This window comes from Nelumbo nucifera, chromosome 2 (genome assembly GCF_055504915.1).
Source record: "Nelumbo nucifera cultivar China Antique chromosome 2, China Antique-T2T, whole genome shotgun sequence".
Lineage (NCBI taxonomy): Eukaryota > Viridiplantae > Streptophyta > Magnoliopsida > Proteales > Nelumbonaceae > Nelumbo > Nelumbo nucifera.
The window spans coordinates 19,202,495-19,307,038 of record NC_142650.1 but is presented as its reverse complement, the minus strand read 5'-3'; the positions used below and the strand labels follow the sequence as shown (position 1 = coordinate 19,307,038).

Here is a 104,544-nt window from a genome sequence, read left to right as displayed (position 1 = left end):
ATAAATCAATGCGAGGGAGAGATTATTTATCAAAGTAATGATGCTCACCAATAACTCTTAGTTACCATGAGACTCAATATAGCAACAAATGAGCATGTGTATCATAGTCAATTTATCGATTGACCAACTTATCTCAATTAAGGGAAAATTCCATATTAGTACCATGTACTTTGGGTCTAGTGCCACTTTGGTTCCCGAACTTTAAAACGCAACAATTTAGTACCCGAACTTTCAAAATGTGCTAATCAAGTACTTGCTATCAACCAACTTTTAAGTGTCATTTGAAAAGAAACAAATATCCTTTGAGTGTCATCTAATTCTCTTTATCAACCATCCAAACATTGATAAAAGATGAACAGTCACAAATCCTTGCCTCTTCTATTCAAGAAAGTTGGAGTCATCAGAATGCCCACTGAGACATAACCCCAATTTTCTTGAACAAAAGAGGCAAGGATTTGAAATGTGTCAATCCACTTTGGTTCCTGGACTTTTTTATCATTTTTATCAACACTCAAAGGACATTTGTGTCTTTTCAAATGTCACTTAACATCTTGTTAACGACAGGTACTGGATTGACACATTTTGAAAGTTTGGGTACTAAATTGTCATGTCTTAAAGTCCAGGAACCAAAGTGGCACTAGCCCAAGGTATAGGGTATTAATCGGGAATTTTTCCTAAAATTAATATCCGAAGTAGACCTATTCATGGGCCGAGCTGGGCTCAAGCCAGGCTTTCACACTGCATTAACAGATTTTTCTAAGGCTCGAGCCCGATCCCGGCCCGACCATCGGGCCTACAACTTGGGCCCGAGCTCAGCCCTCATAAAAAGCCTAAAGCCTGGGCCTAGGCCCAAGCCCGAAGTCTAGCTCATGCCGCTGCTACTGCTGAAGTGGCCGAGAAGAGAGAGAGAGAGAGAGAGAGAGAAATTAGAAAGAAAAAATAAAAAAAATGTATATATATTAAATTATTAATATATATTCTAATAAATATTATATTTTATATAATATATAAAATACATATTATATATTTTATAAAATATATATTGCTAAATCAGGCTCGGTCCGGACTTGGGCTAGGCTTTTTTGACAAATTCCGAGCCCGGCCCGAAACACAATTGAGCTTACTGTTTTGGGCCTGAGGTTAAACCCGTGGGCCTAATTATGTGTCCAAGCCGGACCCGGGTGCAGGCCGGGCTGTCAAGCTACCCGGCCCATGAACAAGTCTAATCCGAAGACATCAAAGACAATGAAAAGACAACAATACCCTTTATACTTCCTTTGCTTGCCGCCTTGCTCTTGAAAATAGAACTCCTGTTACTTAAAGAGACGAGGGCATGTTTGGCATCTGCTCTTTGCTATTGCATATCCCCCAAAGCCAGAGGAGAACCGTCGACCGGTAGAAACAACCACGTAATCCACGTTATAACGTAAAACTTAAGATTCTTTTGACGTGTTTAGTAAGTTATCCTCCAGCATCCACCACCGTCGGAAGGAGCCATTCCCTCCTTCCTTGGTGGAGCCAAAAGCTTCTTTTTGAATTCGAGCATTCCGCGTTATGATGACGCACCAATCACAGCACCACAGAGGAGAAATAAGGGATGGGCTCGATGGGTCCGTAGTCCAGACACCTATCCAATAGGATAGAGTAAATGGGCCCCAACCAAAATGTAATCTAAACTTTTCATAGTTAGCTAGGATCAATGTTTTAAAAACCGATTCGGAGGCCGAACCGTTTTGCCTTTGGGTTGCAAGTCATCGGTTCGTTTGACCGGCTCCAATAGTTATAAATGGATAGTTTTTGGAGTGAGAATAAAGGGTATATATGCCCTTTTTATGCCCGTTGTATATTGTTTAGATAACAGATAAAAATGTCTAATGAAAAGTCTAGAAAATGAGACTATTCGCTAGTATAGATATGTATATATATATATATATTAGCAATAAATAATATATAAATATGCTATATGTATTATTTTATATTTAATATATATTTTTTAATTCAGTTTTTATTTTTTATTTATGACAATATTAAAAATTGCATTTTAAAGCCAAAAAAGGAGTTTTTTTTTTTTTTGCGAATATAGCAGGACAAAGCGCCTACAACACTTGGGACGCATAGATCTCAAAAAGTTACCAAAAAAAAACACCCCAATCGAATATCAGAGTGCAAAGTTATGGCCTCTGAAAGTTTCGTATGCATTGTGTGCAACCCACCAGTCACCGGATCAAACGGGTCAGCGATTAAACCAGTCAGGTCAATTGATTTTTAACCAAGTCAACGGTTTTTTACTATATAACAGGTCTTGATTGAATCGGACCCAAAATCCTGGCGGGGTGATAGATTGACTAGCCAGGTCAACAATGGGTTGAAAACATTGGCAAGGATGTCAATGGATTAGATTAAGGGTAAACTCGGCTTGACCCTACCCTACAGGGTCAGGGTAGGGCCAGGTTTGATTAGGGCTATAAATGGACCGGATGGAATCACCTATTGGCATGTCAAAATTAAATTCATTTGTATTTTCGAACCGAATCTTATTGGATTTGAATCAATTCGAATTACAATTGGATATTGAATAGTATTAGTAAATTAAATTAAAAATGATTAAAATATTATTAATAAAATCAACTAAAATTGACTTTAATATTGCATTTCTTTAACAAAATGAATCGAAAATAATTTTTATAAAACATAAGCATATGATAATTTGATAAAAATACTAACATTCAAACCATGCAACTTTACCCATGCATACAATATAAATTGTAAGTATTTATGATAGATATATATATTTATTCAAAAATCAAATTAAATCGGATATTATTAGATTGAATAGGGTGGATCCATATTCAATCCAATTACAATCGGATTAAATTCAAATTCGGGTAATCGGGTACTATTTGCATGCAGCCCTAGGTTTTATTCAGTTTAGGGCTTGCTTCTTTAACCTGAGTTGGGTTCAGGTCAAATTTGGACTTGGCTGACTTGGGTTCAGGTCCTTTATTTTGTTTTCTCTTTTATCACAATGGTGTATGTGACACTTCAGAACCTATAAACCAAGTTCCAACATAAAGTATGGCTTTCAGATTTTCAAAATGTATTGTAAAAGTACAATTGGAAACATATTAATAGGTTGAGCAAGTTCTAAAATGGGACTGGGTGATAGTTTGATGATCTAGGTCAATGACATATTGAAAACATTGCTCAAGAATCTAATTCTACTTTTGTTGTTCATTATTAATCCCCTTTCAAAGTTAAATCCATGATTGTAAAACTGTCGTTGACCCAAACAATCAGATTGTTTGGCTCGGAAACTGGTCCCACCTCCGTTTTCTTTTTTTACCTGAAATGTTGAAATGGTCAAAGAAGAACTAATTTGGATGGTTGAACCATTGAACCCTTCAACCCAAACAGCCGTTTGCGCGTTCTGTGAACCCGTGGGTTTATGGGATGCGTGAATCCGCCAATCAAAGATGGTCACGTCGTCGGGGCGAGTAAAAGGTAACGTCAACGAAACTTTGGCCATCAACACAAACTGGTGTCCGTAAACGCGGAAGCCACCGGTGGTGAGGGATATCACAGTTCGAAGAACCGTAGCTCACACCGGCCCCTATTTCACTGAATGAAGAAGGAGGAGGGGCTGAGAACGGGCATTGGATGCCGAACGCCGGATGATATTCCTTTCGCCATCAGTGGCTTTCGTGTTTACGAACGCCGGTATGGAGTGAGGACGCCGGTGAATGCTGCTGTGCTAGAATCGGCGGAGGAGAATGAAAAAAAAAAATTAGAGGGAGGGAGTTCGAAATGAGGACAGACCTTTTTTTTTTGTCTTTTTGTGTTGACGGCTAAAGTCTTTTTGTCTTTTTGTGTTGGAGGGTTCACGCATCCCATAAATACAAGGGTATCTCACCGCTTGTTTATTTATTTATTTATTATTGTTTGTTTTGTATCAATTATCAAACGCCTCCACCAATGGTTTTTGTGACAAGCCAGGTATGATTAATACGTTTTCTCATTTTATTCATATAAAAAGTATAAATTGATTAAAACCCCATCGCAGAATTGTTGAGTTTATCTTTATATTAACAAAAGCCCGTTTTGAACCAAGCGTTATTTGTCAATAAGTGCATTTTTCTTTAGAAAAAGGTACCTTACCAAGCAGATTTTAAATGCTTTTTTAGAAGCACTTCTAAAAAAAGCCCATTTAGAGGCAAGCAAGAAACCTGGCCCACTAGGACGTATGTTTTGAGGGAATCCAGCATAGTAAAAGGAGTCAAGTGATTGACCCCCCAAACTCGGGGCATGTGTGCGTTTATCTTTTGTGGTTTAGTTTGGAGTGGTTGGAAGTTACAGATGCTTTATAACTTCCTCTGTCAGTTTTCATTTTAGTTGAAAACTGTTTTTGTCACTTTGCTCGCCAATTATGGTGGTGATGATAAATCACCTTACTTTGGTTGCAGAAATTCTTACAATTCTCCTACATCCGTCTCTTTGTTTTGTTCTTGAGAATTTGTCTCTTTACTTGGCCTTGTTAGCATCTATTTGTATCAATCACTTGAATGAATGAAATATGATTGAAACCTTCAAAAAAAAGAATGGTAAAATAAAATTTAGTTTAAACATTCGTCGCGTGTCATGATCAATACTTTAAAGTTTAAACAAAGTGTATCTCGTATCTCATATCGAATGGCATTAAACTTCCCAAAATGCACAAAAAGATCCAACTCTGAAAATGCCACAGGCCCAAATGCCTCTAGTCATCACAGAAGAAAAAGGCTTAAACGCCCTTCAAATATAATTATGCTCGACTCGGGAAAGTTGATCAGAAATAAAACCGGCTACTCCGTGTCACAAACAAAGATAAAGAGCGTTGCATACATGCTCTTAGAAGTCTCTAGCTAAAAATCAATTAATATATAGAAAAACATGGTAGCCAGGAAGAACTATGAGAAACTTTAGTTAAAATCAGGCTTCTCCGGGTAGGTGCAGCCAGACCTTTGGATGATGACATTGGCTGCATAACAACCAGCTCTCACACAATCTTCAATGGGCTTCTCTTGAACCAACTGAGACAAAAATCCACCAACAAATGCATCACCTGCCCCAAAAAATGCAATACACCATTCAGGTTTTCCTTCTTTTTTTTATATCAAGTTTTTTGTTTTGCGATGCCTAATGGAGTGATGGGTGGGGTCTAGAATCATACACCAGATAGTTAAGAGCCATAAAAATCATAAACCCTGAAAGTTGACTAGAGGTATAACCAAAGCAACAGAACCAGGGCTATTTTGAATTTTTATTGTTCAGAGAAAGGTTTGTTAAAGGCACGGAGCACCGGAAAATCATGAATTTATGATAAACAGCATGTGCTAGGAAGGGCATGTTTATTAATTTGAGCATCCAGGGTTCCTGTAGAGATAATAAAGCACATACCTGCGCCATTGGTATCAACAAGCATCTCCTTGGGTAACAATACCACTGGGAACAGTTTCACCTTTCCATCCTCGGCAACAACAACAGGATCAGCACCTTGAGTGATCACAGTAATCCTCTTGTGGGTTCCTGATGCCTTAGGCCATTGGGAGATCTTCAAAGCAATCTCCTCAACATTATCAGTCTGACCAGAAGAAGCAAACCCAATCAGAAAAACCATTTAAACACAAGTGAATCCATAAAAGCCAACATCATCAATTGATCATTACCTCCCAACCATGAACCTTTGCAAAAGTTCTTGCCTCTGTCTCATTTCCAAAGACATAGTCCATGTAACTGAACCCAAGAATTTTAACCCATATCAGTACATTCTCTAGCTTGGAACTAATACTACAAATAGAGGAAAAACTTACGGTAAGGCCTTCTCCTGTGCATCCCTGAAGAATTCGCAGATGAAGGGGGCAGAGAGGTTCATTGAGAATATCTGCATGGAGCAAAAAATGAATGAAGTTGTTGATGCTGAGGTAACTGAAAACCAATTATCACTGATTACCTTGTTCTTTGCAGCTGCATGTTCAGCTACAAGTTGAATGGACTCTGGGGACACCGTAAGGAAAAACCCAGCAATGTAAAAGTATTTGGCCTTTTCAACTGTAGGAACATGGCTTTATATAAGTAAGAAAAGCATATATAAACTAAACAAAGAACAACAGAAACAAAATAAAACATAAGAGAAATTACCAAGGGCCCAATTTTCTGGTCTTTTCAAATGTTCAGTTTTGTAGCAATTTGCTGCTGACAAATTAGCTATAAGTGATCTGTTTGTATGTTCATGAAAAGAATGTTAATAAATAGCATTTTGCAGAAAGATAAAAGGATATTTTCTTGGCATCTGTACATCAGTATGATGTATATGCACAAAAATATAACTCCTGAGAATGTTAGTTGTATTTGGATGTTGCGTTATTGTGTATTACATATGAAACGTTGCATCAATGAGGCTTAGGTGCAAGTGTATGTTATATTTCCTTAGTTCATAAACCATCGGTGTCTCCATGAGGTAGCACTTTAAATTTCAAGGATAACTTAAGAGGGTCTAATATTATCATGATTGCAATTTTTGCATGCATCTCTGGCTTAGTCCCTGGTATGGTAGAAATTGCATTTGCAAAAAAAGGGGCACATTTCTTAAAATACCCCTATGGTTTATGAAACTGACTAGTTCTACATATTGTCTTAAAGTACTCTTAAGTTTTCTAACAATTGACTAGCTCTACCCCTGCCATTACCGTCTGTTAATGTTCCGTCACAATCTGTGCACATGTGACACCATGTGACGTATAATTTTTTTCTAAAACCCAATATTACCCTTCTGTGGTCAATTTTGCCCTCTATTATTCTTCAAACTTTCAAAATGAAACTTAACATCGTTGCATAAGCAGAATGCTAGTAGGATGCACATCAAATGGTGCATTCATGATTCACAACCATGAAATGCAAAGCTGTGAAATGCAAGTGCCATTGCCAAACAATAGAGAGGCATGGGTATGATCTATTTCTGCCCCTTCTTCTTCCACAAGTCTCCAAACATCTGGACCCCGGAAACCTTCCTCTTCCCACTTCCAAATCCATCATTTGAATCATCTTCCAGCATTGGAGACCCCACAAATCTAGTGTACCCACCATCGCAAAGGGTATTTTATTCAGCTCCATCTCCAGACAAGAATGGATGGAGTAAAAATAGGAGGATTTAAATTGGGATTCTCTGTGGCAGTTTCAAGCTACAGCTGTAGTCAAAGAAGGCACCGACGGTGCAAGAATAGGAGGAAATGGATCTGGTTGATTTGATTGTTGGATTGGTTTCTTGGCTACTGAGGACACTGCTTTGGCCTCTAGGGTTGTGGGAAAGGAGGGAGTAACATGCTGGAGGATCTACAGCATGTTGTGCTCAACGGATAAGTGGGTTATAAGCGAGCCCTAAACACCTTGTCTTGGTCTATTCTCAATGGATTTCCCAAATGCACTGATTGCACAGTTTTGTTTTTGTTTTGCCTTTTGATAAGCTTCAGCGAGAGGCAGGTGCTTGGTGGGTCATTGTGTGTGATTTCAGAGGCAGGTGCTCAGTGGGAGCCTTTTGTGCAGGTTCGCTCTTGCACTGATTGAAGGGGTCAAGATAACTAGAAGATTGAATGTTTCTCAAGTTATTTCTGAAAGCAATTACAGGAACCACATGCTGGCTCTTCTCAATCCCAAGATGGATGTGCTATCAGAAATCCTCTTTTTAGTAAAAGATATTCAATGTTTGCTTCAGCCTCTTTCAGCCAAGTTTGCCTTTATCCCTAGAAATTGCAACAAAGCAGCTCATGGCTTTGCTACCAGAGGCAGATAGATCCCTGGAAGATGCATTCATATCTCAGGTTCCAGTTTGGGCTCAATCCGTCGTTCAAGTTGTTGGAGACTTCCAAGTTTAAGTTCTTTTACTTGTTTCTTAGCTAGGGTAGTTTCAGTTTTTGCTTGCATCTTGCTAGCATTCAAAGAAATTAGGAAGATTAAAAAAATAAAATAATCTTTTATTCAAATGTTTCATTTTGAAATTTTAAAATAGAATGATGGGCAAAATAGTCATTTTCATCTTTCCGTAACGGTAAGAGAATTTAGTCAATTGTCAGAAAACTTGGGGATACTTTAAGTCAATTTCCAAACAGTAGGGGTGAGTAAGTCAATGAGGCTTGGCCCGATGCATGTACACAGATATAGTGGTGGATATACAAACAACAACCTCTTAAAAACATGCAACATTAGACAAAAGAATTGTAGAGGAAGTATGATGCAACTGACCTTTCACCACCCACAACACAAACAGCACATGTGCCTGTTGGTGCAGACTCGTCCTCATAATAATGCACCTGATTGTAAGATGTGTTATCCTCAACAAGATGAAAATTTTGGCAATAAAGGCTGAATGTAAGTGATAAAAGATTAAAAGAATCAATATAAAATGAAGAAATTTACATTAATACCAGAAGCCATTGAACTTTTCTTCATCTCTTCCCCAAATTTATCCTTTCCAATGGAACCCATATAACCAGTTGCACCAGGAATTTGAAGCATCCACTGCAAATGGTCCGAAAAAGATAAACTTATTGGAATAAGGAAATACCATTACAGGAATAATAAAACAAAAATAAATTCAGATATACCTGAGCCACCCTAATTGAATTTTGAGTAGCACCTAGAAGATTACAAAAAACTCATAATTATATAACAAACTCATGGTAAACAAACTAGTAATTGAACATTTTTATGTTAATAAACAGAAAAACAAATTTATCTTTTAATACCTCCAGCAATGTACTCAACATTGTACTTTTTAGACATTTCATCATACCTATGAACATCCACCCAAAGATTCTTAGCCAAATATAATGAAGCACATTTTTTTCAATATAATGAATCAAATAATCAAATCATAGAGGCAAATCCACTGAAACATATAATGTAAATGGATGATTTAGTAGGGAGCTTCCCTACATGATCTAATCTATTTCTGCCATGGAAGAAGATGATTTAGTTCATCGAATAGAATGATTGTTGCATATCATTCTATCTGGATTAAGTTTGTGAAAGTGTCAGGCCTCTCATACCATATTTACTACTTCATACTTAATCAATATCAACAAACAGAAGATATGACTATACCATATCAACAAAAGATAATCAAACCTTGAAAATGCCAAGTTCATAATCCCAAATTTTCTTTATTCCAAATTCCACTAAATTCATAGTTGTAGACTGGTGAACAAATTCTAACTGATATAGGTACCAAGTTATCAAAAAAACACAGAATACAGCTTTGTCAAAAAGCTGGTTATGTGAAAAAGGAAGTACATTTCACTGGGAGAAAGAATCACTTTAATTAAGTCCAACATTAGCAAATCTGCCTATTTACTACCAGTCTACTCTTAGGATCTCGATTAAAATAGCTGGGCAGCTAGAAAAGATTATGAGAGACTTCTTATGGGAACCGGGTGATGAAAAGAATGACCACTTGATAAAAAGGGAATAGGTGTATGTAAATCTAAGGAGCAAGGTGGCTAGGAATTGGGAATATGATAAAGAGAAAACACAACTCTATAAAGATAGGCCATGGCACAGGATTATTAGAAGCAAAAATGGTTTAGCGAAAAAATGGCGAAGACACAAAATTGGCTCCTCACACTTTGTCAAGCTCCGCTTGGAAAGCAATAATTGAGGTACTCCTTTCCTTAATTTTACTTGTTTTGATGTGGGTTGTAGGAATAAAGTGCTCTTTTGTGAGAATCTTTGGATTGGTGGCATGCCCCTTAATCTACAATTCCCTATACTCTACTCCCTATCTAAGTACAAGTTCGATCCTATTTCGAAATTTGGTGTGACCTCTCCACTTGGGAGAAATTGGAACTTTGGGTTTAGGAGGGCATAAATGTGATTACCATGTTCTCTTGTTATCGAAATCGGAAACTATGTTTTTGGACCAAATTAGTATTGATGATAGGATTTGGTCTCTATCCCCTAATGGTTTATTTTCTCGTGCGGACGTGTCTCATTCTTTAACCTTCTTGTCCACTCTAATTCCTAGGTGGTGATACCAATGAAGGAAATATAGTGCAAACCTATCCCTCCTAAAGTACAAGCTTTGTGTTGGAAAATGCTCCATGGAAAGGTCAACACCTATTATATGCTGCAAGAAAGAAGGCCTAACACTTGCCTCTCTCCTCATGTGTGTATTCTTTGTAAGGCCAGTGGTGAGGCCATTCCTCACTTATTAATCTCCCATCCGTTTATGTCTTGTATTTGGGATTCTTTTTTTTCTATTTTTGGTTGCAAATGGTCCCAACCAATGGATGTGGTAAGTTTATTCAACCCCAATTTCCTGAGGCAAAAGAAAGAGAGAGAGAGAGAGAGAGAGAGATCATGTGGAGGACAGTAAGAGTAGCAATGGTGTGGAGGTTTGAGAAAAAAAAAACAAAGAATATATTCAATAAAAAAAACAAATCTATGGAGGAACTAATTGAAGCCATAAAAGTTAGAGTTGTCTATACCTATCAAAAAAAAGTTAGAGTTGCGTATACCTATCAAAAAGAAGTTAGAGTTGCAGATTGAGTAAAAACTTTGGAGATAGTCTGAGTCTTTTCAATCAATGACATTGTTAGAACTTGGACCAATGTGCCACCAACAAGTAGGCATGTTGACAGAATGAGAATGGAATGGAATCCTCTGGTTGTGTATAATATGAAGCTGAACTTTGATGGCAACTCAATGCCTCTTTGGTAAATCTGATAAGGGAGGACATGGGGAGAGTGATTAGGAACCACCAAGAAGTGGTGGTAGCGATGTATGCAATTTCAATTGGCTTTGGAGACTCAATCAAAGCTGAAATCATGGCACTCTTACAAGGAATGAGACTAGCACCAGAGCTTGATATTAGGGACTTGGAATTTGAAGGAGATTCAGAACTAGTCATTTACTGTACCAAGCAAGTTAAATCAGCACCTTAGAAAAATAGGCATGCATTCAGGGATATGGATATCCTAGCAAAGGAAGCCAATCCTAGTTTTAATTGGTTTAGAAGTGTAAATGGAGTAGGATAAGGGGTTTGTTGAAACTTTCCAACTGCTGTACTAAGTTTTTTATTAGTAATTAATGGAATCATTTTGCTGATAAAAAAACAATACTAGAGAACAACATCCAACATCCAATAACTACCCTTTATGTTAGTTGTCACCCAAGAAAAGAAGGGTAATGGGTTTGAAGACCTTCTTTGATAGGAAAGGCTCAAAACACATGAGTAAACAAATTGCCAATCCCACATTTTAGCATATAAAATCAAATAGATTTGACAGTAGAAAACTAGAGGGGTACAGTTTCTTCTTACATTGGTAGGTGTTTGTCTTCTGCAAGAATAGCATTGTTTAACTTGACGTCATACCTGTCAAGAAGCCAACCAGATAAACCTCAAAACCATGAAGTTCAACAGTTAAGAAAACATATATTCCCCAACAACAAAAGTGCAATAATGCCAGCAAACATTGAAGATGAATTAATTCTACAACATTAAGCGATGCATATTCCAAACTATTTAAGACCTAAAATAATAAGAGTTTGCAGAAACAAATACAAAAAAAAAGTAGTATTCAAGTTACTAACAAACTCTGACAAGTTGGATATAATTGAAAATTAATCAAACCATTAAATCATATAATTTAGAATAAAATATCTCCTAAATAGCAGGTGTATAATGTATAAGTAGAATAAAAAGGAAATCATTACTATTCAGAAATCAGAAACTATGATATCTGGATACAGGGGCAGAGACAGAAATTTTTTGTGTGGGGGGCCAAAACCTAAAGTGGAATGGTAGAGGGGGGGAATAAGTATGGATGGGCCCATGGAGGGGGGGCACTGCTCCCCTGGGTCCCCCCTGGCTCCGCCCCTGCCTGGATACCTGTTCAAGGATGCTGAATCATATTGGATACTTCAATTGTTAATGTAAATTCTGTATCCAATATATTATCCAGTGCCCTTGCCATATCTAGACTGGATAACATGGTTCAGATAAAAAGTAGAATAAAAGATAAAAATAACCCAAGTATAAATAATAAGTACAAGCAGAGCAAAAAACGAGCAGAAAATGCCTTTACTAGATAGAGAAAACAGTAGACAATAGTTTTAAGAACCCAAGTATTGCAAGCCTTCCCAAAGAAAAAAAGGAATAAATACATGTATGCATATACGTATATCAAAGATTGAAGAGTGCTATAGCAGGCCCAAAAATAGTTACAATGCACAAGAAGAGTGAAAGAAAAAAATCAAATAAACAATAAGTAAAACTCACTTTTCTAACCACCAATTTCAACATTGGTGATTTGAAGGAAATCCTACCAAATCCAGGAAGAATATACTCCTCCCCAGAAGAAGAAGAAAAAAAAAACTCATGGATCAAAATTATGATCATAAATGCTGCATGAAAAATGAAAGATTTTACAACATCAAGTTCATTAAAAACCTATCCGTCAAAAAATGTTCATTAGGAACACGTATCAAACCACAAGTAACAACACAAACAGGTATAATGGAATTTTAACATATAACGTGAAACTAAATCATAAGAAGCTGATCCCAGACAGAAACGAAGTAGAAACAAATTCGGCCTGGAACAACCCAGCAACAAGAAATGAAATGACTACCAATCATAGTGGTTCCAAGTTCCAACCACATGGAAAACCATAGACTGAAGATCATATATGGATCTCTGAAATCTAGATCTTCTATGCATTTAATAAAAATTACATAAGAATGCAAACAACTCAAACCATAAACGGCATCTAGGAAAGCAAGTAATACTGAAGTTTTCTAAACACGGCTAAAACGTTAAGTACCAGATAGATCAAACAAGAATATCCAGCTTGCTAGAGCTGAGATCTCGATGGACATAAACTTCCGCCGTAAATTGTCGTTAAAGTTGATCAAACTCAAAGCGTAAAACATTACAGTCTCCGACCCGGCAAAAACAAACACAATAAATGTACAAAAGTTTCTGGAATCTAAGACCTACTAAACAAGATCAAATGATATCACAGTAAATCAAATGAAGTGAGCAAAAACAGGGAATCCCGTATTTCTAGTATCTACAAAATCTAACCGAATATAACATGGAATATAGGGCAGATACTTTCATTTACACAACCATCAAAAAAAGGGATCAAATCTCAAGATCTACGCGCTAACGAGCTTAAAGGCTAAATCTGCAGAAATATAGCTAAATCGGAGAAAGGTACAAGAAATCTCATTACTTTTTCAAGAATTCATCGTCAACAACTGCGGAGATATCAAGGAGGGGGTTTCCCATCCCCAAAAGGATTCCCTCGTACGCCATTGCAGAATAAACCCGAGCTTAGCAGAGCTTAGCAGAGGAGCAAGGAAAGAAGAGAGAAGGGAGAATGTCGCGCGAGCCACAAAGAAAAAGTTGGATTCCAGATCTCGTAGAGAAGCATTTCGTATTTATAGGCCGCTTCTCACCAACCCAATTACCCCAGAGTTCACATTAGCGCCTTACAGAGCGCGCCCCACATGCTCAGCGTGCATTGGAAACATCTATGTAAGGCGCCCATGCGAAATCACGAGTTCACATCAGCGCCCCACAAATACGCCTCAGGGCACATCTGAACCGTATACTGATAACATCTTCCAATGACAAGTACGATAGATATTCGCAATGCACGATGTACATATGAGGCACCCTGTATGAGCGCGCCCCACAACGCTTTACACAATGGTGTACTGGAAACATCTCCCGATGACAAATCGAAAGATATTCTTAATATACGCTGAGATGTGTGTATGGGGCGCTAGTGAGGCGCTGATATGATCTCCAAACGGACCTCGGCGGGGAAAAGACAAAAAGTCGAAGTTGTCCCACGTTATTTTACCAAAATATCCCTATCCTTGTGAGAGAATTACAATTATAGGTTCCACCAACCATTGATTGGGTGGATCCAGAGTCTGTCAAAGTGTCGAGGTCAAAATTTTTGACACGCGTCTGTTACGGGGCAAACGGGTCCCACGTAAAGTTCATCAAATGATTATTCACCATTTGATCCCCAACTTGTCTTCGCAGGAGTCGAGATTTGCTGCGGACACAAACGGTAAAAAGCCAACCCTAATAGGTAATTTAACAGTAGATCCCTACTCCGTTCCGAGTACCTTTAGATGGTTACTGAATATTCTAACTCGTAGCAGGTACGGTTCACAATTGTTGACCATTCTCTTCCGGTGATAGACTCCGGATCTTCGGCCCACGTCTACCCACAATAGAACATCTTACATCTCTCCCTGAATAGGAAGATGAGATATTCTCAATGTGTAACTGCGATGTTGTGTGGATAATCGTAGGCAGAATTGAATAGGCAGGTATGCAGAGTTTGGATGGACAGAAGATCCGGACTCCCAGTGATATCATAGTCATAGATAGGTGTGAGTGGGACCAACAACGGTAGGTATCAATCAACTTTACCACGCCACGTGTCAAATAATTGTTGCCCAACTCCCGGTACCTAGGTCGGAGTTACCGGAGTCGGTGGCGTATTTAATTTTCTTTTTCTAGGCTATAGTTCTTCACTATTGACATCTTTTTTTTTCAAGTACCAACTCACTATTTGGTTTTTAGAGAGAGGTACCAACCAACTACCAACTCACTATTGGGTATTCACATTTAATGCAGTTAAAATAAAAGGCTTTTAAAAAACAAAATAACGACATTTCTTCGCTTAGGATTACCAGTGGGGGTCAGCTACCAATAAAACTTCCAACACTATTCGTCGCACATTGGGAACGTCTTCCTTTTATCATTCTTGAGAATTGGGATCCGTTACCAATAAAATTTGGGAAAAGTACGGATACAGAATTCTGAAATTCAGGTCAGCCCATACAAAATCCAAATGATATTCAAATTCAACTTTTTCAATCTTAAGACAGATTTCCACGCCAATTCAGATTTCTCTTATTTTTGTAATTTTTCCCTCCTCTTTTGTTCTCTCTCCAACTTTCAATTCTCTTGTTCCTGCAACTTTATTTCTCCTTTCGCTTTCACTCTCCCGCTCTTCCTCTACTGTAACCGCTTTCGTTTCTACCATTTCCCTCACCCGCTTCGGCAATACGGGAGGAGGCAGAGATGTTTGTTTCATTAGTGGACATCCAACCATTATAGATAAATGAAGAAACGATTCAAACATAATATTATACGTATAGTTCATCGATCGTCTGAGCTTCAACAGGAGGGGAACTGTCGTCGTGACAGATTCCATTTTATTTCTTATGAGTTTGGATCCTCCCGAGCCCGTTGCCAGCAGTTGCAACGTTCTTGAAGCTGAATTCTTCGTTCTCGTTTCTGGTTTCGTTCGCCGCCGTCTCCTCTCAGAAACCTTGTTGTTGGTTGATCAACAATTATAAAATCTCAGATACTCGAACAAGCGAAGAACATCCTCAAAGAATATATACATAGGAAGATTCAAATAGAGCATCACAAAAGTATAGAAAAAAAAAAAGTATAGACAATTTGACTTAAAAAATCTGAGAAAATTCGGATTTTTTAAAAGCTAATATAATTTAGAGATAAGTTTTTCATGTAATTTTTTGTTTCATATGCAACACAGAACTATCCAGTACTTGTCAGACATTATAGAATAGTTGTGTATGGACTTCTCGCATATGAGCATTGAAGTTTTAAAGGTTTGGGCCATGTACAAGGATCTAGATAATTTACTCATATTAATTTCTCTGTGAAAATGTTCTCGATCGATGGAATTGTTATTTCTGTCGGAGGTTTCTAAGTTCGTAGAATTCTTCTTTAAGTTCAAGGCAAATAAAATTTAAAACAATAAAACCACCAAAAACCAGAGGAACAAATCCAGAGGCATTACAGTGCAACATGTTGAAATTGAGACAGATGATTATGCCCCCAAAGATACAGGAGTGGGGTGATTCACAGAGCTCATCAAACATAAAAGAAAGCAATAGGAATAGGATCAACAGGGAGGGAGCTCAATAGAAAGGCTGAAACTGGAAGCTGGAAACAAGAAAGAAGAACAAAATGAAACCCTAAAACAAATGAAAAACGAAAGGGGAAATGGAGGTGTCCACCATCCAATTTCAGTAGAGGGAAGGCTCCGAATAAAGCAAATAGGAAGGGTGCAAAAATAGAGTAGTGAGCACTCCCTTTTAAAGCCATCTACTAACCCAAGTTTAACCCAACTCGAACCCAATGCTCCGAAACCATTCCAACCATGGTTAAATCCTAACACATTTGGGATTGAGCCCAAGGATCAAAACGGTTAGATACACGTATAATATTATGTTTGAATTGTTTCTTCATTTATCTATAATGGTTCGACGTCCACCTAATAAAAGGGTAATGAGACAAACATCTCTGTCTCCTCCCGTATCGTCGAAGCGGGTAAGATAAACGGTAGAAACATAAGCGGTTGCAGTAAAGAGAGAGCGGGAGAGCAAAAGCGAAAGAGGAGTTATGAGTTTGAGAGGAAGAAAGTTACAGGAATAGGAGAGTTGAGAGTGGGAGAGACAACGAAAGAGGAGGAAGAGCGGGAGAGAGATTTAGACAATAGGCCCCATTAGAGTCATTTTAGTCTTCACAGGTTAATTAGTAACTTTGAAATTACAAAAAATAAGGGATATCCTAATTCACAGGTTAATTAGGTTCTGTCTAGACTGGCCTGGATTTCAGAATTCTGAAATGGGTTTATCCGTACTTTTCCCATAAAACTTCCACCCATACCTCCTCCTTAGGGGTGTTAATAAACCGGTTTCCGATTGGAACTGTTTAAAGCAAACTGATTGGATGGATCAACAAGATATGTTGAATTGGATTAGTCCAAATTTAGCATAGTTCCGTGGGTGTTTCTTAAAAAACGATGCCACGTTTGTATCAGTTAGGCGTTGGTGTTTATTGAGGGTTGAACCACTATTTGGTTCACCAATTTATTGAAAAAAACGGTAAGAAACTAAAACCCATAGATTTGTGTGCCCAGAGCCATTGGGGAAAGCAACAAATTCTCGCTTCCCTCAACGGCCTGGCATTTCTCAAAACCCATTGTTGATGTGGCGTTGATGTGGATGCCAGCGTGGTGGTTCAAGTAGGTTGATTCCATGCATCGCAAACCAGAAGATAACCTTTTTTCACCCTAATGCGTCTAAATTAGAAAGTTTACCCTGAGAATTACCGCCATAGTTTTGTTTGAAAATAATTGTTGTCATTGTTCACGACTTTCCTGTTCTTTGTCGTCGGTAAGACCACCGTCAACCTGAAACCTTCTACTATTTTCGTTGTCACGCCGATATTGACATTTTTTTTAGATCTATTACCTTCCTGCAAGTCTCCCCTGTGAACAGTATCAGTGCTCACAGTTCAGTTAACCGAACCGTGGGGCATTTTTTGGAACCGAACCGGTACTATTGGTTTTTGGAAAACTGGTAACCATAATCGCATCGAAATCGGTCAGTTAACCATTAGTTCGATTTATCGGTTTTTTTAGTTTTTTAATTTTTACAATATATATTATAAAAAATATATAAATATATAATATTATATTTTAAATAATAAATAATAGATAATATATTATAAATATATATTTATATGTAATGCATATTTATTAATATTATATTTATACCGGCTGGTTTGGTTAATCACCGGTTTTCTATATTGATTAACCGAAACCGAACTGACCGATTTGGTTAACCGATTTTTTCAGTTCAGTTTCGGTCGGTTCACTTTTTTTTTTTTTGCTCACCCCTAGTGAATAGACCTTCCTGGCTCTTCTTCCAGTCGTTGATGACCCCAAGTGTTTGTTGTCGTACCCAACTCGAAGGTACATTCGCCAATCGGAGGTTACCTACCGGTTGTGATTATTTATTACAAAAATACATTTATGTTTGTCGGTCGGATGTTGATTCATTTTCTCTTTTTTTTTCCCCAAATCTCTATTTAGAGTTCTATCGGTAGAACCAAATCTGGTGTTGGATCCTTTTTTTTTCCAAATCTTTGTTGTCTTTCTGCATTACTTTCTTTATCTTTGAAGAAAATCTTAGTTTCTTTTTTAGAGAACTGATGTGAAAATGTTGTGTAGATATACTTCCTTTCTCTTATGCAACACTAAAAACACTCCTCTACAAATTCTTAAGTAGATTATAATCCCTAAAATGGAGGTGAACCAGTGGGATGTCCAATTGTCAATCGCATTATATTTTATCAAACCAAATTTCAAGGCCTAACCATTTAATCTGTTCATTATTCAACTATTTCTCTTTCGCATCTAAGCTTCTTTTATTTGTTTAATCCTCTTCAGGGGAGTGCAACTTCCTAGTTCCTATCATCTACACCCCTCTTGTTTCTTTGGCACCAATTCCTTCATCTGCTAATCTCCAGCGCCGCCGCCTTCTCCAATCAAAAAACTAAAAAATTACAGAAATCCTATTTCTATTAATTATATATATATATATATATATATTTTACAGACCAAATGGAATAGAAATTAAAAGAAGAATGTGTAGACAATCTGCGCAAATGCTACACTTCGATCTCCAGGTACGAACAGTCCATTAAATCAATCAATAAATAAAGAACAATTCAAAATAAACTTCAGATTTAATAAAATTAATTTCAAACCAATCGCCCTCAACAAGAAATGATTTCTTGAATTAAAGAAAACAATCTGCGCAAATCCTGGTAGAACTGCTTTTGCCCAATTGCGCAGGTTCAGATCTAATTTTCTTGGTTCAAGATTCGAACCTGTGACTCTGATACCACTGAAAGAATGGTAGGATTCATCGTATGGACGCCAAAAAGGTTGCAGAATGGGTGGGCGAATTTCAAAAATTCCCTACATTTCTTCCAACTGTAAATCATATTTCCTAAATTTAGAATACAATATTCAATGATCCTACTTGAACCATAACCGAACCAGATCTGAACCAAAAGACAAGGGAGGGATTGTACCTAATCCAGAGAAATAATATCTCCCAAAGTTGGTGTTCACGCCCAGAGAAGACACCAAGATCCGCTCCTGCCGAAGATGACACAACAACTGTGGAACGGAACCAGCAGAGTGCGTCCTACACACCGAATTCTTCAGAATAAACATCTAGAAACAATGAGCACCGAACTTGATCAGTTTCCTTTTGGAAAACTGATATCAAGAACTGATTTCTTGATTTCCTCTTCTCAAAGATCGAATATCGCAGTGAATGGCGGCGGCTGGAGGAGAACTCCTGAGATGAAAATGGCGAATGTTGATTCTCTTCTCTCTGGAGTGTATGAGATCCTTATCTCAATTCGCAGGAGGATTTTCTACTTAAACCCTAGGTTTGAATTATGTTAATCGTCCTTAGGGTTTCTCCTCTATCTTCTTGATTAAGAAATCTCATAATCCTATTAGGACTTATCCCAATCCAAATCAACATCTGGATAGGGGATGATCTTAATCCTATCTGTAGATTTGGTTAGCTTACTCCTGATCTTATCAGGAGATTACCAATTTCAAATCTTATTTGAATTTGGTCTCCAAGAGTGGATTAGGTTAAAAGCCCAATCCTTTTGCTAACCCTAATCTCAGATCCGCCCCATAAGTGGGTGATCACATCAGCCCAGTTCAAAATGGGCTTTTGGCCCATTAAGTAATCAGTGCTCAATTAGTTTCCAATCTGCTGCCCAGTTGGGCTTCTTTGTACGGCGTGGGACCCAAGCATTGATCTACACACCAGCCACATGGGTTCGGTCCAACCTTTATTGCAAGGCCTGGCCGAATTCACTAGAAAGCCCAGTGAACCCCTGAGCCCATCACATGGACCCTATGGGCCCAACACTTACACTAAGTGGTCCCTGAGCCAAGCCATCTTATAAAAACCCAGGGACTGTGGGCAGGTGCAAGATTAGCCCATCAGGTATTATCCCAAATGGCCTTACACTTAACCTCTCAGCCCATAATGATCAAGCACTGCCCGACAAAAGAGGACCTCTCCCTCAGCTGTAAGGAACAGTGCTGCATTCTCTACTCACATGGATCCAAGGAATTAAAACCATTTGTAAACATTTTGAAACCATACTTAAATATATATCATATATATAAATTTTGCAAAAACAAAATTCCAACGATTGAAATCAACTGCCGGTAATTTGGTTTCCATCAGAGAGAGTGCATCCCCGATCATTACCTTTGTCCGACAAAGGGGCTGATCCCGTCACTATGATCACCCACTCAAATGAATTCTCAGACTGTCCCAACATACCCAGGTTTTGACCCCCGCTAAGGATCTCACTGATTGGCATATCAAAGACAGCCTAATCCGACACCTAGTGCAGTACCATAATCTGGTCTAGGGGTCGGGTGTAACTTTCCAGTTTTGCCCATCAATCTCCAAGGTTCAGTGCAATACTTGAAATCTGGTCCGATTCAAGGGTTCAATTAATCCTACACTGCATGTGCCTTGGGTCTCACCCTAGCAGCTGAGACAAGCCACCCCAACAGTTGGCAACACACCAGTGTCAGCCTTGGCAGGATAAATCTCCCTAGACTTATTCAACGACTGTGAACATTCAAAACCAACACAAGCCTCATTAAGTGTCCAATTTTAGGGTCTTACACAGAAGCATACCACTGAACATGAATCAAACATGTATTTCATTTATTTACATTAAATATCAAGAGTACATCATAATTGATTGAAACTAAGGGCATACAAAAAGTGTCCAATACCTAGCTCCTATCATCTACACCCCTCTTGTTTCTTTGGCACCAATTCCTTGAGGGAAGCCATGGCCATGGCCTGTTCTCACATTTGATATATTGGGTTATGCTCTGTTACTCTCCTCCTCCATGGAGGAGCTGAAGCATCTCAACCACTCTATATGCATCTTCAATTTGTTCAATCTTACTTCAGCAGTTATATTAGGAAGCCAACTATGCATCAAGATATACACTTTAGGCTGAGTTTGGAAGGAGTACAAATGCAAATATGTAGAGTGCAAAACCTTATATTTTGTATTATTTTGTATGTATTTACGCTGTACATATTTGCATTTTCTGAACTCTTTCCAAACTGAGCCTTAAGTAGATTTAGGCAAAATATCCCTTGAAAAGCTTAACAATCGAACATAAACATCTTCAAAATGAACAAACCTATGTATCACTTTTCATAGAAGCTCTCAGTTTATTTTTGGGGGGGGGGTAGGATTACTGTAATAGAGGAAAATATGTGTTGTCATGCCGTATCACATATGAGGGTAACTTTAATTAGAAAAATGTATGGGCAATTTTTATTTGAGTGCAACAAATAAAGGCCATTCACACATGCATCCCATATACCAGTTATTTTATCCTTGGATGTAATTTTCAAGCAAAATCAACTGTTGGATCTCAAAATGTGCAAGCAAATGTAATTTGGACCATTGGATCAATTCAATGGTACCCAAATATCAAGGAAAGGTGCCACATTGAATCATCCATATGGCCATTTCTTGAAACACCCTTCCAAACCCGAAATGAGGCATTGTTTATCTTTGTTGAGGTGAAAAGTGCCTTTATGGGTTGTTTCTTGAAACGCCTATAAAATGTCCAACCAAACAATAAAAGCGAAAAATGTTTAAAGTAGCATTTATCAAATAAACATTTATATGATAAGCACCCCCTCAAGAAACTGTCATGGAACCAAATATATACTTAATGATCCAAAGTATTTATTGGATTAGCTTGGAAATGGTCAATCCATAATGAATTTATATTGGATTATCTTGGATTGAGCCAATATTTGGTCCATTGATAGAAGATACGAATATAGGTATCAATGAACTAGGTTTGGGTTGGAATTAATATAAATTAAAACAGATTTGAACAAATTGGATGTCCTAACATTGAATTTGATTGGTCCAAAAGATTCATATGATTGGATTGGACATGGTCCATTTGTAATGGACTCACTTTGGATTGGGTTGAATTGGACCAAATCCAGTCCAATTGACACCCATACACCTAGGTGGGTTCTAGGGTATAGGAGTTTACCCTATCCCAACCAACTTAGAGGATTGGCCTTAGTGGAATCAGCCTTGTAACCAAATATGTCTTAAAACAATTCCTAATATAATTTGAAGATGATGATTAATCTTAAGCACTCGTGGTTGCAAAAACCATAGTCCCACTTAACCATTCAGACACTTAAGTGAACTAGTAATTAAGCACATGTGTTGCACGTGAGATTTTTTTTTTCATATTAATTATTTGAAATTTTAGATATATCATAGTTGATTCTAGAACCTTACCCACATCTACCCACAACACACTGCCCCTGTGCATTAGGAACATCTCGTGCATGATACTATGTAGGAGTATGAGATGCTCTCCATGTGTGCCTGTGATGTTATATGTGTAGACATGGGTAGAGTTCTTGTGGGTAGGAGATCTGGACTCATCATAGTTAATATAGAAAACGAAAATTAACAGAAGTAACAATATGATTAAAAATAAACTTAAACGCTTATAGTAAATGTGCATGTATATTGCATGTGGAAATTTTAAATTACGATAACAATTATTATTATTATTATTATATTTTTATTCAATTAATGTCACAAATATTTTTTTTTTATTTTAACAATTATTTTTATTTAATACAATGAGTATATAACATTAGAAATGTTCCCAAATGTTTTTCGCACAATTCTCTACTTTATCATTTTATGTTCATTTTTTTTAAAATATTTATTATTCAATTATGGCATCATGAGTTTTTTTGAAAAGTTTGATCATTTACTCACCATCTAGATAAGAAAAAGTTTTGCTTTCGGATCAGTTTTAAGTTATATATATGCATACATATATATATATATATATATAATATGATTGCTTGTATGTTTTTATTACATTTTAAAGATTTATTATTTAACTATTACATCATCGACTTTTCCATTTGACCCAAACCACTAACCCACCACCCAAAAAGAAAAATGTTTGATTTGTATGGTAACATTAAATTTTATATTACATTTTCATCAATGATAAAACTATTTCTTATGTATAATACTTATTATATTTGTTCAATAATTAACATGTGCCCAAAATTTTCTTTGCTTTTTACTTTTTGTGGTTCTTTATATTTTTTATTTTTACAAATTTTATTATTTTACAATAACATCATTTCATTTATGGGTTGGTTTTAAATTTAGCATTCCATTTTCTCCATTAATAAAGATACTTATTACATTCTATATTTATTTTTGTTTTATATAATAAATATGCAATATTAGAGATATGCCCAATTATTATTTTTTGTATTATGTATTTTATTTATTTTACTTTTTATTATTTAATTATGGCATTATTCATTAACCCATTTAACCCTGAATGGTTGAATTGCTTACCCATCACTAGAAGGGAAGGAAATGGTTTTATTTTCAAATTACTTGTTAAAATGTTTATTTTTATACTATTAAAATTAATGTTGTAGATTTAATTAATAGAATTTAATGATGAGATAAATATATCTTAAAAATAAGATTTAATGAGAGAATATACCTTAGATATGAGACTTAATGAGAGAGAATAGGAAAATAATTTTATTTTCAATTGGTTCTAAAGTTTACATTCAATTCTCATTATTAATAAAAACACTTCTTATTTATCATACTTATTATTGTTTAATATGTCTAATATATGATGTTAAAAATGTTATATTTTTTAAATTTCTATATATTTCTATATTTATCTATTTTTGAATTTTATTATTTAATTGTGGCAACATGGATAGGCCCATTTGACCCAAAATGGTTTAATTTCTTACCTCCACCTAGATGAAAACACTATTTTTATGTAGATTTTAAAAGTATAAATTTGTATGTTATTAGAATTATTAATTTATTATGTATGGATTTAATTAATAGAATTTATAATGAGAAAAGATGCCATAAATATATGATTGAATGAAGGTGAATGCAACTTAATATCTTAAATATTGGATTTAATGAAATGGAATTGAATGTCTTAAAATGACATCTTTTCAACTCATTTAATATCAATAACCAAATACCCTATTTGCCCTCATTTTTATCAATAAATTTAAATATATAAGGGCAGATTTTGTCCTCAAAAAATTTCAAAAATATTCTTGAGGCTATTCATGCTTTTTAAAGTAGTATAGATTAATATTTTTTATTTGATTTAATATTTGAATATATATAATAAGTAATGTAGAAAGTAAAATTTAAATTATAATGATAAGTTCTGAACTATATCATCATCATCATCATTATTATTATTATTAAAAATAAAGTTTAAACATTGTATAATTGTGATTTCTAATCAATTATATATAGTAGGTACCATGTTAGTGATACAATTTGTGATTATGTCATTATGTCATTAAAAAACATAACTTACCATATAGTATTATGTTAAACTCACATACATTAACATACACACACACACCTCTATATCTATACTACTTATAAAAGTGCGAATAAGGGGTATTGACTTCTATTATTTTTATTTACTGGAATACTCCTCATCTTGAATTTAGTTCATCTCCATTAAAATGACAGGAAATGTAATTAAAAGAATATCATTAAGTATGTTCAATTACCTCTCATTAAGTCTCACATTTAAGTCATTACATAAATCACATTCTCTCTCATTGAATCCAACATTTATACTTTTGTTTATCATCATTAAATTTCACTAATAAATCCATACACAATAATTATTAATAGAATAAAATTTTATATTTTAAAATAAACATAAAAATTAAATCATATTTTTCATCTAGGTGGTGGGTAAATAGTTTAACCATTTGGGTCAAATGGATAATTTCATGATGTCATAAATAAATAGTTCAAATTTAGAAATATAAAAAATACTTTTGTTTATCATCATTAAATTTCACTAATAAATCCATACACAATAATTATTAATAGAATGAAATTATATATTTTTAAAATAAACCTAGAAATGAAATCATATTTTTCATCTAAGTCGTAGGTAAGTACTTCAACCATTTGGGTCAAGTGGATAATTTCATAATGCCATAAATGAATAATATAAATCTAGAAATATAAAAAATACAAAAAATATAGGAAAAAAATAAATTATGAAAAAAAATGGACACGTTTCTATTATTATATATTTGTCATATTAAAAAATAACTATGATAAAATAGACATACTTTTATTAATGATGGACATTAAATATACAACTTAGAACCAAAAGTAAATTAAACCATCTTCATATCTAGGGGATGGGTTAGTGGTTCAACCTTTCAGGTCAAATAGGTTAACTCATGATGTATAATTAAAAATAATTTTTTTAAAATAGAATAGTACAAAAATAATATAAAACAATATTGGGCACATATATAATATTATATACTAATAGTATAAACAAAAATAAGTATGATAAAATGATTATTTTATCAATTATATAAATGAAACACAAAATTTAAAACTAGTTTGAAAATGATAACATTTCCATATCTAGATGGTAGGTTGGTCAATGATATAACATTCCGTGTCAAATATATATATATATATATATATATATATATATATATATAAAGAAAAATATAAGCTTTGTATAAAACATTTTGATACAATTTTATTGTTATATATTCACCATATTAAACAAATATAAATGTGAAAATAATAATTACTTTTATCAATGATGAAAATGAAATACATGATTTTCCATCCAAGTGGTGGGTTAGTGGTTAAACTATCCATGTCAAATGGATGTTATTATTAAATAATAAAATACATAAAGTTATAGAAAATGTAGAAATTTTTTGATAATTCTGGATACATTCTATAATATTATATATTCATCATATAAAAAATGTGATTAATGAGAATTATTTTCATTCATGATAGAAATGTTATAAAAATTATGATAAAAAATAAATAGCATTAATGTTTAACACATGACCCGACTAACCATATCAAATGGTTTAATAATTTAATTAGCTAGGCCATCGTAAGCAAGTGCTTTGGTAGGGATGCAAACAGATTAGATCATATTTGAATTAGGGTATATTCAAATATGATATGATCCAAAGATTCGATCAGATCTCATAATTATTGATTTGAATCTGAAACTTATCAAGATTTCGGATATTCAAATATAATATGGTCCAATTTATTTTTTAAAAAGTAATAAATTATTAAAAGAAAAAATAAAAATATAATAGTTGAAATAAAAAAAAACAAAAATATAAGTATTTTTTCAACTATTTCCATCATATAAAAAGTTTACAAAAATGTAATATAAATAACATATATTATATATAAATGATATATATATATATATAATTGATTTGACCATAGTATTAAAAATCAATATTCAAACAATATATTGGAATTGCATTTCCTCTTGGTAAATAAGTAATTTTTATTATCTCATTAATTAAATAATAAAAATAAAAATATATAATTTTTTATAAATTTTATAGAAAATTTTGAATATGCATTAATATTATATATTATTCATATTAAACAAAAATATGTTTAAAAAATAAGAATTATTGTTATTAAAGATGGAAATGACTAAAATACAAAGAAAAATGAATTAATGTTTTAATTATAGTCCATTTTCCTGGTTAAATAGGTTAATGGTTCAACCAGCAAAATCATTTGGTTGTTGATTAGGTATTATCACCATCATCATTTGATATTGCCACGTGCAACGTGCATACACTTTGACAACTTGATCAAATTATCACATATTTAGATGAGGTGTTTATGTAATTAGATTTGGATTTTGCAATCTGCATCCGATTAATAATAAAAAACAAAAGTAAAAAATACATATTTATAAAAAAATTTGGATACATTATTACTATCATTATCATCATTTATAACTGCCACATACTTTCCACATACATGCTTACTAGTATAAAGAAAAGCTACCAATTTTAAAGCATAAAGTTTTAGGTGCTGCTTGATAGTAATTTTCAAAAAAAGTATTAGCTTATATCCAACCTTAACAAGACTTGGGTTTCTTTTAGGTCGTGTTTGGTTTGAAAGAATTGTAATAGGTTTCCTTACATTTCCCTAGATTTTTTTTTTTCCCTTTCTTCTCAAACAAACAAAACTCAGTCTTAGGGTTATGTATTCTTCTCTATTCTAACGCCAATCAACCTTTAATGTGGGATTATCCCATTGGTCCATATGAGAAAAACACATACCAACGCATGAACTCAGTTTAGGGGTGTCAATGAATCAGGTCTAATGTGAGTTGGTTTTAACACAAACCCATCCAACACCCAATAAAGCAAAGACGGGATGTTAACCCATGTTTTTCATGGGGTCATTGTCTAGTTATAAATACCGTACAAGAAATATGGGTACTGGAAGGGTGATATCTTTGTAATGCTATCATATATACACATGGGATCCAATAGATATTTTTCTTTCTTTCTTTTTATTATTGGGTGGGAGAGTCCATCCCACAAACCCATGCCCCTTACCCATGTGAAGTGAGGATTTGGCCTCAAGTATCTGCTACAACCATTAAGAGACCTTACCAACCAGCCAATTGGAATCTTATGAGTTAAATAAAAATTTGATAAGAGGATATGTATGGAAACTTGTATGTATGCGTACTACCAAGTACCAACCAGGGGAGCTACAAATGATCATCTCTGGTAAGACTTTCAAATCTGAACAATATGCTCAAACCCAATAAAATCTACCTTAGCCTTCCTAAGTTGAATTGGTCTATCTTAAGTGTTTTTTCTCCTAACTTGAAAGTATCACTTAAAACATTAAGAAACTTCAGAGGAGGTTTGAGCAACGGTCAAAAACTTTCAACAATTTACCAATGATAAAGAAAGTTTTCTCTAGTATTTGGGCGAATTCCATAATCTATACAATTGGATAAAAGACAAGGTGCCAACCGGCTGATTGGTAAGGCCTCTGGTTGTAGCGGAGAATTGCGATCTAATCCCGTTTGCACCTGGGGTTAGGGGGGTCATGGGAGGAAAAAAAAATATAATACATATCGGGTTTCGGTTGGGATTCCGGCAAACGGGTGTCTTTTGCAGTTCTATTCCTACCACGTAAGCCTTTTTCGCGCCATCCAGAGCTTCGAAGGATAATTTCGTCATTTAAAAATTTAAACTCAAAGAGGAAAAGGAAAAAAGAAAGGGTGTATGAAACGACTCCGTACTAATACGTTATTATTCATGGGAATTGGGATGTGCATGTGAGATGTTCTCAATCCATGATGAGATGTGCATGTGAGGTCGGTGTGAGGCGCCCTGAGGGGAGCATAAAACCATGTCGTAGCAAAAGAGTGGTTTGCTTAAAATATCTTTCCATTCTTTCGCTTTCTTTGCTATCTGCTTCCAAATTTCGTTTGCTCTCGAGTCTCGACTTCACAGTCTCTGTTATTCGAGATAACGATCGATGGTAAAACCTGTAAGAGCGGGAATATCCTACATTATCTTTTCCTGCCCAAATTTGATTCTAATATCGTTTTCACACAATCTCATTGCTTGTCAGAACTTCCGATTTTCGATGGAACCAGTCTCTCTTATTTTCTTGTTTCAATATTTTGAGTTTCATGGTTTTTTTGGTGGGTTTTCTTCACCCAGATCAATTTTTCATATGCCTGATAAACTTTACGACGATTTTCGTATTGGAAGTGTATGCAACAGTGTTTCTTTTTTGTTGTTGTTGTTGTTATTATTACTTTTTTCTCTTGCTTTGTGATGGGTTCAAGCATTATCTTTGCATTATTGTCATGCGATGGATTCAAGCCATTTTGATGGTTGTTGAAGATAAAAAACAAAAGGATTTTATGAGCGATTCATGAGTGTTATTGTCGTCCGGTTTTGTCTTATAGCGCTGACTGGGATCTTTTATCGTTAGGCGTCTTTCCACGTCAGAATTGCTATTAAATAGAAGGGATACTCAAGGAATTGGAATATCTAAAGATAGAGTAATAGAGATCTTTGGCAATAAGAGCTAGATATTTTTAGACGTGTACAATGTTGTAGCACCAAACAATGAATAATTTTTCAGCTGTCAGCAGGGAAGGGAGAACAAAAATTTTGAGTAGGTTTTGATTGCTGTTTGGATGAACTACCACTTCTTTGGGTATATATGGAGTAAACAGCTAATGAATGATAAATGTACCTTACACCTGTTCTTCTATTAATTAGAGTTATTTGAATGAGAAAAGTTGAGGTGAAAAGATTGGAAACCATGGTTGTCAAAATCATATGATTTAGGATTGTGAACCCCAAGAGTTTTAACTTGAGAGAGTTATTATTATCATTTGAATCTTATGGGGGGTAGAGTAACTCGCATGGAAGAAGAATTACATCTCTTTGGGGGGTAGAGTAACTTTGATAAGAGCCACACTTGCTAATCTACCAACCTACTTTCTGTCCATGTTTAGAATTCTACCTAGGGAAGCCAACAAACTGGAGAAATTGACGAGGGACTTTTTATGGGAACCGGGGGAAAGTAGGAAGAATCATTTGATAAAGTGGAAAGTGGTCTGTCGGAACAAAGAGGAGGGGGGTTGGGTTTAGGAAACTTGATTCAAAAGAAGACAACACTACTAGGGAAGTGGTTGTGGAGATGGCTCCTAGAGAAAGAGATTATGGCATGAGGTGGTAGGAAGTATTCATGGTCATTTAGAAAATGGATGGGATGTTGGAGACTTGGAGTATCTCAGCGAGCTACATTCTCAGGTTTGTCAGGTTTGATGTTTGTGATGGTAACTCCTTTCTTTTTTGGAAGGATACTTGGGTAGGAGAGGCTCCTTCAAGGACCTCCTCCCCTCTTTATTCTCTGTGTCTTAGTATAAAAAAGACCCTGTTTCTAAATTCGTCTCCCCCTGGAAAATTTGTTGGCACATAACTGGGATTTTGGGTTTTTAGAGGCTTAAGGAAGGAGAAAATTGATTGCCTACCTAGTCTGTTAAGCCTCATTGACAAAGTTTTCTTGGACCCTTTTGAACTAGATAAACGTGTTTGGACATCCCGGCCGACTAGGTCTTTTTCGTGTGCTTCATTTTTCAGGTCCCTTTTTCAGTTCCCTTCCAACTAGTCCTTCCCTGTGAAGGAAATCTGGTGCAAGCCTATTCCCCTAATATTTTGGCTTTTTGTTGGGAAGTGTATTATGGGAAAATAAACACCTTGGGTATTCTTCAAAAGAGAAGACCTTTCCTTTGTACATCACCTAATTGGTGTATGCTTTGAAGACCTCATGGCAAGGATTGTTACCACATACTAATATCTTGCTCCTTTACTACAGAGTTACGGGAGTGGCTCTTCTTGATGTTTGGGTGTAGGTGGAATAGTCCACCAAAAGTAAGCTTGCTTTTTGATCCTTCTAGCTTCCCATAGCATCAAAAAAGAGGAAGAATCATGTGGAGGTGTGCTAGAGCTGCGTTGATATGGACAACGTGGGAAGAAAGAAATGCTAGAATCTTTTAGGAGAAGGAGAGGAGAATACAAGAATTGAAGGAGTGCATATTGGATAGGGTGATATGGTGGCTAAAATCCCTGGTTACATTCCACCAATTCTCCTTTAATGATATATGAAGGAATTGGTCAGAAGTAGCAAGCTGCTCCTCTTTAAAGACTAAAATTGGTATGAGTTGGGAACCCCCTCCTGAAGGTTTTTTGAAGCTGGATTTTGATTGTAGCAGTCCAGGTAATCCAGACCCCTCTAGAATGGGAGGGGTGCTGAGGAATGAATTTGGAAATGTGGTCCTCCTTTACTCGGGTCCCCTAGGGATTGGGAGCTCTACTAGGCCGGAATTGCTAGTTGCCATCCAGGGTGTACAACTTGCAATTCAGCTGGGTGTGCAATGACTACTAGTGAAAGGGGATTCCAAGGTGGTAATGAGCTGGCTACAAAACCCTAAGTCTATCTTGTGGAGCTTTAAGAATGAAATTAAAAAATTTAAGTGGCTGATAAGGAGCTTGGCTGTTAATATTAAATGGGTGGGGGGATCAGCAAATGCTTTGGTTGATTGTCTAGCAAAGCAAGGGACAAACAAGAAACAATTGTATTGGTCTCATTTGTAGTCTGAATTTGTTTTTCTGTTTCTTCTTGTTGTTGGGAGAGGACACAACTCGCGCCTCTTCACGGGAAGTTTGTATCTCCAGCTCTTTTTCTTAATAAAATCTTAATCATTTATCAAAAAATATACTTGTTTTATGGCATAATCTTTTCTCAATTGTTCTTTCCATAGTTTCATAGTGTGTGGTCCATGAGTTTAATCCTTTGATAGTTATTACAACCTTGTATATGGCTAGTTTTCTTAAATATACACACCATAGTACTCTTTCTCTAATCATTAGACATGCTTTTTTTTTTTTTTTTTCCTTTCATTATCTTATTAAATAGCTTATCTAGTTACAATAAGTCTACCTCTCTCATACCTTTTCACACTTCTATTGGAGTCCTAAATGGTCCTAACACCTTTCCCTTCATTTTATTTAGTGTTTCACTTCAACAGTTCTAATTTTAGGAAGGTATATGCTATTTTTAACACTATTAAGATTACTAATTTCTCCTCCATTATCACACCCTTTGCATGTTCATTTAATATTTTTTCAAAATAGTTTTTCCATTTTTTGCTTGATTTACTCATCTTTATCAAGACTTTTTGTCTTTAATGCATCTAACTTGGTTTAAATATTTGCCTTTCCTTTCTCTTATCTTTGCTATTTTATAAATTCATTTTCTCCTTCTTTAATGTTTAATTTATGATAAAGCTCATCATATGACCTAAATTTAATTTCACTTTATTTTTAACTTCCTTTCTTATGGATTTATATTTTTCCCAGTTTTTTTTCCATTTTTATTCTTTTTCTATTCATTGTAACATGCTCATTTTTTTTGAATCTCTTCATTCCACCACTAAGTTTCTTTAGCACCTTTTCTTTTCCCTTTTGATTCTTTTACAACGTCCTTTGCTACTTTATGTAGTTTTCCGTTTCAAGCCACATGCCATTAGTCTTTTCATTTAAATTCCATTTTCCTTCTGCTTTCAACTCATCTCTAAATTGAGCTAGTTTTCTTCCTTTTATGTTTTCCCACCTAATTCTAGGACACTTATTTTCTTTCCTATTTCTCTTCTATTTTCTAATTCACAATTCTACTACCACTAATCTAGATCGTGCGGTTAAGCTTACCCCTGGAATAATTTTGCAATCTTTACACATAATTTATTTTGTTCTCCTAGTAAGGGAAAAATCTATTTGACTTATGTTTTTTCCACTTTTAAATGTTATTAAGTTTTAGTTTTCATCATTCTTTTTAAAAAATATGTTTAGAATTTCCATACCATAAACTACTACAAAATCTAAGGTTGTATGTATTGTTTCATTCCTCTCCTAGACCCAAATCCTCCATGTACCATATCATATCCTACACTTCTTTTCCCCACATGCCCATTTAGGTCTTTTGCTATAAAAATCTTCTCTTCATTTGGAATTTTTTGGATTAATCTTTCTAAGTTTTCCCAAAAATTGTTTTTTAATGTTTTCGTCTAAACTCACTTGAGGTGCATCAGCACTATGTTAATTATTTTCTCACCTAAAACAAGTATAATTAAAACTATTTTATCTTCAAATATTTTAGCATTTACAATTACATTTTTTTTTTTCTTTGTTGCAACTATAAAATTGGTAAGATAGGTTTTTTGGGTCCTTGGGATATAAGAAATCATGGAGGCTAACCTGGAGTATTGATGTGTTGACTTGCTTGCATTAGAATGGAGGAAACATCAAGAAATCTTAGAAGACCATGGAGGGAATAGATAGGAATTCCAACAATTTGTTGCCAACTTTTGAGCCAAATCTTCGGGGCACTGAGCCAAGTTCTAGTGTTATTGAAGTTGAACATAGCCATAGGGATGAAAATGGATTGAGTTGGATAGGGTATAGGTAGATCCAAAGTTGATTTGTTTATAATCGAATTTTGTCCATCGGATTTATGTCAGATTTGAGTCAAATTCGGATTGCAATTGGATATTGAATTTTTTAAATAAATCAAACTAAGACTGATCAAAATATAGTATAGTATGAAAAAATGAATTGAAAATTTCTTTGATATTATATTTTATGAACAAAATTAATTGAAAACTATTTATGTGAAACTTTTTTTTTTGAAGATAAAATAAAATGAATTTTATTAAATAAAAAAAGCAATTACAAGGAAGGTGATAAACAATCACCGAGAGGAAGCAAAACCAAAAGAACCAAGCAAATAAACCCCAATCCCCAAAATAGAAAACCACCCCAAACAAAGAATAATCCTTTTGACCCAGCTAAAAGAAAAAACCACACTGCAACACTAAGGTAAAACCCAGACCCTACAAACCAATATCGACACCCTCCAGAAACCCATCCCTACTGCCCACTCCCACTCAAAAACTCTTCTTATCAGCTTTTTGAGAACAATCTTCTAGTCGCCTTTCCTCTGATCATTTTTGTTTTTAAACGAGTTTATTAGGCCCAATACCATATAAGCCTCCTTTTGTCTGTGCAAAGACTTTTGAAACTGGAACTTGCTGCTGAAAATTGAACCTATGCAAATTTGGTAAAAGCATAATACCCAAATCAACTATACTAATAGATAAGTATAGATTTTAAGTATATATGAGCATGTGCATTTAAATTGAATCGAATCAGATTATACCGGATCGGATAGGGGTGGATCCATATTTGGTCCAATTATTAATAGATCAAATTTGGGTCACCCTTAATGGGATTGAATTAGAATTTGGACAATCGGATACCATTTACATCCTTACATAGTCATGGAGACCCCAACTCACTCCAGCGAACTGCTGAATCATGAATGTGTGGTTGAACGTCACTAACATTATCAACAAGGTTAGGATAGTTGATGATGTCATTCATTTAAACTTTGAAGTATGCCTCTTCTAACCTAAATTAAAGGAATTTGTCTATATCTTCCATGATCAAGGAGTTTCTTGCAGAGATCATTGTCATTTGGTGTTAATTTATGATTGGAGGATGATCAAGTTAGATGGAGGTCATTTGGAGATGTAGAGGAGGTTGATAAAGGGAATGACGAGGTGGTTGCAAATAAGACATTTGATAAGTTTGGAGTTAGAGAGGATAAATGTGGGTTCCAAGGACATGAAGTTAAGAAGGTTCCTAGTGCAGTATGACGTCTCAGAAACCAGAAGAACCATCAGACTGTTCAGGTTTTGAAAGTTTTGTTTTTTTCCTAGATTGAAAGGGGGTTTATTTGGGATTGGACCTAACAAAAAAAGTGAAAAAAAAGGAAATGTTCCAAGATAAGCAAGAAAGTGCCTGTCCAAGCCATTAGAGAGGCTGAGTAATCGAGTAGAATTTTATTATGATTATATGCTGGAGTCTTCGTGTAGAAGTTGTTGGATTCTGTCATTTGGTTTGGTATATGTATTCTTGGGTTAGTTAGGAGGTTTTGATGTAGAGGACTTGGTGTTGGGTGGAGGGTGGATTTATATCTTCTCTTGGGTGAATTTTGGTCACCTTTCTTGTATGTTCATTTTTGTTTTAATACATTTTATTTCACTTCTAAAAAGGACTTTCTCTTTTTGATCAGTATAAAAAAGTACTTTCTTATAGAGATAATGGCACGATGCAGCTGATGTCCATGGACAAGGGATGACCAGCAATGGACAAACTAGTTTAGGTGAGCCTGGATCTCCTGAAAGCAAAAAACGTGCAAACACTTTCAGAGCATGATATCCAGCTGCACATTGAGAACATCTCCTGTAAAGCTGGATGCCGTGCTCTCAGGTTGTTTGCACATTTTTTGCTTTGAGGAGGTCTGGGCTTAGTTTAGATTTCTTGGTCATATATAGATTACTTGTGACTAGATCTGTTCATGGGCTGGGCTCAGGCTGAGCTTTTGCCAAAATTTGAATGGGCCCAACCTGAAACCTGAGTGTGACAGGCTGCCCATGAACAGTTCTACTTGTGACCTGAGACCTGGGGTTGTGATGGAGTAAAAGAAATTACACTCTGACCTTTAGGGCAAGGACATTTCAGAGGGAAGTGGAATGATACATTTGTAGATTTTGAAAATATTCAATTGGTCAACTTGACATATAACATTCATTTAGGTTAGAATGAGAAGGTTATTCCGAAAGGTATATTTGCTTAGATCTAGGTTTTGGTTGGTCTTTTATTTTGTAAGGATTATATATTGATGTGGACACTAGGGCTGCCTTCACTGTATGTTCATCATCATCTAAGCCTTATCCCAACTATATGGGTTAGCTACATGAATCCTGTTTGGCCATTCCGTTCTATTTAGTGCCATATCTATTGTTAAATTTTTAGCATTTAAGTCATTTCTTACTACAACCTATGTCCTTTTTTTGGTCTGTCCCTATCCCTTCTAGCCATCAACAGGTTGCTTCTTCTTACAGGTGTTGTAAATGGTCTTCTATTTAAGTGACAAACCATCTTAGTCTACTTTCTCTCATTCTAATGGAGGATTTTGGCTCTTGATGAGGCCTGCTTAGGTTGTTTGTCCCACTAGACTGAACCTATTTTTCTATTCCTTTTCCTTCTCTTTATTTTTCTTTAGTTACAATTAATGGGAGTGTAGAAGCAGGGAATTTTCAAACTTGGACTTCTGAATTTTTGGTTCAATATTCTTATTGTAGATTCTCTTGGCTTTAAGAATAACACCTCTCAAGTGGCTAGGTTTTTCTGGGTGAATTACTAGCAATGCATAAGGAAAATGGAAGTGTCAATTATTCTTTTCATCTCCTTCAGATTTTATTGGTTTGGTTTTGTTTCATGACAAGGATATTTTATGATAGGATCATGGGGAGTTGGAGATTTTATTTTTTCCAAAACAAAGAAAATATTATTTAATTAACATGGGAGCGTTTGACATCGCTGTGCCCATATGTTCAAGTGAGGAGAGTAGCTGAACCTAAACTAGCATATGCTGGGAACCCATAACAAATTTGCATGACTTGAAGGAATTTCTGAATCCTTTTTTTGTAAAATATAGAATGCCTTTTTTTTGTTAAGACTATCCAATAAAAAACATTAGCATGCTTTTAATTGCACAAGGATGACTGCATTGAACTTTTACTTTACTCAGTTCAGTGAGGAAACGTGATCTTTGTTATTGATTTACAAGCTCATATCCTTTTTTATTGCATTGGTGTTTCCTCTCCTGACTAGCTCATATAATAAAATTCTATTGGCTTCTGTCTTTTAATTTGCAATTTTTGGGTGATTTTACAGTTGAGAGATGGTAAATGATATTCAATCTCATAAAAAAATTAAGGGTTGTGATAACAACCACTCCGGTAGAGGTGACATTGGTGCTTCAATTATCTCAGATTTTGCAACAACAGATACTTCTGCTTTAAGAAGGTTAACCAAACAGTTACCTTCAAAGAAGAAGACAGTGTTGATCTCTGCAATCACACAGAAGTCTGAAGGACTTGAGAAACAAATTCTGCCAACTGCTCCAGTTAAGAGGAGGGCTGAGAGAGTTGAGAAGAAAAAAATGCCGAGTCCTGTAAGAAAGTCTGATGGGAATGAGAAGCAGTGCTCTTTGAGTTCTTCAGAGTCGAAGAAGACTAGAAACGGTTTCAGTACATTGGATACCAAAAGAGAAAAGAAAGGAGATAGATGTGGGAAGAAACTGTTATTTGATGTCAGAGAACAAAGTAGTAGAAGTGAGGAGCTGACACATGTGAGTCTGAGAAAGAAGAGATTAGATGCCCGTAGTTACAGGGCACTAATCAGCTCTCAGTCTAGCTTGGCCAAAGAATTAAGTAAGTGACATTTCTTCTATACCTCTTTTGTTTTAACTACATGTTTCTCTTAACTCTTTCATGGTTAATTATTTTGTCTGGTTTATCATTATAAAATCTCCAATAAAGTTATAAAGGTAATGTGCTCTCATTCTGGGTACCTTGTGACCATATAGAAAAAACAAAAAAAGAAAACAGGCCATTGAATCACCATGCTTTCTTTGCAATGGTAAAAGAGGAATTTGATGTTGATTTTCTTATGGCTTTGATGCATGGTCTCTTACTGTATGCCTTAAAAGTATCGTGTATAGCCAACCATTGTGATTTAGGTTCCATGTTCAAGTATGCCCTCGCAAAACTGATAATAACAGTTGCATTGTCTTAAAATGGTTAAATACTTTTTTTCTCTGCTTGGCTTAGATACTTTTTTTTTTTTCTCTGCTTGTCTCAAGGAGATGGCAATAATATCGGAACTAGGGATTCAATAGAAGGCAAGGAGGGTGCAGAAGAGTGCACTGAGCTAAAGGGAGAGGAACAAAGAAAACAAGATATGGCAGGAGGGGGTGAAAGATCTACAGAAGGATCCAACTCAGGAGAATTGTCATCCTTTATCCAGAAGCATAAGATTCATCCTGATGACGAACAGGATTCTGAAAATGGAGATGGTTTAGCAGTATCCAAGTATAGTCATAGCTCTTTGCACTCATCCCCAAATGGAATAATTGGCAAAGAAACTGTTGATGATGCTAAAAAGGATTGCCCAGCAAGGGAAGACTTGCAAACATCAGAGTCAATTGAATCTACTTCTGAGGGAAGATTACTTTCTGCTGATGCTGATATTGGAATGGATGAAAAATCTGGAGCTGTTAAAAGAAATGCAATGGATATGGATTCTGATGCTTCTGTGGCGGCAGCAAGCAAAGAGATCTGTAGTTTTACTGCTGATATTGTTTCTTCATCACCATCTGGTGGCAGGAGAGGTAACACTATTGAGAGTTGCAGTATCTGTTCTAAAAGACAGAGGTATTCTTTTTCCTGGTGTCATTCTTTCTTATGCCTTGTGTTTTGGCTGTTACCCCACCCAAACAAATTCATACATGTATGTATTTTATTTATATAAAATATATTTTCTAAGTGTATATATGTCTATATGTATAAAATATGTACATACAGATTTTCTAAGAAAATAATATATATATATATATATATATGTATGTATGTATGTATGTATAATCTATTCTACTTCTAAGTTGGGCTCTAAAGTCCAATAAAAGATGATTGTACAAAAATATAATCATAAATTCTTTTTAAACCCAATCAATGCACCCAGGCCCAACTTGACTGAACTTGAGCTCAAGCCCAGCCTGTGCTTTTTGTGTTAAGCTTGGGTTGTGCCTGGGTTGGTAAACTTGGGCTTGATCTCAGGATCTCAGGTTGGGCCAAGCCCAAGCCCGGAGTTTACATCCTAGGGTTGGGCCTAGGTTGACCCTCAATCTGACCCAACCCCGCCCCAGTTGCACCTCTGGCTGTAACAATTCTCAATATATGGGGTCAGCTAGATGAATCTTGCTTCATCTTTCTGTTCTGTTTAATTCCATTTGTTAAAGTGAGCCGAACAGGGGTAGTTTAGTCATCTTATGTTTGTTAAGTGGTTTGCTTATGTGGCAGTTTTATTAGAGACACTCTGCCCCACACTTAAGTAAGGGCAATTTAGTCTTTGTAAATGCCATTAGAATCTAATAACTATTAAGGGGGTCGACTGAATGGGAATACCATCAGATTTCGACAGACCCCTCTTTTCCTTCTTCTTCTTCTCTTCTTCTTCTCTTCTTCTTCTCTTCTTCTTCCTCTTCTTCTTCCTCTTCTTCTTCCTTCTCTTCCTGGTTCGGGTTACTGTAGCAGCATTCGAAACATGGTATCAGAGGCAGGTTCCTGACCTACTTCAGTTCGTAAAGCATCTCAGCAGTGTTCGTGACCCTTCTTCCTTCGTTTCTGGTCAGTCAATGGAGAGAACTGGTTCGCCCTAGGTCTGAAACATCACAGCTCGTCTCTCTTTGCTGCACATAATCTTCTTCGTCAAGAAAAGTGACTTCAGCAGTGAATGGTTGGTTGAGACTCTCAAAGGAAGGTCGATTATCTCTTCTTCTTGTGTTGCTGGTATTTCTGGGTAGAAACCCTTCAAGAATCTGTTAGTATTGATCAGAACCTAGAGAACTAGGTTCATTGTTGCCCTAGAACGGGCTGTGTGTACAGTAGCCGAATGGTGTAGGGGCTGTTGTAAGTTGTTGAGTGGTGTTAGGGATGTTGTAAGTGGCCAAGTGGTGTAAGGTGTAATGCAGTGACCTAGCCGAGCTCTTTGTGGTTGTGTAATGCCCTCTTAAAAGGGTTAAACTAGTCTGAACTGGGTGTAATAGGTTTGACTATGTTGTGGTGCTTGTGGTGCACAATCTTTATTGAGTGGTTGTAAGAGGGCTTACATGTGATTAGTGAGTGTTAAATTGATGCTTATGTGGTTCGTGGTGTTGTGAAATCAGCAGTAGTGTGAACAAGGCGTCTGTACCCACTGTTGTGTTTAGGGGCTGCTATAGGTGCTGGAACATCAAACTTTGAATAACAGCAGTAAGCTTGTAGCTGAGAATTCAGGTTAGAGGCAACTGTGAAAGAGTACAATGGCAACAATAGGAGATGGGTATAATGATCAGAAACCTAGTGTGGTGGTTTCCCCTGACTACCTAGGTGTACAGATGACCTCAATTAAACTGAATGGGGAGAACTATGTTCCATGGGCTAAATCAGTGGAAGTTTTCCTCAAGGCAAAGAGGAAAGTGAAGCACGTAAAAGATGATAAACCACCGGCTGACTCTCCAGGGTTTGATGATTGGGAACAAGAAGATGCTCAAATCATGACTTGGTTATGGAACAGTATGAAACCCAAAATTAGTGCCAACTTCATGTTTCTTGATACAACTAAGGATATATGGGAACATGCTAAGAAGTTGTATTCTGGACAAGATAATACAAGAGTATATCAACTTTATCAGGAGTACTTTGATTTGCAACAAGGAAACAAAACACTAGAAGAGTACTATGCCTGCATGAAGAATATAAGGAATGAACTCAATGTCTATCATCCCCTCACTCCAGATATTAAAGTTTAGCAACAACAAAGGGAACAACTAGATGTTACAAAATTCTTGGTGGGGCTGAAATCGGAGTATGAACCAGTTAGAGCCCAAATATTGGGGAGCTCTACCCTTCCTACACTTGAGGAAGTATTCTCACGGCTTCGTAGAATTTCTTTGGGACAAATAGAGAATCCCACACAGTCTGATAGATCAGCACTTGTGACAGCTAGAGGAGGTGGACACAGTACAAGAGGGGGAGGACATGCCTCCCGAGGAGGCCGTGGCAGTTCCATGATTGGTCAAGGTGGTCATGACTTAGGGGGAGGCTGTGGCAGAGGGAAGAATAACTCTGCAAGGAAGTGTACTCATTGTGGCAGGGAAGAACACACAGTGAATTTCTGTTATGACCTACATGGCCCTCCCTCTAAATGGGCTAATCATGCTGTAGCAGGTGAGATTGATATCAGTGACAGTAAACAGGCAGACCGAACTCCTCCCACATCTACATCTACTTCTGGGAGGGAGATGGTGAGTGTACCGCGTGATGAGTATGAACGGTTCCTTAAAACCACTTCACAATATACCACTGCCACACTTGCCCACTCAGGTATTGCTTGCATGTCATCTAAAATCTCTCCCTAGATTATTGACTTTGGAGCCTCTGATCACATGACTGGGACTCCAGGTGTGTTCTCTTCTCTCTCTGAAACCTCCACATCACAAATTGTTACACTCACCAATGGGTCCTCATCTCCTATTTGTGGTGTTGGTAATGTTGACATGGCTTCTCTGTCCTTATCATCTGTTTTATATGTACCTAAGTTTCCATTTAATCTTATATCTGTTAGTAAAATAATCAAAGCTCTTAACTGTTCTGTTACCTTCTTTCCTTCCACTTGTGTTTTTCAGGATCTCACGACGGGGAAGAAGATTGGTGGGGGGGCATGAAGCTGGTGGATTGTATTATCTTGACGGTGGTGGATCTTCAATTGCTCTTCAGACTTCACTTATTCCTCTACAATGGCATTGCCGACTAGGACATCCATCTCTCAAGGCTCTCAAGATATTGGTTTCGTCTTTGAGTCATTTGTCAGTTTTGCAATGTGAGTCATGTCAGTTTGGGAAACATCGTCGTGTGTCATTCAGTCCAAGAGTTGAGGGTCGTATGTCGAGTCCTTTTTCTTTGGTTCATTCAGATGTTTGGGGTCCAATCAAAATAGAGTCTTATAATGGGTACAAGTATTTTGTCTCCTTTATTGATGATTGTTCAAGAATGACATGGATTTACTTAATGAAAGAAATAAGTGAATTATTTTCCATTTTTCAAAAATTCCATGCTGAAATTCTTTCTTACTTCATTTCAACAGTATTTAGAACAACATGGCATTATTCATCAGACCTCATGTGCATTCACTCCTCAACAAAATGGGGTAGCTGAACGGAAGAACCGTCAACTTCTTGAAACTGTTCGGTCTATTCTTCATCACATGAATGTTCCTAAACGGTTTTGGAGTGATGCTGTACTCACTACATGTTTTCTCATTAATCGGATGCCCTCTTTCATTCTTCATGGTCGGTCCCCGTTCTCTATCTTGTTCCCACTTTATCTCCATTTCCATTAACTCCTCGTGTCTTTGGTTGTGTGTGCTTTGTCCATAATCTGAGTCCTGGAATAGACAAGCTAGATGCACGCTCAATTAAATGTGTCTTCCTTGGCTACTCTCGGACTCAAAAAGGGTACAAGTGTTATAATCCCATTACCCGAAAGTGCTATGTCTGCCCTGATGTCACCTTTTTTGAGTCTGTCCCCTTCTTCTCAAGACCTGAAGCACCTTCGTCTCCACCCTTACTTCTTCTTCCTCTTTCTGTCAGTGATCTAGTTCCAAATGCTGTTGTTGGAGTAGACTCATTACCTCATCCAGTGCAGATCACCACCGAACGACCACCGGTCCGGCAAGTGTATACACGTCGAATGACACCGACCCCTCCTCCAGCTTCTACCTCATCTGCGGATCCTCTCATGGCTCCTATTGCTGAACCTTCAGACCTTGACCCACCCATTGCCTTACGGAAAGGTAAACGCAATTCTACCCTCTATCCCATTTCCAATTTTGTTTCATTATCTCGTCTTTCTACCTCACATCGCCAGTTTGTTTCACTTTTGTCCTCTATTTCCATACCTAACAATGTCCAAGAAGCTCTTAGTTCACCTGGATGGCGGCAGGCAATGGAGGAGGAATTTTCTGCTCTTCAACATACTCAAACATGGGAACTTGCTACTCTCCCACCTGGTAAGCATGTTGTGGGCTGTAAATGGGTGTATACTTTGAAATACTTGCCAGGTGGTAGTGTGGAGCGTCTGAAGGCCAGACTTGTTGCTAAAGGTTACTCGCAGTTGTATGGAGTGGACTACATGGAGACATTCTCTCCGGTGGCTAAGATTGGCTCTGTTTGTGTACTAATTTCCCTGGCAGTTATGTATGATTGGCCTCTGTTTCAGCTTGACATAAAAAATGCCTTCCTCCATGGTGATTTGGTGGAGGAGGTATATATGGAGCAACCACCTGGGTTTGTTGCTCAAGGGGAGGATGGTAAGGTGCGCAGACTGAAGAAGGCAATTTATGGGTTGAAACAATCGCCACGTGCTTGGTTCGGGAAGTTTAACGAAGTGGTGAAGAGTTTTGGAATGAAGCAATGCCAGGTTGATCACTCAGTGTTCAGCTATGACTCAGAAGCTGGGAAGATCTTATTAGTGGTCTATGTGGATGATATTGTCATTACTGGCAATGATAAATTGGGGATTGGCAAACTAAAGGTATTTCTGTAAAATCATTTTCAAACAAAAGACCTTGGAACATTAAAGTATTTCTTGGGAATAGAAGTTGCCAGATCAAAACATGGTGTAAATCTGTGCCAAAGAAAATATGTTATTGATCTACTGGAAGAAACAGGACTGTTAGGTGCAAAACCGACTAAGACCCTTATGGAACCAAATGTTAAGTTGAGCAGTGATACAGGAGAAGTATTTGAAGATCCTGGAAGGTATAGACGACTAGTGGGGAAGCTGAACTATTTGACTATCACGAGACCTGACATCTCCTTTGCAGTCAGTGTGGTGAGCCAATTCATGCAGAATCCTCGTATACCTCACTGGGATGCAGTTCTTAGAATTGTAAGATATCTGAAAGGAGCTCCAGGCCGTGGACTATTGTATAAACCAGGAGGAAAACTTGAAGTAGTTGGGTATATAGATGCAGACTGGGCAGGCTCAGTGAATGACAGAAGATCTACTACAGGCTATTGCACATTTCTTGGAGGAAATCTTGTGACGTGGAAGAGTAAAAAGCAGACGGTTGTGGCCAGAAGCAGTGCTGAAGCCGAGTATAGGGCCATGGCACACATTACCTGTGAATTAGTGTGGTTGAGGAATCTCCTACAAGAAATTGGGTTTCACATGGATAAACCTATGAGATTGTACTATGACAATCAAGCTGCACTCCATATCTCATCCAATCTTGTCTTTCATGAGAGAACAAAGCACATAGAGGTTGTTTGCCACTTTGTGAGGGAGAAGGTTCTTGCTGGAGAGATAAACACAGAACATGTGGGCTCGAATGATCAGTGGGCAGATTTGTTTACAAAAGCTCTAAGCTTAGGGAAAGTGAACTATCTATGTAACAAGCTGGGATTATATGACATATATTTTCCAGCTTGAGGGGGAGTGTTAAAGTGAGCCGAATAGGGGTAGCTTAGTCATCTTATGTTTGTTAAGTGGTTTGCTTATGTGGCAGTTTTATTAGAGACACTCTGCCCCACACTTAAGTAAGGGCAGTTTAGTCTTTGTAAATGTCATTAGAATCTAATAACTATTAAGGGGGTCGACTGAATGGGAATACCATCAGATTTCGACAGACCCCTCTTTTCCTTCTTCTTCCTCTTCTTCCAATCCTAAGTTTATCCTGATTTTCATTCCTATTATTATTAATTAGAAGGTATTAATTGGAACATACCCAAAAAAATCAGCTGATGTGCTCTGTGTTTTTTGTAGAATGGGGTACCCCACAATAAAAATGTGTATGTAAATAATACAAGATATTGGCCATTTGGCCTAAACTCCAATGCTAACTGTATCCTGATTTGCACTCCTATTATTATTAATTGGAAAATACCCTAAAAAATCAGCTGATGTGTGCTATGTTTTTTTTTTTTAGAATGAGGGACCCCATAATAGTATAACACAAAATGTCTATGTAAATAATACAAGGTATTGGCCTAAAATACAAAATTTTAAGTAAAACATATGCTTTTAGTTCTTTCTATGTTTAGGGAAATTAAATATTTTCTAGATCTTAGAATATGTTGGGCTGAAGCTTGGAAGTAGGGATAAAATATACTTTTTGAAGGATATGTGGTGCTTCAACTGTCCTTTATGTGATGTCTATCCAACACTATTTCATATTGCTGGAAACAACAATTAGGATTGGATTTTTATATTGTTTGGAATCTCAACTTTAGACGTAATTGAATGATTGGGAGATGGGGACTCTATCTTGCTATAGGGTGCTTGTGGGTGTTAGCAACCAGCTAGTCCCTTGGTGTTGGATTTGCAGTATGAAGGTCTCCTGCAAGGTCACTTTATTTGTGAGGACAACATATGATCAGGATTCCTATCATTGACCACCTTTTGAATAAAGTAATGGTGCTTGATGATGCGCACACTTTATGTAGACAGGGGTGCAACTTGGGTAGGCCCAACCCGAGCTTGGCCCGACCTATCTTGAGTTTTTGCACGGGTTAGGCTTGAGATTTTGAGTTGTAGGTTGGGCCTGGGCCAGAAAACTCGGGCTTGACCTAAAATTAGGTTGGGCTTGGGCAGCTGAAGGCTGACTTGGGCCCCACTCAACCTAACATGGGCTTAACCCAACCCGAGCTTCCCGAATAAATACATACATATTTGTATAAATCATATATATATTTTTTCTAATTATATATGCATATGTATATGTACATTTGTAAATGAAATTTGTACATATTTTCGATCAACTATACTCTTAAATTGGGCCATAAAACCAAATAAAAGATGGCTATATAAAATTATATGAACGAATCCTTTCAAACTCGACTAACTTGTCCAAGCTCGACTAACTTGGTCCATCCAGGCCTGAGTTCAAGTCCAACTCAAGTAGCGTTGGGTTAAGCTTGGGTTGATATACTTGGGCTTAACCTCGGGTTGGGCCCAATATGAGCTTGAGGTTTGCACCTTTAGGGTTGGGCTTGGCCGCTGGGTTGACCTTCAACCCAACCCAACCTGCCCAAGTTGCACCCATATGTATGGATTGGAGTAGGTATTGGTTAGCCACCTTTTCATTCATTGTAGATTCACACCTTGTTATGGTGCCACTTTTTTCAACTTTTTTGGTAGACATTGGTTCATTCCACCAAATCTTCCTAGTCTATTGTAACCTAGACAACAAAGGGGTTTTCAGTAGGGGTGTCCATGGTTCGGTTAATCGAACCATGGCACTTTTTTGTAAACCGAACCGGTGGTACCAGTTTTTCCAATTCTCCAAACCGAAACTGAATCGGTACCACTGGTTAACCGGTCCACCGGTTTTGGTTTTTGACTGGTTCGGTTCTTCGGTTTTTCGGTTTTTTATATTTATAATATATATTATACAAATATATGTATAATATTATATAATAAATAATAAATGATATATAATATATTATAAATATTTGAAAAATCTATAATATATTTATAAATAGATAATTATAAATATAATATAAGTATATATTTATATATATATATATAATGAATATATATTTATATATAATACATAGAAAATATGTGACATATATTAAACATATATATAAAATATACATAAATATATATATATTGGTTGGTTCGGTTAACCGTCGTTTTCTTTTTGTAGGTTAACCGAAAACCGAACCGGTCCTTCGGTTTTTCAAAAATCCCGAACTGAAACCGAACCGATTGGTTCGGTTTTTTATGGACACCCCTAGTTTTCAGCCAAAGGAAAGGTTTGTGGAACATCTTACCTTTTGCTCTCTGTTTGTATGGAAGGAAAGGAATAGCAGGGCTTTATAGGTTGAGGCAGCCTCCTCTATAGTTGCGATGATGCAGGAGCATGTGGGGCCCACATGCAACCCCACTATTAGTTGGGTTTTGGGGGGGAGTTAGTTGTTCATCTTTGCTTTCTTATTTTTTCTTGAGTTATGTTTCTTCTATGGACTTTATAGTTGTTTGTTAGTGTCTTAGTCTTTTATTTTTAAGTTGAGTCATGTGGCTGTTATGTGAATCACTTAAGTTGGGGTATTATTGTCAAATCATGTGTTAGGGCGTCACTTTGTTTGGAGGCAGCTATATAAGCTTCATATTATGTTTGTAGAAGGATCTTTTTGCTGTTTTCAAACCCTAAAGACTTATACTATCCATTGAAGTAGTGATTTCATCCTTAAAAGTGGGATCTTTATTCTAGCTTCAAGTGTGCTGTTTCACCTCAAGATTTAACACTTCTTGTTGCTGTTTTCTACTGGTTTTATACTTTTACTGCATCAAGTTTGGTATCAGAGCTTAGGAAACTGGATATGAACTTTGGCAGCTTGTGGTAGGGGACATAAAGGTATAGGAAACTAGGTTCAGCAAGGGGAAATGTTGGAAATGAGACATATGATTGAAGCCTTGTCTCGGGCTGTGTAAGGCTTGTAACTGAAGGGATGAGAGATCCATCATATGGATGGCTGAACCCTGCAGGAAAGTTGGGCGAAATTTCAAAAATTTCTCTCTCCCGTCTGGGAATCACATTCCCTATTTTAGAAAACTGCATTTTCAATGATCATTCTTGAAACAAAACCGGACCAGATCTGAAACCAAAGGGAGGGGAGGGATATACCTGATACGAAGTAGTAGTAACTCCCAATGAAGGTGTTCACGCCCAAGGAGAAAACCAAAACCCGCTTCCACTGAAGATGACACAATGCGTAGTGAAGCAGGATCATCAGGACGTCTCTTCAGCAAGAACCAAATTCTTCAGCAAGAATGGAGTAAAGGGCTGGTGAGCACGACTTTAGATTGTTTCTTCAGCCAAGAAACACTATCAAGAACTCTTCTTGATCAGTTCCACAGGTGGAGATCGAACCGGGTAGGGATAGCAAGAACAAGGAGAGAATTCTACAGATTGCTGTGTCTTAAAACTGAGGAATTCGCCCCCTATTTATAGTCTTCTTTGGATCAGCCTCCTAATCTAATTAGGAGAGAGTTTCTTGATCCAAATATGATATTTGGATCTGGACTGTTAAATGGATAAGACTTATCTTATCCTTTCAACTAATCCTAATTAGATTATAAATCAGATCTTGCCTTCTTTTAATTAACCAATTTAAGCCTAGTTTGAATTGGGCTTTAGGCCCATTAAGCTTATGTGCTCACTTACACCTTTAACCTGCTGCCCAGTTGGCTCTCTTTGTATGGCGTGGGACCCTTGCATCGATCTACACATCAGCCACATGGGTTCATCCCAGCCTTTGTTACAAGGCCTGGCCGAATTCACTGTAGGAGATAGTGAACCCCTGAGTCAATCACCATGGGCTCTTAATGGTCCCAACATTTACACTAAATGGTCCTTGGGTCCAGCCACCTTATGAAAACCCAAGGACTGTGGGCAGATGAAGATTAGCCCATCAGGTATTACCCTCAATGGTCTTACACTTAACCTCTTAGCCCATAATGATCAAACACTGCCCGACAAGAGAGGACCTCTCCCTCGACTGCAAGTTACTGTGTTGCACTCTCTACTCACACGGATCCCAGGAATTAAAACCTTTTGCAAACATTTTGAGACCATAATATATATGTATATCTCTATATAAATATATTTTGCAAAAACAAATCTCAACGTTTGAAATCAACTACCGACAATTTAGGTTTCCATCAGAGAGAGTGCATCCCCGATCATTCACTTTGTCCGATAAAGGGGCGGATCCTGTCACTATGATCACCTACTCAGATGAATTTTCGGGCTGTCCCAACATACCCAGGTTTTGACCCCCTCTAAGGATCTCACTAATTGGCATATCAAAGACAGCCCAATCCGACACCTAGTGCAGTACCATAATCGAGTCTAGGGGTCAGGTGTAACATTTCAGTTTTGCCCATCTATCTCTAAGGTCCAGGGCAATACTGGAATTTTGGTCCGGTTCAGGGTTTCAAGAAAACCCACACTGCATGCACCTTAGGTCTCACCCTGGTAGCTGAGACAAGCCACCCTAACCAACTTGGCGGCACACCAGTGTCAGCCTTGGCAGGATAAATCTCCCGAGATCTATCCAACGGCTGTGAAGATTCTAAACTAACACGAGTCTCATAAATGTCCAGTTTAAGGGTATTACACAGAAACATACCAAAACACATGAATCAATTATGTACTTTTATTCATTTACAATAAATGTCATCAAGTACATCAATCTGATTGGAGCTAAGGGCATACACTGTCTAACAGTAACAACGGGAATGGGCAAAAGCCCTTGTGGAGATTCCGAGAGGTAACTGTCAACCTTTAGACATACTAGAAGGTAGTCTTGGAGATGAAGTTTAGGTTGAGGAAGAGAATCCCTTCCATAACCTTAACAATGGAGGAGAGGTTGAACATAGTGGGTTGGAAGAATGCTTTGTTTCTTAGCCTAGCCAAGGTTTAAAGGAATCCCTTTTGCAGTGTGCTGGACTTTATGGAAGGAAAGAAACAAACAGATGTTCGAGGACAAGTCCAGAGGCATTGAAGCTATGGTGGCCTCAGTAGGAAAGCTTGTTTCAAGCTGGGTCTCGATTCTACCAGAATTTGAGCAATTTAACAGTGCAGATCTAGAAGAAAATTTCTGGGTTGTTCTTGAGATCCCAGCTTGTAATGTAGACATGTTTTCATAGCTTCGTTTTTTTGGGTGTTACCTTGACACTTCAATGGTGGGAGTGACTGGAAGAGCAATGTTCTCGTCAAGGGAAGCCAAAAATCAGTAAATGGGAGCATATGAAGGCAAAGATGATGAAGCAATTTCTACCAGCTGATTATACCATGGAGTTGTATTAGAGATCCATTCATTGAGGCAAAAGGGGATGGCGGTAGAAGAACACACATCCTAGTTTAATAATCTCTGTATTCGGGTTGGTCTTAATGAGATCTATGAACAACTGCCAACTTGTTATCTCATAGTACTTAACCAATCTATTAGAGATGAGATTGGTGTAGTGAGGATGTTTAGTCTTGAAGATGCTGACAATATGCCTAATGGCTAAGAGACGAGTATTTTGTTATGATGCAAGGCTGCCCTGTCCTAATCATGAAGGCTCACTTCAATAATGTAATACAAGTGCTGTTAAGGGTGCTCAGAGTGAGCAAACAGGTGTTATAATTGCTAAAGGAGTTAACACCATGGGTTGGACAGCTATTAAAAATCCTATTGGGCTTGGTAAGGGTGAAAAAGGGAAAGGACCAGCAATGTTCAACAACTCTAACCATGCAGATGGGGGTACTTCTAAAGGTGGCATCAACTCCAACCTTCATTATTTCACATGTGGTGAACAAGGACATGCTTCATGCACCTATCTACATTGAAGAGTTAACGGTGGAGACTGATGATGAAGAAAATGAGTTGGAAAATGGCCATTATGAAGAGTTGTGATGTCACCAAAAGGTAAAGAGGCTGAAGATCGGCAACAACATAACAATTTCCACACTTATTTAATTGTGGTGGCAAGGTATGTAATGTCATACTTGATGGGAGCAGCAGCGAGAACTTGGTATCTAGGGTAGCTACGGAGAAGCTAAAATTGTCTACTAAGAAGAACCCGAATCCCTACACTTTTGCTTGGTTCCAAAAGGGAAATGAGGTACCTATAGGTTCTTATTGTTTAGTTAAATTTACTTGGGGGTGGTATATTTGAAGATGAAGCTTGGTGTGATGTTGTACCAATGGATGAATGTCACATTTTATTGGGTAGATCATGGTTGTATGGCAAGGACATGCTCTATTACACCAAAGCTAACATATATACTTTTCAGAAAGATAGAAAAAAATAACATTGCAGCCTCTTAAGGATGATGCTTCTAATTCCTCTGAGGCTAGCAAGGTTAATGGCCTTCTTATGGCACGCCGATTTGAGGAAGAAAGGAGTCAGGGATTATGTATGCACTAATTAGAACAAATGTGGCAAGTGAACAACTTCAAAAGAAGGCTGAATGTCCTCCATAAATTGAAAAGTTGTTGAAAGAGTTTCAAGAATTAGTGAGTGAAGAGTTGCCATGGGAATTGCCACCAATGAGAACAGTCCAACATGCTATTGATTTGACTTGGGGGCATCTTTACCAATTTACAGCTTATAGAATGCCACCTATAGAACGAGCTGAAATGAGAAGTCAAGTAGAAGAGTTGATCGAATAGGGACTGATTCATGAAAGAGTCCATGTGCTGTACCTGCTTTGCTTATACCAAAGAAGAATAGTTCATGGAGAATGTTGGCTGATTTTAAGGTGTTCTCCAAGATTGATTTGCATAGTGGGTACCATCAAATCAGAATGAGGAGTGGAGACGAATGGAAGACAATTCAAGACTCCGAATGGATTATATGAGTGGCTGGTCATGCCTTTTGGACTATCCAACGCTCTTAGCGCATTAATGCATGCCATGACAGAGGTACCTAGACCATTCTTGGGCTCATTTGTTGTTGCTTATTTTGATGACACTAATTTATAGTCAGACTAGAGAATATCATTTAGAACACTTACAAAAGGTACTTGAGACTCTTTGCAAGGAGAAACTCTATATCAACTTGAAGAAATGCTCTTTCTTTTTATTTTTTGATAGATAATGATAATTTCATTAATTAGAATAAAAACACCGTATACATCATACAACTCCCTACAAAGAGGTGCGAGGTGCATCCTCCAAACTACATCATAAAGCTTTCAATTGAGCCCAAAAGAGCTGATTCCTATGTACTCCTTGTTAGGCTAGGAAATCTTCCAGCCCATTTGCCTATCTTCTTTCCCATTGAACTGTGACTGAGATATTTGATGTTAGCCACTTAAAATCTTCTCAAAGCCCCCCTGTAAGGCCAGGCTGCCAACTCTTTTGCAATTTCTGCTCCTTGTATCACAGCTTGGAGTTCTGCATTGACTGAATCTCCCATCCCAATAGGACCAGAAAACAGAGCTACAATCTGGCCCTCAACATTTCTAAAGACTCCCCCTATTCCAGATGGCCCCAGGTTGCCCAAACTACTTCCATCAAAATTTAATTAGTGAAGCCTACATCAGGAGGCTTCCGATCCACCAAAGACTTGCTTCTGACTGCAGAACTTTTGGCTAGTTGTTCCCAATTCCTACTTGTATCATCAAAAGAGTAGGGTGAGAATAGGTCCAAGGATTTTACCCAGCTTATGGTCCTACATAAAATACTTTCTGACACACATGTCTGATCCCTCTCTTTGTCATTAAAGACTCTAGCATTTCGTTCCTCTCACACAATCCACACCAAAGCAGAGAATAGGTCCAAGGATTTTACCCAGCTTATGGCCCTACATAAAATACTTTCTAACACACATGTCTGATCCCTCTCCTTTTCATTAAAGACTCTAGCATTTCGTTCCTCCCACACAATCCACACCAAAGCAGCTCTAGCACACCTCCATAAAACTCTTCCTCTTCTCTTTGGCCACCTGAAAGTTGTAGGGTCAAAAAGATTGCAAATCTGCTCCGGTTCTGTCCACCTGCACCCAAAAAGATCAAAAAGCTTTTCCCAAAGGCCTACAACAAAAGGGCAAGTGATTAGTATATGGTAGTAACTTTCTTTATTTGCTTTGTGTAGTTAGGAGAGATACAAAGACTAGGTCTTCTTTTTTGCAAAACATCCAAAATGTTGATATTTCCAAGGGACTTTCCAACAAAGAGCTCCCACTTTTGGAGGGACAGGTTTGGACCAAACTTCCTTGCTATGAAAAGGTTGAGGTAGCAGAGAGGAGCACAAGGAAGCAAAGAAAGAAGCACAAGAAAAGGATCCCGAGGGCAAAGGCTTCCAAATACGGGTATCTAGAGAAGAAGGGTCCAATCAAACAAGATCAATAGTTTTAAGGAGCAAAGCAACCTGGTCAAGCTCAGAATCTCTCAAATCTCTTCTAAAACCCAGGTTCCAGTTTATACCAGAAGAAAAGGAGGAGGATACAAACCTTTGAATTGGCTCGTTTTTAAAACACGAGATGGAATACAAGGAGGGAAAGAGGTCCTTGAGGGTGAAGTCACCAATCCAAACATCCTCCCAAAACAAAACCCTTTCTCCAGTACAAGCGTCATACCTGATTAGGTTCAAGAAAACAGGAAGAATACTATGAATAGCCTTCCATGGAGATTTCAATGTAGCCCGTCGAGATACACCAGCATCCCAACCATTGCTTGCAACACAATGCACACTCCTTACAACTTTATGCCAAAGTCTTTCCCTTTCCAGAGGCCACCTCCACAGCCATTTGCCTAGCAAGGCTGTATTTTTCTTCCTTAGATTGCCTAATCCAAACCCCCCTGCTCCTTCCTCCTACACACTATTTCCCACCTAACCACATGATCCTTCCTCCCCTCCCCTGACTCCCACAAGAAATCCCTCATGACTTTCTCTACCTTCAAAATCACCTTTTGTGGCATTCTAAAGACTGAGAGAAGGTAAGCTGGCAAGTTTGCAAGAGTAGCTCTTATTAAAGTGATACGACCCCCGAGGGAAATGTAGTTTCTCTTCCAAACTGCCAGCTTCTTTGTGCATTTTTCTACAATCGAATTCCAAAATCTTCCTTCTCTTGGATTATCTCCTAAAGGCATACCCAAGCAAGGTTCAAAATATCGATACGCCAAATACGCCGGTAGAGGCGTATCGGTAGTTTTTTTTTTTAGTTTTTTTTTGGGGGGTAAATTGTTTTTGCAGAAGGGTTACAACCAGATTTTAAGAAGTTGAAAGCTATTAGGGAGTAGCAAATACCTCAATTCCTAGGTGAACTGTGCTGTTTCCATGGCTTAGCCCCTCCTTCTACCATAGATTTATACACAATTTTAGTTCTATTATGAACCCCATTATAGAGATTTTGAAAGGTTCTACCTTATTGTGGACAAAATCAGCAGACAAAGCCTTTCAATACATCAAGCAAGCCTTGATTGAAGCTCCCATACTTGCCTTACCGAGTTTTGATAAGTTGTTTACAGTGGAGTTTGATGCATCACAAGATGGAATTGATGTACTCAACCAAGAAGATAAACCAGTAGCCTTTTTCAGTGAGAAATTAACTGATGCTAAGCGTTGGTACTTTACATATGATCTAGAGTTTTATGCCTTAGTGAGAGCTTTACAACATTGGAGACACTATTTGATAGACAAGGAGTTTGTTGTGTTTTCAGATCATCAGGCCCTACGGTACTTGAATTCACAAAAGAATCTCAGCCCATAACAAGGGCTGGCTCGTTGGTGTGCTAGCTGGTTTGTTCCAGTGTTGACGTGGAATCAAATCCCGCAACTAGCACTTTGGGAAAAAGGGGCCAGGTGTTATTTATCAAAAAAAAAAAAAAGAATCTCAGCTCATGACATGCCAAGTGGACTTCCTATTTACAAGAATTCACATTTTCATTAAAACATAAGCCAAAAGTGTCAAATAAGGTTGCTGATGCACTTAGCCAACGGGTTTTATAGTTGAATGTGTTATGTATGCAAGTCTTGAGCTTTGAAGAGTTGAAAAATCAGTATGGCGATGATCCATTTTTCATCCAAATAATGAAGGAATTGGAAGGGCTAGGGCTGTTCACAGGTCGGTTTACTAGTTTTTTTTTTCAACCGACTGACCTGGTTGGGTTAGCTAAAGATTAAACCGAAACCGACCCTCTATTAAGCAAAGCCGACCTGGTTAGTTTAGGTCGGTTTGGGTCGGTTTTGGTTTAAATATATACATTTCCGAAATATATATTTCAGCTTTATATATATATTTTGGAAATATACATATTATATATAATATTTCAGAATATATTTTCTGGAAATATATTTAAAGCAAATACATTTCAGAAATATATATATTTAAAACCAATATATATATATATATATTTAAAACTGAAATATACATATTATATATAACATTTCAGTGAGAATATATTTATAGATAACTCGGTTCGGTTTGGTTTATCGGTTTACCCATCTTTCAACCCGAAACCGACCGGTGGTGAAGAAAAACCGTCCAAATCGGGTTGGGCCGGGCCGGGTTGGTCGGTTTGAATTTATTTGTGAACAGCCCTAGGAAGGGCCAGCGAATGGAAGGAACTTATAATATGCTGTCCATGATGGGTACCTTTTCAAAGGTAGTCAGTTATGCATTCCCAAGGGATCTCTAAGTGAAGAGATTGTTAGAGAGCTCCATGGAGGAGGTTTAGGAGGTCATTTTGGGAGGGATAAAACTTTACACATGGTGTTTGATCGCTATTTTTGGCCTAAGATGCACAAGGATGTGTAATGGGTGGTGAAAAGATGTAGAGTTTGCCAACTATCTAAGGGAAATACTCAAAACACAGGGCTGTACACACCTTTGCTAGTCCCAAATTCACCATGGGTTCACTTAAGTGTTGATTTTGTGCCTGAACTTCCTAAGACAACAAGGGACCATGATTCAATTTTTGTGGTGGTGGACAGGTTCTCCAAGGTGGTACATTTTATACCTTGCTCAAAGACAGTTGATGCTACTCACATAGCTGAATTGTTCTTCAAAGAGGTGATGCGATTGCATGGACTTCCTTTTTCTATTGTATCGGATAGGGATGCGAAGTTTATGGGGCACTTTTGGAGGACCTTATAGAGGAAGTTGGGCACAAAGCTTACCTACTCTAGCATGTCACCCATAAACAGATGGGTAGATGGAAGTGGTCAATTGAAGTCTTGGAAACATGTTGAGGTGTCTTATAGGTAACCAAGACTTGGGATACTATCCTTTTGAAGTAGATTATGGACACAATCTGCAAGATATTTTAAGCCTTGTTTCCTTACTGAATGAAGCAAGGGCGAGTGTAGAAGGTGGGGATTTTGCTGATCATATCAAACACATCCATGAAGAGGTACAGGCTGCAACAAAAGTTAGTAATGAAGCTTATGCTGCATCAAGAAATCAGCATAGAAGGCCCAAGGAATTTTGTGAAGGTGATGAAGTACTTGTCCATTTGAGGAAGGAAAGGTTCCCTAAGGGAACACACCATAAGCTGAACTCAAGGAAGTTTTGGGCCTTGTAAGGTTTTGAAGAAAATCAACTCCAATGCATACATCATTGAGTTGTCGGAAGCGCTTCAAATCAGTCTTATGTTTAATGTTGTTGAGTTATATCCATCTGAGGGATTTGATGGAGAAGTGTGGCCACCAGAGACCATGTTTCTTAGCTCCCAAAGAACTTACCAGAAATGATACGTGATGTTTTGGTTGTGAAGGAGGTTTGATCTAGAAGGGGAAACACGTATCAATGATTTTTGGTGCAATTGCTAGGAAAACTAGCTAATGAGATTAGTAGGATCGCAAAAGAAGAGTTGTGGAAGTTGGATCCAGCCACATATGCTGAGTGTATGAAGGTTTTCTTGCTGAAGTCGAGTTTCCAATCTAGGGAGGTTGATGTCGGAGCATGTGGGGCCTACACATGTAACCCCACTATTAGCTGGGTTCCTAGGGGCCCAAGTTAGTTATTCATCTTTGTTTTCTTATTTTTCTTGAGTTATGTATCTTATATGGAATTTATAGTTGCTTGTTAGTATCTTAGTCTTTTATTTTTAAGTGAGTCATGTGAGTCACTTAAGTTGGGGTATTTTTGTCAAATGGGGCGTCACTTTGCTTGGAGGCAGCCATATAAGCCTCATATCATGTTTGTAGAAGGATCTTTTTGCCGTTTTCAAATCCTAAAGACTTATGCTATCCATTGAAGTAGTGATTTGAGCCCTAAAAGTGGGTTGTTCTTTGTTCCAGTTTCAAGTGCACTGATTCACCTCAAGATTTAACACTTGTTACTGTTTTCTACTGGTTTTATACTTTTACTGCATCAGGCAATCAACGAAGTTGATTGGTTGTTGAGGTGGTGGGTGGGGGTACTTGAGACTTTTTTTGGTGTCACTTGTGACAATTTCAAGGACTAGTGGAAAAGCGTTATTTTTGATGGTTACTAGGGGGTTGTTCAATTTTTATCTTTGGGTCAGCTTTAACGTACATGATTGGTGTGGGTTTACAACCTCATACCCATTGTACTACAGCTGTATATGATTTTGAGGGCCACTCACTCTCTTTACAGTAATAAAATACTTATAGAAAAACTCCATGTATTAGCTCATTTGAGCCATTGATGAATGAATAAATGAAGAACTTTCTCTATTTTGTTTATGGTGCTGACACTGAACTTATGAAGGTGTTAACTCCTAGGGTCCTAGGAAAACCTAATGTTACCGATTCCATTAGGTTTTATCTTTGGTTCATAGTAGGTGTAAGCTAATGGATAGGGCATTGACGGTCTGACTCTGAAAGTTTGAGTAAATGGCTGCGGTTTGGAACAGGAACGGGAGGAATGAGAACTGGCTGGACCTCCAGGGAGGCTGCCTGCGTACCCGCTGATGAGGGATCAGGCCAGATGTAGTTCGCTGGTGATGGATTTTCGACAATCAATGACAGAATGGGAGAGGCAGCCAGTGACTGTAAGTCTGGCGATGGTTTTGAGTTTCCTATCTTTAGGAAACCTCGAAACCCAGAACTGTTATAAGGACCTCCATACCTGTATGGGGGGGGGGTAACCCATTCAGTTCAAGAAACTCATTCGTTTTCTCTCCCCTCTGTTCAAAACCATCATCGTTTCTCCCTCTTCTCTCTCTTTTCCTAGAAATCACCAGCTTATGATCATTGGCCACTTCTCCCATTCTCTATCATCGATTACGGGAAATCCATCACTGGTGAACTACATCTAGCTTGATCCCTCGCTTCTAGAGGGTATGTAGGCAGCCTCCCTGGTAGGGCTGTCAATTGGTCGAGTCTACCTGGAAGACCCGAACAGGCCGAAACCAATTATAACAGTTCTGGTTCCATGATTTTTCCCTGATTAATAATTGGGTCGGTTCCGGTTCTTGCCTGTCTCGAACTGATTCAGACCTGAAACCTATAATTTTATTAAATATATAATATTTTCTTAATTTTCTTATAATTTTTATCATAATTTATGTTTGAAATGGTAAATTTGATAGATAATAAATAAGATAATATTAGTTAAAATGTTTAATTTATCAACATATTGATAATTTAGTATTTTTCTATCATTTTTATTCAAGTTATGTTATCAAAATTAAAATATTAAGTTATTTAAATAAATAAATATTGTTTTCAGTATAATCGGGTCTATGGGGTCCAGACCTAGAACTGACCCATTGACAGCCCTACGCCCTGGAGGTCCAGCCAGATCTCTCATTCCTCCCATTTTTCCCTAGTTCCAAACCACAACCATATCCTCAGGCTTTCAGAGTCAGACCATCAATCCCCCTATCCATCGGCTTACAACAGGCATTTCATGCAGTGAACAGATATTAGTTTCTTCAATTTCTATTAATATTCTCACCTTTGCTCTAATTATTGTTTTTTCTCCATTGCTAATCCCCAGCCTAGCTCTTTTTGCCTCTCATATTTTGTTATCTTCCTTTATCTTCTTACTATTTCTGCTATCAAGTTTCTACAGTCCTTGAACAATGTAATGCATCAGTGTCTTGTTGTTTTTCTTGATTTTTGATATACTTTTAAGTTCTCTCCAACTACTCTTGTTGGGCAATACAATTAAAGAACATATCATAAAGAAATTTATTAGCTTTGTTACCAACTTATAATTGATATTGATTTACGCAGGGTGGACCTTGATTCACGAAGTCAGGTAGTTTGTTCTTGCAAACAAAAAGTAAGCATGATTTAAGTATACTTCTTTCATGATGTTTGCTATCTTCCCTTATTTTGTTTTTCTTTTATTTCTTTTTGACAGGTAATGCATTTTGCATACCTATTTGACTAAAAATTTACATAAAAAATTCCAGCATGTATAATAACACCTTTTCTGATAAAAGCTCTAGAGAAATTGTTCAGCTTTGAATGTAAGAACTTTCCTTCTGTATAGGTGTTATCTCTGTCAATGTTTGGGTACTAATTTCAATGTCATTAATTATATTCAGAAAAAAAGTGCTTGGAAATCTAGAAACAGGGCCTTTTTGGAGCTCCAGTCAACATGGAGGCCTTTTCCTCTTTTGATTATACTGTTCGCTACTGTCAGCATCAAATTCTTTGATCCCACTCCCACTTTTACTAGGTCAGATCATCTTTGGGTTCTTTGGGTTTTTGCCATTGATGTACCCGTACAATGACCTTGATAGACATCCTTGCTGGTATAGACCACTTGAGACAGAGTTCTGCATATTCGTCTTAGCAGTGGTAATCTGTAGTCTTGGCTCATTAGACTGAAATTGAATACTCAAGCCTGTCATAACTCTGGAACTGTTTCAGGTAATGTAAGCATAGTAAGATCCCACTGATACAAACAAATGTGAGATCCCTTGTGATTGAATAATTGAAGCCCATTAGAACTCCAGGGAAGCAACAAATTTTAAATCAAAACTTCTGAATCAGCACTTTGTCAATACCATACATAACCACTACTGGATTCCAGTGTACCAAAAAAAAGGATCCCAGGGGTTGGAGAGAGAGATGCAAAAATTTTTGTTGACCTTTCTTTAACCATGGCTTTCATCTTTCTAACTACTGTCAGGGTAAGGTTAGGATGGTCCTAGGTTGAGTTGGAGAGAAAGAAGCAAAAAACAAGGCCTCTGACAGAACTGAGCATGGCTAGTCTGATTCAAGAGAAAGATTGCTTTTTTGAACTTGGCATCTATAAAATCCATGGATCAGATGCTCCATGTTTTTTCAATCTGGATTAAGTTTCTTCTTGAATCATGATCTGCTTGTTCATCTTGGAAAATAGTGGAAGGTCAAGTGTAATGAAGATAATGTTAACAAATGAGACTGAATAAGAAAAAGTTGAGAGAGAATAGAAAAGGCTAAGCCCGCCATTAAAGCTTTGGGGAAGGGGGCTTAAGATCAGGAGGTAGAGACTACAGAGGAGATGGAGAAGACACTTATATGACAATAGAGAACCACAGCAACCAGTTAGGGTAAAGCTGGGGACTTGAGTTTGATCAGTTTTTTAATCCTATGGCTGCAATGGTTCTTGAGTTCCTAATGAGAGAGAACAAAGTTGCGGATCTTCATTGGTTGGACCCAACTTTGAAAAAAATAAAGGTACAGGTCTGTTCAATTCTTGAAGATAGAATTATTAATGATATTTTCTGTTAGAGCTTTAGAGGAACCATACAATTATTCTGTTCACTTGCAGAACTTAATGAGTCAGATCAAATTTGATTGAATTGGATTTTATTTTATTTTATTTTTTTGGATCCAGATTGGATTGAATCTGGATTATCTTTTATGGAATCCTTATTGGATCGAATTGGATTAGACCAGAATCCAGTCCATTGACAACCTTATTTACTGCAAGGTTTGATAAGAACCTTCAGAAGAACCAAAAAACAACCAACCAGGACTGGCAATCTTGACCCCAGCCCATTTGACCCACCCAACCCACCCAACGGGTTGGTGACCCATTGGGGAGAAAATTGGGTGGGTTGGTTGGTGATCCCAACCGAAAAAAATCAAGTCTACATTGTTAGTTATGTGAACTGTCAAAGCATTGTAGAAATTCTTATAATACAAATAATAAAAGATCTATTGTTCCTTTTCATATTGTTCACTCTAATGTGTGGGGCCATACCATGTACTTTGCGTGGGTGGTTGCAAATACTTTATTCTGTTTATTGATGACTTTTCTCATTATACCTGGCTTTATCTTATGTGGTCTCGTGCTGAAGTGCCAAAACTTGTGAAATGATTTCATGAATTTATACTTACCCAATTTGGTACACATATCAAAATATTTTGATTAGATAATGCTAAGGAATAGTTTTGAGAAGGATCTTATCTCATACTTTGAGAGGTTTAGCGGTTGTGCATCAAAATTCTCGTGCTTGTACTCTACAGAAAAATGGAGTGAAATATTGACATGTTGTTGAAGTAGCTAGGAGTATTCTTTTTGCTTCCCATATTCTAGTGAGATTTTGGGGTGATATCATCATGACAGATACCTATCTTATTAATTGCTGTTGAAGATTAATTAGTTTTATGATGTTTTTCTGAGTAGATGTTTTATGTTAGTTGTTAGATAGGAGGTGGGGACCACAGTAGTTATGTGAGTCCAAATTTTATTATGTTTTTGAGTGTTATATATGCTGTTTTATGTTTTGCCGCCCTATAAGGGCATAGTTGTCTTTGTACTGTTCTATTATTTTAGTATAAATAATAAGTGAAGGGGGCGGCCAGATCATTGCTCTCTTTTTTGTTCAACTTCTCTTCTCTTCTTCTCCTTCTCTCTTCCTTCTCTCTTCAAGAAACTACTTTCTTTCATATTTTTTAATTCAGCAGATTCCTACTATTGCATGTCTTCTCGAGTCTTGGGGTTCAAATCCCCCTTTGCTGTTATGTTTCCTAATGGTGATATTTTCCCTATTCCTTTGCCTGTCTTTGGGTTGTACATGTTACATCCATATTCCTAGCTCTCAGAGACATAAATTTGAAACCAAAGCTTGGAAGTGTATTTTCTTAGAGTATGCCTCCACACAGAAGGGTTATTGCTGTTTTGATCCTACTAGAGGCATCCGTTTTGTTTCTATGGATGTCACCTTTGCTGAGTTCCTTCCCTTTTATGGCCATTCTCCTAAGGGGGAGCATTTCGTTGAGTTATTTTCTTGGTGTTGAATCCTCTACAGCTCCTATTCCTTTGGCAGAGTCTTCCTTGTCTCATAATTCTCCTATTCTTGCTCCTTCACCACTTGCTAGTCCTTAGGTTTTCACTATTCATCTTATTATTCAGAGATGGTACCAAAGACAAAGGCTATGACATGAATAGGTTGTTCCACCATCTACAGTTGAGCCTTAGACACTCCCAACTCCTTAAGATAGGATAAGACCTTTACCACATGCTCCATTGCCTTCCTTCCCAGACCTTGACCTACCTATTGTTGTGAGAAAAGGTAAGAGAAAATGTATGACTCACTGTATCTCAAAACACCTTTCTTATAGTTTGTTGTCACCTTCATACTATTCTTTCCTAGTCTTTACTTCCTCTTAACTATACCCAAGTCAATTACAAAAGCCTTGTCCAAGAAAAATGGAGGGAAACTATGAGACCTGAAATAGAAGCACTTTGCAAAAATAATGCCTAGGATATTGTAGATTGCCTATCGAGAAGGAACCGGTGGGATGTAAGTGGGTGTTCACCATCAAGTATCATTTTGATGGTACAATTGAGGCCTGACTGGGTTGCCAAGGGTTATACACAGGTGTATGGAGTTGATTATATGAAGACCTCTCTAGTTTCCAAGTGACCTCAGTAAGGGTTTTTTTATCCTTGGCAATGAGTTATGATTGGCCCTTATATTAGTTTGATGTTAAAAATGCCTTTTTAAATGTGGACTTAACTAAAGAAGTTTATATATCACTTCCTTTGGGCATATATGGCAAGGAAATGTAGGGTAAGGTGTGTAAATTGAAGAAATCCTTATATTGCCTCAAGCCATCGCCTCGAGCATGGTTTGACAAATTCCAAGCTACACTTACTGAGTTTAGCTACACTCAGACACAACTTGACTCTACCCTATTTATTAAGAGGAGAGAGACTCCAGTTACCTTATTGTTTATGTTGATGATATTGTTGTTACAAGCTATGATCCAAAGGAAGTTAAAGCACTCAAGAACTTCCTTAATTAAGAATTTGAGATTAAAGATTTAGGGGAGTTGAGATATTTCTTGGGAATTGAAGTTACTAAGTCTAAAGATGGCATCTTCATCTCCAAGTGGAAGTATGTGCTAGATCTTCTCATTGAGTCTGGGAAATTTGGTGGCAAACCTGCCTCTACACCTATTGATGCAAACTATAAGCTTTCAACCAATGATGGTGAGCTCTTGGTAAATAGGGTAGTGTTCTAGAGACTTTTAGGGAAGTTACTACATCTTTGTATTGCACAACTAAATATTTCATATACTATCAGTGTGATTAGTCAGTTTATGTATGCTCTTAGAGACACACATACAACTGCTGCAAAAAGAGTTTTGTGTTACTTGAAAGGAACTCCAGGAAAGGGCATTCTCTTCTTTAAGTATAGACACATGAAGTTCGAAGCTTATATAGATGATGATTAGGCCGGAAGTATTGATGATAGAAAATCTACATCTGGTTATTGCGCTTTGGTAGCACGGAATATTGTCTCTTGGAGAAGTAAGAATTAGCCTGTGGTAGCTATATCTTCACCTAAGGCTGAATGTAGATCCATGGCTTATGGAGTTTCAGAGTTGTTGTGGGTTAGGTCACTTCTAGAGGAGATGGTCATTGCATATGATAAACCCTTGGTGTTGTGCTGTGATAATTAGGCTACAATTAATATAACTCACAACCTTGTCCAACATGACAAAACAAACCATATTGAGGTAGATAGACACTTTATAAGAGAGAGAGTGGCATCCAGTGAAGTCTCTCCTCCCTTTCATTGCCTTAGAGGAGCAGCTGGTAGATGTTCTAACTAAAGGTGTACCTAAGGCAAAACTGCAGTACCATGTAAACAAGTTGGACATGATTGATATATATGCTCAGCTTGAGGGGGAGTGTAGAGATACTTGGTTGGATGGGCCATAGTTCTTTTCTTTTATTTACAACACTGTTTATGATTTGTGTCTCCATTAGTGGGCCTTAATTATGGGCCTGTTTTACTTTTCTTATTATCTTTATTGAGCTGGCTGCCTTACTAAGGGTGTACTTGTATCGGTATTCAAACTTTAATTAGTTTTCTAATAAAAGATGATGTGGGGGACTGTAGAGATGTTTGATTGTCTCTCTATAATAGCATAGGAAGCATATTCACATTAAGTTGTAGCTTTTATATAAACACAATAACATAATATTTATAACTGACATATCAATAGCAGGTATTGTATAATCATACTTTAAACCCGTAAATTTATTTTAAGTGGAGGAAGAGGCCATCTTTGAATTGTTTAAACTTTCTAAAAGCATCATTTTTAATTGACACATCAATAGCATGTATTGTATAATCAGTGTTTTAAAAGCGCAAGGCGCAGGGGTCAATTCGTGCCTGAGGCACAAGGTGAGGCGTGCGCCTTTTTAAGCAAGGCGCAAAAAAAAGGCTAAAAATAAAAAAAAAATAAAAAAATGCCAAAAAATTCAAAAAAATGCAAAAAAATGCAAAAAAGCAAAAATTTATTAAACATAATATTAATAAAAATATAAACTTTAATTTTAAAATAAATGTTTTGAAAAACCTATTATCTAATATTAAAATACATAAATGTAACATGTAAAGCATATTCAAATGAGAGTTTAAAAATAAAATCAAATATATAAAACATTTTCAAGCATATAAAACCCACAATTTCTTTCTTTTTTCACAACTGCATTACTTTAAGTAGCTAATGTGATGTAAAACATATTACATTCCTGATTCTACGAGCTGCCTTTGTACCACGCCCCTCTAGGCAAGGGTTACTTGGAAGAAGGGCTACTTGGAGTAGAGTGGAAACTATCGTGGAGAGGGTTGCCTCGAGTAGAGTGAAAACTATCATAGAAAGGGCTACTTGGAGCAGAGTAAAATGCTACTGGCTGCCAAAGTGAAAGCCATCCTGGAAAGGGCTACCTAGTACCTACTACTAGAGTAAGAGAAACTAGGGAAGGGGCTACTTAGCCACTAGAGTAAGAGATGCTGAGATGTCATCTGTTGAGTGTGGTGGTATGTTATGGTCCCTAAGGTTAAATGGCTTGGTTTTACGTGATCCAACAGCCTAGGGATGTTGGCCTGGGGCTTTATCTGCATTAATTTTTATGTTTGTTTGCTCTAAAACTGGTATTTGCCTACATTATAAGAACAATGCCTTGCTGGTTACAACTTTTGGATGAAGAAATGTTACTGACATGGACCAATAACTATGATTCACTGAGGAAAAAGCAGTTAACATCTTAGAATGTTGTGTGATGAAATTATTTATTGGTGTTTTGCAGCAATATGATACAATATGATATGCAGATGAGATCTTTCAACTGCAATAGGAAGGCATATTCAGGCTCATCAATCTCATTTGTTTTGGTTCTTGAATTTATTGATCCACCTGCTGCTTTGATGAGTTCTTTGCTGTATTTCTTCCCAAGATAAATGAACTTGATTTTTTTTTTGTTAAAACCCAGCTTGGTGAAGTCTAGATTAGATTTGGGTAATGTTGTCTACAACTTAGCCCTGTTATGTTTCTGATGTTATTTTACCTATTGCTGTTATTCTGCATGTCAAGAACAAGTATTTCTTCACAATCATCAAGGGTCTTCAAATACCTCACTCTTTGTTGTTTGCATAACTTTCATGCTATACTTTTTTTTTTTTTTCTTGTTGTCATGGATATGCAATTAACAATTTGTCGTTGCTGCAGAAGAAAGGGTCATCATTTAAATTGTCAAAGTTTCCCAATGGAGTCCCTCCTGGACTAGATAATTGTCATCTACGTTATGTTAACAGGCTTCGCGAATGTTGGCACAAGGACCAGAATGCTCTTATTATTGACGATCAAGTAGGAGCCTGCTTGAACAGATTATCATCAATATTTTACACATTCGTTTTCTATGCATTTATTTTGCTTTGTGCATAGTATTGAGTTTTATATCTCCAGTCATCTGTTATCTTTGGCATGACATAGTATTGAGTTTTACACTTTTACCCTTGTATATGTGCTGCATATATGTGCATAACACATGGATTGTAGGCTTTTAGCATTGCTCCACTATAACCACAAAATTGTTTGAGTTTGGTACTTGCAAATTATAAATTATAATTTAAAACATATCTTTACATATCTTTACATTAATTTATAAATGATCCATTTATGAGTTTGCTCCACTATATCCATTTGTTTTGGGCTACTATGTAATCTTATTGTTGGGGGGGTGGTAAGAGGGTTTGCCTCCCCCACCTTTGTATTTTAATCTTCTTATAATTTAATGAAAGTTTCCTGTTACTGATCACAAAAAAAAAAATTGAAATGAAATTAGGATAGGGGGATAAGATAGTGTGAACTTATTAGTACTATATATATTGTACATCTCATGTATATAGATATGTTATCTATGCTATATAAAGTGGATACTTGCCTTGACTCCCATGAAGGCCATAAAAGTTAAAGCACTTAATTTGCACTACACCATACATATAAGGTTTTTAATTTTTTATGCTTTTATCTTGCACATGTGCATAGCATGTGCTCTTACACTAGTTTCTGTAATAAATACATAATTACATATAACCGATTTATTAAAGATTCATAGAAAGGAAAGATGTTAAGTTAAGAAAAGAAATAAGATAAGCATGAGCAGATAAATGCTATATATATGCAAGTTGGTGGAATCTAAAAATATTATATTTATATAGAAGTATATTAGTTTAGAAAATATAGAAGGATAAGTGCATAAATAACATATATATGGAGATTAAATTAATTTATTAACATTAAAAATCATGAAAATTCCTTTTATATTACTGTATTACTTTTTTCCTATGATTTATATACCTCTTTAAGCTTCTGAACCTTCCTTTATTTGTATACATAGTTGTTTGCTATGATTTTCTAAGTCTAATACACTTCATTAACAAAATTTATGCTTTTAGTAATCTTTCTGTAATTTCTCTAGTTTTTCCTCCTCCTCCTCCTCATCATCATCTAAGCCTTGTCCCAACTATGAGGTCAGCTACATGAATCCTGTTTCACCGTCCTGTTTTGTTCAGTGCCGTATCCATTATTAAATTATGGGTGCTTAAATAATTTCATATTACTTCCATCCAAGTCCTTTTTGGTCTGCCCCTAGCTCTTCTAGCCCCTTCAACTTGTAATAGATCACTTTTCCTAATAGGTGCTGTGGATGGTCTTTTATGCATGGGAACAAACCATCTCAATCTACTTTCTCTCATTTTATTCCCTATTGGAGCTACTCCTAGGTTCCTTCATATGACTTCATTTCTAACCCTGTCCTTCCTAGTTCTACCACTCATCTATCTAGGCATTTGCATTTCTGTCACCCTCATTTTTTGGACATGCTGTTTCTTAACTGCTCAATACTCTGCTTGGTACAACATATCTGGTGATAGATGCTGGATAGTGTCTTGGTAGCTAGATGAATTAGTTGACTCTTGGGAAAATGGAAAAAGGGAATAAGTGTAAAGGTGGAATTGAAGAAGAATAAACCATTTGCTTTCTCTCTCTCTCTCTCTCTCACACACACACACACACACACACAGACACCTGTTCTGGAGGTTGAACCCCCTTGAAGTGGTGTCCAGGACCCAGCTCCAACTTGTAATCACCACGGACATATTTGTTGCAGATTCTTATGAATGGCAGAATGATTTATTAGTTTGAAACCCTAGACTTCGAAGAAACCCTCAGGATTGGGAGATAGAAGATACCCTAGAGCTCCTCTAGGTGTTTAACAACCAGATTATTAGATTGGGTCAGGAAGGTCAGTGGTTCTGGAAGTGGGGGAAGAATGACTGCTTTTCTGTTAGATCAATGTTTAAGAACCTGCTCCCTGCTAGCCAATATATGCTTCCTTTCAAGCAGAGCTGGAGAGATGTGATTCCTTCAAAGGTATGCTTCCTGTTGTGGTATGCTACCCATGGGAAAGGGCTAATGAAAGATTGCCTGCTCATGAGAGGTATCCAGATTCAAGACACTTCCTGTCAGCTGTGTGATCAGATGACTGAAATTTTGAAACATCTACTTATCCACCGTCCTGTGGTTTATTGAGATCTGGTTACATTTTCCTAGAGCTGCTAAGCTGGCCTGGGTGGTTCCTAGGAACTTGTGAGAGCTTCTAGCTAGCTGGTGCCCCTTGGGGTTAAGCAAAAATGGGAAGAAGTTATGGGTTTTGGTTCCGTCGGTAGTGGTGTAGACAGATTGGACTGAGAAGAACAAGAGGATCTTCAAGGAAAGCACCACCAGATTGATGAGCTAACCAGTTCTTCTGTTGGGAGATTGCGTTCCTGGGCTGTGACAGCTAGGGATCTTCCTCAATAACCCATCATCAACCATTTGCAAGCTGTAAACCTGTGGTGGCTTTGTTGGGGCTGGGTTATGTTTATTGAACCATCCCCTTGAAATATTCCTCAAATCTCGTCATTTCTATATGGCAAAACATCCATTTGTATCAAAATTGCAAACTGTTGTTCTATTGAGGCTTTTAAGTTTTCTTTAAGGTCCACTTGTACAATTGTGGAAACCCTGCAAAATAACAGCTGGACCTAATGTAGGAGCTAAAGAGTCAAATTGGAAATTTCTGGATTTTTACGATTTTTCTATTTTTAGACAGTGGGGGTATTTTGGTTACGTTATTGTCTATGGGATCTGTCCATATTATGCTTTATGCTTATGGTGAGTGATACCCATAACCCTTAGAGTGATTCTAGGTGCTCATTGAATGATTTTGGGTTTTCTTTCTTACTTTTCTCATTCTTTTTTGAAGATAAAAATAAAATTTATTAAATAGAAAAAGAAGAGTACAAGAAAGATGACCAGCAGTCATCTGAGAGAAGAAATATAAAGAACAAAAAAAAAGAAAAAAAGAAAAAAAAAACAATCCATTACCACCCACTTGCACCTCCGCGCTTCAACTCAGCACACACCAACAACCAATTATACCAACCATTTGAAAGCAAAACCCAAACTCAACTTCAAATTTGTTAGTAGTTATTACATCCATCAACAGCTAAAAATTCTTTATCAAAGGATTTCAATCAATATCTGGAAAGGAATGGAATTGGTCCTGGTACTTATTAAAGTTTACGTTAAAACCTGAAAATTTCCTGTTTTGACATTTTTGTCCTTTTGAGCCAGACTATGTTTGATTGATTTCATATATGGTCAGCCCTATAGATCTTCATAAAATTTCATACAAATTTAATCTCAAGGCTCCACCTACAACTTTAGATTCCGTATTTTTGTATTTCTTCACAAAGCAAATTCTTTATGTTATTTTTTTTTTTTGCAAGATGTGCTGTAAACCCTACCAGAATTGGTCAATGCTAGAACTTACATTTATACAAGGTAAATTTACCTACAAAATTTCATTTAAAAATTCCAAGACTGGACCTATTTTCCCCATAATTTGAAACTGTTCAGAGTTTTGGGACAACATTGCAATTCTTGCAATTAAGCCCCAAGACCCTTTCTAACCCAACCAACCTATAGCCTTAGTTCTAAAATCATCTCTAAACACTGTTCTAGCTAATTAGCACCTTTCTAGACTCATCCTTGGGTCATTCCAGCCAACATCAGACCTATAGTTAAATGATGGTAAATGGATTTTAGTTTTTCTTCTTTTTTTCTTCTTCTGCACAAGTGACAAACAATTGTATTTATTGCAGAAACAAAAGAACAAAGAGGGTTGAAGTCCTATATACAAAGATTTATAGGTTGCACATGAAATATTAATTCATTGGCCTTTATCCTTCAAAATAATTATTGGACATAATTGGGCCACGTTGACTCCTAAAATATTTAAGTGAGGCCCCAGAAGTCCTTTAAGATAGCAGTTCATCATGCTGTTTGTGTTCCTATGTTGTCTATTACCATTGCCAGTGGAAAGCTTTTTTTTTCTTAAAAAATGTGCCTTTTGTTTTTGTTTTTTTTCTGATCATGAACTCAAGCATAGTGAAAAGGAATGAAGTCCAAAAGAACATGGCTTCTACCAAGACCTCTCATCAGCCATGTAAGATTTAATAAGTTAGTTAGGATCACACTTTCCTTGTTGGAAAGAGCTATGAAATGCAACCAAATTACATAGAAATAGGGACAATGCAATGGAAAATGAGATGTTGAGTCCTCAACTCTACAAACAAAACTTCTGTTTTGGGTTGCACCCCCTCTAGATATTAGGTGGTGGATCCTCAAGATCTTATCCAACATAGCAATCCATGTAAGGAGACTTTTGACAGGATACTGGGAACTTTCTATTATTGTGTTTGTTTTGCATGCTTACCTTATTCTGTCTCAATTATTATTATTTTTTTTTTGTAATATCACTATGTTAATGTGGAAACTGACAAGTCATATTGCTCATTCTTTTTCCTTCTTCCTTCTGTTCTTTCTGTTATTCTTGCTGTAATTGTGCAGAAAATATTCTCTCTAATCAACAATCTTAGCAAGCCCTTAATTCTAATACCTGCCTTTATATTTATTGTGTCATATCAGTTAAATGTTTGTTAGCCTAAGACCATGGTATGGGTTTATCTATTAAACTAGAACTAATGGATTCCATGTTTGCAGGAGCGAGTTATAAGGGTGGTCTTATTTATCTTATCATTGCAACCTGATGTATGCCGGCCATTCCTCATTATCTCTTCTTCAACTGTTCTTTCTGTTTGGGAAGCTCAATTCTTGCATGTAGCCCCATCTGTCAATGTTATAGTCTATGATGGGAGCAAAGATGTACGGAAGACTTTAAGGTCACTGAAATTTTATAAGGAAGGTGGTTGCATAATGTTTCATGTACTTTTATCACCGCCAGATGCTATTATTGAGGTACTAGCTTAGGATTTATTCAGGTTGCTTTAAGATGGTTTTACACTCCAGGATTGAGATAAAAATAAGTGATCTAGGGATGAGTCATTTTCCTGGTTGATTTGAGGTATGAGACTATTAATCCCCTGGCTACCTGCACGGTTGCCCTTTTCTTGGTTATTAAGGTAAAAAGTTTGGCATGGTTCACCTGAAAGCATGATGTCTTGATACCTTAAGTTAACCAGACAAATGACTTATTTGTTGAACTATTTTTACTAAATTTCAAATGACTTGTTTACGGCATTGTTTTATATTTCATAAGCATAGGGATCTAATTGGCTCCTAATATTTTTCTGCAGGATTTAGAAATCTTAGAATGCCTGGGATGGGAGGCTATAATAGTTGATGAATGCCAACAGTATGGAGTTGCAAAACATCTTGAACAAATTAAGATGCTGACTACTGGTTTTAGGCTTCTCATTTCCAGAGGTCAAGTAAAGGTGTTTATGTTTTCTTGTTTTCGTGTTGGTTCTTTCTATTACAGACATAGTTATCAAGGTGCCAAGGTGAGGGTAGGTTAGAAGGCGGTGTTGTAGCACCTACTCAGCTGCCTAGGGGATGAATTTTGATGAAAAACCTGCAACTTCTAGTTTGTTTTCCTAGCTGAGTTGGGCCATGCATTTTTTATTGTTGTTTTTATATTTGAAAATTAATGGGAAGGAGTAAGGAGCAGTCCCCTTTCCATACTGGTGGAGAGGAGGAGAACAGATGTGAAAAAAAAGGAATAACGTATGTTCTTCAGGGTTTAGAAACTTGGGTGGTTGCAGTCCTCCTCCTTTCTCTTCCTCCTCATTCCTCGAAACCTTTTTTAGTTCAACAGTAGACCTGCCCTTTTTGGGTTAAAACTGAACTCTTGGTATTTACTTTACTGACTTGATTTGTGTACCATTTGATATGGTGTATCAACAACACTTGTAATAGTAAATTGTATAGATGCCCATCTTGTCATTTGGCATAACTAGGTGGGCATCAATTCATCATTATACACAGGACTTCTACTTGAGGCAAATCCCAAGAGTGTTCATATAGGGGGTGTAATAATTTTAGTTGTAGTGCAGCTAACAATATCGTATTTGTAATGTAAATAGGTGCACAGGGCATCGTAAAAGAACTATTTTTAACTTAGAGAGTCGTCAAATGGGCCTTGCCTCTTCTTTTGTTCTTTTTCTTTAAATCCTTGGTAATCACTCTTGTCTGTCTTTCTAGTTATGGCCAGAGTAAGGGCTTTGCCCCTTCATTTTTCCCTTTTTCTATAATTAACATACTTGCACATTCTCTCTTCAATATCTCTATTTTGTGATTTTAACACACACACACACACACACACAGATTCTCTCTGCATCTCCCTATTGCACAAAGAGAATAGAGATCCATCCCCTAGTTTTTCAAGTTTTTCATAGGCTATATGATGTTGTTTTAGTTCTACTTTTAATGTTTATTTTTTACTGTTAGATCACTTATGTTTTCTAGTTGTTACGCCAACTAGGTAAACAATGTAATTCTTAAAAATTAAGGAAGCAAGCTAAAATCAGCCAAATATTTTGTATAAAAATTCATCTTTGAGGCAGGTGACTTGTTGCCTAGCTGACAAGGTTTTCTTCTATCACCTAGCCTTGACTTAACAATTTGATAACTATGCTTAGGTGCCACCTAGGTGACATCCTGCTTCCAGTGAATACAGGTTAGATAATTAACTTCTGTTGAACTTCTCCACTCTCCAGGATAGTATAACTGAGCAACTTAATCTTCTCTCATTCCTTGACCCTGGAACTGAGAAGGTCAGCACCGATGGTTTGAAGGGCTCTAACATGAGCAAGCTGAAGGAACGGTTGGCACAGTTTATTGCATTTGAGCATAAGTTGAACTCCTCTAAGTTTGTAGAATATTGGGTTCCTGTCCAGCTTTCCAATGTGCAGCTCGAGCAGTATTGTGCTACTCTTCTCTCAAACTCTATGTTACTTCGTTCAAATTCAAAAAATGATATTGTCGAGGCCCTTCGTGACATCCTTATTTCTGCCAGGAAGGTCAGGCCTAACCATGCATCATTGCTTTTGAATGGGATAATTTGCCTCAATTTAGCTGAATGTTGTACTACCACATTTTTGTGTTTTTGTTTGATGTGATTATTTCATCCATTATTCATTTTTTATTGTGCAGACATGTAGACCATTATGGATTGGTAGATTACTAGGCCTTTTTGTTAGATATGCTTATATATTAATTTTTTTGGCAGTGCTGTGACCATCCCTATCTTGTGGATCAATCTTTGCAAAGCTTGCTCACAAAAGGTCTTCCAGAGACTGAATACTTGGATATTGGTGTGAAGGCAAGTGGAAAGCTACAACTTCTCGATTGCATTTTGTCTGCCATTAAGGATCGAGGGTTAAGAGTGCTGATCCTTTTTCAGGTACATGATTCTAAATATTGGATAGTGTGTGTATCCATAGACATTTGTTTGATGCTTTTTTCTTTTCTTTATATGGTTCGTATTTTCATTGCTTCATGGAGTGGTTGACAGCATGCAAACATATATTTGTGTAATATAACCCTGTTCTCGTTTAAATGCTTTTGATATGGCAGTCAATTGGTGGGTCTGGACGGAATTCTATTGGAGATATCTTAGATGACTTTCTACGCCAAAGGTTTGGTCCAGACTCTTATGAACGTATTGACAGTGGATTGCTCAGTTCAAAAAGGCAAACTGCTTTGAATTTATTTAACAAAGAGAAGGGTAGATTTATTTTCCTATTAGAAAATCGTGCTTGTCATCCAAGCATTAAACTTTTTTCAGTGGATACTGTTATTTTATTTGGTAGTGACTGGAACCCTTTTAATGATTTAAAAGCCCTGCAAAGGATCACTATTGATTCACAGTTTCAACAATTAAAAGTATTCCGTCTATATTCATCGTGTACCATGGAAGAAAAAGTTCTAATTCTGGCAAAGCAAGATGCGACTCTTGACAGCAATGTGCAGAATATAAACCGTAATACTAGTCATACACTACTCATTTGGGGTGCATCCCATTTATTCAATCAACTGGATGAATTTCATGGTTGTACAACCCCAGATTCAGGGTCAAACTATTCTTCGGAGCAGCTGATGATGAATGTAGTGGGGGAAATGCTGATGCTATTAACCTGCAACACTAAAAACAATGATACAAGAAACTGCTCGATCATCGCAAAAGTTCAGCAGAGTGGAACAGCCTATCCAAGAGATGTTTATTTATTTGGTGAATCAGAAAGGCAGTTAACAGATGAAGTGCCACATCTATTTTGGGAGAAACTACTGGAGGGTAGGAAACCTCAGTGGAAATATACCTCTAGGCCTTCTCAGAGGGTTCGGAAGAAAGTTCAGTATTTTGATGAGATGTCAAAGAAACCAGAAGTTCCAAGTGATGAAAATATAAAGAAACAGAAGGTGGTCAATAACACAATTGATCCAATCTCGCTCAGACATTGTCTTGAAGATGAAAGGAAAGGAATTCCTGGGGAAGAGGAAGGTAAAATGATAGGTTGCTGCTAGAGCTTAATTACTATGGATCATTCGTTATTTCACAAAATTTCCAATTTGTTGGGGTGGAATGAAGGATTAACACTTAGGAATGATTTGGCTTTTCAGTTATTATGCTTTGTTTCTTTTTTCTTTTTATTTTATGGAAATATTGGCATCTCATTATCTATAGGAAGGACCACAACTCAAGCTGGTGATGGATCTCAATCTCTGCTACAGTCAACAGTTAATACGTATAGAAAAAATCATGTGAAGCTTGCTCTGTCCAATATTGCTAATGATATCTCTAAAGCATCTGAATTTCAGTGGGTTGAATCTGAAGGAAGAAAATTACGTAATTCGCAGAATAGCCTTCACCTCTTTTTGAAGCCTGAGATATCAAAACTGTGTGAAATCCTACAATTTCCGGTATGCATCTAGGAAAGCCCAACCATATGCCTTCATTCAAAAATTTGAGTTGATTTGTGTTGTTTGTGCTTCTCTTTTCTCTTTTTATAGATAAGCTTATTGTTGTTGTGAGTGTTATTACATGTATCTCTTAAACCCGACCAATATATCATCAGCTCTCCTCCACTCCCCCCACCCAAAGAAAAAAAGAAAAGAAAAGAAAAGAAGAAAAATTTAATTTCTTTATGCTATACATTGGTTCTGTTTTTGTGTTGCTTGGGCAATCTTCCTTTACATCACATCTAGGTCCAAACAAATATATGAATAGAAAGAGGTTAAAGGGTGTTAGAGTTCACAGAACAGGGGTATTTTGGTCATTTGGGTTTATCTATTTGAGAGTGAAAGGTCTGTTTTATTCAAGTTTAAGTTGTGTGTCCCATCACTTATGAGGGACAATATTGTCTTTCTTGTAACCAAGTTTATTTGAGATAAATACAAGTGGGTCGACTAGAGAGGACTGATTTTCCTCTACTGGCTGAACCCTTCTTCTCCATCTTCTTCTTCTTCCTCTTCTTTTTCTCTACTTTAACCTAGAACTGAATAGGGTTTTCACACGGTATCAGAGCAATAAAACCCAGTTTCCTTTTCTTTCTTTTTCTTCTTTCCTCATCGCCCTTTCTTCTTCCTAGGTTTGCCGCCAGCCATATCAGCTTTCTTCGATTTTCTTCTAGCCTGATTGGAAGCTCGACAAGAGGCTAAAAAGGAGTGGTCGTTTTTTGGTTTTGGAGGTAAGTATGCCTGCAGTTGCTGTGGTGGTGGTCGTTGAAGTGGTGTACTAGATGCCCTCTATTCTGTGATACGAAGAGGGCTGTTTGTGGACAAGGTATGAACAGTTTTTTTTTTGCCCAAGTAGTGGACTGCGAATGCTGTGTTTTGGTCTAGAATATTTTTCTGTGGTGGTGTGAAGTGATTGGTATGCATATCAGTCTCGTTTTCCTCTGTTATACCTGGGTATGTGCGTTGAAAGTAGGGTTTTCTGTTGCTGAAATTCACAACAGAAGTGGTGTGGTGGTGTTTGTACTGTGCTGAATATTGTGTGGTTGATTCTGAATAGTTGAAAGTAAAAACCTTGTGTCGTGTGGTGGTATTCACACTGATTTCTGTGGTGGTGTTCATACATCCTTGTGAGGTGAGTAGATTTGGTTGAAAAGTGATGTCAGCTGGAGATGGTAGTAACAACAAAACTGGTGTTATGATCTCTCTAGATTACCTAAATGTTCAAATGACACCTAATAAGCTGAATGGTGAGAACTATGTTCCATGGGCCAAGTCACTGGAGGTGTTCTTAAAGGCCAAGAAGAAGGTAAAGCATGTGAGAGAAGAAAAACCTTCCTCTGACTCTCTAGGGTTTAGTGACTAGGAGCGGGAGGATGCTCAAATTATGACATGGTTGTGGAATAGCATGGAACAAAAAATCAGTGTGAACTTTATGTTCCTAGATACAACTAAAGAAATCTGGGATCATGCTAAGAAATTGTATTCCGGGCAAGACAATGCAACTAGGGTGTATCAGTTGTACCAAGAGTACTTTAATCTGAAGCAAGGCAGTCAAAGCTTGGAGGAATTGTTTCGAATGCTGCTACAGTAACCCGAACCAGGAAGTGAAGGAAGAAGAAGAGGAAGAAGAAGAAGGAAACAAGGGTTTGTCGAAATCTGATGGACACTCCCATCCAGTCGACTCCCTTAATCTTTATTAGAGTCTAATAATCTTTTACAAAGACTAAACTGCCCTTACTTAAGTGTGGGGCAGAGTGTCTCTAATAAAACTGCCACATAAGCAAACCACTTAACAAACATAAGATGACTAAGCTACCCCTATTCGGCTCACTTTAACACTCCCCCTCAAGCTGGAGAATATATGTCATATAATCCCAGCTTGTTACATAGATAGTTCACTTTCCCTAAGCTTAGAGCTTTTGTAAACAAATCTGCCCACTGATCATTCGAGCCCACATGTTCTGTGTTTATCTCTCCAGCAAGAACCTTCTCCCTCACAAAGTGGCAAACAACCTCTATGTGCTTTGTTCTCTCATGAAAGACAAGATTGGATGAGATATGGAGTGCAGCTTGATTGTCACAGTACAATCTCATAGGTTTATCCATGTGAAACCCAATTTCTTGTAGGAGATTCCTCAACCACACTAATTCACAGGTAGTGTGTGCCATGGCCCTATACTCGGCTTCAGCACTGCTTCTGGCCACAACCGTCTGCTTTTTACTCTTCCACGTCACAAGATTTCCTCCAAGAAATGTGCAATAGCCTGTAGTAGATCTTCTGTCATTCACTGAGCCTGCCCAGTCTGCATCTATATACCCAACTACTTCAAGTTTTCCTCCTGGTTTATACAATAGTCCACGGCCTGGAGCTCCTTTCAGATATCTTACAATTCTAAGAACTGCATCCTAGTGAGGTATACGCGGGTTCTGCATGAATTGGCTCACCACACTGACTGCAAAGGAGATGTCGGGTCTCGTGATAGTCAGATAGTTCAGCTTCCCCACTAGTCGTCTACACCTTCCGGGATCTTCAAATACTTCTCCTGTATCACTGCTCAACTTAACATTTGGTTCCATAGGGGTCTCAGCCGGTTTTGCACCTAACAGTCCTGTTTCTTCCAGTAGATCAATAACATATTTTCTTTGGCACAGATTTATACCTTGTTTTGATCTGGCAACTTCTATTCCCAAGAAATACTTTAATGTTCCAAGGTCTTTTGTTTGAAAATGATTTTACAGAAATACCTTTAGGGGCAGTGGTACAGCTAGTGAAAGTTAGCAAACTAACCCGATCCCCCCCACATCAACTGGTCCTTTAGACATTTTCTCAGCAGAACACAACTATCCTTGCCCATTTAGGTATGGCTTGCTTGGCTTCCAAGCCTTCACATTGGATCATTGACTCTGGGGCCTCGGACCATATGTTTGGGACTCCAAATGTATTTTCTTCACTTTCTTGGTCCTCCAGATCTCAAACAGTTACTCTTGCTAATGGTTCTACATCTCCCATTTGTGGTGTTGGTGAAGTTGATCTCTCCTCATCTTTATCATCTGTTTTATATCTTCCCAAGTTCCCTTTTAACCTTATGTCTGTTAGTAGATTAACCAAGTCACTTAATTGTTCCATAACCTTTTATCCCTCTTCTTGTGTGTTTCAGGATCTTAAGATAGGGATGAAGATTGGTGGAGGGCATGAGGCAGGTTGATTGTATTACCTTGATGGTAGTGGCCCTCTAGTAGCATTTCAGTCGTCTCTGACTCCTCTTCAATGGCACTGCAGACTTGGTCATCCTTCTCTCAAGGCTTTGAAGTTGTTGGTTCCTTCCTTAAGTCATCTTTCATCGTTGGATTGTGAGTCGTGTCAGCTTGGGAAACATCATAGAGTCTCTTTTAGTCCGAGAGTTGATAGTCGTGTCTTGAGTCCCTTTTCTTTAGTTCATTCGATGTTTGGGGTCCAGTTAAAGTAATGTCATACAATGGTTATAAGTATTTTGTACTTTTTGTTGATGAATTTTCAAGGATGACATGGATTTATCTTATGAAGGATCACAGTGAATTGTTCTCTATTTTTCAAAAATTTTATCCTGAAATACGTACCCAATTTGGAGTTCATATTAAAATTCTTTGCTCCGATAATGCAAAAGAGTACACCTCAACACTATTTCAGCAATACTTAGAGCACCATGGGATAATTCATCAAGCTTCTTGTTCCTACACCCCATAACAGAATGATGTAGCTGAACGGAAAAATCGACATCTCCTTGAAACTGCTCGGTCTATGATGCTTAATATAAATGTCCCAAAGCGTTTTTGGAGTGATGCTGTCCTCACATCATGTTTTCTCATCAATCGGATGCCCATGTCCATCCTTGGAAGTTAATCCCCCTTCTCAGTGTTGTTTCCCACCTTGTCTCCGTTTCCTCTCACCCCGAGAGTCTTTGGGTGTGTTTGTTTTGTTCAAAATTTGGGGCCTGGTTTAGACAAGTTAGATGCATGAGCTACTAAGTGTATCTTCCTTGGATACTCCAGGACTCAGAAAGGGTATAAGTGCTATGACCCTAACTTCCATAAGTCATTTGTGTGCTCCGATGTTACCTTCTTTGAATCGGTTCCTTTGTTCTCAGACACTGTGGTTCCTTTTCCTTCCCCCGTTGTTCCACTTCATGTCCCTGTTGAGGATCCCATTCCAGTGGTTCTCATTCCAGTTGCAGATTCCTCTCCTGTGCCAGTTACTACTGAGAGGCCACCAATTAGACAAGTGTATACTCACAGAAGAGCACCGGCCCCTCCTCCAATTTAGCCTTCGTCCACAGATCCTGTGGTTGCATCTTCTTCCTTGGACCTTGATCTTCCTATTGCCCTACGGAAAGGTAAACGTACTTGTACTTCTCATCCTATTTCACACTATGTTTCATCTGCTCACCTTTCTGCTTCTCATCACAACTTTATATCATTGCCATCATCTGTTTCCATTCCCAAGACTGTCTAGGAAGCCCTTACCTCCTTAGGGTGACGACTAGCACTGGAAGAGGAACTATCTACCCTACAACACAATCACACGTGGGAACTCACTGCTCTTCCTCTTGGTAAGCATGGTGTTGGGTGTAAGTGGGTCTACACAGTGAAGTATCTTCCAGATGGCAGTGTGTAACGATTGAAGGCCAAGTTAGTGGCCAAGGGCTATTCTCAGTTGTATGGTGTGGACTATATGGAGACATTTTCTCCTGTGGCTAAAATTGGCTCAGTTCGGGTGTTGATATCATTAGCTGCTATGTATGATTAGCCTCTTTTGCAACTTGACATAAAAAATGCCTTCTTGCATGGTGATCTCATTGAGGAGGTGTATATGGAGCAATCACCAAGGTTTGTTGCTCAGGGGGAGGATGGTAAGGTTTGTAGACTCAAAAAGGCAATTTATGGACTAAAACAATCTCCACGCGCATGGTTTAGCAGGTTCAGTGAAGTAGTGAAAAACTTTGGGATGAAACAATGTCAGGTAGACCATTCTATGTTCAACCATGACTCAAAAGATGGGAAAATCTTGCTAGTGGTGTATGTGGATGATATTGTCATAACTGGGAGTGATAGTAATGGGATTGACAGGTTGAAGAAATTCCTACAGGACTACTTCAATACGAAAGATTTGGGTAAGCTGAAGTACTTTCTAGGAATAGAAGTTGCAAGGTTAAGACATGAAATTAACTTATGTCAAAGAAAATATGTTCTTGACCTACTTGAAGAAATAGGACTGTTAGGTGCTAAACCATCCGAGATTCCTATGGAACTGAATGTCAAGTTGAGTGTTGATGCAGGTGAAGATTTTGATGATCTTTTGGAAGATATAGGAGGTTGGTGGGAAAGTTGAATTATCTGACTATTACCTGGCTAGATATATCATTTGCTGTGAGTATGGTGAGTCAGTTTATGCAACATCCTCGGATTCCTCATTGGGAAGCAGTTCTAAGGATTGTTAGGTACCTGAAGGGTGCTCCAGGTCGTGGTTTGCTATACAAAAGTGGAGGGACTCTTTAGATAGTAGGGTATACAGATGCTGATTGGGCTGGTTCTGTATCAGACAAGAGATCAACTACAGGGTATTGTACCTTCCTTGGTGGCAATCCTGTAACTTGGAAGAGTAAGAAACAAGTAGTGGTGGCAAGGAGTAGTGCAAAAGCTGAGTACAGGGCTATGGCTCATACCACATGTGAACTAGTATGGTTGAAGAACTTGCTACAAGAGATGGGGTTCTCAGTTGACAAACCCATGAGACTATACTGTGATAATCAAGCAGCTATTCACATCTAGTCTTCCCTGAGAGAACCAAGCATATTGAGGTCGATTGTCACTTATAACTTTATCTATTGATATCTGGGCAGATTTAATTGTTTAATTTTGTGTCAAAATTTTCCTCTTTCATCAAAATCATTAGAAAGTTGTTCTTCTTGTTTCTTCCATTTTCTTTGCATGAAGTTTATTTTTAAAAACAGAAGTAGAAGTAATAGTGGTAGTAGTAGTATAGAAGTATTTTTTTACCTATTATTGCTATTGCTCTCATTTGTCCATGATCATTCTCTTACTTTTCCTTCTTTTCCTTTCCCTATTATTCCAATTATTATACTTTTTGTTGTTTTCCCTCTTCATCAATTTTCATATCATCTCCCTAGCGAAAGCCTTTCTTCTTCCCTGGATAGTTTCCTGATGGATTTCAAGTTGTTTCCTAGATCATGTTTTTCCTTAAAGAAATCTATGTTTCTTGTTTTGTCCCAGGTTGTATCTATCAGTTTGTTTGCTGATGAATTATTATTTCTTTTGTTCCAGACTTTGCATCAATAGTCCATTCTAATAGTGTTTCACTTCCCCTCTTGATATCCAAATTCAAAAGGTTTTCTTTAAGGTTGTGTTTGGTTTGAAAGAAATGGTAGGGAAAAGTGTACCAGGTTTCCCTACCTTTTCCTTCAAACCAAACACAGCTTAAAGTACTGGTATATAGATTACTAAAGGGTCTGTCTGCCCCTAAAGTTTTACATTGAATTGCTTTTTGTACCCACAAAATCTTTCCAAGTCAATACCTAGTCAATAAGAAGGCTGCTGCCTTCTGCACAAAAATGAAAAGAAAAATTTTGCCTTCAGACATCTTTCTATTCCATTCCTTCAAACTGCTTCTGCAAACAGTTTAAAGCACAAAATTCCACAAAAAGGTAACACTACATCCTGCAACAACAAGCTAATGACATCTTGATCCCATAAAGGGTGTCACAAAGGGCAACCCAGTGTACGAGGCTGTTTCCACCCTCCCATAAGGGTGCCGTAAAAATAAATAAAAAGCAAGGAAAAGGTCTCAGACTCCTAAGGTCTGCACGTGATCTATGTTACATGGTTACTAGTAAAAGTGTTGGAATCTGACACAGGTATGAGGTGTCAGACTTGGCAAGGGAAAAGAAAAGATTCAAGGACTTGGGCACCAAGTCTGAAGTTACTTTTGTTGATGATATATTTTTCTGTTATATAAATAATGGGACAATTGTTAAAAAAATAGCTGCATAAATCAATGCAAACAACATTAACCAAGCATATTGAGTATAAAAATATAACCATAAGAGTTTGAGGTTCTTTATATTACAGATGTAACAAAGAGAAGAGTCCCCTCAAATGTCATGCTAATGTTGGTTTTCATGTGTTTGGAATGGGTTTGTTGCCCATTTTAATGTATCCATATAACATGTCAAATGACGCATCTATTCAGGACCCTTAGATCCTTATGACCCAATTAATGACTGCACATAAAAAACATCAATCACATGAAAACTTCAGTTCTGGGACCCCCAAAACTTTCCATGGCAACTGTCTTAACGATGTAATCTTGCCCTAGTGAAAGCTTCCACCCTGAGTTCTTGCAACTGTGAGTCAGAAATGACATTGTTCTCAAGGAGGAAATTTAGTGGCAAGGAAAAAAAGACCAAAGCCAGATATCCATATTTCATTGCTTAAGATGAACTTAATGATGACCTAGTTATTACTCACTCTATTACTATTCTCTTAACTTGTCTTTGAGATCTTTATGAGGCCATTTATTAGAAAATCTTGAAAAGTATGGAAATATCTGTTGTAGGACTTTTCAAGATCTTTCCAACCAGAAATAGGTCTTTTAGAGTGGATATTTATGTTCAAAATTTTGGCCGTAGTGATTGCTTTTAAAAAGATTGTTCAGATGAGCAAGCTGGCTAGTTGAATGAAGGTTGCATCACATGAAATTGTGCCCACAATAGGATGATTTTGTTTTTCATAATTTACCTTTAATTTACCTTTGGATTTGTAGGTCCTTTTTTTGTAATTGGATGTTAAGTTGATGTCATAACTTTTTCCAACTTATTCAAGTTGATCTGTAATGTTTTATCACCATCATCATCATCATCATCATTATTATACCATGATTGATTATCCCTGGTATTTATTAGCAGCATTTATGCCAGTGATAAATTGCAAAGTCCTGGATTTGACTATTATGTGATTTCAATGCTTGTCTTGGATGCAGGAGGATGTCAAGGGCATGGCTGGAAGGTTTCTTGAATACATAATGAACAACCATCGTGTCAGTAGAGAACCGGCAACCATATTACAGGCTTTTGAGATATCCCTGGTTAGAGTCTTCCTGTATTATTCTGCACTACTATTCCAATTTTAGTTCTGGAAACATCTACTGATTGAAACCAATAGTTGTTGTATGTATGCACTGTTCAGGGTGATAAAGAATTGTTGTATGTACACTATTCAGGATGATTTGGAGACACATGACTCAGACATCATATTTCTGAGGGGTACTCACCATTGGCATTTTTCACTGCAAGCATAAAGCACATTTCTCAACAGTATCTAGGAAATTAACATATTTTGGGGGTGGGTCAGAATCTTTCTCCTAATTCCTGAGCTAGGATTATAATGTTTCATGCCTGGCTTGATCCAACCATGCACGATTTTTATACTTGGGCTCCTTGGTTTTGTAGAAGTTGAGAAATGGTACCAAGTTTGTTAGTCATCCTAGGTCTTTTTTTTTTTTTTTCTGTTTCTATATTTTTTTTTGGCGAGGGGGGGGGGATTGTAAGAAAATCTACCACATCCCATCTCCCTAAAATTTCTATGGCGAAGATTGTTTTGTTTAAAAAACAACTCTTTATTGTTACTAGAAAATAATCATCTAATCAGAATCTGTGGAGCTCATCGATTCATCAAAAAAACAAAAAAATCTGTGAAGCTCATCGGTTGAGAGGGATGACAGTCAAACTACTGAATACAGCCTCCTAAGAAATCTAGACCTAGGGAAGCAAGTCTGTCTTTCAAGAAAACAGTCAAACCTAACTTGATTAGTATTGAGAAAAGAAGAGAGACAAAATAGAAGTGCTAGGGTTCTATGCCCAGACAAGAGAGACTTAGACATTGAGTATGGTTAGAATTTCTGTTATTCTTTTGTATTGTTTTTCTATATATAGTTCCAAAATTTAAAAGTCAAGCAGTATTTTAAGTGTATGTCTGAATAAGCTGTCAAAAACAAAATCTAGATTGTAGTTACTTTTATTGAAATGAGCTGAACTAAGGCCCATGTGAACATAACCCACATTTTAGGCTCTTTTTATCCGAATGAACTTGATTATGTTTGGGCTTTATTCATGAACCTTAAATCTAAATTCAGGCTCGTCTCTACAAGGCCTACCTGAGAATTGTATGGGTCTTCATCCATAATCCCATACTTGTTTGTTTATCTCCTTCTTATCAACCTTAAGTTCTATGTTTTATTTCTTTTCAAGAAAAGGGATTTTATTAATCTTGTCATCTCATGCTGCTGACATCCCATGAATAGAAGTGGCCCTTTTATAGTGGTAGTCTGCTTCTTGCATTGGTCATATTGAAAACTTGTATAGAAATACTTAAATATATCTTGCTGCCTTATGTTATTACAGGGGGGGCAGAATTGTAATTTCTGGTTAAATTTTCTCAAAAAAATTGTAATTTCCATTCTTTTAATGCATAAGCATATAAATTGGGGTGGGCTGACCACTAAGTAGCGACTGTTATCCATATGAAAGAGCCATGCAAATTACTAGTAGTTTTATTCACCTAAGAGCTCAAATTCATTAGTCTTATTGCATTAGTTATATATTACTTTTAGGCTAAATGTGTTTGAAAGGGTGACTTGCTTTTAGGCTAAACTTAATTGAAGGGTCGCTGACATACTGAACTGTCTTTAATTTTCTGGAAATTTTTAATGGAATAAGTTTTATAAGCCTTATTCTATTAAGAAGTTAAAAGCTACAGTTATCATAAGCCATGGTCTATCTTGTTGGACTGCCATCCATTTACTTACGACTTGTCATGTTCTGTAATGTGGTTTCATGGACTTGACTTGGGCATTGGAAAGAAACCTTAAATCTAGTCAATCTTGGCTTAGTACCTATGTTTCTATGTGTAATAATTCTATAATTTTTCTACACATACCACGTATCACTTTACTTTTGGATTGTGCATCTTTCAGTGTTGGGCTGCAGCATCTTTGCTGAAGTACAAGATTGATCATAGTGATTCACTTGAACGTGTGAAACAACTATTGAATTTTAACTGCAAGGAGGAAGAAGTAGAATATGTCTACTCAAAATTGCGGGTGTTGAAAAAAGTTTTTTCTCGTCATACGGAAAATGTTGAAAAATCTAATTTGACAAGAATTGATACACCAAAAACTAAAGATATTGCAGAAAGCCTTTTGCCTGTGATGAATTCACAACCAGCAGCTTCTGCCCAGCAACAGTTGGAAGGAGATATCAGAGAGAGTTCTGAGAGTAATAACTGCTTTGGTCAAGAGGTCTCTCTCAAACAAGGGCATGCTTTCAAAAATGCCAATGGATTAATCAAAAATGAATTCTCCAACAATGTTGAACTAGTTGAAAATATTTTTGCTGAGAGATTAAAAAGGCTCCTCCAAAAGCAACAGGAGGAAGTTCAAAAATTCAATAAGATTAAGGAGAAGGAAAAGGCAGAGCTGGAAAAACAGTGCCAAGTGGAAGCTGTCCTTACACGTACCATTAACAGCAATTTGGTGACTAGATTAGATAAATTGAAGAGACTAGATCAAGAGCATTCTAGAAAAATGGAACAATTCAGTCATCATATGGAGTTGCAACAGAAAAATCTTGAGAATTTGCTTCTGGCTGCAAGGAATGAGGAGAAGCGAATGACGGCTCATTGGTTGGAGCAAGCAAAATCTGGGAGACCAATGGAGGAAATTTCTAAGCTCCCTTTGCCAAATATTGTGCTCAACTTTGAAAAACTGGAAGCCAGTGAAAAAGGAGCTCCTATATCTGACCCTTCTTTAGAAAAACAGTATCCTGATGGAAATGTACCAACAGTGGTAGGTGGAGGGGCACCATCACGAATTCTTGAATCTGTTCCAGATGGGGTGGATAACGTCTGCAGCTCCATGGGAACAGTAAATCCTGCAAAGTTGTCTAGTAGAATGGATGCCTCAACAATGTCAGGTGGAACGGTGCCATCAGAAATTGCAAATAATGTAGACAGGGGCAGAATCTCTATGAAAACATTAAGCCTTACAACACAATCCAGTGGGATGGATGCATCAATAGTTCCAGATGGAGTGGTTCTATCCAAAGGTCTGGAAACTGTTCCAAATGAAGTGCACAGGGACAGCATCCCCATGGAAAAATTTACTTCTACAATGCAAACCATTGGTCTGGATGTAACAGGAATGTCAGGTGGAGTGGTTCCTTTTGAAGTTCTGGATACTTCTTCAAATGAGGTGGGTAGGCTCAGCATCCCCGTTGAAACGTTTACTCCTTCAATGCAATCCATTGGGCTAAATATACCAGTAGTGCCAGGTGGAGTGCTGCCACCTGAGGTTCCAGAAGAAGTGGATGAGAGCAACATTCCCATGGAAGTAGTAAATCCTTCCTTGCAGCCTAGTAGATTGGATGGTGGAATGTGTACTGTAGCCTCAGACAGAATAGATCTTGCTGAAGTTGAGCAGCATACTATGGCAAGCAGTCCCAACAATGGAGAAATATCTCCCTTGGAGCTAACCGAGATAGGTACATCTTCAGATCATGTTATGTCTGCTCAGGGTAATACGTTACCATCCAGTCAGGTAAAGTATTTTACAGAAAATTTTCCCTTTATGGTAGAGTTGTCTAAATCATAATTAGATTCCTTTTCTCCATTTAAAGTATGGATGGTTTTGTATGTATTCATGACTTGTATGCGTTAGTTACTCACACATTTTGCATCAAAACGTTACTTTTAGGAAAGAGAAGTGATGATTGCAGAATCTTACTTGGTTCAATTTGTTCTCAGGTGCTTTCTGTTGAACATCCTGGACCACCCATTTCAACATCAGTGCAAGTTGAGGACTTGGGATATTTTGATGGGAAGAATCCTCCTCAACAAGTCAAGGTTCCAGCACTACAACCGGATAATGTTGCATGGCCTGATCAATCTAATCATAATATCTTGGTTACATCACCTTCTATGCAATTGCAGCTGTCTCCCTCTACAGATCCAACCTCTAAACACAATCAACTTGATGTAACTTTAGTTACAGGAAGATGTGAACCAGGTAAAGAAGGGGGTACTTCTTGCCAACAGGCTCAACTACAAATTGAGGACCTAGCTCAGCTACCTAACCATTCTGTAGCCCAGCCTGTTACAGATTCATCACCAGGATCCCTTACAGGAACACCTGTTGGAAGCATTGGGTTACCTGTTTCAGATCCCAGAAGCATGGGCACTCATCCAGAATCCAGTAGCTGTCAACAAACTGTGCCTTCAGGTGGAAGTGAAGTACATATTTTGGATACTATAAGTGTAGTCACCGTTTCTGAATCCAGTAGTTGTGCTCCATCAACTGTTCCTGTGATTCCACAAGTGGCTCCGCCTTTTCACCATGACCTGCTTCAGGAGGAACTGAAAAGAATACATGAAGAGAAGGAGCAAACCATCAAGATACACAAAGATATGGTTTGCATCTGATCTCTCTATTGTTTTGTTTTGTTTCAAATGACAGTTATCCCAAATAACATTTTTCCCTTACTCGATATGAATTTTTGCTTGTGTGGATAGAAAGTACAGCTTCAATTTCAATGTGATAAGGAGATAGAAGAGATACGTAAGAAGTATTCTGCGCAGCTTCATAATGCTGATATAACATTCATGCAAAGAGAAAAGGAACTTGTGGTGAATTACAACAAAGTTTTAATGAACCAGATATTGGCTAAGACTTTGAGAACCATAGACCAGCAAGGTATTAAACTCTTTTTTAGACCCTTTGCTAAATTGACAATACCTGAAGGATTGCTTTTGAACTTGATTCAATGTGTAGACAAGCATGTTTGTTTTGTTTATCTGGGCTGAGTACCAGCTTTCAATATGCAATTTTTATTGGGTAGGAGGGGTTTCATATGCATTGGTGCTTAGTCCTTGTATACTTGCATTGGTGTTGCTTCCAATCTAGAATCTTGAGTCCATGGTTCAGGGGCTGGTCCTCAGGAACTTTCTCCCACAAAGTTGGTAATGTGATTTATTATCCTAAATTCCTAATCAGTGACTGTGGAAAGTGAGGTCCTCTTTCCTGGAAATACTGGCATTCCCTTGTGGAAAAATAACTTATGAAAAATACTTAGGGAAGGAAGGCATATATGCTTACACATTGAAGGGGCTAGAAGAGCTTGGGGTAGACAAAAAGAACATGGTAGAAGTAGTAAGAAATGATTTAAGCACTAATAATTCAACAGTGGATGTGGTGTTGAATAGAACAGATTGGTGAAACAGGATTCATGTAGCCGACCCCATATAGTTGGGATAAGGCATGCGTGATGATGATGAAGGCAAGCATATATGCAATACAAATGAACCTAACAAAGAAAAAGAGGATGTTACTGGGAGAGATTGTTCCAAACAAGCAACTTATAATTTGTTTACCTCTCATGTTAGTGCCAATGGAGTAGAATATTGATATTTTTATTGATCAGTAACTGTGAAACTTTTTATTAATATGTTTAAAAGAAAGGTATGCAAAGTTGTCTACCAGAAGCACCCCATCATTTGGCTTAGCCCCTTCACCCATCAGTTTGTCTTACAGATCCCCTAAGGGACCAAACCCCAAAACAATTGATCCTTAGTGGCTCCTTGTTTTGCTAACCCATCTGTCAATCAGTTATAGTCCTTGGTATCAATTTGTAGCATGTTCTCAACTCCTTTGCCAGTTTCTTATCTCCCTCATGATGCTCCTAAAAACCTACAACCCCGTATCATAGCCATCCCATGACTGTTTTGGAATCCCCTTCCACCTCTAAGTTACAAAAAAGTAGAGATTTGGCAAGTCTAAGTCTATACAGCATGGTGAGATACTGAGATTGATCTGAAGGAGTAAAGCATTGGTATTGAGATGTATCTGTGTGTCATAAGTTATATTGTCATGGATATGTTACTGATGTGCCAGAATGATTTAAGATGGGAAAAATTATTATTGTTGTTGTTACCACTAAGTGAGATAGAAACACTTAATGAAAGGTCAGAATAACTTACTCAGAACTAAAATGTAGTTGTTTGATAACCAATTCATTCATCCAATTATGCTTAAACATATTAAAAACTAAAATGACTGTTGAAACATCATGTTCCTGAAATAAAAGAATTTATAGCTACAATATCTAGTTTGAATGAGTTACTTATTCAAATATACCAGATTCCCTGGAATAAAAGATGGTCAATGATGTATGTCTTTTATAAGAGAATGCAACGCATAAGAAAGGCCACTTTAGTGGGACATTAGGATTCCAAATGAATTTGGTTGGGTATGACCCATAATCTGCTCCAATTAGTGAAACAGCAAAGATTTTAACAGAAACTGACTGTTTGTTTCTAACTTTGCCACCCTTCTATCTTGCCTTTTACCAATGAGGAATGTATTGGTCCTATCATTTTCATTTCTTTTCTGGTTACAGTATATATGAGGTAACTGCATTAAATTTGTAACAAACTCTGGTTACTGTTTCTTTGCTGACCACTAGTTGGTATATCTGGGGAAGATATTCTGAGGGGTCTATCTCTTCACATCACATAATGACAGAACCTGTTTGTTCATGAGCTACTGGGGTTGTATTTAGCTTGCTCAGTACAAGTTGAATCACTAGGTTTATGGATTTAGGATGGAAACCCTAAAACTATGGCCATAGTTGTCAAGGTGACACCTAGGTGACAAGGCGCTCTTGGAGGCTAACCTCGCCTAATTGCCAAGCAGTTTTATACTTTGTATTATAAAATACTTTTTTATTCTTTATTTTTTGAGATTATAATTATAAAATAAACATTATTAAACTAAATTATTCATCTTGTGTTTTTGTATACTAATTTCCTTTTATTAGTTTCTTATTTGTTAGGGTTTCATCAACACAAACATTGCTAATGCTGTATTGAACCCTCGAGGCCTCGTAGATTTCAAAACCTGAACAAAAATAAGGGTTCAGTCCTTATATTTTTTTTTAAATTTCTTTTCTTTCTTATTTCCTCTCATGAATATGTTGATTTTCTATACTTAACATGAACTTTATACTTTTCTTATGAAAATTATGAATAATTATTAAGGAAATATGGTTATGGTACCTAGGGAACTACCCTAGGATCTATGTTTTTTACTTGAAAAAAACCCATTGCCTAGGCAACAAGGTGCCCCCCCTGTCACCTAGCATTGCATTGGCTCCTTGAAAACTATGACTATGGCATAAATTCTAATAACCTAAGGTGGATAGTTTTTAGTGGAACTTGTTTTCCGAAATTAATCATATTTCCACCGTTATGCATTGTTGAGTGCTATGCCCATTGTTAAATTATGGGCCCTCAAAACTTTAAGTGGCTCTCTTGGACTGGAATGTAGGCCTAACGGGAGGACCTGTGTTATAATTGTGATGAGAAATTTGCATTGGGTCGCTGGTCCAAGGCCTAACAGACTTAACCTCTTTCCTAGGTTCAAAGTATCGATATGTTACATCGTATCGGGTGTCTCATATCGTATCTTTTGGGTTCTGAAACATTTGTTAACAGGTGTTTTCGGGAACCCTAATTATTTAATAAAATACATATAAAAATATATAAAAACCAAAATTTGAAAATAAACTAAAAAAAATATAAAAGTGAATGGTTTTTTAAGTACCAATACACCTTTGCCGATACATAGAGGTCTATCGATACTTTGAACTTTGCCTCTTACAAGTGGAGGAGTCGGAAACGGAATTGACCCAACCGCTGTAGAAGTGGATAGACCACTAGAAGACAAAGAAATGGGATACTAGGAAATTTCCTTGCAAGCTCTAATAGGACTTCCCTCGCCCCAAACCGTGCATGCATTAGGCTTCATAATGGGTTGGGAACACTCTATACTAATTGACAGTGGGAGCACTTTCACTTTTATCACCATTGACCTAAACAAGAAATTGGGCCTAGCCATTCAACCCACTACCCCATTCTTGGTTCATGTAGCAGATAGGAACCGGATTGCTTGTGATAGTATGTATGGCTGCATTGGGGTTAAGATTTAGGGGAATGTCTTTAAGGTGGACCTTTATCCACTGAAATTCTTGGGAGTTGACGTTGTGTTGGGGATACCCTGGTAAGTTAGCTGGGCCCAGTAATGCACAACTGTGTTAGATAGTGTATGCCCTTAGCTCCAATCAGATTGATGTACACAAACATTTATCAGTAAATGAATAAAGTACATTATTGTTTTATGTTCAAATTGGTGTATTTATGTAAATCACTTCTTAAATTGGACACTTTGCAAACCATTTCAAATCTATCTTTAGAAAACCTTTAAGTGATAGGGTGTGGATTGAGGGGACGAAATGGCCAATCTAAATCTAGAAGATAGGGAGTGGTTGGAGAGAAAATTTGATGTTGAGGAAGTAAAGGAGGCAGTATTTTCTATGGATAGGTCAAAGGCACCAGGTCTAGATGGTTTTACGATGGCATTTTATTAAGATTGTTGGGAGATATTGAAAGAGGATTTAATGCTGGTTTTTGATGAGTTCCATAGAAAAGGAGTGATTAACCCGGGTTGAATTCCACCTTCATTGCTTTGGTTCCCAAGAAGAGAGAAGCAACCCACCCAAAGGACTATAGACCAATCAGTCTAGTAAATAGTCTATATAAGATTATTGTGAAGGTGTTGTCCCTTAGGATTAGATAGGTGCTCCATACCATTGTATCAAATAACCAAGGAGCTTTTGTGAGGGAAAGGTAGATAACTGATCAAATACTTATAGAAAATGAGAGTGTGGTGGGTTTCAAGAAATCAAAGAAAAAGGGTGTGGTTTGCAAGTTAGATTTGGAAAAAAGCTTATGATTTGGTAGATTGGTCCCTTCTGCTGGAGGTGATGATCAACTTTGGGTTTGGAGAAAGATGGTGCAGATGGGTGTTGGGGTGTATTAGGACTTGCCACTACTCAATTTTGGTGAATGGAACGGTGGTGGACTTCTTTCCGGCATTGAGGGGAATTAGGCAAGGAGACCTTCTTTCTCCTTTCTTGTTCACCTTGGTTGCTGAAGTCTTAGGGAGACTGATCTCTAGAGCAGATTCTAGGAGTCTAATCAAAGGGTGGATAGTTGGCAAGGAGAACATACCACTTACACATTTGCAGTTTGCAGATGATAGGATTTTCTTCTATGAAGGAGGGGACTTGAATTCCATTAGGAATTTGAAACTTACAATACAACTTTTTGAGCAAATGTCAAATCTGAAAGTGAACTTTGAAAAAAGTTGTGTTGTAGGTGTGAATATGGGGGAAATTGAGATCCTTGCATGTGCAAACATTTTGGAATGTGTAGTGTCGACTTGGCTTCTAAATTACCTTGGTCTTCCTATAGAAGATAATCCTCAAAAAGGAATCTTTTGGACTCCAGTTGTGGAGAGGTTTGAAAAGAGACTTGCATCTTGGAAGAAAAATTATCTATCTCTTGGAGGAAGAATCACCGTAATTAGGTCTACTTTAGCTAACCTGCCCATTTATTACCTATCGGTCTTTAAGGTGCCTGTAGGGGTGGCTAGAAAGTTGGAAAAGCTAATGGGAGATTTCCTTTGGGAGCCAGGGGAGGAGAAAAAGGACCATAGGGTTAGGTGGGAGGTGGTGTGTAGGAGCAAGCAGGATGGAGATCTAGGCATTGGGAATATAAGGAAGAGAAATTTGGCTATACTAGGGAAATGGTTGTGGAGATTTTCATTGGAAAAGGAAAAACTGTGGGTTAAGATAATATGTAGTATTCACGGGCTTGCGGAGAATGGATGGGACTCTAGGATTCTAGCTATGACTACAGGAGCATCACCTTGGAAAGCAATCCAAGCTATTTTGCCTTTATTTTCTCCTTGGATCAGGTATGACTTGCACTTAGGTAATCTCATTAAATTTCGGGAACATGTTTGGGTTGGGGATTCTCCTTTGAAAAGACCAATCTCTGGCCCTCTTTTCTATCTCCACCTTCAAAAATGAACCAGTTGCCACTTTCCTTGTTCCCTCGAACTCAACTTCCGGGTTTGATTGGAACTTGGGTTTGAGAAGAGCTCTCAGGGATACAAAATTGGATAGTACCTTAACTCTCATGTCCATTCTTGATGAGCCTACAAAAATAGATAGCAGGATTTGGACTTTGTCTCCTTCAGGTTCCTTTACTTGTGCCTCCTTCTTTAAAGCCCTAATACAACCAGAAATTCCTTTTGGCTTGTCATTCCCCGCCAAAGAAGTGTGGTGTCAACCTATACCTCCGAAGGTTGGGTGTTTCTGTTGGGAAGATTTCCTGGAAAGAATCAACACAGGTGATGTGCTTCAAAGAAAAAGACCCAATAGCTGTTTATCTCCTCACTGCTATGTTCTTTGTAAATCTGCTGGTGAGTTTGGTTACCACTTACTAATATCCTGTGATTTGACAAAAAATATTTGGGAATGGTTTGCTTCTTTGTTTGGGTGCAGGTGGATTTCCCCAATGAACGTGCAAAGCTTGTTTAATTCTTCTTCTTTCAACTGCCCAACAAAATGGTCAAGGATCATGTGGAGATGTGTGAGGGCTGCTGTTTGTTGGACTATATGGGAAGAAAGAAACTCCAGGATTTTTTCAGAAAAGGAGAGGGGGTTGGAAACTATGCTAGAAGTGATCCACATAAGGGTAATACATTGGTTGAAAACAATGGACTTGTTCACAGATTATTCAATGGATGGTATGTTAAGAAAATGGAAAGAAATTGCAAGTTCAGCCTCAGTTAAGAAGACCTTGAATCCCACCTGGAACCCTCCACCTCTTGGTTTTGTCAAACTAAATTTTGATGGCAGCACTGCAGCAGCATGAGGAATCCAGGACCTTTGGGTATTGGGGGGGGGTGCTAAGAGATGAGAAGGGGAATGTAATAGCTATGTTCTCTAGTCCAATTGGAGTGGGAGACTCTTTGAGGGCCGAGGTTTTTGCAGCTTTGGAAGGGGTACAAAGGGCTAAAGACATAAATGTCAAGAATCTGTTTATAGAAGGAGATTCTGAGGTTGAAGTGAACTGGCTAAATGAGGACACCTCTAAGCTTTGGAGCTACAGCAATGAAAAGAGAAAATTCAAATGTCTGATCAAGAACATGGAAGTTCAGTGTACTTGGGTAAAGAGAAATGCAAACTCCTTTGCTGATGGATTAGCTAGACAAGGGGTGAATAGGGATTCTGGTTTCTGGGCTCAGTTGTAATTGTTCTTTCCTTTTTGGGTGCCTGCCCACTTTTTTGGGGAGTTAAGATACTTTAGCTCCTCTAATTTGTAATCTTATTCCTATTTAATGAAATCTGTTGTTATCGATAAAAAAATGAGAATTTAAAAATAAAATCAAATATATAAAACATTTTCAAGCATATAAAACCCACAATCTCTTTTTTTTTTCTCAATTACATTACTTCAAGTTGAACCCCCTTACTTTTCTGACAAACACTAAAATCTCTTTTGGTTGTTTACTCTAATCCTTCAAAATCTCCTGTTAGAGAGACACATGTTTGTTAATGGCATCCCATTGGATGCCCTTGCAATCATCTTAAATTTGGTCCAATTTGGTTGATTTTTCTTTGTTGCTTGTAGCTTTCAGTTCATCATCAGTGTAAAACTAGTCCAATTCAATTCAGTTCTTTCTTCATCTTCATTTCCTCTAGAATCTTGTAAGTTAGATCTAAAATCGCCTACAAAATCATCATTTGACTAATAATGGCAAGAAACTGAACCATGATTTGTTCTGTAGAGCCCTCTATGTACTTACTGAGATTATCTCTGGTTGTGGTTACCTGCCTTTCATAATTCATACATATCACTCATTGCAATTAGCTGCTTCCGAACATCAGAAACAACTATACCTTCAAAGAGTTTTTGCATATTATTTATCAAAAAAAAAAAGAGTTTTTTTGCATATTTTGATTCAAAGTTTCATCTCGGGGGTGACCAATTTTCTGGTTTGTATCTGGTCTGTTTCATTTTACCCATTCTTAAGGGTAGAGGTCTTTATAAAGGATTGGAATGTTCAAATGGTCTCATTGTTGGACTAGTCTGATCTTGGAACCTGAAGGTTAAGTGGTGGGCTTGAAATCCTGCAACCATGCACATTCTTTTCATATATTATATGCTCTCACAAGCAATGGAGATTCATGGCAAATTAAGGTCTTTCTGCCCTGCCACATCAGCTGGCAAGGGAAGTCGGTCATTTCATAAAGCTCAGAGCAAGTTTTAGTATTTGTCACAAAGTTGAGGGGTGCTTTAAGTATTCATTCCTATATTTTAATATCAATTTACTGGAACTTGATTTCATATTTTAATATCAATTTAATGGATGCTACACCAAGGTGTACTACTTGCAGAGTTATTTAGCTCAGCATGAAAGTACACAAATTTATTAATTCTCACATTGATGAACTCTAGCACAACTTTTTAAAGGCTTTAATTATAAAGTACATTCTTCACACCTAGAGATGCCTTTTGTTTGTGTTTTATCCTTTATCATTAACAAAATTGGCCTTTGTAATTCACTACGGATGTGCCCAAATCAGTTCCTGTTATTAAATGATTTTTAAGAATATGATGGTATTCTCTAAAGCTCATAATATTCTCAAATCCTTTGTTTATGTCATTATCTATTCATTCATATCTTTCTTTATTACATAAAAATATACTTCTCTTATGCATGCTTCTATACTTCTATATTTGTTTGATGTTTTTCTTTAAAATCAGTTACCTGTTACCCATGAAAGCCTCGGCCCAGGCCTTGAGGCTTATGCTACTATCATTTAAAGCTTCTGGTGCCTTGCTTCATGCATCCAGATTTTCAAAGATTGGTTTAGTATGTGAGCATAATTCAGCATATATGTGCCATGGAATTTGTGACCCTTAATTTCCTTTCAGTTTCAGGTGTGTATTCCAGTTTGTTTCAGCAGTTACTTCAGCTTCCAGGTTTGCAGCAGGTGCAGAAACCTCCCACTGATGCTGGTCCATCTGCATCCTCACCCCTGCAGGTAGTCCATCATTTTTGGGAACTTTTCTCTAGTAGTCCTGTTAGATCACAGTTCAACCCCGTTGTCCCTTCCACAGGAAACCTCCAGGTTGGTACTGAACCACAAGCCCTGGCCACACACCTCCAAACCTTTAGACCAGTAACATCCATGTCGGTACCCAATCCCCCTTCCATTCCCCATTTAATGCCGACTCAGAATTTCCTTGGTAATACCGCCACTACTCCAGCACCCAGTTCTATGCCTGGTCCTTGTACAGTGCCCAGTCAGCAGTCCCTTAGTAATCCTGCTACCACATATTCAGTGCAGCATCTATTTGCTCCTCATCTGCTTACCAACCCATTGTTGACAAGAGAAAGTCATCAGATGGAAATTGCGGGTGCATTGCCGATTTTCCATAATACTTCCATGTCTTCTCTTGATCTTCTGATGGACATTGACAACAGCCATTTTACAAGTCAACCACAAATGTTGCAGACTCATCTACAATCAAATCCAACCATGGACATGCCAGACACATCTACACTTGTGACAGCCAGTGGGTTACAGGGAGCTGCAGCTAGCTCCTGCACAACTGATGTTGTTTGCTTGTCTGATGATGACTGATTGTGTGGATGAAAAGGTTTTTTTTTTCTTTGTTTTTGGGTGCCTTTTGGGATGGAATGGCAAGATGCCTTTGTAAAATATTGAAACATATTGTATATAGTCAAATTGCCATACAGCCTCTTGCAGCGCTGCTTGGGCCCTGGCTTCACGAATCCTGTTTTGTCATTCCATTTGGTTTAATGCCATATCCTTTGTTAGAGTATTAGAGCTTAAATCTATTCTTACTAGTTCAAAACATGTTCTTTTTGGCCTGCCCCTAGCCCTTCTAGTTTTACCACTCATCCATCTTAGCATATATTTATAATATATAATACTTAATATAATGGTTTCTACTATTGTGTATAATAAATATTAGGGTAAATTACAAAGACCCCCCCTGTACTATGGGGTATGTGACAAAGACCCCCTTGTACTTTGTTTTGCTACAAAGACCCCCCTGTACTATGACCATGAGACAAAGACCCCCTTGACCGTTAAGTCAAATGATGAAATGCGTTAAATTACCAAAATACCCCACTAAATTTTTTCTATTTTCTTATTTTTGCCCTTTTCCTCTTAAAACCTATTTAACCCCACCTGAGTTGAGTCCAATGCCAACCCCGCCTGAATCAGTGCCCAACCCAGAAAACCCAGTTCCAAAATTACAGTTCAACCTCTCATCAGCAACCTCCTCCTTGATGTAAGTGGGAATCGGGATTTGGCCCGACTCATTTGCATCTACATCCTCGACCAAAACCTCGTAATGTTTCTTCAGTTCAGTTACAATCTTACTTGGAACCAAGGAAGCAATCTTCTCCCATCGGTCTTTTGAGTCGTCAGCAGCCCAGTGCATCGCAATTGCAGTCTCGAATGCCTTCTCCTCCTCTCTGATCCATCCTCCTACACTAGCCATGTTCGTTCGTCTAGTATTGTTCCAATCAAGCTCAGTCTATACCAAACAGCAATGATGATAGATTAATTACAAGAATCCAGTTTCTTTCGCTAGCATGGTTATTCGGCTATGTTGGGACTCAGGGAGGGAAGAATAAAGCAAGGTGCGGAGATGGGTATTAATGGAGGTAAAGTTTTTAAGGGCCACTTGGAAATTGAATGGATGGATCAGTTGTCATGTTCAGACAATACATATATATTCTCTCTCTTTCTCTCGTGATTCTTTTTTCACTTACATAGACATAGTAATCATGGAGTGTGTAAAGGGGTGATTGGTGAGGAGAAGATGAGAGCCAAAGAATCTTTCAAACAATCCAACTACCGCCCGTCGCTTGGAGTCACAGCCACGAGCCAATCAGCCAAAACCTTTTATAAATTTGTGAATGTTTGGCTCCTCCTCTCATAGTCACAAATCAAAGATGGGTTAGTATCATAATGAACTCAGATCATGGTTGTTGTTGTTGTAACTCTATATAATCATCAGATGAACTATAATTTTGGAGCAGTTAGTACAGGGTTGGCATCAAACCCAACTCAAGCTGCTTCCGATATCGATGTTCACCTAGAAATTTTGTTTTGGTGTGCCCAGTCCGATTTTTCTCCATCTGCAAGGAATGGAAAACAGAGAAATTTTCAAAGAAGAAAGGGGAAGGGGAAGAAGAGAGATAGGGGGAGAGAAAGTGAGGGAGGACTTCAACGGAAGTTTGTTGTCATTGCTGTTCGTGTATTGTGAGGTTGGAGAAGATGAATAGTGTTTTTCTTCCAATTGTTCAAATAATTATTACAAGGGTAATGTGGGGATTAAAAAACATTATAACGGCAGATTTCAACGGAAGGCTAACAAAAAGGGGTCTTTGTCTCATGGTCATAGTATAGGGAGGTCTTTGTCGCAAAACAAAGTACAGGAGGGTCTTTGTCACATACCTCATATTACAGGGGGGTCTTTGTAATTTATCTTAAATATTATAGTATTGTTTAAGCAGAAGTTCAAGTGTCAATATATGGTCTGATATATGCATGGATTTTTAGAGATCGATGTGGCATACTAGGAAACTACTAATTTTTAAAAAATTCCACCCTTTTTATTCGTATTATGTTTGTATGGATATGCATATTCCGGTACCAGTTGAAATTTAATCATCACAGACCGATACTCAACTGTTACAAATAATTACAAAACAACTTTCAACTTTTACAAACCATTTCCAACCCGTATTCAACTGTATAGACTCATATTTTAGTCGCTACACTAATAAAATCATACTTCTACAAACTGATATTTAGGTAGTGCAAACCATTACAAACTCATACTAAACAATTATTAACCACGCTCATTTGTTTAAACAAGTACTCAAACTGTTACCCCTGTTCAACCATTATAATTGGATTACAATTGATATAAACCAATTCACACTTGCTTATTTTAAATTAATTTGAATTATCCTATCAATTAATGCTGTTAAAAATCACCCAGATAAAAGAGAGATTTTACCAAACTATATTTTCAAATTTTGTTAGAAGTGATGTGTGGCTTATGTTCCAACTTTCTAAGCTATTTTTATCATTTTTTTTCTTCTTAATATTATATCAACAAAAAAAATTTAAAGAAATAAAATGGTTAATTGATCATTGAAATTAATAATTATTCTGGTAGTTAACACTTCACATAAACCAAGGCTCAAAGTATCCAGTTGCTTGCTCTATAGTAAAAAAATAATGAGGTTTTCAGGGTAGGTAAAATAGGATGGGTCTAATGATTAAACCTGTAGACTTCCCCACTAAAACTCTCTAAAACTTTAATATTTTGAACCTTTAATATAAACTATTAAAGATGCCTTTTGTATGAGATAATTTTATTGATGTATTTTTGGGAATTATGTGAGTTTCCCTATCATATCTATATGTATTCATGTGTATCTCCATTTTTCTATGATGCCTATTTCCAATATGTCTCTTAGGGTTTCTGGATTTTGAGATGGGAGAAAGTTGGTCAATGAGATTTTGATTCCCATTGACCAAAAATCCCATGTTCTTTTTTCAGATTTATGTGGGGACTAGGGAAAGTTTATTTTCTTGGGTATCACTTACCTAAGTGATACCCATTTCCTAGGTGGGTAAATAACTTTTCCACCTTGGGGTAAAGATGCCAATACTTAAATGGGACAAAAATACCCCTTGTAATAATGGATTTTTATGGCTAAAATGATCATTGTCTTGTTTGCATGGGAAATAAAAGAACGTGAGTAAATGCATTTACTCGGATAAGTATTTTTCAGGAAAGGCTTACCCGGGTAAGTAATTTACCAAAAAGTGAACAGGGCCTTCCTATCATCCTTCCATACTGTATTTGCAATGCTTTGAACCTTGATTATATCATTTTTAGTTGATAAATAAGGTTTAGTGATTTGACGTCTTTTTAAATGAAAAAAGGGAAAATAGTCTTACTCTAATTTGATAAACAATAAAAAAAAAAAACAGATGAGGAAGGGAGTATTTTCATTAGATGCCATTTTCCGGTGTTTATTTTGTAGCACGATAAGGGGAGCACTGCAATTTCAATTTTCAAATCCCAAAATGAGAGATCTGAGGTCTCTCACTAAGATAGTGCAAAAATGAGCAATAAGTAAAGGTTTTTCACAATCACAAGCCCAACTGGTCAACGTTTTAACCCTTTGTTGCCAGTTGAACTGATGACCCGGTTATGACTGAATCTAAATAGTCTATGAACTTTTAGATTGCAAAAAAAAATCTGTTGATATGGGACTAGGGTGTAAATGGATCGAATTTGAATCGAATCAGCCAATCAAGTAATATTTGAATTCTATTCCATTTGAATTTGACTAATTAATTATTTTAGATAATTAATAAATATTTTATTTATATAAAGTATATAAATTATTTATATAATTTAAATATTATATATATAAATTATATAAAATATTTAAATATTATATATATAAATTATATAAAATATTTAAATATTTTATATATTATATATAAGAATTAAATGACTGATCAAATTCGGATATTTATCGAATCGAATCAAGTCATATCCGAATTCGATTCCAATTAACTATTCGATATGAATAGAATATCTGAATTCAACCGATTAGATATTTGATATTCGAATTCGATTCGCTTGTCGAATCTTAAATTTGAAATCGAATTTTCAAATACCATTGACACCCCTATCTGAGACGGCTTTAAAACATTGCACATGACCAAAGCAAATACCATACAGTGAATCTAATATGACATGTTTATGAATTTTCTTCACCTTAGATGCTTACATTATTCAACATATCAATTGATGGGAAAAAGATGGACGAAGTTATACAAGGAAATAGAATTTAGCATCCAACATGGACATAAAAAATAAGAGTTCACTTTTGCTAGAAGCCTACAACAATGTCATAGCGCAAGGCTAGCTTTCTTTTGTTTTTTGTTTAATAAAATGAGAATTATAGCTTTTGATGTATTGTCATAGCCCCACGAAGACGTCACTTCATCTAATTCAAGGTGGAATTTATTCACCGAAAGACAAAGCAATAAGTCATTCAGTTCAACTTCATCCGTTATTAATTAAACAGCCCTAAGAAACAAGTGTATTAGAAAATTAATTTGCAACCATTTTTTATACTAAAATGTTAATTAAGGAACTGGATAGAAAAAGAGCAATCCTTACATGATAATCGTTTGATTTAGAGAAAAATATACAGTAGACTGAAGGAGGATAATATGGTATATGTTGAGAAGAAAAGGAGTCCCACTATGTATTAACTTAATCAAGTATATTGGTGCAAATACTAGTGTCAGAGCATCTGAAAAGGAGGTGAAAGCATGGTTTTTAAAACTGATTCGGAGACTAAATCGGTCAGGGGTCTGATTACAGGGTTGAACAGTATCAAACGGTCGGCCCGTTCTAACAAAAAAAATAAAAAAAATGAAAACTGATCAAAACCGTTCGAATGGTTCGGATGGTTAATCGCCCGGGTCAGCGGTTTGCTGACCAAAATCAACAGTTTTTAAGGAAAATCAGGTTTTGGGGAAAACCGGAATCAATCACTTGACTGATTCCTGGTTTTTCCAGTCCGATCGTCCGGTCCGGTCTGGTTTTGAAAACCATGGGTGAAAGAGTCCAATTTCAATGGCCACTGTCATCATTTAAAAAAAAAAAACTACTTGAAAGAGGGTATTCCATGGTGTTCTCTTTTCATTATCCGCTAACAATATATATGGCCTTCTCATGATCATCATCATCATCTAAGCCTTGTCTCAATCATAAAGGATCAGTAACTGGTTGGTGGCCCAATTGGTAGGATCACTACTTCGTTGCAGTAGAAATATGGAATCTAATCTTGTTGCCACTAAGGTTGGGGGTTAAAGGGGATGGGGAATGGGTTTCCCCCGTCATGTTGTATAACCCCATTAGAAAAACATGAATCCCCCCTTCAAATTGTGCATTCAGTTCAGTTTTGCATCTATTTATTTGTAACTATGATGTGTACTTTTATTTAAAACAAAACTTATACTTTTTGTCTCATTTGCATTCACCGATAATGCAAGCAAAATTTGAAAATTTGGACCACCTGAATTCTTTTTCATATGAAGTGGAAACCGCATGATCTTGCTTCTTATGATCTCTTCCTTCAACAAATAACCCTCTTCCTATCGATCTCCATTCTTTTTCATTTAAGGTGGAGAGACATTATTTTACTTCTCAGAAACAAATAAAAGGTATAACCCGAAGTAAAAGTAAACCAGAGTTTGTACTCTCATCCTATTTGCACTCCCATGCATTTACAACATTGCAAATATTGGCGCTGCAAACAAACCGAGCCTAACTACTTCATATGGGCTTTTCAGAGTCCTAAGGATCTATGAGTATACTTTATAGTGTTGTTGTGTAGTTAAAAGCTCTCGTGCAATATTTAGGAATGATGAAAATAACGAAAATATTTACAAAAGGCTTTTTTTCTTATGAATAAAAAAAAAGGCATATGAATAAATTTTGATTTAATGAAAGAATAGTATTTTTAGTAGCCATTCAATAATATCATTTCAGTTTGTTTTACCATTTTTATTTCTATCTTAAACATTTTGGGTTGATCAATACAAATTGGTGAAAAATATTGTTGTCACATCACGTATGAGAGTCACTTCAGCTAGAACTATTAGACTTATATAGGGATGTCAATGGGTTGGGTCCGGGTCGAGACAGGGTAGAATTGGTTCCAAACCAACAAGAAGCGTAAAGGTCCAAGAACTGAACCAGACCCTATAGGGTCTGTAATATTAGACCCAGATCAAACTGATCGGTTCTCGGGCCCATTGGGTCTGACCTGATAGATCTGATTATAACAAACATGCTGAAACATTTTCTACATATTTTTATATTTTTATGTGTATAAAAATTGTTCTAATTTATCACACTTATTTTTCTTTAATATGGTTAATATAGGATTCAATGAAATAATGAGAGTTAATTCTCTAAATATAAAACTTAATGAGAGAGAATTATATAAGCAGAGAATTAAATGTAGCAATTCAAACTACATTTTGTGTCCTCACAATTAGAGAGGAATCAAATTCATAAATAGTTGGGACCAAATTTAAAAGTTGAGTGGGACCAAATTTCTGTCCTTGTTCATACAAAAGTTTAATGAGGAGAAAAGTGCTTGTTCATACAAAAATTTCTGTCCTCACAATGAAGGGAATTTTAATGAGGAGAAAAGTGATTGTTCATACAAAATTTCTGTCCTTACAATAAGAGTGGGACCAAATTTAAAAGTTGAGATATTTTAGTCAAACAAAAGTTTCACACTATCATTCACACTTTTAATATGCTTAGATAAGGTCTCAATCGATTTGGGACAAAGTAGACCCCATAATAATTGGGACCAAAAAAAAAAAAGAACTGAAACTGACCCATCGGTCTAAATCCCAGAACCAGAACCGATACAATCAGTTTGTCGGTTCAGACCCGACCTATCGACAAACCTAATTAAACTTTACCAAATGGAGAAAAAAAACCCAATTTAATGTTTAAACCATAAACAACCTCTTTCAACCATAAATAACCTCAAATAACAGTGGTATGATAAAATTAATATTGATCAATCCAACCGTTTTTGTGATGAGATTTAAACCACATAGTTTTAACCACATCACATATATAGTTGCGTGGTTGAAACATGCACCCTTGAATGAACAATATTGAACGAATGTGACATGTTCTGAAAACAATTGATATTTCTCTGTGAAAGGGAAGGCATGGTTATAAATTAAATCAGGAAGGTTGAGATGCCACAGCATTAATTGCAAATTGCAATGGTACAGAAGAAAGTAGGGCGGTTGGGATGGAAAGATATTTAGATTAATCGATCAAACACAACACAAGTATTCATACCAACATTAGTGCATTTTTTTCCTCTCTTTCTTAGAAGTTCAAGAATGTTGTCGGTTAAATTTCTTATATTCAGATGTAAATAAGTTTTTTTTTTTTTTTTAATTTATATGCTTTTTAGGTATTGATGTTGAGGATAAGCTTTAATGATGGAGGATTCTATACATTGACGGGACCTAGTTGGTGGGTTAGTGACAAGGTGCACATGGGTCCATTTGAACATATGTCTCCTCAGTTTATAAGAGTCCGGATCACCTATCAACAAAACATGTTTCAACTCCTACCAATAAGATCTCACACCGCACGTCTCATATATGATGGATCCCACTTTTATGGTAGGTCCCAGTTTCATGGTAAGATGTATGGTGTTAGATTAAGTTGGTAGAGGGGTGAAATGTATTTTGTTGGCAAAAGATCCTAACTTGCTTTACAACCAATTCAATATAAGAGTGGATTGACAATATGTGTATAGTGATTTTGAATTCGAGATTTGGCATAATCGAGTCGAATTCAGAGAATTTGAATATCTAATCGGTCGAATTTGGATATTCTATTCATACTGAATAGTTAATTGGATTCAAATTCGGATATGACTTGATTCAATTCGATAAATATTCAAATTCGACCAATTATTTAATTCTTATATATAATATATAAAATTTTTAAATGTTTTATATAATTTATATATAATAATTAAATTATATATTTATATACTTTATATAAATAAAATATTTATTTTATATATTTATTAATTACTTAAAATAATTAATTAATCAAATTCGAATTGAATAGAATATTCGAATATTTAATTGAATTCAAAGTCGAATATTAATTTTCAATATCTATCAAATATCGAATCGAATTTAGATATCGAGTTTTTTAATCAGATTCGAATATGAATATTGTCTAATCCTATTCGAATTTGATCCGTTTACACCCCTAATCTATATTATTATAAAGCTGATATTTGCCTTAGTTTTGGTGTAGATGATAAAAGTTAAATTTAACTATAAATGTCAACTTATATTTTTATCCTTTATTTATACACGTACATAAAAAAATTAATAAATGATGATGATTTATTATAGCATAGTTATCATGTTTTGCCATTTATTCCACTCCACACCATCTAGGGCCCAGGCCATATCATGAATAGGCCTGTTCATGGGCTGGGTTTTTACTCTTTATAAACATGATTTTGTTAGGCCCGAGCCCAGGCCTGAAGTCCAACCTAATAGAAGAAAGAACTCACTGCCGGTGACTGTGTTCGCTGGTACTGAGTTTGCGTCAGAGAGAGAGAGAGAGAGAGAGGACTCACCACCGGTCCGCCGGAGTTCGCTGGTTGCATCAGTGACTATTTGTCGATTCTGTTTTCCTGAGACTGTGAGGTTGCATCAGTGAGTGTTCCACTACTGACATGAGAGGTTCGACTAGAAAGAGATGAATGAGAAGAGTGGGGTTAGGAACTTAGGATATTTAGGGTTTTTTATTTAACCTAAAAGTCGGGCTAGGTCGGACTGGGCTCAAACCGGGCTTTTTTAACAAATCCCAAGCCCGACCTGTAAAATAGTCGGATTTAGGCTTTTAGGCCTGAGGTCAAGCCCATGAGCTCAAATCTGTGTTCAATCCCGTCTGGGGCCGGCCCGGCCCGGTTTGTCGGACTACCCGGCCCATAAACAGGTCTAATCATGAATGCTTAAATTTGTGTGGCCTCAAATCATTCCTGAAATTGAGATGTTGGCATAGAAGCAAAGAAATAAAGAAAACGAAAAAAAAAAGTTCACTAGTTGGGTCCATCCAATAAAAGTTTTCTCACATGACTTGCCGTATTTTTG

At 37.1% G+C, this 104,544-nt stretch overlaps 2 protein-coding genes across 5 annotated transcripts; one reads left to right on the top strand and one right to left on the bottom strand.

Annotated features, from left to right (window-relative positions):
• Positions 1–4,609: 4,609 nt before the first annotated feature.
• Positions 4,610–13,479, bottom strand: LOC104595053 (adenosine kinase 2). Its single transcript, XM_010255615.2, has 12 exons — positions 13,266–13,479; positions 11,348–11,401; positions 8,775–8,821; positions 8,634–8,665; positions 8,446–8,547; positions 8,272–8,339; positions 6,175–6,251; positions 5,987–6,084; positions 5,847–5,917; positions 5,703–5,769; positions 5,434–5,617; positions 4,610–5,098 (listed from the first exon to the last, which is right to left on the bottom strand). The coding sequence occupies exons 1-12, from the start codon at positions 13,346–13,348 to the stop codon at positions 4,956–4,958; spliced, it is 1,026 nt and encodes a 341-aa protein (XP_010253917.1). The 5' UTR covers positions 13,349–13,479; the 3' UTR covers positions 4,610–4,955.
• Positions 13,480–28,296: 14,817 nt separating this feature from the next.
• LOC104595051 (uncharacterized) lies at positions 28,297–95,575 on the top strand. 4 transcript variants are annotated; one of them, XM_010255613.3, is made up of 16 exons: positions 28,297–28,435; positions 36,268–36,806; positions 37,241–37,808; positions 57,842–57,890; positions 64,577–64,714; positions 69,458–69,712; positions 70,051–70,191; positions 71,473–71,775; positions 71,985–72,158; positions 72,332–73,256; positions 73,440–73,675; positions 81,744–81,848; positions 83,736–85,355; positions 85,562–86,224; positions 86,327–86,507; positions 94,661–95,575. In XM_010255613.3, the coding sequence occupies exons 2-16, from the start codon at positions 36,275–36,277 to the stop codon at positions 95,371–95,373; spliced, it is 6,603 nt and encodes a 2,200-aa protein (XP_010253915.1). In that variant the 5' UTR covers positions 28,297–28,435; positions 36,268–36,274; the 3' UTR covers positions 95,374–95,575. The 4 variants fall into 4 exon arrangements, with proteins under 4 accessions (XP_010253915.1, XP_019052885.1, XP_019052884.1 ...); XM_019197340.2 differs by having other exon boundaries at positions 37,238–37,808; positions 94,667–95,575; XM_019197339.2 differs by having other exon boundaries at positions 37,238–37,808.
• The last annotated feature ends 8,969 nt before the right edge of the window (positions 95,576–104,544 follow it).

Coding starts and splice junctions, on each gene's coding strand:
- LOC104595053 (XM_010255615.2), bottom strand. CDS start 13,348: ATGGCGTACGAGGGAATCCTTTTGGGGATGGGAAACCCCCTCCTTGAT. Junction 8,548..8,633: donor ATTCAATTAGGGTGGCTCAG/GTATATCTGAAT, acceptor GACCATTTGCAG/TGGATGCTTCAAATTCCTGG. Junction 8,340..8,445: donor CAATGGCTTCTGGTATTAAT/GTAAATTTCTTC, acceptor TCTTACAATCAG/GTGCATTATTATGAGGACGA.
- LOC104595051 (XM_019197339.2), top strand. CDS start 36,275: ATGGTAAATGATATTCAATCTCATAAAAAAATTAAGGGTTGTGATAAC. Junction 36,807..37,237: donor TAGCTTGGCCAAAGAATTAA/GTAAGTGACATT, acceptor GCTTGTCTCAAG/GAGATGGCAATAATATCGGA. Junction 37,809..57,841: donor ATCTGTTCTAAAAGACAGAG/GTATTCTTTTTC, acceptor TGATTTACGCAG/GGTGGACCTTGATTCACGAA.